Raw genomic sequence first — 138,748 nt, 5'->3', positions numbered from 1 at the left:
CTAGCCAGCTGCATTGCTAACATTACGTTTATTCTGTAGTTCAATCATCAGTTCCTTTAAATTTTAGATGAAATACAAATTTTGCTATTATCATTACCTGGGCAATAATATCGAAGCTACATTTGCTGTCGGGCTGTACTGCTGTTCTACGCATGCTTGTACTAAATTCAAAAAATGACAAATGAGCATTTGAAACGACAAAATGGCATTGAAATTAAAACACTAATTTTCATTGCTGGCGTATAACCATAATGAAATATAAGATTATTCATCACAGAGCCATTCAGAAGACTTTATTTTATTGAAATCATTCTTATTTTTCACTCACAAATAGAATTTGCGATAACGACATGAAAATAGTGTGGGGACAAGTTATGCCGAAAGAGCACTTGTTTCTATGGTTTCTACGCTATAAGCCCTGTTCAATGCATGATTTCGTGAATGATCTACCAGATTGACATATGTCTCCACATGCTTATCTATGGAAGTGAACCTACCACGTGGTTGAAGTGATGTCAGAATGAGTATTGTACAAATTGCCCTTATTAAACCAGTGCAAATAGGCGTAGATTCAGATCTAAACAGAAAATGCTTTTTCAATGTGTGTTGTTCCATAAAATAACAGAATCTGCCATAATGATAAATTTAATCACCGCGAGACAATTATGCAGAAACAAGCAATGGGACAAATAGGACTTGATGTTGTTTTAATGATTTTCCGAACAAAGTTCGAAATCTGTTAGAGTTTTCTAAAAGTATACATAAAATAGACTGTTCTATGAAAAGTCAAAACCACAAAAACTAACATGGGACAACTACGTAGAAGGGCAGTGCATATCATCCATGTATGAAGTTATGAATTTTATGAACCGTAATGATAAAACTATTCTAAATTTATCCAGTATTTTGCGCTCGATAATGGCGGCGTGAGTTACCCTTGATTTGACATCCAAGAGGTAGAAAATATTTACATATTTTAATCAACGTAGGCTTTGATTCATTAAAGAATACTGGCACTCATAAGAATTCTTGAAAACAAACAAACGTCAAAAGTTTTCCTTGATTACCATTTTCTGCTTCTTAATTCTATTTTTTCCAATAACATAAAATTATATAATTCTGTTTTAGGGGGTTCAAAAATTCAACATATTAAGCTATATCAACGAAAAATGTTGCGTCATATTACAGGGACTGTAGAAAGCTGCTGATTGATGCTCCTGAGGGACAAAATACTTAATAAATCTCAAAACTTCAAGAATGATCCACATAAAGAAATCAGTGGGATTGTATGGCACTACATTATAGCAGACAAATGCGCGTCATTGTTGGAGACGATATGATCGATCGAGTCGAATAGTCTATCCCCGCAGAAGTTTATGAAGATTCTGAGATGTGGAGGTCTTGCAGTGATTGACATTATCCTGGCCCTCTCCAGTATTTTAAGGATACGTTATTGGCATGCAAATGAAGATGAATATTCATGTTTTGACTAGTTGGCTGTAGGAAACGACATTTACATTGGATTTGTGCAGCGCTTTTGCATTTGTATTATATTCAGCCGATTGCGCTCGGGCTTTTCTGTTAGTAAACTTATATTATAGTGAATATGACATGGGTGATTCTGGCATTCCATGTTTTCTGATTGCTATATTTTGGCAACACCTATTACACAGTTGTAAAAAACAACCAAATTTCTTGATTTTCAGAATATAGTATCTAGAAGTAATGTAACTATGTTATGAAGTAGCGTACGTAAATAAGAGCTTTCAAATATGGATTATTTTGAGTTATATGTCTGTAATTGATATCGTTGCCTTTCTGTTAAGCTCAGTAATCCTGGAATACATAGAATTATTGATGAGAATTTTTTTTAAGAGACTGTTTATTAGGCACCGATTTAAACACCATTTACGTAAAATGACATTTGTTTATAAATACACAGAAAAATTATCAAGGCAGACTAGATGAGTTCCAATGTTTTCTACCTCTTGAATGGTCAAATCGAGAGTAACTCACGCCGCCATTATCGAGCGCAAAATATCAGGTAGTGATGTGAACTGACAGGTTCCTGAAAACACTGAGATATTGGAATGATAGAAAGCTTTTCCCAGTCATATAATGCATCAATTGGGCCACATGTAGTGTATTTCAAAAACCTTCTGGGCCACATGAAAAGGCTTGAGGTTCACATGCTTATGGGCCGCACTTTGGTGATCACTGGATTAAGCTTTAGGTGAAAATTTAATAAATAGAATGCTAGATCTAAGGATGTTTGTAAACTAGTGTTGTATTTCTTGATAGGCTTTATTATCATTAGCAAATGTTGTTGAGAACAAAACTTACGTTTAAAGGCTATTAACATTATTCTTCGCATATGTCCAAGTCCTTATTGGATGGTATTATACCTCTAAGGTGAGCTGGGGAGTCCAGCCCGGGACGGACAGTCCTGCATTTTCGCCATTTGTCCCGTGCTGAAAGAGTCCAGCGTTTCACTTATTTCAAGATAATGTCCCGAAACAAAGAAATATTTAATAAATAGCAGTAATTTAGTAAACGTTCTTCAAGAACTTCTAAGATTTTAAAACTCATAAATATAATAGCCCTGTTTGTCTGTCCGGTGACTAGCTAACCAGACGCAACACGCGGAGAAATTCCTCAAAAATAAAATATTTAACACTTCAATTCTTTTTTCAACAGATGCAGAAATCAAACCAGACAACCTAGACAACCAGATACAGCATTGATGAAAAAATCACAGACAACAGATGCGCTGAAAATTTTATTTTATATTTAAAAAATACACTTCTACGGGCGCTACTTTCGTCCACACAAATAAACAGTTTATTATATTGATTGATGATTTTCGAATTTTCGTCACATACAAAGCATCGCCCGGAGGCTTTTTTAGCTCTTCCTTACTCGTTTGCACTAATGATAATTTATTTAAGATGTAAGAAATATAATTTGGACGCAGAAAGAGGTTTCAAGGGTTTCTCATATTGTCATCAACGTCATTTGTATCTTTCCGTCTCCACAAAATTATAACTATGTGTGCAGCAACGCCGAGCTGCAGCACAAGCACTCATCTTAAAACACGTGTTTGTTGGTTTTCAATTATTTCGTCCTAAACTCTAGCGAGTTTGAGGAATTTTGAAAGCCTGCTTTTGGTGTATTCTAGTGATCCTAGTCAAATCCTCATGGACACGAGAACGAGGAAAGATGTTCAATTGATACCTACTAAAAGAGCTATTATAAGTGAAATGGAAGATTTGAACGTGCTATTGAGAATTAGCCATGCCTCACGTTAAAATTGGCACCTATCATCCAATGCGATTTTTAAATTAAACCACTGAGGCTCTGTCTCATTTGGAGAATTAAACTGAAATTAAACTTAAAGCTGACATTTCAATAATTATCAAATAACTTGCTCGCAGCCCAGTCCCAAAAACCTCTTACATGCTATTTTCGCGATCGGCTCAGCAGTATATAAGGTCAGACAGACACACTGGAAATATTATACACGCTCATACAACTGGTTACACACGTGAATCTTTCACTAGTTGAATTTCATACCATAACGTAATTCCAGCTTGCAAATGTTCAAAATTCGAAAATTCAAAACGATTGTTTCATTTGAACTTCTAGAAGAATAAACATGCAAAACAGTTAAATCATTATGGATTGCTTTTGTGGGAGACGTCAAAAATGGGTACCGTACCTTATTTCATCTCCTCCTAAATGTAAACTAGTATCGATTCTGTATTATTTCCGATGAGTTTAACGTGGATTGTTTGTGGAAATGAAATATAATGAAACACGTTAGATGCACATGAGAATAAGTTTCAAATCTAACGTGGCTTTACTAGTGAAACTAGGGTAATAAAACACAGTTGATTTACGTTTAATTGTTAAGTGATTATTTCAGTGCAGAATTTGTACAGTCTAAGACTAGAAGATGAAGTTATTGTAGCACCCAATTTTTTAGCTGGATACTCTATGAACTTGTTTTGTAAAATCACACGATGGAAGTCGTATGGCTCGATAATAAAGTGACCATTTTCTCTCGTACATATCTCCGAGCCATGGTCACTTTCTAAATCCAGATCAATGTCCCAAAACGTGAATTTTATGATCGATTGTAGAAAAAAACAAATGAATTTCGATGCAAGACAGCTGAGAATTATCGTTTTGAGTATTTAGTTTTCCAAGAAATTGTGGGTCACATGTAAAGTTTTAATCTCATTATTTCTTGATCAAAGCCTCAGAAATTTTCTTGAACTGTCTGTAAATTTGATTTTATGGTAAAACCTATAGCCATTACAATGTGCAAATGCTGTATTAAACGGTTCAGCTGTTGTAAGTGGAATGCCAGTTTCCTTCAAACCCACGACTGATAACTACTACGTATAACTACAGTCACCGCTGCACATCTCGATATTGAAGGAGAGATAGGAATAAGGGAGCGTATATGGTCCAAAAATGGTGCACAATGGCCGTAAGTATCCTCACCTCGCGTTTTTGTCGCAACAAATGAATATTTAGTGGAATAGGCACATCTGAAACCATTTTTCGTGTATGCTGCAAGTGAGCAAAGGTGAAAAACTACTTCCCGTTTATGTCTGTCGTTTACTTTTCGAGTTATGTGCCCTTCAAAGGCCAGTAGAATTTTAATTGACTCAAACGCGATTCCCATAAGGAGAGATCGAGAAATGGAAGGAAAATTGAAATGGATAATAGATCCAAAAGTTCGTTGCTATGAAAAACGGCAACAAAACAAATGTCATTTCTTGTTATTGATCTGTTTGGTATTGTCCAAAGATGGTCTAGTAGTCTAATAATTGAACATATCGACATAAGTGTGTTTATTCTACGAGTGGAGGACGTGATTTCTCGAATGACGAGAGAAGAGTCGCATTCTCCAATTTGATAACATGGTGACTCCACGTGAGAATAGAGGTAAAACGACTCACCTCACGTCACTCATACTTGTAGATGTAGGATAAGCTTCAAAGGAGAGTGAATCCAGAGCAAAATATGATCAGGGGTCTATAACATAATCGAAATTTTACTAATAATATTAATAGAGTAGCTTGTAAGGGGTCGTACACTTATTACGTAAGCTATTTTTTCTGGTTTTTCGACCCCTCTCCCATGTAAGATTTTTTCATACAAATGAATTTTATTTATATGGAGCGTAAGATATTGACCGCCCCCTAAAGGGCTTACGTAATATGTGTGCGGCCCCTAACTTGTATTTTTCCGTTGTATAATGAATTCAAGTATCTATTCACAAGTCTAATGTTACAAGTAAAGAGCACTAATAATATTATAGTAATCTGTTGCATAAAGAAAATACAAGTACAAATTATTAGCGTTTGGCTTGTAGTTTCTTTTACAAGTATGAATGGTCTTGTAATTTAATTTACAAGTAGCTTCATTTTATATTATTTCAGCTAAAAGTAAATACATCATTTTATTGTTTGTAACGACTTAGAGAAAGAAATTATTATTCAAAGTGCTTTAAACTACCATACATTGAAATACTATGCACTAAGAGAAAAAAGTCGCGTTCCAATACATAACTGAGAATTATGAAATTTTTCAAATAACTCTGGAGAAAGCGGAAATACTTTAAGTGCTAACATCAAGTATTCAAATGGTGGGTGTCTATTCAAAGTGGGGTTGTTATCGCTATAAACCGTACTTTATGCACAACTCATTTTGTGTAAATGACTCTTCTAAAACACAAGTAGTTTATCCTTAATCCACGTAAAAACATATTACCCAAGCAGAGTTTAGTAACTTTAGTTTACTTAAGTTGACTTTATTCAACCTCGAATGTGTATACACTCTCGGTGGGGGCCATCATCCTTCTTTGATAATAACTGAGAAGAATGGAAAACTGCTTAAATTTTTAATACATTTGATGATATTATCATCAGTAAGTATTTTGAACTTAAATTTTGAGATGATTGATTGATGTCAAGAAATCGCCTAAATTTCATAATAATTTCAATTGTTTGACTAAAAACAAACCCAAACCAAGTCCAGCAAAACACGTAAAAAAAGAACACGCGTCATGGCAGATACGTTCGAGTAAAGTACAAATCGCCAAAATTTCCCAAAATCCGCTTAAAACAAACGTAATACAGTCAAACTTCCATGAGTCGATGTTCTATGACTCGATATCGACTAAGGAACAACACGGGGTTAAAACGCGCCACCCTGAATAAGGTTAAATATCCCCATTGTGATTATTTTAAATAGTCTATACGATGAATCAATGAAAATCAATTGCCATTGACATTGTTATATTTCATGATTTTCTAGTTACACATGAAAACTCGAAAAATGATTTTTGCGTGTTTTGATGCATCTAGCTCGGTGAAATTTAGTCTTTCTATCGCTGTTTCTATTGGTAAATTGAAATTGAGTGAGCCATGCTGTTACTCGTGTTTTATCGTTCCACACGAAATCGTCGTCAAATTGGTCTTAAAACGATTTGATGGGCCTTCAAACTTGAGGTCGGTGTGGGCAGTACGCCCATGCTCATTTCGTATGACCGAAACAGCTGAAATATTCGGTTAATTGCCTTAATGTGGTAGGCAATTAAAATGAAAATCAGACGATAAACACAGCCGTTTAACCCATCCACTGGCGCACTCTCACCCGCATGGTTTCAAAATCAATATTTTCGGGTGCTTTTTTAAAATCAAATTTCTTGCAATAAAATGTACTAGATACTCAGTAGTATCAGAATTTGTTTAGGCCTGTATGAGAAAATTCTATGTGGTTCTATTGATTATCTTTCTAACGCGGCGTCTACCCCCAGTTCCCCTAGATAGAGAGATATCGAGATAGGAAGTATGTACATTCAAATTTAATTGCCTACGTTCCGGGTATTAAGCCACCCGAAGTGTAAATTAATTACTAGGGGAACTGGGGGTAGGACGCCCACGTTAGAAAATGCCATTTTATCAATGAAAACCACCATTTCACCATAGTTTTCATCAGCGCATACTAAAGAACAGCATATCTGTGACTGACTAACGATGACAGATATTTAGGGAAGTGGGGTAGTACGCCCATAGGTAAAACGCGTTACCCTGAATAAGGTTAAATATCCCCATTTTGATTATTTTCAAGTCTATACGATAAAGCAAATGAAAATATTGCCATGGATACATATATTTCATGATTTTTCTAGTTATAATGAAAACTCGAAAAACGATTTTTGCGTGTTTTGATGCAATTCAGCTCGGTTGAATTTAGTCTTCTGTCGCTGTTATACATTGATAAATTAATTGAGCCATGAGTAGACCTGTGCGCTGCCGCAAGCCGCCGCCGCCGACACTATTGACGTACGCGACGCCGGTCAAGGTGTCGGCGCGCGCCTACGCCGGTTGGCTCCACGCCGCCGAATTTCGTATTTCACGCCGATATTTGGCCAACACAAAATCACATCATGCAGTGCGTTCGCACTGCCGAGCCAAGACAACCTATCAAGCATTAGCTGGCGTGTTAAATGTTAGGTCATCCAGAAACTTCTTGGCTACAGATCTACAATCAGAGCGTGACGATGAACTGCTAATCCCATATGTAACTCTTGGAATAACCTCATTCTGGTCGCATTGGCGGTCTAACAACCCTTGGCTAGGTTAAAGCTTTTAACACCATAATGAATGTTGGGGATTCCCAGTCTCGTAGGATTTATTAAGCTTCCTGCATTGGGTATCATTGTGTTAGCTTCCATGATATGCGAATGCAAACTGATCTTTGGCTTCTGGAGCTGGGATCACGATAATACCGTACCCACCAATTAAACATTTCTTCACTTTTCTTGTAATTGGTAGAATTGTTCTGAAGAAAAAATTGGACCGATTTATTTCGATAAACAATTCAAAGAAATTTTTGGTTTAGGATTATTTCCAGAAGTCCTGGAGAAAGTACTGCAGGAATATCTGAAGAAAATTAGCATATTTGATGAATTCCTTGATTAATCTCCGTTGTAATTTCTGGAGGATTTTCTGAAGGAATTCCTGAAAAAACTGAAGGAATTCTTGGAGGAATGTCCAAAGAAATTCTTCAAGAAATTTAAGAATGTCGGTAATTCCTTAAGGAGATCCTTTGGAAATTGCTTCTAGAATTCATACGGAGATATCTGAAAATCTGTCCCAGAGTTTTGGAAGGAAATGGCGTTGGAAATTCCGAAGGAATTTCAGATTAATTTCCGAGGAATGGAAGGTCTTATGGAATACCTGGAAATGTTCCAGTGGAATTGTAAAAATAATTTCTGAAGGAATTTTGTAGACCTTTTTGCATGTTTGTTGCTCCACCCATAATATAATCGAATTTAATTACCATTCTGCTTAATGCACTTCTTGTGAAGGGCCAAAACGGAGGTGGCGGACCCGTGTAAGAGACACTTATGCGAAGCCGCGGGATAGAGATAATCTTCTTTCGCAATGTAATCAAACAGACTAATAAATAGATTCGCAATCCTTTTGAGCTTTCCGAGGATGGTTTCTTTGAGGGGCATGTCGAATCCATTACATTAGATTTCGCATTAGATTTTCAGATAAATAATATGCTTAACACATAAATTGGCTATTTTGTTCGTACATATTAAAAACACTGCGCATCGCCTGAATGAAAACGTTTCTTCTGAAGTACTGATTAGTAATAATTTGTATCTAAAAGAGAAATATTTATTCATACGAAAAGTGAATAAAGATTCTTATCTTTGCCACCTAAAACATTTGGTACAAAAGTAAGTAATGGAAAACAAGACAACAGCCAAATAAACAGTAATCGGCTATTATCTTGTTTTCTACCTGCTTACATTACAATCCCTTTCTTGTTGCAAAAAACAAAGTCCGACATGCAACAATCTATTTTTTTTCAGAAATTCTCGAGGAGGTCCTTAGGAAATTCCTTCAATAAGACACACAAAATCATACAGGAATAATTCAGAAAGAATTCTAATTTGGAGGATTTTTGAAAAACTCAAAGGTATTTCTAGTAAAACTTATTTACAATTAAAAAAACACTTAAACCACGGTTCAAAAATTAAAGGAATCATAAACGAATTTCGAAGATTTTCAAAGAATTTCTGAAGATATTCGAGAGAATTCTTAAAGGAATTTTAAAGAAGTTTTCAAAGTTCTACAGGAATTTCTGGAAGAGGTTGCTAAAGGAAATTTCCGGAGGAATGTCCGGAAGTCCTATAGGAATTGAGAAAGAATTCCTGAAAAGTTCTAAATAAATTCCAGAAGGAAGTTTCGAAGAATACCGAAGAAATTCTTAGGAATTACTGAAGAATTTCTATTAAGAATTCTAAAGAAATTCTTGAAGAATTAAAACTAAATTAAATTCCGAAGGATTTCTCAAAGAGATTTCTGGATGTATTCCTAGAACAGTGTCCGTAGGTATTCCGATGGAAATTGAAAGGATTTTCAAGGCAACTAACTCTAAACTTTCGACAGTATCCAAAAATACTAACAAATACTAGCGGAAAACTACGTCGTATCCACGATAAAATGATCGAAGAGCCCTGGTTTAGAAAGCATGAAATACGACGCCACCCAGTAAATGCAGTCCACCCCGTTTTATGCAACACATAATATCAGTTTCTTTTAAATTTCTAAAAATCCCTGAACAACTATTTCTATCACCAATACTTTTGGAAACAATCTTTGGGGCTCTCTTTTGTTTATAGCATTAGAAATATAATTCGGTTTGAGTTTTCTAGAATCTGTAGGAGGTAGAAAAAGATGTTTTCAAAACGGGGAGCACTGTGTTTCATTAACTGACAAACGCCATAACAACCGAACTAGCAACCGTACCGTTGTTTGACGAAAATCATGGATACTAGAAATACCACGAAATACTATTACGGGACAATGAGTAATATTTTCGCAAAGTTTAGAGTTGGTTGCCCTTGGATTTCTGGTATTTCTAAAGAATTCTTAAAAGAATTTCCAGGAAATGTTAAAAAGTTTTCGAATGATATTATAGCTTAGCTTATTATTTAGCTTTGACTGACTACATTATCTATGGTTGCTACTCCGTGATTGACCAGAATCAGTGAAATTGCAAAAGAATCAACTGAATGATTGACTGGGATTGTTCAAGCATTCTCAGTGTGGTTTCAGTGACTCTAAAATTCAAATGATCAATAACAGGCGCCGGCCACGTCCTTGTAGTCAGTTGGAAGAAGGAAGGAATATTAGTAGGTGGTTTTTCATTTGAAGACCGTGTACCTCTGCGTCTCCACAAAACCACAGGAAGGATTATCAGTTAATTGGTAGGCAGTTGGATCTGGATTCACCTTGATAAGCGATACGACCGTGCCATTCTTTATACACAGTGATTTTATTTGCCATGAATCGCGAAAAGTAGTACAAACTAACTACCGGGCACGCAATCAGAACACAATATTTCGACGATCACGCGATCGTTCTGCTGTCCGTAACAAGAGAAATCACGCACTCGCACTGATTTTTATACCGGCCGCGCAATGCAGAACAAATATTTCGGCCGATCGCGTCATCGTTCTGCTGTCCGAAACAAGAGAAATCTCTGCACTGGACTGATTTTTATTACCGGCGCGCAATGCAGAACAAATATTTCGGCCGATCGCGTCATCGTTCTGCAGTCCGAAACAAGAGAAATCTCATGAACTGATTTTTTACGGCCGCAATGCAGAACAAATATTTCGCTGATCAGTATACGTTATGCAGTCCGGAAACAAGAGAAATCACGCACTGAACTGATTTTTATTACCGGCCGCGCAATGCAGAACAAATTTCGGCCGGGTCATCGTTCTGCTGTCCGAAACAAGAGAAATCTCGCACTGGACTGATTTTCATTACCGGCCGCGCAATGCAGAACAAATACTTCGGCCGATCGCGTCATCGTTCTGCAGTCCGAAACAAGAGAAATCTCGCACTGAACGCATTTTTATTACGGCCGCGCAATGCAGAACAAATATTTTGCCGATCGCGTCATCGTTATGCAGTCGAACAAGATAAATCTGCACTGAACTCCTGATCTATCCAGCTGCGATTGTAGATTTACTCTTCGGAGATTAGTGCCAACTGAGTCCTTGTCATCCGGAAAACAATAATCAAGACAATGGTAATTGGTGCGCTCTACAAAAAAAAGTGAATGATTCGAAGAAATTCTTAAAGACTCGTAAAGAATTTGAAGAATCCTTAAAGTAATTTCCAAGGAAATTCCTGAAGAAACTTTGGAAAAATTTCCGGCCAATACCAAATAAATTTCAAGGAATTTCGAGAAAGTTCTGAAAAACTTCAAGGAAATTCTAAATTAGTTTTCCGTATTCCTTTATCGAATTTTCTGAGGAATATTTTGAAGAATTTCCAAACGAATTTCTGGATTTATATCGAAGTACTCTAGTGAACTTATGTGCTGTGATGCAGCAATACTTAGGAAGATGTAATGTAAACTTTTGCTGTGGAGATACGTATAGTTATTAGCATGTTCACCCTATCAGTCTGTCTGTCTGTAGCGTAATTGTACAAAACCCTAAAATTACAATAAAAGATGATCGGCCTTGCGTTTTTTTTTCAGCATAAAATTATTCACGCCGATCCACGCCGCTGCCGCCGCCGAAATTGCTTACGGCGTGACGCCGCCGACGCCGCCGCCGCCGGTGTAAAATGGTACGCCGCCGCCGTTCACACAAATTAATGTGCGAGCGAACATTATGAGCTACAGCACAGGAATAGAAGTCTCTGAAAACACATCGCGTTTTAACCCATCCACTGCTCATCCACCGCATGGTTTCAAATCATTTTTTCGGTGCTTTTAAAACAAATTTTGCAATAAAATGACAATTAGATATCTGTTATCGGTAGTCATGCAGATATGCTACCCGTATGCGCTGATGAAACCGACTGAAATGGCTTTCATTGATAAAAATGGCATTTTCTTAACGGCGTATCCTAATTTCAGTTCCCCTAATTGTACATTTTATTGCACAGAAATTTGATTTTTAAAAGCACCTGAAAAATATTGATTTTGAAACCATGCGTGATGCGCCAGTGGATGGGTTAAAACGCGCATGTGTTTATTACATTGATTTTCATTTTAATTGCCTACATTAAGGCAATTAAACTGAATGTTTCAGCTGTTTTGGTCAATACGAAATGAGATGGGCGTACTGCCCACACCGACCTCAGAAGTTTGAAGGCCCATCAAATCGTTTTAAGACAATTTTGACGACGATTTCGTGGAAATAAAGAACACGAGTAAGCAGCTGGCCTGGCTCAATTTTCAATTTACCAATGAATAACAGCGATAGAAAGACTAATTTCACCGATAGAATTGCATTAAAACACGCAAAAATCATTTTTCGAGTTTTCATGTGTAACTAGAGAAAAATCATGAAATATATGTATCCAATGGCAATATTTTTCATTGATTCATCGTATAGACTATTTAAAATAATCACAATGGGATATTTAACTTATTCAGGGTGTGAGCGTTTAATCCCCATGGGCGTGTTACCCTACTTCCCCATGTCAGACTCGATTATGCTTGCTAACATGTGATAGATTTAGTTCCGAAAAGGTATTGGAGGGTAACCGCTCCCTTCGGTGGGGTTTGATCCCACGAAACCAGTACGCTAGTTGATGGGGTTTGATCCCACGAATAATGACATGAGTCTTCGCCGCGTTGATGCAAATCTTCCTGCTGGTGAGGTACTCTGTCACGGCATCAAACCTCGCTGGAGTTTTGCCTCTAGCGCTCTGATCACTCTACCTTGGTAGACGATGGAGGTGTCGTCTGCGAACAGAGAAAGAATGCCACCTTCTGGAGGTTCCGCAGTTGAGGTGAACAACCAAGTAACAGTTAATGTCAATGTAAATGTTATTTCAACTTGTCTATACGGCATTTCTAATGAATATGTGCTATACATATGATCAAGAACTTCTATTACCACAAGGCAAAGGAATCTATTCTAGCTGTTTTTGAGTGTCTGCAAACTACTTTTTCAGCATGCTACAGTTTTTTCTCAATCTTTACTAAACCATTTAGTAATTCCAAGTCAAGCAAATTCGTTTCTTCCTCCTAGATCGTCAAAAATTCGTCCATGTTTTTCGAATTTTCAACCCCTCCCCCCTCATGTCAAACTCGTCACAAATTAATGAACCTCCCTGTACATGTGCATGTGTCATTTTTTATTTTGTGATTATTTGTTTTTCATTTTCCTACACTACTTTATAAATAGCAGTAGTGAGTTGTCCCTTATAACAGTTTGAATCTGGGAGTGAGAATTGATTTGGTTGTCAAACTAAGCCAAAATTTTCTATTGGAATAAAATATTGAGATTGTGGTTATGTTCGTTTCAGATCTTATAAGTATTGTTATTATTTGGGATAAAAAATAAAAATAAACTTAGTTCGAGTTTTGTATTCTTGTAAAATGCATATTTTCCAATATATTTGAAGTAAAATTAGCAGGAATGCAATCAAAAGACTCGTTACGAAATTTACCGAGATTCAGCAGCTGATTGTAGCAAGAATGATGTAAACAATCGTAAAGTCAAGTAGATTAGTACGATTGTGCCCTTATGCAGCATGGAAAGAGAAATTCGAAGAGCGGGAAATGTTTGACAAGCAAGTAACTGAAAATAATTTTGTTTATGGGAGTGATTTCAAAATATCCTCTACTGCTTGAGTGCAGAAAAGTGGCTCTATCCGCAGCACCCAGGTTTGAATGTGTTTTTAAAATGAAATTGTCCTCAAACATTTTAGGTGGACGTCACAAAAGACGATCCCCCTCCCTCTCCCCTGTCACAAACTGTCACAAAATTCGGACCCCACTCCCCTCAAACCTTGGACGTAATTTTGAACGACCCCTCATGGGAAATCCCATTCTATTTGTCAGAGTTTGAGGAAACATGGCCATCTCTCCTCTTTGTTGTTCTACAAAACCCATACAGAACTGTCGTTGTTTGTGTGAAGAATTTGCTTCGACTTCGCGATATAATCGCTTCAATGGCGCTTATTCTGATTTTTTGAATCTGTTAAAAAGTTTTATACAGCCACTGAATTCATTTGATTAAATATTATTTGAGAGGAGAGTAAATTTCGGGAGTTTATTAATGTTTTTTGTGAAAACTCAAATATTAATTTTGTTGTACCTAGATTCGAACTCCTGATCTCCTGATTCAATGGCGCTGCTCTGTCATCACCGTCACTTTGACATATGTAAATAAGAAAGAAAATTATGGATGTGCTTCTTCGCATACCCTATAGGTTGTTTTACAACGCTATTTTCAGATTCATGCCATGAAACGTTAGAAAGAGGCCTACATGCCGCTTTCAGCACATAAGCTTAAAATTATGCTTTCAGCATTATTTCAACCATTATTCAAACATCTATCAGCATGTTCTGTTTTAACTTTTCCATCACAATCGCTGAATTGTTTATGAAACATTTTCTCGACCGATAGATGGTACTTTGCTGCTAATCGTTTAACAGTAGCCGTCAACAGAAATATCGCTTCTAAATGGCTTGTTTTCTTACGCTATTCTTATAGCATTAGACAGCGCTTTGTCAGTTGCTATAAGAGCAGGTGAATATCTTGGTAGCTGGCAGGGCAATGCAAGATCTTGACTTAACCTCAATTATTTGACAATTCACAGAGCTTGTTTACAGGGAAGTTATGTCTACACAGTCAAGCAGTTCGACGAACATTGACTCCACCCCAAGAAAACGCTTGGTTGCTGCTTTGTTGGAACGTGTGTGAAGTTGTTCGAACAACCATTTGACAGTTGGCGGCCTGGTGGGAAAAATTAAAACGGTTTGATTTGGTTTGAGTTGTCGGGGTGGAGTCAAGGTCTGCCGAACATGTTTGAGCATATGTAGTGAAGTTGCACAAACCCCCATATTTTTTGATGGTTGGTGCTCGAGTTGGTGCTTTCGGTCGTTCGTGTGTGATATTGTTGGTCGAATAAATTGATTGTTCGTGTCGTGGTGTTGATAAAATTGATGAATGTTTGAATAAACGGGAGGTGGAGCTAATGTTGGTCGAACTGCTTTGACCGTGTGTACGTTCCATTAGAATTAAAATCGATCAGCTGGAAATAAAATCCGTAATTTCATTCAAAATCATTTTGATCCGAATATTCTAGTGATATGCCGATTCCTACCACAAATCAACACAGCAGACATCATTATTCTTAATTAATCGCAAAACAGTTTTTCCGGAAGCTGCTCCAGAGACTAAGTCCCTGTAAACAAGCTCTGTGAACTGTCAACCTACGTCATCATGCACTGGTTCATTACAGAAATCAATAGCTCATACAGCTCTCGGCAACAAAAATCAAATGTAAACATAGCGGTTTTGACGCTTCCTTATATGCTATTAAAAGAAGCAGTAATAGGTTTACTTAAACGTGTAATCTTCAAAGGTACAGAAGTTAGTAGCAACGTATAACGGAAACGGAAATTTGAAGAAAATATGGGCTAACTGTCAAATTTTCGTTTCCGTCCGTTCCGTTGTATTGCGTTTGGGGCTTTAAGCTTCTAGTTCATTTATTAGGTTCTGCAGCGTCTGTATCTAACCTCAAACTGATGACAGATTAGTAGTACTTCGCGTTTGACCTGGGGGCAGCAACCAATAACGAACTCGAACCTTGTCGGAGTCCTCGTCGGAGTCAGTGGAAAGTATCACTGAACTGTCAAAAAGTTCATTTGACGAGAACCTAATTCATTCGTGACGTCATGCTGCAGAACCTAATAGCACCATTACGCTATATTGTTAGTGCTATAACAACAGCAAAACGTTTTCATTGTGAATGCTACTCACCGTAATATGGAAGTTGCTACAAGCAACCTGTTAATACATGAGCGCTTAACCGATAAGCTTTGTTGCTAATTCAGACAGAGCTGTTTTATGACATATGAAAGCTGCATAAACGATAAAAGATTAAATATATTCGACACTGACTAGCTGATAGATATTTGAATAGTCGAGTTGAAGTTTAAGGGATTATTTGCGGAGGCTTTTTTTATTCAGCATTGGCTGCTTTTATTCAAATATTATACAGCCAAAGGCTGAAGTTGAAGCTTTTAGCACCAAAATGTTAGTTGGGAAGAACAGCAGGGGCCCGAAGAAACTGCCCTGGGGGACGTTCGGACGTGCATCGATACTCACCCGCTGATTGAGACCGGAATGTCGCCGACAATCTGTTAGAATTGGTTTTGTCAGTGATTGCAACGTGTCTTAAGGATAGGCAGACAAGCAGCTGGTACCTGTCTTTAGACAACATTTGACGGTTAAATCTTTGGTGATCAAGAGTTGGTGTATCAAGGTTAGGGTGTTGCTTGCCAGTCGAGTAGTTGAAAAGTGCTACCCTCTGGCCACCGCCGAAGTTGCCTAGGCAACAGCTGTTCAATGACGCACAGCTGACGGTCGTAGTACGCCGTAATGAGCGTGATTATGCCGACCGAAGTGGTAACTTCGACACCGATGGCCTCGATCACACTCAGCTGGATGCTTGGCAGCAGGCAACAGTTGATGTTGTAGCGAAGAGCGATAGCTACACCACCTCCCTTGATCGGCCGGTCGAGTGTCACTATGCGAAAATCCGGCATTTAGATGTTTATCTGCGGTTTTAGGTACGTTTCGGTGATAAACACCATGTCTATTTTCTTTTCCTCAATGAAATCCTTCAACTCGATGGTTTTGCTCTTGAGCGAGCAGGTGTTCCAGCTGACCAGGTCCACCCTAGAAGCGATTTTCAATGATTAACATGCCAGAAGTGAAGACTTGGTCGAATCGGGTCGAATCGAAGTGGCACGGTGGCAAGCTACGAGAAGATTGGAACTCTGCTCCGGGGAAGTAAGGAGATCTTCCGATGGAACAGTTTCGTTCTCCGGCTGGCGACGGAATCCAGGGGAATGGAGCGGGGACCATTCGCTGGAGGATGGGCCGGTGGTGCTGGAGCTTGAATCTATGCAGTTGCTGCTGCCAGCTTTTCTGGTTGTAACGGCAGAGGTATTAGAATCGCTCGACGGGCGGTCGGGATGGCCGGATAGTTCACCTCATTGAGCGCAGGAACTCGGTTCTTCTCCGGCAGCTTCCTGGTGGAAGCCTTCTTCCGGATTTTCAGAAATTGCCCGCTTTGGACAGCCCTTGGTGGTGGCCCGATGTTTCTCGCCATAGTTGGCGCACTTGGGATAGGCACCTCCATCATTTCGCATTGATCGGTGGCATGCGGATCGCCACACCTTTTGCAGCACAGCTTCATTCGACAATTCTGGGTGCCATGAACAAAATTGAAGCAATTTGTGCAATGCATGACGTCGCGGTGCACTGGCCTGTAACGCTCCCAATCGACGATAGTATAGTTGATAACGCCGACCAGGTTCAGGTCCTTGAAAGTGGTTGAGCCATGCTCCAGATGAGCCAGATAAAGTATTGTCGTGATGAGCGATTTTGTGCACCGCGACTGACTTGAGTTCGCTGCCAGCCAATTCCTAGATGAGCTCCTTTTCCTCCATGCCATGGAGCCCTCGTAGCATAGGATTTAGCGGCTTCATGCCGGGGAAGTGCGAGTGTAGAACTCATACATATTCACTTCGATCAACTTTTGTAAGCACTCACTGTGCGACGCCGACTAGATCATCCAATTCGTTCTCCCATAATTTTCTTCCAGTTAAATGAAATCTTCCGACTCTTCATAAACACTGGTTTCGCATTAGGTTTCACAGCCGGAGACTTACCTGTCGTGACGAGATTCGTTTTTTCGAGACCTCAAACACATCAATATATGTGGTTGTTTGCAGGGGTAATAGAATTCACGGAACTTGATTCTGGCACACTATTACAAACGATGGCTGACGCTTCCAGCCACTCTCGACTAAACAATTGGTGCTTTGTGGAATCCACAACGAACAACGGAAAATCTTTCTAACACCTTGATACGACGAGGATCTTTCTAGCACCTTCTTAGTATCGAAGAATTTGTGTTGTGTTGATGTTACAGCTGACCAACTTCAACGTACCTTCACGCATAGGAATGTTCTGGAAGTATTTTTCATTACTTATTCTGACAGGGCAAACATTCATTCATGTGAAGATCACGATTAAATATTTTACGAAATCTTACAGTTCGGTTTTGAATATAAGTATGTCTCCCTTTATTGCAGCCCGCAATCCAACGCAACATCCGTCTGATGACTCGCACGTTATTCAAACCATCCACCGTGGCCAGCTTATCTCGCGTAAATTGAAGGCGACTCACATTCCGCACCCGCCAAGAACTGACAGCGCTGAAGAAACAAAGTACCGAAGCCGTGCACGTGGTATTCTACGCAGCGGAACTAATCGCCACCAATCCACGCTTGGCCATGCAGAAAAGTGTCGAACTGTGGCAATATCTTAGTGCCGACGAGCCGGAAAATCAAGCCCGCCCCAAAACCCTCGAACAACTGGTGGTCCTGTGAACGTGAATCCGTCCGGAAAATGGTTCATCTGATAAACTTCACTGGCCACCGTTACCAAGATCCCCAAGACTGTTCGTTCACAGACGCGCGAGCTGTTGCATCACATGATGTTTGCCACCAATCGGCTGATCAAGGTATGTTCTTTCGTTCTAAATAGTTTTAAAATGAAAAACTGTTTATACATAGTTATCGTTACAAAAAAAAACTTAATGGAATTTCAGGCAGCGCATCTGGAAAATGCTAAGAATGCGACGATTACAGAAGCTACTGGACTGATGCACCGTCAGTTACACATATGAAGAACTACGAACCAAACCAATGTGACTCTGGTAAGATTTCGAAGCCACACGTTTATTATTGCCTTTATTGAACGAAGGACTAGCCACCAGCCCTTTCCTTTATATATTACCATATTATTTGAACATATTTTGTGCTTATTTTGACCGTTAGAACGTTTAGCAGTCTTTCTTTCCGGTCGTTTGAAGCAGAGAAGATCACAACGACGACAACCCCTAGACGGATCAAAACCGAGCGCACAATAATCCAATGCATGCTAGCATCAATGGCGTTTATTAGTGTGCGGACGGTCGAAGTTCTGAGCAGGCAACTACGCGAGGATCCATCCACGAGCCCCTGCCCCTGGTGGACGGAATGCACATGGATCAATGGACGTGATTGACATATGTTATTGTACTAAATCTTGCAACGCAGGAGAATAATGTTTGGTTTAGGTATTAATGTTATTACTTGTACTTGTTAATAAACATTCCATTTCAATTAAAATTCACGAAACTTTTGTTTTTTTATTAATTCACTGGCCATATATTCTTGAATTTTATCTCACTCACTTATTATTATTTTTTGATATATTTATTGGTAACTTGCAACTCGAGACTGAATCATCTTCAACCTTGAGATCGGATCTATCTTAACTATCATATAACTATAATAACAACTTGATATTCTATAAGCATTTCCTCAGTAATTAATTGAAAGCTTTTCTCAGCCTTCTAGTACTTTAGTGTGTATCTTGTGTGGCATACGGTAATAGAACAACAAATGTAAAGTTAAAGTAAATGTGGAATCCTTAAGGCCTCATGGATACATTATACATAACCAGGGTGTCGAGAACATTTTCCATGCGAAAACATCTGAGATCGAACAGAGTCGAACCCACCGTGGATTGGTATTCCAACGCTTTGCTCTTAATTAGAGATTACCATCGTTGCTATCATGTTTTCAAGTCATTGAGATAACGCCTTCCTAATCTTAGCGGTTACGGTGGAAGTGTGAACTGAGAAACGGCGACATTCTCGTGACAAACAAACCAAACAGCGAAATAGATGATTACAAGAAAACTCTTGTATTTGATTCGGTTTCAAGATAATTATTTTACTAACTATTATAATTGTATAATATTGATAGGTCTATTTTTCGCCTTTATCATGGGTGTCCAAATGGGAGGTCCCCGAATCTGAGGGTCGCGTGAGATACACATTTGAAAGCATCTCGCCGTCCATTTCACTGGCGCTTATCGAGTCCGAAAGAGTTGTGATATCCTGTGAGCCCGTCTCCGACAACGTTGATGCATCTTCTGATTGTTCCTGCAAAACTAATTTATCCAACGGTATTCCTAGTGGCAGATCTTTCTCTACGAGTGGCATTTCCAGACCCCGATCAGCGTAAAATTCGCTCAGTCGAGCGAATATTTTATCGGCAGTTTCATCTGCTTCCGTTAGGAGACTTTCCAGCTGATCACTCTCCTGGACGAATTGTGCGCAGTGCGCGCGCAAATCTTCCAAGGAATTTTGACTGTTGGCAAGAAACTTACGAGCGGGCTCAAGTTTGTTTGGGTCTGCTGACGTATCCACGCGTAGTTTGCAGTCTTCTGAAGCAGACGAAGTTTGTGTCAATTTCACAAGCATGTTCTTTTGTTGTGTTTAACATATTTCTTAATTAATTTTTGTTCAAATGTTTCAAGCCAGTTATCTTTTTTAATTTTACTGGAACAATTAAATTTCAACTCAGAAAGCAAACAAACCTATACACTCTAATCTGATTCAACTGAATTTGAAAATTAAAATTACACGAAACTCAGTTAAGCATAAGAGAAAAAAGACTTATAGAACATAAAATTAAGTAAATTAGAGCTCAACTGTGGGAAAAATTGTTTACCAGACCCTTTCATTCACCTATACATAATTACAAAGAAATATTAAGTTTTTTGTATAGGGCCGTTCAAAATTACCCAAGGTTTGAGGGGGAGGGGGTCAGAGTTTTGTGACAGTTTGTGACAGGGGGGAGGGGTTCGTCTTATGTGACGTCCGTTCACAAGAAAAAATACTGAAAGCATTTTAGAAACAACTTGCATTTTAAAAACATTCAAACTGTTAGTAAGGGACATAACCTACTATGTTATTGTGAAAATAGTGTACGAAAAGATAAACCACAGTAATCGCTAAAATAAAATGAGACATGTACGTACAGGAGGGGGGGGGCAATTATTTGTAAGTTTGTGACAGGAGGGGGAGGGGTTGAAAATGCCGAAAACGATGGACGTAATTTTGAACGATCCCATACATATATGTACACCGAAAAAATTCCGTGGTAGAAACTACTATTTCGTAGACTATACACTGTTTTTAAATAACCACACGGTAACACCGGCATACCTCATTTTAGAGTACTTTTATTCATATTTGAGAATATTGCCTATACGTCAAATAATGCGTACTTTTAAATCATTGATGGGGAGTATTTTTCACTCCTTTTAAAGAAAGTAAATGGAATTAAAAATGCGTAAAAAGTAGTATTTTGGAGAAAAGAAAATTTCATAACCAAACATAACCAAATTAGTTTACTGACACCAGCAGGGAGAAGGAAATATAAAAAATCAATTAAAAAGCAACTAGTAAATAAAAATAATGTTCGACGAACAATTTGGTAAAGCTCGTAAGTTTATATTCCTAATTTTTAGATGTTCTATAACTGAAAATATATACAGTTAAAGCTTCCAACTATGAGGTGTTTGAAATTTCGAATCTGATGGCCTACATTCGGTTTGCAGTATTATTAATGGACATTTCCAAACAGGTGAGTTGTTTTGAAACTAGAACACGTCTGAGAATTGAATGTTAAAATAATATTTTCGGTTCAAATTCCCTTTTGCAGCTTGATGACAACACCCGTACCTTTGTTGAAGACTTCGTCCAGCGCATCCAATTAGCATAAGCCGACTAGACGAAGCAGCTCCGGTCGGAGCGCATGCAAGGAACGGACTCGAAGCTAGCTCGGTGAAGGAAAGCATACCGAGGAGCAGAGAAGAAATAGGGAAGCCCGTTCGGGTCCGGTATTGGATTTGTAAAACTGTTTTCGAGACCCTCTCCGAAGTGTAGCAAAAGTGTTGCGAGACGCCCGACATTAGAATGATACAGAAAGGGATGATCACTCCACGGAGCACACTGCCCGAGAAGGAAGCTCGCTATAACTTGATGTGTTTATATAGACAATAATTTATAATGAATAAATATGACTGCATCAAAGTTCTTTATGATTATTAATTTATTTCATTAAGAAATCGTCTTTCTTTTGGAATAAATAATTCAGAGTAAAAAGTATACATTTTACCTTTTCTAATTGTAGCAAAAAATACGCATTTTTCAGTTTGAGAAAAGGAGTAAAAAGTATGCATCGTTTGATATAAGCAGTATACTATAAATGAGTAAACGAAATATACCCTTTATGCGTAGTTCCACTTTCCAGCATTATGCGTACTTTATAGTCCTAAAAGAGTATATTCTGGTTACCGTGCATGGAATTTCAGTAAATCTTAGCATTGCTTTTGACAAATTCACCACAGTTTCAGTTCAAGTGACAACATTCCGCAAGGGCCACAGTTGATTGTTACTGCGCGCATGGTTAAATCAAACGGTTTGTTTTCTGCTGAAAATCGTCGGTGCATATTCTTAAAATAACCCTCGGAATGGTAGTTTCGACTAAGATAGTAGAATCATAGATGAGCGAAAGCATGGCTGAGTCGATTTTTTGCCCGTGCACGCGCATATGACGTCACAGCCTTAACGTTTCCATTGAAATCGTGACGTCATGCCTGTTTGGAGAACGTTTGACAGTTCGTTTGGAGACAGAGGATTTATCTTCGCTCATCTATATATTCCATCATCTATAGTTGACTGCAATATTTTTTGCGTGTAGATTTAAAAAAGGCTAACTTATTAGTGGGTATTCTCAGTTTAAAAACTCGCTAAACTGAGGTGTGTGCAAATACGCTGACAGGTCAGATATCACAGTTGATAACCTTTCAGTAGCATTGCGAACTTTTCGAATAAAAATCGACTATCTCGGGACTTCTATAAGAGTGAAATCAGGAGTGATTCAGTTTCATTCCAAATTTTCGACCACTATAGTGGTCGTCTAAAATGATGTCACAGGTTTAAGAGGGGAGGGGTCTGAGACTTGTGACAGTACATATACTAGGTATACAAAAAGCGTGACAGAGGGGGGAGGTCTAGAATCCAAAAGTAGGTGGACGCATACTTGAATCACCCCTAGAGATGAGGTGATCTTAACGCTCGCACACTAATGTGCACTGTCATGTAAAAACATGTTTGTTTTCCTTCTGCTCATAACCTCAAAAATGATTGGGTCACAACTATGATTTCAAAGAGTCAAAAATATATGGAAATATACTCATTTTACCCAATCTTTGTGCCACTCAGCATTCAGCATCTCACCCATCTAGAGTGTTTGTTTTCCTTTTATCGCCACTCACACATTCGGACGTGAGAATCTCAATGGTCCAATGCACCGAGTCTATCATTGACGTTTGCAGAGCGTTAATGAATAAAGCTCCGCATAATTGAAAACGATTTGCTGTGTTGTCACTATTCACATGAAATAAACGATATTGTTACGATTTACATTACCATTGGTTTACAATGTTATTATATGTTTACTGAAAACAGTATTATACATAATTGTTAATCTTCAATATCATATGCAAATTTCAGCATATGCATTCACAATTTCTTATGGTCCATCATGACAAAGGAAACGATAGATAACTGTAAATGACTTACAATTAATATTGTAAAAATATGGAATATAGCTTTGAAATTATCATGTACTGTTCAAGTCTAGCTTGCTACTTCACACTGCCGTGAAAATTAATATCTTCCAATGATAAAATGCAATAATCGTTGGAGTTCTGTGATGAATGTGTGTTTATTTTTATAAAACCAAAAAAAGTTTTCCGTGTGTTTGATTTCTGAGGCCTGATATATTTACTGATGGGATTAGTTAGTTTTGATTGTGATTTGTGTTAAAAATATAATAGTTCTGATAAAAACAAAGGTTAGTCATAAAATTTATTCATATCAAATTGAATTGAATTGAAAAATCAAAATACATATGTATTTAATATCTATTTTCAGTTTCTCCGCACATATCGGCAGCTCCAGATTTTCAAACCAAGCGAATAGTTTAATGGCTGATTATTGGTATGTACTACGAGCATTATTCAATGCTTTAAGTTTTTAAGCTTTATAAAGTAGGTAACTTTTATTTAAGTAGTTTTTTTCCATTTTTGCAGTTACCGATGCGGTTCTCCTGATATTCAAACATTATGAGCTTCTGTACCGAGAAAATAAAGAAGTTGATTTTTGTGTGCGAAATATGTGTATTATCTAATGCAAACATTCGGAATATTTAAAAGTTGTTTTATCTAAACAAAAATGAAATATAACTGTTGTGTTTGTTATTTATGAAACTAGAAAATAACCAATTATGCTCGTTCAACTAGTGAAGATACGGGATACGGTGCGTGGTTTTTGCTTCATATCGTTCTACTGTTTTTAAACTGCATACCATACGTTTTTGTCCGAAAAACATATTATACCTGAACAGTAACACATACTGTGTAGCGAAAAAAATGTATTGAAAAAATTTCCTTTTTTGTATAATTATACTTAACCGCCTATTATCCTATGGACAAGCCAATAATAGCATGACATATTGTGAAAACGGTATAGGTGATGTTAGTTTATCATACATATGAACAACAAACAGAATAGTGAGTTTAATATAATTACTGTTATGACCCATCGTGAAATGGTTCAATTATGGTTCAAGATTATGCGGGCTTCCAATGAATGATTAAATTTGTTATGATTAAATCATTCAACTCTATGATTAAAGATTATGAATAATGATTTATTCGTTTTTGGCAATGATTAATGATTATGATTAACGATTAAATTATTGTTTTACAATGATCAACGATTATGATTAATGGATAAAAAGTTTGGAGTGTGATTAACGATTACCGATCGTGATTAAATGTTGACAATATGTGTATGATTAATGAAACGATTGATATGATTAGATTATTGATTATGAATAATCAAATTGAATGACTATAGTGATCAATAAGCAAGTAACCTCTTCCAAATTATTAAAAGCGTAAAAGTTATATGATTATGATTAAAGATTAATGAATAAAAGCGATGATGAATGATTAAAATTGATGATTAATGAATAACCTCAAACAACGATGAATGTGATTGGTGAATAATGATTAAATGTAAATTCTATGATTAACGATTAGTGATTAAATTAAATCGTATTTTTAGGATTATGATTAATGAATAATGATTAAATAACCCATTATTCATTAATCATGATTAAATATATGATTAATCACTATGCTCTCAGTTTAGGGTGCGCTGTTTACTAAGAATGAATACTTTTTCATTCATCGAGTTCATGCAAGTGTCTATTTTAGTAAACAGCGCCCGATTCAAACGTCATTGTGTTCATTCGTGCATTGACCATTCTACTACTACACTGAGAAAAATTCCATGGTAACGGTTATATTTTGTAGACTACGCCATGTTTTAAAACAACCACAAATTTTCAGAATTAACACGCATTCGGACAAATTCACCATCGATTCAGTTCATGCAACAACATTCCACCAGGACCACAGTTGATTTTTACTGCGCGCATGGTAAAATCAAACGGGTTTGTTGTCTGCGAAAATCGTCGGTGCAGAGTTTTATGCGCTGTTTACTAAGAATGAATACTTTTCCATTCATCGAGTTCATGCGTTCATTTTTAGTAAACAGCGCCGTCTCAACGTCATTGTGTTCATTCGGTGCATTGACCATGGTAGAGATGTCAACCAAGTTTCCGGCAAGTTCTTAAACAAGAAGGGATTCGGCATCAAACAACGTGTCCATATACGCCGATGTGCCGAAGACGAAGCGTAAGAAGTTTGATCCGAAAGCAAAGAAAGGTATTTTCGTTGGCTACTGTGATGATACCAAAGGATACAGAGTCTACGATCCTGCAAGTGGTGAATTTCAAATAAGTCGAGATGTTGTCAGATACGGAAGGTGTGGCCAACGCAAGCGTTGCGTGTGGTCATGAAGTGAAACCGGTGGAGTTCATCGAACTACATTTTGAGGAAACATTAATGCCAGCCGGCGATGGTGAGGACGAATTGCAAGATGAGGCCGCCAATCTTCCGCATGTGTCTGATGACGACATTCATAGCAACGAAGACGAAGAATTCGAAGATGCTACGGATTCTGTGAAGCTGCGCTCCCACCCCAAAACAATAGACCGGCTGAAATGTGAGAAGAAGTTCAACGTGAACAGAATGGCGAAAACGGCAAATTGACAGAAAATAATGGGCTAACTGTCAATTCCGTTTCGTCGCCGTTCCGTTGTATTGCGTTTGGGGCTTAAGCACAGTGGTCGGGAGCGCGTTATCCAGGCAAGTATTCTGATTATATTATGGATCATTTTCTGGTGAAACCATTTCCTCCCAGTTATCTTCTGCGACTACTGAATTTGGATGGATGATCCACAAACCTACGAAGAGGTTTACGCCGGCCAGACAGAGACCATTGATTCAAGCAATGAACGATAAGCTGATTTCGTTGAGCGAGAATGACACGTGGGCGTTAGCAGATCTGCCTGACGGGCGGAAAGCAATTAATAATAAATGGGTATTCAAGGTAAAGCGTGGACCGGATGGGACAATACAGCGTTACAAAGCACGTCTCGTCGTGAAAGGTTGTGCGCAACGACCTGGTTTGGATTACGATGAGGATACTCTGTAGTGCGATATGCTACAATCCGTACTCATGGCGCTAGCAGTGAAGCACAATTTTGATATCAACCAAAATGGCATCATCGCTTTCCTGCAAGGGAGCTGAAGGGCGAAAGACTCACATGGACAGCCGCAGGGATCGATCAGCAAGCAAGGCATGTAGATTAAAAAGCGCTTTATGGTTTGAAGCAACTGAGCAGAGTGTGGAATGCTCAATTGATGACGTTCTTCGAAAATTCAGCCTAAATCGTTCATCAGTAAATCCTTGTTTGTACTGGATGATTAATGGGGAGAAGATAATATTTGTAACAATTTACGTCGATAGTTTTTGATTTTCACCAATCATCAGAATCTGAAACGAAAATTAAAGGCATTTTGAGTAAGCATTTCAAAATGAAGGATCTTGGTGAAGCCAAATACTGCCTAGGCATGCGAGTTACAAGGCAACGAGCAGATGGCAAACTCTGCTCGATCAGCAGGCATACATAAATGAGATTATCCAGCGTTTTGAGTGGTTGATTCAAACGCCGTTGCAACTCCTGCTGACCCAAGTATAAGACTGAGTAAATCAATGGCACCGAAGAGCCAGAAAGAAATTGAAGAGTTGAAGAGAATACCGTTCAAAGAAGCCGTTGGATGTTTGTCTTTTGTAGCCCAGATCACCGTCCGGATATTGCTTATGCAGTGAATGCCGAGCCAGTTCAGTTCCAACCCAGGATGACAACATTGGGAGCGGTAAAGAGATTATGCGTTTCTTAAAGGGACATCATTGAAGAAACTGCATACCAAACACGAACCTTGTGATCTTGTGGATTTGAGGATGCCGATTGGGGAGGAGATCCTCGAATCGAAAATCGACGACAGGCTATGTTCACCTTAAAGGAGGAGCATATCATGAATGTAAAAAGTAGCCTACCGTCGCTCTATCATCTTGTGAGGCAGAGTTAAGGCGGATTAAGGAGGAGTATTATAGATCATAGCAATCATTGTAATCCTTGTCGCTAAACTACCATGTTAAATAAATAGAAATAATTATTCCACTGTTAAACGTCAATGAAACCACACGTGTTTCAATTAGTTCCAACAAATTTGAATATTAAACTTTTGTTCAATGCTGTTCGATGCATTCGAATGCTGGTGGGAGAGGATTGTGAAAGGTGTGGGGTTGACCTAAAGTGGATAGAACCGCTTTTCTGCACTCAAGCGAGTAGCAAGATATTTTGAAATTATTTGCAGTTTCTTGGCTGTCAAACATTTCCCACTCTTCGAATTTCTCTTTCCGTGCTGCATGAAGGCGCACAAATGGGCGAGACTCTATCTGATTTTACGGTGGTTTACATTCATTCCTGCTCCAATTAGCTGATGAATCTTAGAAATTTCAAGCTAACTGGCCAGGGATGCCAGATGATATTTTCATATGTCTTCACAGTCGTTTAAAAATGTCTTCAAATGTCTTCAATATTAAAATTATGATTATCAGCGAGAAATTTCAAAATCCAATAGGTTTGTAAATTTAATAATCTCCTTGTTTTACTGATGTGGAATAATGTTAATTTTACATTCAAATTGTTAGAATTCAAAAGAATATTCTTTAAAATTCTTTAATTTTTTTTATAACCAGTTTCCCCTGGATTTTGTATTGAGTCGGATTTTTAAACTGAATTTTCACGTGAAATTCTTCCAAATTTCTTTTTAAAAAATACCCTATTGGGATTCAAAATTTACTGTGAAATACTTGAAGAAACATCCAGATAATTTTCTGAAGGAACTTCCGGTAAAAATTCGAGATCAACTTCCGGATAAATTCCTAATGGAGCTTCTTATAACTTATACTAATTTCTTCTGTATGGAGCTTCTAATTACTTCTGGAAGTCTCCTGAAGAAATTTTCCGAGGAATTCCTGTTGGAACATCCAAAAGGTTCACTGAAGAAACTTCCGGAAAAAAGTTCAGAAGGAATTCTTGGAGGAACTTAAGAAGGAATTCCTGTAGAAACTTCAGGATGAATTCCGGAGGATTTTTCTGGAGGAATACCTGAAGGATTTTCCTAATGAATTTCTGAAGAGTATTCCTGAGGAATTACTGAAGCAATTTCCCGGGGGAATTCCTGTAGAAACTTCTGGAGAAATTCTTGGAGGTAGTTCTGGATGAATTTTTGGAGGAGCTTCTTGAGGTATTGCTGCAGAAAGAAATCCTGGAGGAAATACCAGATAAATTTCATAGAATACTTCCGGAGGCATTCTTGAAGAGTCATTCGACATTTTTCTTAAAGGATCTTCCAGTAGAGGAATCTCTGGTGGAGCTTCCGCCGCAATCCCGGGGAAAACTTTCGGAAAAATTCCTGGAAGAATTACTGGAGGAATTCGTGAAGGAACTACCGAAGGAGTTCTGGAGGATCTTCCAAATGAATTCCTGGAGGATTTTTCGGAAAAATCCCTGAAATTCCGGACAATTTCCTGGAGGGATTGCAGAAAAAATACTAGGACGATTTTTTGAGGAAATTCATAGAGGAATTCGCAGAGAAAACACTGGAAGAATGTCCAAAGATATTTCTAGACGAATAATCAAAGGAATTCAAGGAAGAATTTAACGAAAGTGTGTAACAAGTTTCCTCTGAATTTTTTTGGGGAGATTTTCCTGCAGAAATTTACCTTCAAAATTATGAGAAATATCCATTTAACACCAGCACAATTTCAATTTCTTATCGACATTCGTAAGAATTTTCTATGAAAATTAATTGAGACAATTTTCTTGTGGAAATTGAAAGGGACTTATTGTGGGAGTTGTGGAAATCATGATGAATTTTCCGTTTAAATTTTGGAGGATTTCCTTTATAACTTTTTACGGAAATTATTAAATATAAATTTTGTACTGAAATTCCAATTTCAATTCCCTTGAATAAAGACAAGAAATTCCTCATAATTTTTCTCCTTATTTTACACGAACAATTCTTTGAAATTTTCACAGAAAATTCTTTTCAAAATTCACGGATAATTCAAAGAGTTTACCGTCGGACATTTAGATGAAAGTCACATGGAAATACCGAAACAATCAAATGAATTATGAAGGAATTTAGAAAAAGTTTAGGTTCTAGCTCAACGGTTGAATAGATTAAATCAAGTCATAGAAGAGTTTAATCTATTTTGTTGCCGTAAATTAGATCGGTCATTGCGTTCCGATGTAATGATAGAAATACCTTTTTACATACACGGCATCGGGATTTTTTTATACTAAGGACACACCTGTGGTATTTGTACCATGGTACAAGAGGACAAGAAAGTTATTCCAAGACTATCTTTGATAAAGACAATAATCGGTACGGTACTCATTTCAAGATTCTTGTACCATGGTACTTATACCACAAGTGTGTCATTAGTATTAATCAGCGCTCAACTCAAAGATAAGTGCGTATGAGGTCTAAAATGCGTTGCATTTATCAGCCAGCTAGTGTGAATGTATTTTTATGTTTGAGATCCTAAGCCCGAGACAAAGACTATCATAACTTTTGGATTCTTGTTGTATAATTTACATATAGAAGTCGCAGAATTATAAGTAAGAAATAAAATTATATTTTCTCTCGTTGGCTTATTGATTGTCTTCAAGTATCTTCAAATAAGTAGATAAGTCTTCAAATATTTTGAAAAGTCTTCAAAATGTCTTCATGAAATAAATGTCTTCACAGAGATTCAAATGTCTTCAAATTGAAGACATGTCTTCAAATCTGGCATCTCTGTAGCTGGCTGGGGTAAAATTTACGCGTACGCAGGTGCACGGAAAAGAAAAAGCGAAAATTGCACTTAAAAGGAATAAAAAATCAAATCTACCGTGTGGTATACTGTGACTCGACCGTTTCGACAAAAGATATTTTAGTTACTAGGATCGTTCAAAAATTACGTCCATCGTTTTTCGGCATTTTCAACCCCTCCCTCCTGTCACAAACTGTCACAAATAATTGACCCCCCTCCCCTGTACGTACATGTCTCATTTATATTTTAGCGATTACTGTGGTTTATCTTTTTCGTACACTATTTTCACAATAACATAGTGAGTTATGTCCCTTACTAACAGTTTGAATGTTTTTAAAATGCAAGTTGTTTCTAAAATGCTTTCAGTATTTTTTCTTGTGAACGGACGTCACATAAGACGAACCCTCCTCCCCTGTAACAAACTGTCACAAAACTCTGACCCCCTCCCCCCCCTCAAACCTTGGACGTAATTTTTGAACGGCCCCCTAGATAAAGATTGTCGCTGTCGTCGCTGTCCGGAACATCTTTTGCTGGCGAGGATACACTCAACTAAACTATCTCTTGAACATCATAAGCCTAATCTTATGAAGCGTGGAAAAATATGCGAATTTCATTTTCATAGAGCTTCTTATGATAATGACTTACTCTTCATGAAACTCATTCTTGTATCTTATAAAGTTCATGGGAGTAATCTATAGATAAAATAAAACATGAGAGTTGTCTTATGATTTTCAAAAGATATTTTAGTTACTAGATAAAGATTGTCGCTGTCGTCGCTGTCCGGAACATCTTTTGCTGGCGAGGATAGGGGAGCTAAATGTCAAAGAAGGAAAATCCATACGATTTGACAGGTATGTACCACACATGTTTCGGACAGCAGAACAAAGGGAACAGTAGCGACAATCTTTATCTAGTAACTAAAATATCTTTTGATTTTCATCACTACTTCTGATGTGAAAAACTCATAAGACAAATCTTATGAAATGAGAAGTTAACATGGCAGAGTGTTGTGGACGAACTAATTCTCATCGCAGATTTATTCTCGACATTCGCGCTTGTAAACTGCGTTTTATCGTTCATCAACTGGGATTTTTTTTTAAAATATCGCGTTCGATAGCAGTTGGTTGTTAGGATCAGAAATGTAAGTAAATGTTAGGCGTTTATATTCACTTTTAAAATAATATTTCATATTTTTCAGAACTTTGTTGACGCAAGAAGCAAATGAGAGGAATACCGACAATGAGACTATTCTCGAGTCTCCTACTTGGTGCGATGCATCTCGACGAAACATAAATCGAATGAATTAAGAGAATGTGATTCAGAAAAAATATTTTAAGCTCTTTTTGTGGAATGTATTCAACCGTCTAAGACGAATTAAGTTCAATTCCACCAATTATTTCGATATCTTTGCAGATACGTATTTCGACCACAACTGTGTGGTCGTCTTCAGTGTCTCGTACTTGACTCGACGACGACGAAGTCGAGTCAGAGACACTGAAGACGACCCCACAGGTGTGGTCGAAATACGTATCTGTAAAGATATCGAAATAATTGGTGGAATTAAATGGAGTTACTTAATTCGTCTTAGACGGTAGAATGTGATTATTATTTAGATAAAAATAAAATATCATGTTGTACAATAAGTTGTGGATTTTTTTTTGCATTTGTCTATACAGTGATCGTTCGCTAATTGGGGCACGACCTCGCCCCAACTAGCGAATGCCGTTCGCTAATTGGGGGCGTTTTGACAAGCGTCAATGTTGTTTACTTTTTGCATTGAACAAAGGAAAATTTTACGCGCCAGCAAATATCGATCCCGCCAAACACGGAAACAAAACGTCAACGCGTTTTTGACATCACATTCTGACGTTTAGCTGCTTTTTTAATTGGGTTTCGCCCCAATTAGCGAACCCCCAACTAAAAAGCGCCCCAACTAGAAAAACCCCAATTAGCGAACGTTCACTATACTCTAATGCTTTATAAGAATGCACAGCATATACAAAAATCGTGTAGAAAACATTATGACCCTCATATGCAAGGATGATTGATGTTTATAAAATTCTCTTATGAATTCCATCAAGGGCATCGACAAATCTTTATATTTTCATAAGACAAACTTATAAAAATCATTCTCGGTCAAATAACACACAGTTCATAAGAAAATCGTACAAAATTTATACGTAATTCTTATAGCAAAAAAACATAAGACATTCGTATGATTATCACTAGTTTTCTTGGCTGAGTGTAGGGGAGCTAAATGTCAAAGAAGGAAAATCCATACGATTTGACAGGTATGTACCACACATGTTTCGGACAGCAGAACAAAGGGAACCGAAGCGACAATCTTTATCTATAGTAACTAAAATATCTTTTGTTTCGACGCACACAGAAAAAAAATCCATCCCCAAACTGAAAAAAAAATCCATAGTAGAACTATACAATAGAGGTAATAAACTGTAGGAAATAGTATAATAATACTGCGAATATAATATAATAATAAACTATAGAGGACGATTGTCGCTGCGGTTCCCTTTGTTATCGTCCCCAAACATGTTGGGTACCTACCTGTCAAAACGTTCTGATTTTTCCTTCGTTGACATTTAGTGCCATATCCTCGCCAGCAAAAGATGTTTCGCCAGTGACGACAGCGACAGTCTTCCTCTATAGTTTATTACCTCTATTGTATATACACACAATCGTCACAGAGAAACAGACGTCTCACTCAGCACATGTTCCATCGTTCACCTTTTTAACGGTGGATTAAAATTTATGTAGGTGGTCAATCGGCCACCGATGGCGCTTCCATCGGATTTGCTTGTGTTTGACGTTTGCACACTACCGCCATCTGGTTGCCGTTTGACCACACACACTGCATTTAGCACTGGGCGATAATGCTTCCGTGACGATGATTTTGATTGCATTTTGTTCTAAGTGAGACGTCTGTTTCTCTGTGCAATCGTGTTTAGGGATCGTTCAAAAATTACGTCCATCGTTTTTCGGCATTTTCAACCCCCCTCTTGTCACAAACTGTCACAAATCATTGACTCTTCCCCTTCCCCTGTACGTATGTGTGTCCTCGCGTGTGTCATTTTTATTTTGGCGATTATTTTGGTGTTTTTTCAGGCCTATGCTAAGAGCTCATGTTTAGCGTAGCCAACACCAACACCAACGCCGAGCAACGTACGTCAAATCTAAAAAAGCTTAACATCATAAAACATCCAAATTCAGCTTTCTTCAATATGCAACTTTAATCGGGAATATTCATTAAATATGACTAATGAGTTTAATTGATTCAAAACTTATCTACATGATCAATTTTGATTTTACTTACATGGAGAACAACAATTTGTCTTTTATTTCACCGTGAAAAGCTTGAGCAGAATTTAAAAATAAATCCTGCTCTTTTATTGTTGTGGATATTTTTAATTATCAAGCTACAATCATTGGTGTTGTTGACGATTGTTGACATCTCATGCAACTGACAGCGGTCTATCTGCACACTGTGCCCGGGACGTGGTGGCTATTTTTAGCCTAATGGAGTTAAGGTTAGTATCGTGTTCAAAATAAATTTCTTTTCTATCTCAATCCCATGTTAAATTCCGTTCACTGAATCGGAAAAGTAAAGAATCGAAACAAAATTCTTACAACAGTCCACATGAAAAAGAACAAAAAACAAAATTGGCATTTGTAAGGTTCCCACGCAAAGTAACGGAGCTGTCACTTTACTTTCGGAAAAATGTTCTGCTCGATTATTCCGTAAGTAAAAGTGACAATTTGCTCCATGCTGATCAGTTGTCAAAATTCCTCTTGGTAATATTGAACAAAATTCCGTAACCTCTCTACTTTTTAAGTCGATACTGGCCTTTAGATAGGGATGTGTATACCCTGGTTTTTTCGTACACTATTTTTACAAAACATAATGAGTTATGTCATGTCCCTTACTAACAGTTTGAATACGTTTTGCCTTTCTCGTACAACAAAGATGTTACCGAAAGGCCATAGCATTGACGAATACATAGACGGAGTGGTGGCCATTTTTTCGGGCACCACTATATACCCCTGGGGAGTGACGGATTACAATTATTACAATCACACCATTGAGAAGCCCCTCAATTCAAATCACGTCAGTTTGACAACAGTTGTCATTTCCATTTTTGTTTACCTCCTGTTTCTGATTCAAAAATCAATTCGGCATCAACATTTCAAAAGGGCGGAACTGACAATTGTAAACAAATCTAGTTTTCATTGTAATTAGATATAAAACATCAAAATTAATAATCTAAATCAATATATTTCATAAAAATATCTACACTACGGTCGAATGACATGTTATTCGCGCTTTGGTGTTATTCGGCCAATAAACTGTTTTTCGAAGGTATTTAATATTCCCATACATTTCTGACAGCCGAATAACAGCTTTGAAAAACATGTTATTGCGAATAACATGATACAACTGATCGAATTTGCTGCTCGACTGAAGGGCGACGCCCTGCGCATGTTTTCTTGCATTCAAGTGGAATGTCATTTCTCGCTTAACAATTGATTAGGGCCTACAATAAAAAATTCAATTTTAACACCCTTCGATAGCATCCTCTAATAGCTACCTGAATAAAAATACAGTAGAATAACAGTACAATTTATTGTAACACTACTATTAACAACATTGAATTGGCGATAGATTATATTGTAAATGAAACCTTAGAAATACATTTGAATGCATTGTTATGAACCATTTATTCAAATGTAAATGAAGTTTTCGCAATAGAATGTACGGGTTGTTAAGTATCGTAACTATACAAAATCTGAGATTTTTCCATACATTTTTTTCGTCACACAATAGAGTGTATGGTTAATATATTGTTGAAATATCCGAACAAATCTGTTCAAAATACAATGGGTTGTATTGTATTCGTATAGTAAAACAATACGATTTTTGATTCCTCAGTTGTGACAGATTTACTGTTCAACAATGCAATTTAAAGGGATAAAATGCATATTTGGCGCTATGAGGTAAATATTGTTAAATAGTTTATATGCAATGTAATGAAACATTTCAAAAGTTATCAATGTATGAATCTTATGTACGAAAACGTTTCAAAAACAATTGCAAGTATTGTTACATTAGAGAAATATGTTGATGTATTGTATCCTCATTGTTGATACAATCTGTGCAACCATCAAGAAACAATGTATCCTATTGTATACCGTACATGGTATGGTAATTCAATTGTTTACACTATTGAACCAATAGTACATTTTTATCCGGGTACTAATAGTATAAAAATGTTCCGCATCTTTAATAAAATTACTTAGAAAAAACTTTAATTGGGCCTACAACGTGTTATTTTCAAAATATGTGTAGGTCCACCCTAAAAAACGGCCAAGCCACTCGTTTTTTTCTGTCTGGGATAAGCCTTCTCCAACTTCGGGCCGATAACGAGATTTTTTTTCCGAACCGTCATCGGCCCGACCTCGGAGAGAGAAAATTTCTCCTCCCGAAAAGCCTTATCCCGTGTTTACTTTCGAAAAATGACATAAACAAAGGGTCTATGAATGACAATGCAGAATGGCTTATCAAGAAGGCCTATCCCGGAGAAAAAAATTAAAATAGACTTAAACTTTTATTTTAACGATATCGACACATTTTTGCATGTTTGCGATGCAATTAAGGTTATGGATGGATAGATAGTGCTGATTATGTGCTTTTAGGAGTTTTTGCTGCTGAAAATATCGTAAATCTGGGAAATAAGAATAGAAATTGTGATGCATTTTTTTCGGACGGCATTTTCTCAGTGTTTACGTTTTGGCTGTAGGCCCTTTTCAAATGTTACGCGAGATTTCGCGTGTCCAATTGGATTTTACGATTTCTTGTTTTGTTATAATGTTTCTTCATCTGCCTTGCTGATGAAAAGTTATTAAAATGTTTTCTGAAAAGTGCATTAAATCAATTAATATATCAATAGACCAATGCAAGATCTTGATCTAACCTCACTTATTTGACAGTTCACAGAGCTTGTTTACAAGGTGTTAGAAGAAAAATCGATGAGGAGAAAATTAAAATTCATATTTTTAGTTTAAAATTGCTGCGATCCGAATATTTCAATGATATTCTTTGCATTCAGCATGAAATCAATCGCAAAGGACATCTACATGCGAATAAAATGACGAAACAATTTTATCGGAAGCTTCGCCAGAGGCTAAGTCCCAGTGAAAAAGCTCTGTGAACTGTCAACCTACGTCATCATGCACTGGTCTATATAATCAAGCAAAAGAAGAACAGGCAAAACAATTATGCCCCATAAAACATTTGACAGATGGGAAATTTGCTGGTACACCGACGAAGTCGGGTGCCGACGAAATCAACTGTTTTTATCGCCGACGAAATCGGGTGCTGACCTTGGTGTCGACGAAACCAACTGTTTTTACCACCGACGAAATCGGGTGTCGTAAAAATCAACCTTCATAAATACCAACTAAATCTGGTGCCATCCAAATCATTTGTATTTTCAACCTATTTAATCGGCTGGTACATAGACATCATCTAGATCGACGTATCAATCGACAGATTAAGCAGTGTTTATATACCGATTTAATCGGGATTATGGATGATAGATTACATTTGTTTAGTGTAGTGTTTACTTTTGCAGCTGTTGTGTTTATAGAACAAAAATTTATTATTAAAATTAGTGAATATTCAAGTGAATATCTATATTTTGTGAGTTGAAAAATATAGCGAAGTACAATGGCAAGTACAAGGGGAGGCAAGAAGGTTAAGATAGACAAAATTTTGTCGAAATTCAAATCAGCATATAACTTTTGCTTAGAATAGTCCGATTTCAATAAAATCGAGACCATAGGACGCGAAAATTATTCTAGTATAGTGTTCTTACTCAAAATCTTAGATCGATTCTCGGGCACTGGAGATGTAATATTTTATACTTTCTCCAAAACTAGAACTAATATGCCGACCGATGCTGATTGTATATTGAAAATCCGACAGATATACGCAGAGATATGACCATCTCCATGTATATATGTTTGTGCGCAAAAGTATCGCCCATTGTTCTGGAACCAATCCTTAACTCGCAACAAGTTTCGACGGGAAATTCTGTTTCTTATTAAAAATTAGCTGGAACTATGGGCTCGTAGGTTCTGGCTAAAATACATCCTTTTATATATTTTTTTCTTAATTAGTGTAAAATTTAGCATGATAAACCAGTTCTAGACTACAACTTATTATACAATAACGCGTAAAAAAGTCTCGCCAATTTTTGGATACTTATCTTCATACTATATTCTTTTACCTCCATCTGAGTTGCTCGCAGAAAGTTGCATTCGACGAGGAATCCTATCCCATCGTTTCCTCTGGTAAATTGGCAGGATCAGATTAGGGAATCTGAAGCCAGGGTTCAAATAAATAATACAACAAGCACATGAACAAGTTTCTGCAAGATTATGGAGGGACCAGTTTTCTATATACGTTCTGTTAAAGGGCTGTCCATATACTACGTGGACAATTTGGGGGTGAGGGGGGGTATGTCGACTGTCCACGGTTCATACACATTTTTGAAAATTTATATGAAGAATAGTCCACGATAGGGGAGGGGGTATCTGAAACTGATTAAAACCTGTCCACGCATATACCACAGCCCCTAAGTTAAGGCGTAAAGGTTCAGTTGTTTTCTGCAAAAATATTGAATTTTTGTGCGTCTTTGTTTTTGAACTATTGATTAATCACCTTTTTATTATTTGCGTTCGTTCTCCGTCGGCTTATTTTCCAACGAGTGACAACGATTGACACCAGAAAGACGACTCCTATGCCTGGACCTTGCAAATCGCACATTTTAGCACATCAACACCACTATGTAAGGCTTTTCGTTTCGAAATCATTTTCGTGTTCAATCATTTTCCATTCTAACTCATGCCAATAGCGCCGATCAGAATCCCGGCATACTATCAACATAGTATGGTGTAAAGCAGGCTCTGCTAAACAACTTTTCATTTCATTTATTTAGTTTACATTTAAACAGATAACACTGAATCAACAATTTGACGCCAAATACACGGTTCGAGGCCGCATCTCTCCACCCTCGAATGCACCCACGCTCGCCAAGTCGTTTTGCACCTGGTCTGCCCACCGCCGTCTAGTACCTGACGAATAGGAAGCAAACACCATCTTTGCTAAACAACTTAACCACCCGTTATCAACTAAATCAAGTAATATCGATAAAAATCAATTTAATAGAAATAAAAATAAATGACCATAATACATCGAGTTCTGATTCTTTTCCGATTTAAAGATCCGATTTACATCTTAATTTAGTAGAACAAAAACAACCGATTTCATCGGGAATCGTCTGCTATTCATTAGAATACAACTACCAATCGAGCTATTTTCTTGCTTTTCATCAGCCGATTTCGTCGGTTATACTTTATTATTTAATTGAATCAGCTAATTAATCATGCGATACTTCAGATTTTCGTAGGTCGATTTCGTCGTCGGTTTAGTTGTATTTTGTGCTATACTACGTTTACCGACTAATCAATCAACTAAATTGGTTCAAATCTATTGATTTGGTAGGCCGATTTAATGTATTGTTTAATCGCTAAACGCCCTGTTAAGCTCCCATAAGCGTCTGTGCAACAAACAACCGATTAGTCGGCTACAAAGTAGGCCGATCCGACCGACGAAAACCGACTAAGTCGGGGAAAAGTCGGTAGGATGTTTTATGGGTGGTAATAAATACTAATTTCGAAGCAGAATTGGTGGAAAAAAACAAAAAGGACTATGGATGTTGACATTGCATGTATTTTTTTGCCTTCCTCGTATTTTTTTTCGAAATTGAGTTTTGTTTACAAAATGTTATTTTTCTTTTAGATTCAATAGCGGAACTACCGCATAAATTCTCTGATGAAGGAACTCAACGAACATGATGGACTCGATCGTGGAATTACTTTTCATAGCTATGCAGGTGCTATTCGCGTCCGGAGGAATGTTCAAGGTCTTCAATTACAAAGAAAAGCGATGTTGCGCCTTGGTCCCCTGGATTACGTGCGGATATCATGTTCCTCCATTAGTATCTGTGGATCTTGAGAACATTCGACGATCAATAGGTGCTGTTTTGTAAGAGTTTCTTTGGTGGTACCTAGGAAGTTATGATAGATTATACATTATCCAAATGTATCGGTAAGTGCCATAGTGAACAGCTACGACATTGGAATGAAGACGATATCTACCAGACTGTTTAACAATTTATTTAATTTTATTAATTTTGCTTTGCCTTCGGAGTGATGCTGGTCATTACAGCTACCATCAAATTACACACCAGCTGGAACTGAAACGTGATGCTGCGTTGGAGAGGTGACGACGATCAACCCCCATCCAATGAACCCAGAAGAACTGTTGACGATGCTTGAACCATTTGCGACCATTGGAAATTTTACATGCACTGAGTGCTAGGTTAAACTGATGCAGCAACGATTGGTAAGTGTTTACCTCAATCTTAGAGCAATTAAATAATTTGAATTTTTCTCATACAATGAATTGAAATTGAGTTGACGTTAATTTAAAACTAAATTGAAATTAAATTTAAATCAATTACAAATAATGTGAGGTTTTGGTAAGAAATAAAAACAAAAATTTTTTTATTTTAACTTTATTGACCTCTTGTTTTACTTCATATTTAAGCCATGTGTGGCAAAAGATGAACAAAAAAGCTATAAATCTACTTCTGATATAATAAAAAAATTGGAAAGTATGTACTTCATAAAGTAATCTATTTTTAGTTTTTAATACAATTTGAACATCGGTAGCAACTCTTGCGTTGGTTATTGCCCTCCATAGATCTCGTCGATTTGTCTCATGTTGAACACACGTAAAGGCCAAATGGTTTGGTGTTGATGCTCCGTTCCCGCATTCGCATAGGTCATCGTTTATTATGTCATTCCTCTTCAAGTGAGTAGCTATCCTGGAGTGGTTGCTGATGAGTTTAGAGAGAACTGTACTGCCCCTATTCGCATAAGCGTCCCATGTCAGTTTTCTTCAACTTGAGAAATATGCCATTGAATTTTTCAAACTCGTTTTACATGGAGAAATTAAAAAATTCTAATAAATCTATAAAACCAGCAATCTTTCCAAAAATTTGGCATAATATTCTTCAATTGTATACATACACAGCAAAAAAAAACGTAATGTGCATCGACGTAATCACAACGATGTACTAAAATACACGATGTAATCAAAAGTTTGATATGCAAAATAACGTTGTTTCAATGTAATATCACATCCCTCTTCGAATTACACAGAACCTATATCATCGTTTCGCATTACATATCACCTGTGTAATATTAGTTGCTGATAGCAATTAAAATTACATCAAAATAAATGCAACCCATCGATTCTATAATGCTTTGTGTTATATTACACAAAATCGATGCAATATCACAGTCATTGAAAATGTAACATTAAATCTCGCAACACTGTCCATACTGACTGATGAATTTCTGGTGGTGGAGCGGTGCGCCATGTTTATTTTGAAGTCCGAGATTTCGGCGTCTAAATTTTTTCAATTATAAATACCTAGTAAAAATGTGTATTAATATAATTATTATTAGTGTAAATTGTGATATTAGTGAAAACTGTAACATATATTCGGAAAAAAATCCCTATCGACGATCGCAGCAACTTGTTGGCCCTCTTGGGCCCTCTTGTGCTCCGTGTAATGGCCAAACCAAATTTGAACGACTGTCGTATCATGCGCTGCTTGGAAAAAATGTTCTTGGTACTGCCATCTAATGCTGGTTTGTGTCTTTTTTACTTTCGAGCTACAAGCCCGAACTGGAAGACCGATTGCAGAATAGCAAAACTGAGCGACAACAAAACGCCCTGGAGCAACTAAGGTGCTCTAGAACTTTGCGTTCCGACAAGCCGAATTTATGGTTTTGATTGGGAAGTAAACTTCAGGAAATTTTCTTTTTCGGTAGGTTTTTATTTGATTTTAGACTGTTCTTTTCATTCTTTACTACATTACGTACTTAATGCTTGCTTACAGATTCGATCAAGACTTGTGTGTGGTAACCTTGGAACGTCCGTCGAAAAATTGGATTGGCCATCCTGAGAACACCTACGACTTACTTCGCCCCAGATGTATCCTTCGGGAATAGAGTTTCGTTTGGAAGGAATCATTTCGGAACTATAATTAATCCGGCCGAAGCAGTTCTTTGGTAAACATTCCCAACAAGATTGGATTTGATTCGGGCTGATGAAGAATCTGGTCTGCGTAAATCACATTCCGATTTGTAGTATTTGCAATCTTTCTAATGCCACCAGGATGTGTAATGGATGTCATGTAAGTTCTATATTGTACCGTGAAGTTCTCTATTTTCATGTTCTTAAGATTTGACACAGTTGAAAACGTTCATAGCAAATATTGCAGCTATATACGAAAATTTGCTGTATGAATCTGAGATTATTGTATGTGATTCCTAATTTCGCGCAAAACTGAATTTGCTCATATACGAAATTGAATATCGAGCTTGGTTTGATGAAATATAATGAACTGATGGAAAGATTTATACATGCTTTGTTGAAGCTATGCTGATAATGGCATCAGACACCGACCAGTAGGTACCCATTCTATAGACGGAAAGGTATGTCCCTATATTTCATCGCTGAAACCACGCTTAAATTTTGCTTTAAGAGACTTAATTCATACAAGACATAACTCTAATAGGAAATGTGTCCTTATGTTATATGGAATTTAGTTTAGGGAAAAATAATTAAGGTTTCCAATGAGCTATGTGGTGTTGCAATGAAGAAAGTTTTAAATACCATTGAAAACATCATGTATTTTAATTAATTCAGCTTACATCTTTAATTTGCTGCGCTCCTCGCCGCCTTGTACTTTCCGGGTCGGAAACAAACACCGTCTTTGCTGTTTTGCATTCTTGCTACATGTCCTGCCTATCGTACCTTTCCAGCTTTAGCTACCTTTTGTCGTAGAGTTGGGCTAGCATTCTTTGCCGCCACACATACCGTCTTCTTGCTTGTCGCCTTTGATGGAGGCCGATTGGCTTCCATCATCCGAAGTAGTAATCTCTTCCGCTGCCAGTATGTATCACTGCCAGCACACCCAGCGCCACATAGGTACTCCTCGTAGTGCTGCCTTCACCGCAGCCTTTCCGGAATGCGTTGAGCTTCTGGGATAACTTGCGTGTTTCTTGAGAACGGCACAGCTGTTCCATCTCTGTTTCTTCAAGGCAGCGTTTCTTCTCTTTTCCTGTTTCGGTGTGTCGCTGCGACTAGTTATTAGATCTATTGTAGAATTTTCCGTACTTTTCATGTTTAAGAGCATGTCGAACTACTCCATTAGGGATCGTACACTTATTGCGTAAGCAATTTTCTGGGATTTTCGAATCCTCCCTCCCCACATGTAAGATTTTTTTCATACATGTTTTTTTATATGGTGCATAAGAAAACGACAGACCCCCTTCCCCCATAAGTGCTTAAGTAATAAGTGTACGAGCCCTTACTTTTTTATATAGCTTTATTAGAGTGATTTTTGAGGTGTTAACAAAGTTCATCACTATCCCTTACTATTGATAAGCAATGCAGTACCGTTTACAGTTCTTGTTTTATTTTCCCAAGAGTACATGACAAGGTCTCGCTGTTTAGACCCTTCACAGAGAGCAATCTTATTGAATGCGCGCCCCTTATAAATAAGAAATCAATTCTTTATTGATAAAACAGAACAGTAATAGCCATATCCTTGTCATCCCAAGTAACCATGGAGCTATATATGCTTGCAAATAATACAGCCATTAAAGTTGACTTAAAGTGGAAAAAGGCCCTTTTACGATTGAAATAATGCTTCATTACTTTGACATGTTGAAATAAAACATGCAGTAATAATGCAGGTAGTAATGCATTTCTGCATTCGTAACGCTGAACTAGTGTATCGTTGCTTGACAGACGATGAATAAATGCATCTTTACATCGGTAAAACTGATCTAATGCAGTTAGCATTTAACATGCTGATCTGTGATTGATTACATGCATTAATTAATGCTTGGTGGTTACTTGGGATGCTTCTAGAATATCACCAGTAAAACACCAAACCCGAGGTTTAGCTCTATCTACAAGACAATTTTAATCTTGAGAAGTTGTTCAGTAACTAGAACTGCTGTGTGTTTCTCAAACTACCATTGCTTACCAGTTCATTCATTTATTTAGTTTGCAGCTAAACAAATAACACTGAATTCACAATTTGACGCCACAATACACCGAGGCCACATCTCTCCATCCTCGAATGCGCTCACGCTCGCTAAGTCGTTGTGTACTTGGTCAGCCCACCTCGCTCACTGCACTCCACGCCGTCTCGTACCTGCCGAATTGGAAGCAAACACCATCTTTGCCGGATTTTTGTTCGGCATTCTTGCAACATGCCCTGCCCATCGTACCCTTCCGGCTTCTGGATACTGGGTTCGCCGTAGAGCTGAGCTCGTGGTTCATTCTTCGCCACCGTATATCGTCTTCTTGCACAAGATGGTCTAAGATGGTCCTAAGCACCCATCTCTTGAATACTCCGATTGCTTGGAAGTTCTCCTCGAGCATTATCCATGTTTCATGTCCGTAGAGGACTATCGGTCTTATCAGCGTCTTGTACATGACACATTTGGTGCGTTGGTGAATCTTTTTGGACCGCAGTTTCTTCTGAAACCCGTAATAGGCCCGACTTCCACAGATGATGCGCCTTCGTATTTCATGACAAACATTGTTATCAGCTTTTAGCAAGGATCCAAGGTAAACGAATTCCTCGACTACCTCAACAGTATCCCCATCTATCGTAACTTTGCTTCCCAGGCGAGCCCTGTCGCCACAAGCATGTACTTTGTCTTCGATGCATTCGTATGCCGCTTTGAAATCAATGAACAGATGGTGCGTTGAGACCTGGTATACACGCCATTTTTAAAGGATTTGCCGTACAGTAAAGATCTGGTCCGTTGTCGAGCGGCCGCCAACGAAGCCGGCTTGACAACTTACCAAGAACTTATTCACTAACGGTGACAGACGACGGAACTTCCCTTCCTTAAGGTGGGAGCTAGTTGGCTTCCATCGTCCGCTGAACTTACGTAGTCATCTCCTCCTCTGCCTTGACTTTCACTGCCTGTACTCTCAGCGCCATTTAAATGTTCCTCGTAGTACTTCTTCCACCTTTCGATCACCGCACGTTCGTCCGTCAAGATGCTCCCACCCTTATCCCAGCATTTCGTTTCGTGGCACGAAACCTTTGCGGGATGCGTTGAGCTTATGATAGAACTTGGCAGTTTCTTGAGAACGGCACAGTCATCTCCTCGCATTCTGCTTCTTCCAGGCGGCCGGCGTTTCTTCTCTTGGAAAAGGCGGGTCTGTTGCCTCCGCTTCCGTCTATAACGATCCAAGTTCTGCCGGGTTCCTTCCTGGAGTGCGACCGCCCTCACTGCGTCCTTCTACTCTAGAATCTGTCTGCACTGTTCGTCGAATCGATCGTTCCTGCAACTTCGTCCCACATACCCGACGTTGTTCTCTGCTGCGGTATTAATGGCTGCTTTAACTGTATTCCAGCAGTTCTCAAGCAGCCCCATCAGCCCCCTCTTCCGCCAACGCTACTGCTGCGCGTATGCAGTGGCGACATCAGGTTGCTTCAGTCCCTCTAGGTCGTACAGCGGCGGTCATCGGTATCGCACATTCTCAGGTATCTGTTTGCCGTTTTCCGTATATCCTAGCAAAAAAAACAGTCGTATCGGGGCGTACCGAACCATGTTGATGACGGATAGTTTAGGGCGCAGTTTAACCATCACCAGATAGTCAATAATGTCGAAGAGAAGTGCTGTCCATCAATCAGAATGTGGTCGATTTGTGATTCTGTCTGCATTGGTGATCTCCAGGTGTACCGATACGGAAGGCTGTGTTGGAAAGAGATGCTGCGAATGACCATATGCTTGAAGGTGGCGAAATCCGTTGGCGTGGGCCGTTTTGTTCGTCAACTGGTAGGCGCTGAACTTACCAATAATTGGTGTAAACTCCTTCTTTTGGCAAACCTGAGCGTTTGAATCTCCTATGATAATTTTGACGTCGTGGCTTGGGCAGCTGTCGCACTCATATTCGACCTACACGTAGAATGCCGCCTTATCATCATCAGTGCTTCCGTAGTGTGGGCTGTGTTGATTATGCTAAAGTTGAAGAGCCGGCCTTTGATCATCAACCTGCACATTCTCGCATTGATCATCATTCTAAAAGCAGTTTCCAGCTCGTGTGTTTTGCCTCTGGTAAATTGTATGATTACCTCTAAACGTTCGCACCATTGATGCCTTCCATAAAACCTCATGCAGCGCTTCGATCCCAAATCCACGGTCATAAAGCACATTGGCGAATATATATGTGCTCCTGATGAAGTTGAGAGATTTGCCATTCCACGAACCGAGCTTCCAATTGCTAATCGCTTTTCGTCGCTGTGATCTTCGTCGGTCCGTATTATCTTGTTAATCATTTGTTGCTTTTTTTTTGTCAAGAGCTAACTTGCAGGCCGCGACACAAGTCCTTCGGGATTCCGGAGAGAATCCTTCAGGGATTTAGGGGGTAGCCTTCGGGGACTCTGGAGGGAATCCTACAGGATCCCTAGGAAAATCTTTTAGGGATTCCTAAAGTAAAGCTTTCGGCATTCCAGGTCATTTTTCGAGGGTTCCGGAGGAATTCGGAGGGATTCTGGGAGGAATGCCTTGCCCTGTGGGAATTCCAGGGTGAATCCTTCTGGGATTCCGGAGCCTATCCTTCTGGGATTCCGAAGGGAATCCTCCTGGTATTCCGTAAGTAATCCTCCAGGGATTTTGGAAAGAATCTTTCACGAATTAGGAAGAGAATCTTCCAAGGTTCCCTGAGGAAATCCTTCGGTATTCCGAAAGAACTCCATAGGGGGTTCTGAAAAAAAAATCAACGGGAATTCTGAAGGAACCCATCAGATTCCGAGGATCCCGAAGGATCTCTTTCAAGGATTCCAAAGGAACTCTGGAACTATGGCATACCCGAAGGAGCTCCTTTGGAATCCCCGAAGATGTTACATCGGAAATTCCAAATTCCCAAAGGAGCTCTTTCGGAATCTAAAGTTAGTCGCTATGGAATCCTCGGAGGATTCTGTCGTGACTTTACGTCCGTCCTTCAGCGCAACCGTTTCAAAACTGACTTGATTCGTATTCACTCTGCATACACGCTCAAATAAGAATACTTAATTCCATCTATTCAGACCAACTTTCGAAATGAGCTGCATACATTTTTGCTCTACATCATACCAAGACAAAATTCTCAAAACGACTTATCTGCTTTTGTGAACAAAGACTCAAACGACGATTTGACGAATCTGATAGCTTTCCCACGCAAACCAACACCATCAATAGGTAGGTGAAGGATTCCGCTACCTGTTGGTGGTGTTGGTTTGCGTGGGAGAGCTATCAGATTCGTCAAATCGTCGTTTGAATCTTTGTTTACAAAAGCAGATAAGTCGTTTTGAAAATTTTGTCTTGATACAATCTCTACAGATTCCTTTTGGAATTCTCAGAGGATTCGTTTTGAAATCCACGGAGCAATTCCTTTGAAACCCCCGAAAAAATTCCTTCGGAATCCCCGAGAGATTTCGGAGGGAATCCTCGATATTCAGGAAAATTCTACAGAATATTCGAGGGTTCCTTTTGGAAGCATCAGATGGTTTCCTTAGGAATCCTCGAAGAGGAGCTCTTTTGGAATCCCAAAAGAAGTTCCTTCAGAATACCCTAAAGAGTTCTTCTAGAATCTTCTAGGAAATTCTTCCAGAATCCCCTAAGTAGTTCCTTCGGTATTCCGAAGAAGTTCTTCCTCAAGAAGCATAGATCGACCAAAAATGGTCTCATATAAGCTGCATCAATCTTTTTGGAACATATATACTGCAAGGATCCAAAATCGTCGAAGTAGTTCATTTGGAATCCCCGAATAAGTTCGCTTTGAATCCCCAAAGAAGTTCCATCGTAATTCCGAAGCAATTCTTTACGAATCCTCAAAAGATTTCCACTGGAATCCCTGAAGGAGTATCTTCGGAATCCCCAAAAGAGTTTCTTTGGAATCCCCGAAAGAGTTCCTATGGAATCCAAGGAGAATTTCAGATGGAATCTGGGATGCGTCTTTAATTCTGAAGGGAGTCGCTGAGGAAATGTCTCCTTGGATTCCGAAGGGAATCTACTGAAGATACTTGAGGAAATCGTTCGGATTTCCGAAAGTACTCCTTTGGGGGTTCTGGAGGTACTCCATCGGGGATTCCGAAGGAACACCTTTAAGAATATTGAAGTATCTCTTACAAGGATTTCGAAGGAACTCTTCGATATGGGATACCTGAAAGAGCTCCTTTGGCTTCCCCGAAGAAGTTCTTACGGAATTCCCGAAGTGGTTCTATCGGAATCCCCGAAGAACTTTCCTACAGAATCCCCAAAGGAGTTACTTTAGAACGCCTAAGTTTTTCTGGAATTCCAAAGAAGTTCTTCCAGTATCTACGGAGGATTTCGGAAGGAATCCTGCGAGGATGGCGAGGGGAACCCTCAGAAGACTGCAAAGAGAATCCTCCGGGGATTACGGAGTGAATCCCTACGAAATATTCGGAGGATTTTTTTTTAATTGCCGAAGGATCTCCTTTGGAATCCCCGCAAAGTGACTTCGAAACCCCCGAAGCCAAGAGGGACGACACTCATCCGATGGCGTTTTATTATATTGCACTTACTTATCACGCTAATTATGATTATGGTGAGATATTTTCGTATACTGAATCACCAACAGAGTTTCTTTGGAATCCTTTAAAGAGTTCCTTCGAAATCTAGGGAGGATTCCAGAGGGTATTCTCTAGGCATTTCGGAGAGAATTCCTACGTAATCCCCGGAGAATTCACTTAGGAATTTCCAGAGGATTATTTTGGCAATCCCTCGGAATCCCCGAAAGATTCCCTCCGGAATTCCTAAGAGAACTCCTTCGGAATCCCCGAAAGATTCCCTCCGGAACACCCTAAGAGATTACCTTCGGTATCCCCGATGGATTCTGTCGGAAGTTCCTGGAAGGATTTCTTTCGGATTTCCCCAAGGTGTCCCTCTGGAATACCCGAAGGATTCCCTCCAGAATCCATGATGGATTCACTCCGGGTTCTCCCATGATTTTCTTGTGGAATCTCCGAGGGATTTCCAAACGAATCCCCGATGGAAATTCTTTAGGGATGTAAGGGATTTAACAAGGGAATCCAAGAGGAATCCTCCGGAGATTCAGAAGGGGAATTTTTCTTTGAAACCTTCGGAAAAATCGGTCTCCTTAGAGGATTTTAAAGGCACGGGAGGATTTTGAAGGAACTCCTACAACGATTTCAAAGGAATCCCTGCAAGGATTCCAAAGGATGTCTTTCAAGGATTCCACCAAATGGTTCGAGATCTTTGCAAGAGAGTGAATCCATCATGGATTCCGGAGAGAATCCTTCGGGTATTCCAGAGGGACACCTTGGGGAAATCCGAAAGAAATCCTTCCAGGAACTTCCGACAGAATCCATCGGGGATACCGAAGGTAATCTCTAAGGGTGTTCCTGAGGGAATCTTAGGGAGATTTCGAAGGAGTTCTCTTGGGAATTCCGGAGGGAATCCTTCGGGGATTCCGAGGGAATGCCAAAATAATCCTCTTGAAATTCCTAAGTGAATTCTCCGGGGATTACGTAGGAATTCTCTCCGAAATGCCTAGAGAATATACCCTCTGGAATCCTCTCAGGATTTCGAAGGAACTCTTTCAAGGAATCCAAAGAAACTCTGTTGGTGATTCAGTAGGGGAAGTGCACCGGTTTTGGCCAACTTAGTGCCTAATTTGGCCAACCCTGAAAAATACATATTTTTCCAAAATAATCGATCAGTTGAAAGCAATGTTGAAGCGTGAGGGATATGTCTTTTGATGGAACTAATAAAACCCTTGCGAATTGCTTTATTTTTGGAGTTATTCGCAAAATTGGCCAAATTAGGAGCATGGCCAAAACCGGTACAGTTCCCCTATACGAAAATATCTCACCATATTCATGATTAGCGTGATAAGTAAGTGAAATATAATAAAACGCAATAGGATGAGTGTCGTCCCTCTTGGCTTCGGGGGTTTCGAAGTCACTTTGCGGGGATTCCAAAGGAGATCCTTCGGGAATTAAAAAAAAATCCTCCGAATATTTCGTAGGGATTCACTCCGTAATCCCCGGAGGATTCTTTTTGCAGTCTTCTGAGGATTCCCCTCGCCATCCTCGAAGGATTCCTTCCGAAATCCTCCGTAGAAGAACTCCTTTAGGCGTTTTAAAGTAACTCCTTTGGGGATTCTGTAGGAAAGTTCTTCGGGGATTCCGATAGAACCACTTCGGGAATTCCGAAAGAACTTCTTCGGGGAATCCAAAGGAGCTCTTTCAGGATTCCCATATCGAAGAGTTCCTTCGAAATCCTTGTAAGAGTTACTTCAAAATTCTTAAAGGTGTGCCTTCGGAATCCCCGATGGAGTACCTCCAGAACCCCCAAAGGAGTTCTTTCGGAAATCCGAACGATTTCCTCAAGTATCTTCAGTAGATTCCCTTTGGAATCCAAGGAGACATTTCCTCAGCGACTCCCTTCTGAATCAAAGAAGCATTCCCTTCAGAATTAAAGACGCATCCCAGATTCCATCTGAAATTCTCCTTGGATTCCATAGGAACTCTTTCGGGGATTCCGAAGATACTCCTTCAGGGATTCCAGTGGAAATCTTTTGAGGATTCGTAAAGAATTGCTTCGGAATTACGATGGAACTTCTTTGGGGATTCAAAGCGAACTTATTCGGGGATTCCAAATGAACTACTTCGACGATTTTGGATCCTTGCAGTATATATGTTCCAAAAAGATTGATGCAGCTTATATGAGACCATTTTTGGTCGATCTATGCTTCTTGAGGAAGAACTTCTTCGGAATACCGAAGGAACTACTTAGGGGATTCTGGAAGAATTTCCTAGAAGATTCTAGAAGAACTCTTTAGGGTATTCTGAAGGAACTTCTTTTGGGATTCCAAAAGAGCTCCTCTTCGAGGATTCCTAAGGAAACCATCTGATGCTTCCAAAAGGAACCCTCGAATATTCTGTAGAATTTTCCTGAATATCGAGGATTCCCTCCGAAATCTCTCGGGGATTCCGAAGGAATTTTTTCGGGGGTTTCAAAGGAATTGCTTGGAATTAAATGGAGTTACTTAACTCGTCTTAGACAGTTGAATACATTCCGCTAAAAAGACCTTAAAATATTTTTTCTGATCCCAGAAGAACTTCTATCGGAATCACTGGATTTCTTCAGAACACCCCAAGGAATTCTTTCGGGATTCCAATGGAGTTCTCCCGAAAGCCGGAAATGACGGAAGGAACCCACATAAGACTGCAGAGGAAATCCTCCGGGATTTCGGAGTAAACCCCTACGGAATCCCCGGAGGATTTCTTTTGAAATTCTCAAAGGATTCCTTTTGAAATCCCTACTGAATTTAGGGAGGTTTCATTTCGAAAATCCTGACGGAGATTCTTTTGAATCCCCGATGAAGTTGCCCCAGTATCCCCTAAGGAGTTCCTTCCGATCTCCGAAATAATTATTCCAGAATCTCCCAAGTTGTTCCATGGAAGAAATTCTTTTAAAATCTTCGAAGGAGTTCAGGAGTTCATTTGGGATTCTCAAAGAAGTTCCTTCGGAAGGTTTTTTTTTAACTTTATTAATGTGTTTTTTTTAATCCTTCGGAAGGTGTTCCTTCGAAATTCCCGAATAAGTTCATTCTGAATCCTCTAAGGAGTTTTTTTGGAATTCCGAACAAGTTCTTCCGGAATCCCCTAAGGAGTTCCTTCGTAATTCTTCCAAAATTCTCGAAGGAGTTCCTTTGGAATCCTTGAAGGAATCCCTTCGTAATTTCCGAAAAAGTTCCTTTGGGATCCCTGGAGGATTCCTTTTTGATGGCAACCCGGGTGCTTTTGGAATCTCTGAAGAAGCTCCTTTGGATGTCTTGAAGAAGTTCCTTCGAAATTTCCGAAGAAATTCTTTCGGAATCCCCGAAGCAGCTCATCTTCAAAGGAGTTCATTCGATATTCCAGAAGAAGTTCCATAGGAATTTCGAAGCAGTTCTTTAAAAATCCTCGATGGATTGGAATTGAATCCATGAAGAAATCAGAGTGAAACCCTACGTAATATTCGGGCAATTTTCAGAGGATTTTTTTTAGAACCCCCGAAGAATTACTCCCGAAAGACACGAAGGATTCCCCCCGGAATCTTCGAAGGATTCCCTTCGGAATCCCCGAAGGGTTATCTTCGATATCACCTATGGACTTACGGAATCCCCGAATGATTCTCTCCGGGATATCCAACGGATGGAATTGGAATCAATTGGAATCCCAGAAGTATACCTATTTCATAAATATCATCGCTCCTCACCAGCCCCGCTGAACGTGATTTGTTTTTCTCTTTTTCAGCATCTAAAGTCTTCATAGATCACCGATTTCCGTGTCGCTCGGTTGTGTACATTCAAAGGTGCAACATAGAAATTCGTCTCTGGCCTGCGAGTTTCAATGGAGAAGCTACATACATGTCGCCGCACCAGTTAACTGGATCAGCGGATCCTGTTCACGATGCCCCTGGCTGATTTTGTCATTATAGCTGCGTATGGGCATTAAACGGGCTTATAGCAGCTGCTCATAAGAACCCCTGTCTAGGCTTCCAGTCGGCGAACAACCACCGGCAAAAGAACCTGATGGAGAATATGTGGAACTGTGAAGAGGAACTTTAGCCAGCTGTGCTTGATGTTCACTTATAATAAAGTGAAACATTCTAATCTGCTGAAGGCGCTGAAGGGTACAATTAGCCGTATGGAAATAATTAGGGAAATAACCCTACAGATTAGGATAAAGTAAATTTTCTTTGTTCGAGTCCTGTGAAAAAAAAATATATGAGCAAATTCGAAAAATAAAAAAAATCATGATTTAAAAACTGAAAATAGCATCTTATGTTAATGTTCACCAAAATAATTGAATTCACATTTCTTTCCATGCATAGCTTGCTGTTTACGTCACACTCATCTACATCGCTTTAGTTACGTCGTTTTATTTATTACGTCGAAAGAAATTACATCGCTCCTGTTTATTACACAGCAAGCTCTCGAGTACATCGTGCTGTGTAATATTCAATAACCGATGGATTCAGTTGGTTGCAGCGATTTCGATGTAATATTCAACAACTTTTTTTGCTGTGTTGCTATGGAACTATTAAATGGATTGTAATTACATTGATGTTTTGTGCGAGAATGTATCAAACTCTGGAATGTGACTGTTATGCGAATAAATAGCAAGATTGGACAAGTGGGTTTTAATTTTCAAATTTCTAGAACAAAATCAAAATCGTCAAAAATCGACATGGGATTCTTATGCGAATCGCGGCAGTATAATCTGCCGTCGGTTTAGATTGGAGCCGCAATACCAAGGGGTATAATCAACGGAACAAACAATTGTCGCCCCAAATAGCGGCGACGTCGTCAGAACCTGTTATGCGGATGTCCGGACAGATGCTAAGATTTTTTGAGAACAAACTGGAGAAGGAATTTTTAAAGGAAATGATCCGACCCAACATCGGCGATTTTCACCGCCATGAGACATGTATACCGATTATACTCTTTTGTTAGGTTTTCAATATGTTAGCTCATAATTATTCTATTCCGCAGGATACCAAGCAACGCGCCCGCGATCATTTGTCCAGTTGCAAGAGTTACTCTTTCGGTTCATACTTCATACACCGCTGTGCGAACGAAGTCGAAATCATTCAGAAACACATTGTTCAGTTCATTCAGGACCGATACGGTGGAGTCCCGTTGGACCACAAAATCATCCTTTCGGCCAATGCGTCCGGTAGCATCATAGTGTTCATATCTACCCAGGTATCTAATCGACGGCAAAATTCCCGGTGCAATGATCCCTACCCATTAGTAACCTACATATTGGATCATCATAAACCGTGTTCGAGATGGCCACTTGTTCTACTATTTAGAGGGTTCTAACATTGTGAACTGGGCATTTCCGAGTTGTAGCGTCTACTGAACGACGCCAAGAAGACATGTGAGCTGCGGATATTGGTCATCGGCAACCACAGCAACCCCAGGTGCTGGCGCGTAAAAACAATCGATCGATTGATTCTCGTGTAATCCAGTGCATAATGTAATGTACGCTGTCCTACAGATTCGACTACCGGAGAAGACCATATAGTTGTACGAAAAGTTCTTCAAGTAGTACAAGTAGAGCAATCTTCCAATGTCCAATGATGAGCGGATGGTCAATGCCCAATGATGAGCGGACGGTCATCACGAGCAATATAGCTCAAGTCGTCTGTTAGTATTTGAAAAAAAAAACATAAAATATTTGAAATTGGAGGTTTTTTTGCCTTTATTAAAGAAATTTTAAACCCCTAGATTGGCTCATCTCTTAAAAAATTGAATGATTGCCCCTACAAAATTTCAAATTAGGTTAAGATTTAATGAAGATGAAGAAATAAGTTGAAAAACAAACTATAACAATTGCATTAAATTTAAAAACAATTTTAATTAACGTTAATTAATACCCTCTTTAGCCAAGCGGTTCGTTGCGCGGTTATAAAGCGAGACCATACCATTGACGAATACATAGACCGAAATGTCGGTACAAAGCCATCAGAAAATCGGGCACCATGTCTTCTTCTTCATTTTGAAGAAAATACCCTCGTGGGTGACGAATTACATAAATATTTTACGAGCGCTGACTTACCCTCTTGACGTTTTGACAGTTTGTCTGTTTGTTTTTCTCCTCACCTTGCGACGTCGTTTCGGTTCGTTTCGGCAGGAACTGGAAATGCTTTGTTCGTTACCAAACGTTGGACAAACTCACCGAGCTAAGGTTGAGTTGTCCGGTCAGTACATTGGCAAGTTCCAGTGCAAGATAGGATACGGTAAAGCTACTCCGATGACCAGAATTTGGGTTGGTGGTCTTGGCGCATGGACTTCGGTTACTCAGTTGGAGCGTGAGTTCGACCGTTTTGGTGCCATCACAAAGAAAGAAAATAACAAAGGGGACACCCAGGCCTACATTATGTACGATTCTATTGATGCTGCTACGGCTGCTGTGAAGGAAATGCGTGGATTCCCGTTAGGGGCACCGGATCGTCGTATTCGTATAACGGAACGGAACAACACCATCGTTCTCAAAGCGCAGTGGAGGTTTTGAGGAAGGCGGTGAGTATCATCGCGGCCCCGACTACGAATATCCGGAAGGCGGTGTATCATACGAGGAAAATTCATCGTACGGCTATGGTGGAAGACCGTTCCGCGGACGTGGTGGTTTCCGTGGCGGTTTTCATCGTGATGGCCCATCGCACAACGGGGACAATGATGAATGGCGTCGATCAGGAGCATTCGAATCAATTCCGTGGAGAGTAGGTAAAATGACGAGAGTTTTTCGATTTCATTCTTTTGATGGTCGTTTGGATGTAATTATACTGCCTCTGATCGCATATAACTCCTGATATTCTAGCTATTAACTCGTGCAATCACAAACCACCTAGATCAGTGTTTCTTCTTCTTCTTCTTCTTCTTCTTTCTGCTTCGGATCTGACATTTGTAGATCCTATTGTTGAGGGCTAGCTGCTATGGCTATATGCCAGATCAGTGTTTCCGAAACTTCCACCTTGTTGTTTGTTGATTCGGTCATGTGTTTTTGGCCTTTTGCCGTTCGTAGTAGACTCGTAAATTGACCAACACAGTTACTTGTAATTTGGTATGCCAAATATTGAACGTGTTCAACCTTCCTTTTATTAAAGTGATATAAACAAAGGCTTTCGTTCATTTAGTGTTATATAGTGAATATAAGTGAATTGAGCAAGTCATTTGAAATGAACTCCAAACTTGTTAACGAGGAGAAAAAAGGACCCGTTTAAGTTTGGCAAACCAAATTAATTCACAAAGCTATTCAATTCAGCTATTCAATGTGAGGATTAGATCAATTTACTTTAAGTCCTAATTGCTATAGTCCATTTATTTATTCCAGTTGTTACGTTCATCCAGATTTACCAAATTCTTTTAATTTATTTACTATCATTCAACTACTAGAATTTTCAAGTATTCAAGTATGTATCTGAATTCAAATTCTAATTTTACACTGCTGATGCATTTTATTAGTTTATTCGATAACGTCATAAAAACTACTTTCGTCAAATTAGTGCCACAATTTCCAAAACAAAAGATTACGCCAACAATTTGTCCTAGCTCGTATATTGGAATTGTTTGAACACAGGATTACATAAAATAAGTGACGGCTCATAGAAAACACGAACTTTCGAAGCTGCTTTCTATCTAGTCCTAATTGTATACACCCAATTTTTTTTACACGGTTGGTATTTATTAATTAACCTAAACTTTCTCAGCTTTCGAAATACCACCTGAATTTTATTTGATTTTTTGTACATTTTTTCGTGGGGTGAATTCATAGTTTCATTGCCGCTCAAGTTCATAATCGACTAAAACTCAACCGTGTAAAAAAATAACTGGGTGTATTGTTGTACGAACGGAGTTCTACCAAATCGACTAAAAAACCAACGAAATACTACCATATTTAGCTATCCTTCCTTTATTAATCACAAAAAGTGTCGCATGTTCCTCAGCGCAATAGGTGTTTAGTGTCGTTTAGCCTATCACCGACCCTATATACATTTAAAGCCTGTCCACGTTTAATTTCGGACACTTAGGTAATGTCCAATTGATTTGTCGTCATTTTATCAATTTGAGCGCGTTTAAAGCATGCTGAAAGCATTACATAATGCAGAAAGATTCAGCGGTCAAGTAAATTGATCGTCTCACTAGTTTGTGAAACTTTTTAAAAATCGCATTATAAGAAGGGGGTCCGAAATTTAACGTGGACAGAATTGTAAAAGATTTTATTTCTAAATGACAATTTTTTTAATTCTAAAATTTCTTTCAGTATCCCAAAAGATCCTTTTCGATTTCCCATGCCGTTTTGAATCCAAAAGAATTACTTTCAGAAACTATGAGAATTCCTTTTCAAATCCCAAACGGATTCCATTTAGAATCCCCAGATGATTTCCCAGGTTTCAGAAACATTTCTTTTATAATCACAAAGAATTTATTTCGGAATCTCAAATAGATTCGGAATACCTATAGGTATTCTATAGAGGATTCTGTTTAAAATACTAAAAGGTTTCCCTTTCAAATCCCTTATGGATTCCCAGCTGCTTACTTTTCGGAATCGTAGAAGGAATCCGTACGGAAATGAAGAAAATTTGGCTCAGATCGCAAGGGATTCCGTTCAGAATTGCAGGAGACTTCCGTTTAAAATCACAGAAGGAACCCGAAAAATAACAAAAGAATTTCTTTCGTTTTGCTACACTAATAAAAATCCACACATTTTTATTGGCAGAAATTTCCAAATAAATTTTATGTGTGCGTTAATAACCACCCGCTATAGGAGAATCCACATAAAGGTTATTAGTTAATAATGGTTATGTGTGTTTCCACATATATGCTATGCGAATTCACATGGCCGTTATGTGGGAAATGCTATAGTCAAAATTTATGTGTGCCACACATAATGGATATGATTTGATTTTTTGTCAGTGTAGAAGGATTCTTTCCGAATTTCCAAAAGGTTAGCTTTCATAATCCTAATCCTAACAGAATTCCTTTACGAATCCTGAAAAAAAATCCTTTTCAAATCTCAAAAAGATTTCTTTTCGAATCCTAAAAAAAATACTTTTTGAACAACTGTTTACAACTTACTTACAATGAGCTCCATAGTCGTTGTCATCAGAGGTCGATATCAACTGAAATTCGTGAACGGAAGTGGGGCAGGGTCGGCCAGCGGACGTAGAAGCGGAAACGAAATCTGTAAACATATATTAGAGTACAACCATTGACGAATACATAGACGGAGGGGTGGCCATTTTTCCGGGCACCACTATATACCCCTGGGGAGTGACGGATTACAATTATTACAATCACTCGACCATTGAGGAGCCCCTCAATTCGAACCACGTCAGTTTGACAACAGTTGTCATTTTCATTTTTGTTTACCTCTGATATGTTTTTGGCTACGATCAGAGTAAATGAAATGCGGGAAATCCGACCGGCAAACGAACAACCAAGGCAATTGCACATTTTACGTGGCGTTCACCGATAAGGAGCATTGAAGATGCCGCCGAGATCCCGGTAAAGAACGGAAACTACTATCTACTACTATTCTGGAAAAAACTATCTGCCTCGGTGTGGTTTCAAAATGTGCTATCGAATGAATGGCCAAATTTCTCATCGATGAAGCTCATTGTTTTTCCGGTTGGGGACATGATTTTCAGGCTGATTATGAAACGCTTTCGGTGCTTCGAGAACAATTTCCTACGGTAAGTTTTTCTTGAAAAGGAGATTTCATCACAAAAATATTATAATTCCCAAATAAATATTTATTTCAATATTTCAGATCCCTGTCGTGACACGGCTAATAATGTTTCAGAAGTGACGTAGTAAAACAGCTTAAAATGAAAAGTATGCCGAAGGTGTTCCTTACTGAATCCGAAACCATCGACCTGATTCGACCATGCTGGTATGCCAGACGTAGGAGTCGCATGGTCAACTATTGCGAGAATTTCGGGGACTGTCATCGAAAGCAACAACTAGAATACTTCGCCGAACATTTTTTCCCCTTTTTGCACGAGAGCAATGCAGGCAAAATCGTTCCAGTGTCCTGTTTGCCGTAAAGCGATTACACAACTTTTGATAAAGCAATCGATTTACATTCCTACCCGTCTAGTAGAAGTGTTCAAAGGAATAGCGAACAACAGAAAATAATCGATACAAATAATAAAATCAAAATAATCACAGTGATCAAATATGAAGTTAACAAATTTTTGATATTTTGAAACCCTATTGAGTAAATGAGTGATTTATTGAAATTTGTTACCCGTTTTGGGCGATTGAGTGACTTAAGCCAGGTTTAAGCATATGGGTAAGCACCGCTTAAGAGTTAAGCGGAAGTGAAGAAATTGGCCCTTAGTGATTTAGGTATCCAATGATTCAGTGATTAGGTGGATGTGTGATTAACTGATTGATCAATTCATTGATAATGTAAATGAGTGTTAACCGTTCCATATGTTTTTCTGTTTTTCCCTCGCGTGCCGCACAGCATCAACTTTTTCGGTTGTTCTTTTTTTATTTATTGTTTTTTATTTATTATATTCCGAAGCTTTTATTATAGCCTTTTTAATGTTTTTAATGCATTGATTCATGTCCACCTTCTTGCTTCAGTGTATCTTATCTTGATTCTGTCAAAAACGAGTAGAAAAAAAAATACATTGTTGATAAACGTAACATTTTTTTTCTTTTTCATAAAATTTGTGAAGTTTCAAGTATTTACTCGAGCCACTGAAGACCTGCTGAAGACGGATTACTGTTAACCAATCTAAAAGTGACAGTTTTTAATGGAAATAGGACATAACTTTGCTGTCATATAATTTATCCCACACGACACCATACCATTTCTGCCCTTCCGGCCCCTCCTTATATTATAATATAAGCTTTCGCGCGAGAAGAAATCCTATAGGACCTATATAATGCTATACCGGCGTTGAAGCATTTCTGTAGCTCGAGGTGAGTGCGGTTTATTTACAATGATTAAACAGTGCCGAATAAACAGCGAATATTACAATTTTAGGACCCAAAGATACACCGCCACCGAGTTGGATTGGAACCTACGGAGAACGGATTCAAAAGTGTCACCGGTAGAAAGCGGAGCAGTATACAACCTGTCCTATAGGATATGTTTTAAGGAGTATGAACATAAACCTTCTGCGTAATCTTGGCGGAGGACTAGCTGAAACTTTTTCTGGTGGAAATGAGCGCTCTGGTGGGGAGGACAACGAAGGAGGAGGCTTCGACTGATTGAAGGATCATAGTAGACACAGACACAGTTGCGACCGGAAATATGACGATAGGTGAGATAATGAGCAGGAGTACAGTCATGAAAAGAATCGTTATCGTCAACGCAGAATATGTTCTCGTATCGCGAATACAGAACCACAATCGAAATGAATCATGACCACGAGGTTAAGGAAGGCATTCTGAAGCTCCATGAAGGCAAGATTAAAATCAAGGTAACCACTGGACGATTTCCCGGACTACAGTGACGGTTTACCGGACCATCAGGCGCAAACCAGAGATGGAAAAGAGGAAAAGTATCACCCGCACGAAATTCAATGTCGGCAACCGGTCTGAAAATTAGAGGTACCGCTGTGAGATGTAAATAAAAGTGGCGTACTAGTGCAATTTACAATTATAACTAATTCAGAAGTACATTTTAATGGCAAAGGTAAATGTTTTTTTCTTGTAATCTACACATATCTTACTGAACTTTGAGCTTTGTAACTTATACCTGTTTACACAGTAATGCACTGTGAGGGTTATGAATCGAACACCATTCAATCCATTTGTATAACATATGTGGCAACCCAAAATAGTCCATAACCCACAAAATCCCATTAAAAATGTCTGCACCAGACGAGATTCTAAATGTAGCATGTGCTAGCTTGTTTCTGCATTGTTTGCCGAACCAAATAAAAAACTTTATTTTGAACTATGGAACAGAATAGCCCGATGTTGTGGGGCTTCATTGCGGTTAGCGTCGTCTAGTATCATGTGCTATGGAGTGTGGTAAGGAGAAAACTGTTCGTAAAGCGTGTTTTTCCAGAACCTCGAATATTCAAAAATATTCAAAGAATTTATGTTTATGATGTTCAGTTTAACTTTCAAAAAATGTAATGTAATATATTGGGGATTCTCCAAATTCCAAGAATCTTCAATTTTTATAGATTCTCTCATAATCAAAGTAATGCTACCCGAAATTCATTTTTGGAACAGATATTTATTATCGAGTATGCATATAAATTCCCCTCATATTGTTTTGATAGTTTACTAATTCTTAATTGTTATGTTCTAGTTTCTGAAGGTATCGATGATGTACAAACTTTCATGGACTTGAATGATATCGATTATTCCCGGCTGAGATTGAAGACCAAATTAATTAAAGCAATTCAACGTATCCAAACTGATATTTCGAATGGGCCTGCAATTGAAGAATACATTGTAGAGCAACTGGATGATTTAGAAAACGAAAATGAAAGAAGTGGTGACATCGGAGGAAGAAATACTGAAGATGACCAGGACACTGATGACGATTGTTCTGATGCTACTGACGAAAATCCGTACCATGGTATTCGGCTTGAGAAGGTGGGATTATTTGTTCAGAGATAAGATTTGCAATATGATCCAACTTTTATGTACTTCTAGGAAATTAACATCAATCGCGTCTTAACTCGTACTGAACAGGGGAAGCAAATAATGGAATGTTTGAAGCAAGGCATCCGACCTAATGAGAAGCTTATGAATCAAATCAAGCACGTGTTGTGCGAATATTGCCTTGCTTCAAACATTCCATTATTTGCTTCCCCTGTTCAGTACGAGTAAAGACGCGATTGATGTTAATTATATATATATATATATATATATATATATATATATATATATATATATATATATATATATATATATATATATATATATATATATATATAAGTTTTCGTAGGGATTACGAAGAAAAGGTTTTTAAAAAACTAAACTACCAGTTACAAGGCTAACAACAGAATGAATGAATTCTCTTTATTGTTCCGTATTTATTAACTCTAGCACTTCGTTATCACTACTATTCTCCTAACATCATTATCTATGCAGCAAGTCGTTGTCGTCTTGTGCCGGGTAGGCATCCGGTTAGTTGAACTCAGAAGCGTGGGCGTGCACTTCTTATACTTATCTCTTATGCTGTGCACTGGTCCTTTGCCTTCTTGGAAAACATGTTGTCTCGTGTTCTCAACGTTCTTCCGTTGATCGGCTTATCTGCTTATGCTCTGTGAATTGAGGGTGTTGTGATGTTGCGCCTCCTATGCTACCCGTGCTGTAACTCGTTATCTGGATACATCTGGTTATTGGTGCCAAGTGGTGAAAAGGGCAATCTTATTTGTAACTTATATATATATAGACTGCGAATATTGATTGTTAATTAGAATTATGTATTTTTTTAGTCGTCCATCAGCATTCCAAAAGAACCTAATAGCATTGTCTCTAGTCGAAACTTATCCGATTTTGCGTTCAAGTAACAATGATGTACCTCAAGCATTGTGGTTTCATCAGCATGCAAGAGGGCTCCATAGACATTCTGGAAGACTGCACTATCATCTTGAATACCTTATTCGCAAATCAGCAAATCAGGTGTTTTTGAAAATAACCAAGTTACGTAATTAATGGATCTTTTTCTCTAGATAAATAAACTCCACAGCGGTTATTGTAGCCGCATATATATTTTTACGTTTTAAATAGCCAATGTTAATTCATAAGTGTTTTGATTTTAGATTGGCGAAATGAAGTTCATCTGCCCCACACCAAAAATATATATAGAGTCACGTCAGTCAGTCACGCGCGCAGAGTTGTGGGTAAAGACTTTTAAAGATCGAGATCGAGTCCGCCAAGCTGGAGAGTTTAACAAATATCTACTCGAGTTTCCGGTATCCACTTGCTTCGATGGTCAATTGGTAATATATTTAATGACAGGTGGCTTAGGCAGTTTTTACTTTTTCGAAGTTCTATTTTGAGCATAATGTTCTGATATATTTTTGAAATGAACTGCCAAAGCCCCAATTACTCGTACGTAAACAATACATATTAAAGTAATCTCATTTTAAACAGCTCAAGCTTGACTTCCAAAAGCTCTACCCCGACCCTCCAGAATTCTGGGTCAAATTTGAAAATTTACAAACCAAGGTGTTGCGGACATATCCATCTATGCTGAAGCATGTTCAAAACGGTGACAAAATTTTTCGTTTTCATAATGGCAAATTTGTTGGAAATCAACACATTATCGACGACGGGAGAAAAATTTCTCAGTACCCTGAATTGAAGAGCAAATATTAATTAAAATGGATCATGAATTGAATGTGTAAGGTGAAATTCGCCTAAAAGTGGCTCGAGTAGATGTATTTGAAAAAAAAAATCCAAATATATTTTGTTTGTGTTTTTTTTTTGAAAGAACGAAAAATCAAATTTTTAGAAATAATGACTGATTTGTCATATTTACCGACAATTTCGTTGAAAATAATTACTGAGTATTTCAGTAAAACAGTGAAAACAACAAGAATAAATTTACCGAAAAAGTCAGTAAGTTTGATATATTGTTTACTGATTTTTTCGGTGATTATTGACAGTTTTGAGGCTTCATGATTTACAGGATTCTCGGTATTAATGATTATTACTGAGAAAAGTCAGCTGTTCAAAAACCCAGTAAAAATTTACCGACCTCGGTAATCAAATTTAACTGTGTACACTGAGGAAATTATCCGTATACCTGTTATGTGGGAAACCACATAATTTTTTGCAATTAGCCTTCACAAATATATATTATGTTTGCGAAACATAGAAAACATTAGACCCAGAATAAATAAATTGTATGTGTAGATATTATTGAATTTTATATGACCGCAAATAAAATTTATGTGTGATATTTATAACTATCATTATGAAGCAGATTATATTGTTTATGCGTTTTATCAATTAATACTCATGTATCACGAACATATATTTTAGTTCTGAGCCAAATGTGAGAATGGGAAGAATGGGGAAGAACCATCTAGGCAGCGCCCTCATACCATTTCCTGACTTTTATTACTTGGCCACATTTCAACCAAATGTCTTAATTTATTGTACAAAATCAAGATATTTGATTAAAAAGCGGAGGAATAATAAACGTTGAGGAAAGCAATTTAAAAAACTTACACTTTATTAGCTGCAACTATTTATTGTACAATATATTTACATATACTTATTTATACTCTCACTCATACAATTTATTATGCTTATACTGATTACAAATTCATTGAAAGAAAATCCGTTTTCTTACGGAACAGCATTTTATCTACTACATTATGAATATTTAATGGTGGTCCATCGACGTTAACAATACTAAAAATTTTACAGTTCTTCGTTTTGTCAATGACTTCATATGCTAGGAAATGATCATCAAACCCACCTGTTTCCCATAACTGTCCTACTATGTAGGGATTGTTGGTTTTAGTTATCCATATATCGATAATTTCAAATAATGAAACGCTTAGTATTTCTGTAACGGTAACGTACGATCCAACCTTGAATTCAGTGCCTTTTAATTTAATAGTGTCGGTACATTTTACTTCTTCAATTTTAACTGGATATGGTGATAAAATATTACTGAAATATTCCTTTGATTCAAAATTGAAAAGTACTAACTTGGCTTCGGAAGGATGATGGAAAAATGTTTTCTTGTACAAGTCATTACTAAATCGAAGTGCTGCTTTAACACATAGCGTAAAACAAATGTTCTGACGAGATGTCACTAGTCGTGCATAATCTTTAAACCCTTTATGCTTCGCCTCGTATCGAAAGTTCATCATTTTGCTAACACTGCCACTTATATTAATTACTGAGCCATAGTGACATACAAAATGTTGTTTAGGCTTATCATGCCTCTTCTTAATTTGGCAGGTTCGTGGCACGATTTTTACACTGCGCAATCCGTTGCGCTTGACCCTAAAGGGAGTTTCTTTTAAAACAGTGTCCTAACCCAAAATCTGGGCAGATAGGATCACTAATCACAAAACGATGTGGTTCCGAAGAACGCTAACTACGAACAGAACGTTTATTACAGAGTCCAAATGTGTTTTATATTACAAGCTATGTGTTGCTACATTTTCGCGTCATTGCGCATATACAAAGTGGTTTAATTTTGCTTACACTGGTTAAACGTGAGGGTATTGATCCGTGTGACAAATATAATTTATTGAGCATGGGAGAGTCGATGTGCTTGCTCTGCACAAGCATTGAAATAAGTAATTTAATCCGAACGCTTGGGGTGAAATTGCTAAGTTATGAGTTTTGTCAATCGTTAATACAATGTATATGACACCTCCCCTTTTTACAAAAAAAAATAATTGAAGTGAAATGAAATTATTTTATTTTTGACAAAATTTTGGCAATTCTTCGATTTTTTTTCTCTTTTCTTTTTTTTTGTTTTTGCGAGTTTATTCTTTATGCTTTTACAATTCTATTTTTATGAATTACTGTTTGTTTGTTTGTGTTTTCATTAACAATAGTACAATTTGGGCTGTTGATTTCTTTTACAATATATGGGCCTAGATAGAATGGGTCTAATTTTTTACGATTTTCGTTTGTAATATAAATGTGGTCACCGATTCTCAGATCTATTGGATTAATTTTCTCGTTTACTACTTTTTGTCTACTTTCTTTTCGCTCTAGCAAATTGTCTCTAGCTAATTTGTTTGTTATATTCAGTTTAAATTTTAATTCGTTGTAATATTCCTCAAGGTTATAAATCGGCTCATGGTTTGACGTTTTCGAAAATCAATTGGTAAATTTGCTTTATGTCCAAATACTAATTCAAACGGTGTAAAACTGTGCTCGATATGGGGTGTTGTGTTGTAGCTGAATGTATAAAATTGAATCCAATCATCCCAGTCATCTTTGTGATCATTGGTAAAACATCGCAGATACTCGTTCAAGCATCTATGATTTCTTTCCAATGCTCCAATTGTCTGTGGGTGATACGCTGTTGAAAATTTTTGTTTTATAGATAAAAGTTGGCAAATTTGATCAAGGACTTCGTTGTTATACTCTGTGCCTTGATCTGTTCTAAATTCCAAAATATTTCCGTAAATCAGAATAAAATGTTCGACAAGCGCCTTCGCTATTATTGCTGCTTCTTTTGTAGGTATTGGAATACAAACCACGTATTTGGTTAGATTGCATTGTAGTGTTAGAATATACCGGTTACCGTTTCTCGTTCTTATGAACGGTCCAACTGTATCCGCTGAAAGAACTTCGAAAGGTTTTGATGGTGTGGTAGTAATAACTTGATTTTCTTTAGTATGTCGGTGAACTTTATTGATTTTGCACATATTGCAAGACTTGACAAAATTTGCAACATCTGCTTTCATGTTTCTCCATTTGTATACTTCTCTTATTTTCAAATACATTCTGTGCTGTCCAATATGACCTGACGTCGGGGTCATATGGAAATTCTGAAGAACTTCTTTGATTTTTTCCTGTGTTGTCAGTAGTTTTGGAGGATTGAATAATATTATTTCGCATTTGGAAATGGCTCTGTTAGCGATTTCCTTGAATGTACTAGCGCTGATTTCTTTGAAAAGTTTATCTTCGAGTGAAATGGCCAATTTATCTCTTCTATATTTTATTAAAATCTCTTCAATTTTCAGAAGAGCATACTCTAGCGCATGACTTCCGTTATTCAGAGTAATTTCAATACTTCCCAATATTTTTGTATAATTATGGCTGTATACATTAAATCTTACTTGGTTTCGGTGCACTTCGCAACCAAGCTTAAGGATTTTCTGGTCTCAGAGGGATTTTCAGTTTGCCAAGCATTAAGGTGATCAATCTTATTACTTGGTTCTTCTGATTTTAGTTTACTATTTGATTGTGAACTGTGTTGTTTTCTTGCCATTGCCCTAGTGTTGACTGTTAAAACTGATAATTTTTTTCAGTTCATCTGAATTTGAAGGAATGCGCGAAAGTGCGTCTGCTCCTACATTACTTTTGCCTGAAACATATTCAATTTCAAAATCGAACTCTGCTAAATCTAAGCGCATTCGTGTTAATTTGCTAGTAGGATTCTTCATGCCGAATAGATATACTAGTGGCTTATGATCCGTACGAACTATAAACTTTTTCCCGTGTAAATAACTTTAAAATGATTGATGGCCCAATGTATGGCCGTTAGCTCTTTTCAATTGTTGGTTTGTTACTTTCACTTTTGTAGCTTTTGCTTGCGTAGGCGATTGGTAAATCATGGTTGTCATGTTGTTGTGAAAGAATGGCTCCACACGCTACGTTAGAAGCATCCGTAGTAAGGATAAATTCTTTCGTAAAGTCTGGGTAACGCAAAATTGTCGGAGATATCAGTAATCGTTTTAATTTCTCAAAACTGTTTTGATGTAAATGTGTCCAAGCAAATTTTACACCCTTTTTCAATAAATTGTTCAAGGGCTTTGCTATATTCGCAAAATTTGGCACAAACTTTCTGTAATAATTACAGAAAGCGACGAATCGTCGTATTTCATCCGCATTTGTAGGTACTGGGAAATCTTTGATGACTTGGAATTTGCTATTGTCTGGTAAAATCCCTTTATCTGTAATACGATGTCCTAGATAAAGAACTTCTCTTCGAAAATTTTTTTTCAGGGTTGAGCTTGAGATTATAGTACCTCAAGCGCTCGAAAACTTTTTGTAAATTGTTCAGATGATGATTTACTGAACAACCTATAATAATTATATCGTCAATATATATAAAGGCACAATCAGGATATAATCCTGCCATCGCGATGTTCATCATTCGCTGGAAGCTATTAGGGCTAATGTTTAACCCGACAGGGAATCGCTTAAAATTGAAGTGTCCAGATGAAGTGGAAAAAGCTGTGCATTTTTGCTTCCGGATCCAATGGAATCTGGTGAAATCCAGACATTAGATCCAGTGTTGTAAAATATTTAGCATTTCCTAATTGATCAAGAATTGTATCAATTCTTGGCAATGGAAATTTATCTGCCAAGATTTTTATTCAACTGGCGAAAATCAACGACCAGTCTCCATTTTTTGCTATTGTTGTCCGATTTTTGGAACAAGTAAAATTGGACTATTATACAACGATACTGATGGTTCTATAATATCGTCCTTCAGCATCTTTTGAACTTGTTTTTATTTCATCATTTTGTGAATAAATATTCTTATAATTCGGGATATAAACTGGAACGGGGTCCGTTAAGTGAATATTTTGAGTATAAAAATTGTTTGTGCTCAATTTCTCATCTGACATACAGAAGATGTCAGAATTTTGTTCGATTAATTTTTCAAACGTTTCTGTACAAAGTGGGGAACGTTTGAAAATCTATTTTAGAAAGCAATTTTTGGTTTCGTTCATTATTTAAATTAGGTTTCGTCGCGATTTGTTCATAATTACAAAGTTCGTCGACAACGGGTTGAAAGTTCTGTATTTGTGCTTGTTTGTCAGTTGTGTTGATAAATTTTATCATAGCATTCGTTGGAGATACTATTGTATTTCCACAAAATATTCCAGGTAAAATTTCCTGTGAAAATACTATAGAATCAGAAGTAACTTTGAAGTTTGGTATTCTGCGTACTACTTCACACCTCGGTGGGAGAATAATGGTGTTTTGGAAACTATCCTCGATTGGTATTGAAACAACATGATTTTTGGTAATTGAAATTTAATAGCCAATATTCATAGTCTATAGTACATCTGTGTTTGATAAGAAAATCCTGTCCCAAAATACCGTCTGTTGGTATTGGGAAATCATTACCAACTATCTGAAAATTATGACTTATTTGAAGACAGTCATTGAATCGTAAGTTAGTAGTAGTTTCGGCAATGGTTTCAGATATTCCATTGGTTATACCTGAGAGTTTATATTTAATATTTCTATCAATAGGTTGGTTAACAGATATTTTCCCACTTTTAAAAAGTGAAACGTCGGCTCCACTATCAATTATTAATGTACATTTTGAATTGGTCATATGTACATCTAAAGTAATAAAATTTACAGCGTTTACATTTGTTAAGTAAATTACGTTAGACGATGCGGGTTTACCTGCATCATATGTTGATCTAAAAATTATCGTTATTAATACTTTGTATATTACGTGAAAGATCCAGTTGATGAAAATTGGTTGGTACAGGAGGTGTATGAGATTGTGGTCCTGCATCTTGGGATATGGAATTTGGAATTGAGGTGTTATGAACACGTATTGCATCAGTTGTAAAGATTTGCCTTCGAGAATTTGTATGGTACCTTCCGCCACGTCCTCTATTTTGATAATAGTTATTCGTATTATGAGGAAAACTATTCCTGAATTGCAAATTATTTCCATGGTAGTTTGGTTGAGCGTTATACTGACCTCTTTTAAAGAAACGAGTTGTGTCGTTCCGGTTGCTATTGAAGCGGCCTTTGTAGTTATGTTGCGTTTGTCTGCTTTTGAATGTTAACAATTGAGCAGATTGACATGAAGTGTTTGCAGTATTTTCCAAAACCTTTTGCGTGGCTTCCTTCATGTCCTTAAATGTACCTGCTTTAAGAATGAGCTTTGTCTCAGCCGAACCAATACCATTAATTAAGGTATCTACTCCAGCTTTTGTTGACATTGCTGTTGATACGGTATCAGGAATTCCACTATTAAGGTAGACAGCCTTCAATTTTATGGTAAGTCTTTCCACCTCGTCGCAGAATTTTTCTGCAGTGTCTTTTTGCTTCACTGCCTTCAGCTTGGCCAAAATATTCTCCGGTGTGGTTTTATCCTCACATCTTGTTTTAACGTCAGCAATAATATCGTCAATCGTTGCCAATCTTTCGGGTAGACCCAATCTGGCTTTCCCCGTAAGACGTGTCTTCAAAAATCTTGCTGCTGTTGCTTGTTGGTTCGCCTCCGTTAGATCCTTCAAAAGATTTGCGGAATCCAAAAGCATCGATACTGTCAGCCGTTCCATCGTATGGCTGTACGATAGATGTAGCTACTTTTATGATCAAACGGCATTGTGACTTGTGGTTTAGTGTTTAATTGTTCAAATTTGAGTTTAAGAATATTTCGAATTTCAGATATTGAATTTCGAGATGCTTTAATTAAAAAGTTAATTCCGTATCCGGTATAGTATCTTCTTCTTCTAGTAACCCCTTTCAATTTGGTTATATAACTCGTTTGCGTAGTTTAATTTAGCCTGAAGAGTGGTAACTGTGAAATTTTATTAATGGACTTTTTAAATTATTTAGAAGAGTATGTTCAGTAAGCCAATGTCGTCTTGTAAAGTCGACATTGATAAATATTTCAGCTAGATTAAATATTATACATCAGCTATATTTGCGATAGATGCTGCTTTTCCCATGGCATACCCTTTACGCTGCCAGCGTTTCTTCAACGTTTTTTCAAGACTAAAATGAGTTGAATAAGTACAATTGCAAGGATTAGCCAAAGTTTAATTTCGTGACTATCATGGTAATTTTCATTTTGTTCTAGGTGTTCAACTATGTTAATATTATTTTCGCCTTTTGATCTACTTTTTGAATTTGGTTTCCCCATCGTAATATAAATGTACAATATTTAATACACAATAATTATAATAATAACAATAATAACACGATGTAATAGTTTGAGTACTTCACCTTACTGAATTTTCCAGAACCCCAGCTGCTGTATTTTCACTCCACTGGTCTCGGGCTGGTGTTTTTGGCATCTGCATTCTCTTCATCGCCTTGCTCGTCTGCTGTACAGATGATCTTCTGTTTCTTGGTATCTGCATTCTCGTTGTCGCGTTGCTCGTCTGCTGTACAGTTTGTCTTCCGAATCTTGGTATCTGCAGTTTCTTCATCACCCTCTCGCCTGCTGTACAGATTGTCTTGCAGATCTTCGCATCTGCATTCTCTTCATATCCTTTCTCGTGTATCGAACAGTTTGATTTTCACTTCACTATTTTTCTCGTGCATCGTAATGATCGTTCACGCATTTTACTAGCACTATACAATTATTTTGTATTGTTTTGCACATTTCACTAGCATTGTACGGATTGTCTTCCTCTCTTTTGTTGTGCACCGTGCCGATGGTTTTAAACCTCTGTGCTAGCACTTAAATACTGGCTGCAACGATTGCGACTCAATTCCACGCAAACCATCTCTTCAATTTCTTAATGGCTGTTTTTTCTTCATTCTCGGTAAACTGTTGCACTGCACTAACTCTGGCCGGTCGCCATATCATGCCTCTTCTTAATTTGGCAGGTTCGTGGCACGATTTTACACTGCGCAATCCGTTGCGCTTGACCCTAAAGGGAGTTTCTTTAAAACAGTGTCCTAACCCAAAATCTGGGCAGATAGGATCACTAATCACAAAACGATGTGGTTCCGAAGAACGCTAACTACGAACAGAACGTTTATTACAGAGTCCAAATGTGTTTTATATTACAAGCTATGTGTTGCTACATTTTCGCGTCATTGCGCATATACAAAGTGGTTTAATTTTGCTTACACTGGTTAAACGTGAGGTATTGATCCGTGTGACAAATATAATTTATTGAGCATGGGAGAGTCGATGTGCTTGCTCTGCACAAGCATTGAAATAAGTAATTTAATCCGAACGCTTGGGGTGAAATTGCTAAGTTATGAGTTTTGTCAATCGTTAATACAATGTATATGACAGGCTTAAGAGATTCATTAAATAACTTTTTGGTATTGTATGTGGTGCATTTTACAGAGATCATTTAATTCTTGTATGTCGTTTTCAGTAAAACTTGGTGAGAGAATTTTATCAGACAATTTTATCAAATTTTTACAAAACTCCCAAACTTCATCATGCTTAGGAATAAATGGACCCATTATCAATGGAAAATAGTGGACAAACGCTTTCATCTCACTAGCGGTTTGCTCTGATGACTACACTTTTTGCACTTCTGATTGGACAAATATGTTTCTGTAATGTCACCCATTCTCCTAAGTGATGAATCTAACGCAGTTCTGCTAAACATTGTTTTTTGCGCATTGAACTTGCTCAACGAGAGAACTCGTTTTCATAAATGAAATAACTCAATACAGCAGTGAGACCAATGCTACAAATCGCATTGCTGTAAAAATCATGCATTTGGTCTACACTTATGTTCGTAACTGCATGGAAAGATGGCAAATCATTGAAAACTGTACCACCCCTGAGGCCTGTTTCTGATGGTCTTTGGAGAGTTACATCTTCTTCGTAATTTTGTACCGTTCTACGAAACATACAATGTTCTTCAACATCACTTTGGCATTCTTCACGAGACCTTCGACAAAAGCGACAATAATAATTAGCATTAAATGACAAAAAATTCAGCATTTGATGTAGACCTAAATTATCACCCTGTAGTAGGACAAGTATAAATCTAACCTTCACCTGATTTCCATCAATTTCGAACATGATTCCTCGTTCTTCTATCTCTTTGAAGCGATGTACAATGTGCCCGAGTAACATGTTCTAACCTACTTCACTAATATCCACTTTCTTCATCATGCCTGCCACAAAAATGTTGTTAAGTTTGGAGCTATGTTGTTCAGGAATAGTAGGACAACTGTAGTATGTACCACAAATTACGTGCCGTTTGTTATGCGAGCTAAGAGGATCATTTATTTCAAAATCATCTGAATAGCATGATAGTGGCAATAATATGTCATCAGGATATTTCTGTGTAATGTTTTTCCATAGCTGTCTGTTTACAATGCTACTTATATCTTTGTTATTTTCGAGCTGATAAGTGTTTTCAATTGTGAGCTTAAGAATATCTGCGGTACTGAAGTATGATTTTAGCTGGAATTCTATATCCATCATTACAAGGTTACTTTTCATTTCGTCTTCGGGAAAGTCTAAGTTGTCTGTTGTTTTTTCTCCATGTACTTTAACTGTTAAGGGTGAACGAAAAATATTCAACTCTTCTAAATATTTGAAAAATTTGAAATCCGTTTCAATAAGATCAAATGGATTCTGGAGCTTTTGTATATATTTGTTTAATTCAAATTCAGTTTGAGGGTCCCTTGTTTCAAATGATAATAGTCCTTCAATCTTTTCAACAATGTTGCAATTGTCTTAACTTTTCTCTGTATGTGTTGAATATCATTTCGGGTCAAATTTGTTTCACTGTGGAGCTCTAACGTAAACTCTAAAGCTGCCTGTTCAATATCTCTCATGTTTTCTGAATATGATGTAATTTGTTATCCTTTATCTATACGATCAGTTGTTGCGTCTGGTGTAGTAAAATTTGCCAATGGTTATTCCAACATCAGCGGATGCGGATAAGTCTTCGCGAACAGTTTCTGTTGTTTTTCAGTCGTTTGATATTGACGATCAACGTGTCCTAGCACATGCCTTTAAACACATACCAATTGGATAGTATTTGGGATGGACTCGATAGTTCCTTGGGATCTTATGTAATATGGTTAGATGGTCAAAGTATACGTAAACATTCATGGCAGTGACTGTGCAGCCTTCAATCATACAGTGGAACATATTGTTATTGCGATAAGTATCGCTTGAGCTTGTTGATGGATTCATATTGTTCTGGTACAGCTAAATCATATATGAAAGAACAAATGAAATTCCATACCAGTCTACAAATTTTTGAATATTCTAATCCGAAAATTGAGCTGAGCTTTACTAAAACATCGATGGCTCTTTCTGCCGTATCAAGTACGTATACAATAGACTTATAATGTACTTCGTATCTGCCACTCAACGACGTGATATCTTTGCCTCTGAATACTAACTTTGGGACGGTTTTAAGACCTAGTGACTCGTACGCTGCATTAAAGTCGTTGATCTTCTGGGTCACTTGATGATCTGATTCCGCAAAAAGATGATGTCTTCCTGCGCTGATAGAATTGATGGCTTATATGTTTTGGTCACTTTAGTTGGTTTCAAAACATTATTCAGCAAAGAAGAACAGCCGAGATGGTCGAATCTAGAAATACATTTTAAAAATATTCAATTAGAGTTAAAACATTGTACAATATGGGTGCAACTACCTCTATCGGCGTCTGATGATTTGATGAAATCTAGCAGATTCGATGATACATTATCTTGAAGGGTTGATCGAGATACTTGAGGATCTTAGGTAAAAACTGATTCCATTTAGTGATACCATTGTCGTCACCTAATTTCAACAATTTGAAATCTATTTCAACCTATTTCAGGAGGACAATAAAATGTATTATATATAAATAATTAATATTCATTATTTTAAAATTATAAAATAATCATGCTAATAGTCTATTCAGATTACGCCATTTATTATATGATAGAGAGTAACTTTATCTGGCTTCGAGTAAAATGTTAACCACTATTTTAAAACATCCATCGAACGGTCGAGGAAATATATGCACCTGATTTTTTTTAAATGAATTGTTTGATTGTATCCATACTACCACAATAAGCATGCTATTAAATATAAGGAATGGAAATCCAAAAGAGCCTATCCAAAAGCTTGAGATTTATTGTTCTAATGGTTTGTTCAAATATAACGCAAAATTAAGTTTTAAGCATTTAAGTCTTTCGCACCCATTAAAGTTCTTGATAGTACATAATAAACTCCTGAACTCATAAACAATATTGATCAATCATTTTCGAATTGAAACATTTAAAAAAAACATTTCATTTTAATGTTAATTTATTCTCCAAGTAAAGCATCACTTAAAAAGAAAACTCATTATCTGGTAATTAAGTAATATCTAAGCCATATCCAAAACGCTAATTTATTCCTAAATGTAGACTTACTTATTAGAATTTAGAATGTGTTCCATGAATCGCTGGAAAAGTAAGTAAAATTTATTTCATAATGGAAAAGATATTCACTAAATTTATGTTATGATTGAAACCAGTCGACAGATGATTTTACTTCCTACGCCTCCTACGCCTATACGTTTGTTGCCTGGGTTGTATTTATTGTAAACTGACTAGTTGTGCTTTGAATTAAATTCTGAAATGTTTGGTTCATGGCCCGTCAATGGTCTGCCTCTGCTGCGATGTCCAGCTGGGTTGTACCATTGACGAATACATAGACCGAAATGTCCGGTACAAAGCCATCAGAAAATCGGGCACCATGTCTTCTTCTTCATTTTAAAGAAAATACCCCTCGTGGGTGACGAATTACATTATACATAAATATTTTACGAGCGCTGACTTACCCCTCTCGACGTTTTGACAGTTTGTCTGTTTGTTTTTCTCCCTCACCTTGCGTCGTCGTTTCGGTTTTGCATCGTATCGTTTTGTATCCGTTTTGTTTGTTTTGTTTTTTCGAAGGACAGTGCTCGTTCCGCGCCTTGTAGATCCGTTCTTGCACCTTGAAATAGTGATTCCTCTGGGATTAAACAAAACGGAGAATATTCAGATCCTCACGTGAGGAGGTTACTGATTGCAATCGTGTTTCCGCGCGTATCAGTGCGCTCAAATAATGCAGCAGATGCAGTTTCGAGGGAACAAGATCCAGCATCAAACTACTCGAGTACTGGATTTCATCATGCCGGCATTTATCACGCATCGGAATAGGTTGGAACTGCTGGAGTGCAGCATAGAATGTGAACATTTTTGAATGTCGAACACAACCAAACCGAGAAATTCTTTTTTGCGATGATGCCCGCTTGAAACGTTTACACTGCGCGAGGAATACGGGAGGAATCTATTGGCGAAATTTTGCGCAAGGGCAGCAACGATATCCGACATCAGGATAATTTTCTGGTAAGTTCGTAAAAAAAACGTTCCTCTTTTGTAAATGATGACTGTTTTTGTTTTTCGTACAGAACAATCCCGACTGGAAAGAAGTCATACTTGGCGAGTATTGCTATTCGGTGGCCATGATTTTTGAAACCGACCGCTGATCAAGCCGAAAGGTACCGTTGGTAAATGTGGGAAAACAACAAACAACAAATCGCCACCGTCTTCCGTAGCAATGCGTGCAACACCCTGATTGCAACACCGGCGTAAATGAAGTGGTTCTTTTTGAGCGCTACGACATCAGCAAAAATCCTATCAAACTTGTGCAGTTCATGCGTAGGATCGAACGGCAGTGGGCTGATATTGGTACCCGAGGGAAAAAAGCACCATACCCCGATGTTTTGGCTTCCAAGGATAAGACGAACCAGTAGTATAAAATCAGTTGTGCGAGTTTCTCAAGAAAAGCCTCGCAATGCGATTCTGGTCGATTGCGGTCACTCGGTGTTGCAAGTATTAGTCTATTTTCTTATGAAGAAAAGCTACAGCAGCCTGGCGAATCACATCAAAGACGGATTTCAGATGAAGTTTTACCGATCCCTGATCAAGCAAATGGTAAGGCTTAATTATTTCAATATGCATTATTTCAATTATTCCTTTTTTTTCTCTATTTCATTCTACAAAACTTAGATTGAGAGAGCTAAGGTACGGACGAGCTCGCGGACGAAGTAACGGATGCTCACCAACAGCATTAAACTGTTGCTAAACATCAATTGCTACATGAACGAAATTGACCGTCGCTCAACGATGCAACGTATCAATTCGGAAGCGAGTTTTTCTAGCGAGTTGAAGTCACCGTGGAAAAATCTACTGGCCGATTCCAGTTTAGCTGACCGAGCCGATATCAAGAAAAAATCAATATACGTTATCATGTATGTTAGTAATAAAACCCAAAAATTTATGAAAATAAAATTAAATAATTAAATGGGAACAAAAAATAATCAATTTTGAATGTGAAGAATTTGATTTGGGCGAACTGAAATTGAAAAGGCACATGTTAATTTGAAAATGACGCAAGCTGTTATTTTGACAATACTAATAGATGATTTCAATGTAAAATAAACATTTCATTTTGAGAGGAAAATTTTGTTTCGAAAGTTTAGCTCTTGTCAAAGTGCTTTTCGAAGTGACATTTTTGTTTTGGTAGATTTAACAGTCCTATACTTTCTACTAAAAATCACTAACTAATTTTCTCAAGTTTACCAACGTTTTTTCATTTTTACCAATGATTTTTTTTTGTTTGCGTACACTAATAAAAATCCAAATGTACAATTTATTGGGATAAATCTTATATGTTTTATTAGATATCATGAGCATTATTTTTATATGTGTAAAAATAAATGTCATAACAAAGCAGTTATCTTTTATGAAATTATTCATAACGCATATAAGCGTTACACATTTTATATATGTTTGTGCCGATATACAAAATATGTTTGTTTTCTATAGTTGTGAATCTATCCACCGATTTGTTCAACTTTTAGTTAAATTTGATATTCCGATGGTTATTTTCCCATCGTGGTTAAAATTTTACCCGAAGCCGACTCATTTGAGTTTTGACAGATTGATAGTTATTTAGAACGAAATGGTTTTGGCGCCAATTTCTCGCGAACAAAGTTTAGCTGTCGAACTGTCAAATCTAACCATGCTCCGCAGCAGGGTTATTTTAACCACGGCGAAATAACCATCGAACTGTCAAATTTTAACTAAAAGTTAAACGAATCGGTGGAATGGTTCACAGCCTAATAGTCGAGATTTATATATTTTCACATATAACTCTCATGTTTGAGCAATGCAGAAGCAAAATGGCGTCGACAGAACACGTTCCATCGATAGAGCTGAGTGAGCTAGATCTTTCAGCCGAAATCCTTAAAATTTTCGAAGGTGTGTTTGGTTGGAGATGTAAATTTTCTTTCCATAAATTAAATATTTTTATGGTTTTCAGCGAACAATTTTACTGTAGTTGGCTAACATTTCTCGCGACGAGCTGCTCAAAACTCTCCAAATAGACGAGGAAGTTTGGAACGTCGATGAAATTTTCCGCCGAATAACAGAATGGCGAAAAAGTAACGTGAGTTTGAGCAACATAAATTATTATTCCATAATGTTATCATTTGGAACATTATGCAGGGATACGATCTAGTTACATTCTTAAATGTGTATATGGAGGAATGGGACGGCGAGGAAATATTAGTAGAAACAGAGGAGCACATTGTTACTACGCCACCGGTAGTGAGATTGGCCTAGAGGAATGTACTGAAATCGTTAACTCCGACGCTGTTGCCAACGTTCCGGAAGCCAACGACATCAACAACGAAAGCGAAACGAAAATCGTACTATGCCGGACACCAACGAATCTTACAGAACCGAGCTGTGAAAGACAGATCAGAGTACTTCAAGTCAAACCTAAATTCGAGAGCCAACAGGAAAGCAAAACACCAGCGACTGTAGAAGAAGTTCACTTTCCATCGCGTAATACAACAGTGTTTGTCGGAGATACAAGTAGTCTTCAATCAATCGAAGGTACCAAGGGTCAAACTTTTTCACACCAAATACTAGCGCCTGCAGAAGGAATTAGTTGTTCGCGGTTAACCGAAATAATTACTCGATTACTCGAGTACACAACGAGAATTATTCACCGCGATATCCGGAAGCTGAAGTCAAATTCTTACCACGTTTCACAAAATTTCCTATAGAAGAATCGGGCTTTTCGAGGGCAGTCGAAGGTGGAAAAACTCACCTAGCTCAATGCCAAGGTCCTGTAGAGGAACCCCGTTGTTCGCAAGCCGCTGAAGTAATCCACATTAAAACAGAAAACCACAAGAATTCGGAAACCAACGCGTCCAGTGCCCCAGTGACACAACCTGGCTGTTCACGATCCTCCGGAGTAGTCCACATCAAGACCAATATCCAGAACAATCCTTATAAAATTTCAGCGGAGCTCGATCTGTACAATACAAGATAGCATCACCTATCCAGGAACCAAATTGTTCCAACCAACCAGAGAAGAAAGTCCGAGTAGACCTGATTTACAGCACGATTCAACACCAACAACAAGCGGTAATGCCTGCCACGTGCAAATCGCACCACCCGATCTGCCAGCGCCTGCAGAAGGACCGAACCATTTATCAGTCACCGAAATAGTCAACATTAATACCGTGAGTATTGGAGGCAAAACCCAATCTGTACCAAGCAAATACATTAGCATCTGTAGGAGAATCGAGCAATTACGGAAACGATGTACAAATAGTATCAAGCATCACACCAGCGCATGTAGGAGGCCGAGCTGCTCAAAAGCATTGGATCAAGTTGGCCAAAAAATATTGATAAAAAGCTGTTCAAAGATTCAGTGTTCAAATCTTGGTTGAACTATTGAACAGAACTATTACAGGGAAGGAGATTTTGGAAGCGAGGAGCACGAGGTCCTCTATCAAATGAAAACAGCGGGAGCTGGTTGGAATTATCGCCGATTACCATAATAGCTTGGGCATTGCGGTCAAAGAAGAAGTCCTTCGTGACTACAGTGAAGCAATAATAACTCAATTCAAACACGAAACATTGGTATGTATTGAATTTCCAACTCAATTATTATTCATACTAAAATTAAAAACCTTTCCAGGACACGTACTTTGTAGCACGAAGTGGAAAGCGAAAAGAACCACGGTGGTAAACTTTTAATAGAATAACTAACCTGAAACAAAAGTTAATCAAACGAGCGTTTAAAGAAGAGGAACATCTGTATGGAAAAAAAAAATCTGATTGATCCATCTACTGTGAGCAACCCAGCAGCAAAGGAAGCAGTATTGTGGTTGGAAAGAAATTTTCGTCCATGGAGCACGGTTTTAGACAAATGGATCGAGTCCTTTTGAAAGCCGAAACCCAAACTGCTGAACTGTGCAAACGTCGATGAGATTCTCACAACACATCGACATTATTCCGATGAACATGGATATCAGATTGTGAGTATATTCTATACACCAGTAGGTACAGCCTGTAATCGCATATCTTCCCATGAACAGATAATCCAGCGAAGATGGGACATATATGCGACTACAGGTAGTATATCTTTTTTTTCTTTTAGCAGACATAATTCTCAATTCTACTTACCTAATTTGACGCTAATTTAAACCACTTACTTCCGTTATAGGTCAAAAACACAACATCGACTCAAATTAATATGTATTAGGTTGAAATGACTTTTGCTTGAACGCTTTTTAATCAAATGAATTGATCATTCAATGTGGTTCCATATAAAATACTTATGATACATAATGCTAAATTCGTAGCCTAGCGACAAGATATGCAAGTATTTCAAAAGCTGCAAGGCAAAACCACGTTGTCTTGAAAATCATCTCGACTTCACGATAGGTAAGGGAGCATCCATAAATTACGTAACGCTTAGAAGGGGGGTTTACCGAAGTGTGACAATCTGTACAAAAACTTTCAATGATGCATACAAAAAGTGTGACATAAGGGAGAGGGCTTGAAAATGGTCAATTTTGCGTTACGTAATTAATGGATCCTCCCTAATATCAGAATATACTCTAACGATGCATCATTATTATGGTTCCAGTCCAGTTGAAAATCGAATTTCGAACTCGCAAAAACCGATTTTATTCACGTTTAACTTATAGCGCATCATTGCGCAACTAGTGCACATTGTCCGCAACCAGATGCGCAGTAATAGAACTTGCGATTAATAGGAGAAAAATTGATTGTCGTAAGTTCACAAATTCGGTTTTAAGCTGCACACATAATACTTTGTTTTGATTCATAAATTATCATTAATTTAATTGTTCCCTATTGGGTTATTGATAGCATTGCCGAAGATTATACTGAAAATGTTCATGGGATAAATTTTCTGCCCTTCTTGCCCATTAGGAAATTAATTTAATTCTTTTATTTAAGGAAAATTAACAATTTGCAACAATCTGCTGGACCACCTCTAAATCATTTTGTATGAATTCTAAGTTGGTGCTACGCCGACAATAATAAAACATTTCAGAATTTAATTCAAAGCACAACTAGTCAGTTTACAATAAATACAACCCAGGCAACAAACGTATAGGCGTAGGAGGCGTAGGAAGTAAAATCATCTGTCGACTGGCTTCAATCATAACATAAATTTAGTGAATATCTTTTTCCATTATGAAATAAATTTTACTTACTTTTTCCAGCGATTCATGGAACACATTCTAAATTCTAATAAGTAAGTCTACATTTAGGAATAAATTAGCGTTTTGGATATGGCTTAGATATTACTTAATTACTATTTTCTTTTAGATTAATGTGACGTTTTTTCTTGTTATTGCTTTGACTTACACGGAAAATAAATTATATCTAATATAATTTAATGGGGTGACTGAATATTACGCAACGCAACATAAAATTAATAATATTCAGATTTTATTTCGAATTTACTCAGAATATTTAAAATGAAATGTTTTTGTTTAAATACTTGTTACACGTGAGCCTGTTGATTTGGCAAAACTAATTTGATTTTTTGTTATGAACTATTCATGCATTCATAATATGTTTCAATTCGGAAAATGATTGATCAAGTTGTTTGACATGAGTTCCGGAGTTTATTATGTACTATCAAGAACTTTAATGGGTGCGAAAGACTTAAATGCTTAAAAACTTAATTTTTGCGTTATATTTGAACAAACCATTAGAACAATAAATCTCAAGCTTTTGGATAGGCTCTTTTGGATTTCCATTCCTTATATTTAATAGCATGCTTATTGTGGTAGTATGGATACAATCAAACAATTCATTTAAAAAATCGGTGCATATATTTCCTCGACCGTTCGATGGATGTTTTAAAATAGTGGTTAATATTTTACTCCGAAGCCCGATAAAGTTACTCTTTATCATATAATAAATGGCGTAATCTTAATAGCATGATTATTTTATAGTTTTAAAATAATTAATATTAATTAATATTATTTTTTATGAATTAATTTATATATAATACATTTTTATTGTCCTCCTGAAATAGGTTGAAATAGATTTCAAATTGTTGAAATTAGGTGACGACAATGGTATCACTAAATGGAATCAGTTTTACCTAAGATCCTCAAGTATCTCGATCAACCCTTCAAAGATAATGTATCATCGAATCTGCTAGATTTCATCAAATCATCAGACGCCGATAGAGGTAGTTGCACCCATATTGTACAATGTTTTAACTCTAATTGAATATTTTAAAATGTATTTCTAGATTCGACCATCTCGGCTGTTCTTCTTTGCTGAATAATGTTTTGAAACCAACCAAAGTGACCAAAACATATAAGCCATCAATTCTATCAGCGCAGGAAGACATCATCTTTTTGCGGAATCAGATCATCAAGTGACCCAGAAGATCAACGACTTTAATGCAGCGTACGAGTCACTAGGTCTTAAAACCGTCCCAAAGTTAGTATTCAGAGGCAAAGATATCACGTCGTTGAGTGGGCAGATACGAAGTACATTATAAGTCTATTGTATACGTACTTGATACGGCAGAAAGAGCCATCGATGTTTTAGTAAAGCTCAGCTCAATTTTCGGATTAGAATATTCAAAATTTGTAGACTGGTATGGAATTTCATTTGTTCTTTCATATATGATTTAGCTGTACCAGAACAATATGAATCCATCAACAAGCTCAAGCGATACTTATCGCAATAACAATATGTTCCACTGTATGATTGAAGGCTGCACAGTCACTGCCATGAATGTTTACGTATACTTTGGACCATCTAACCATATTACATAAGATCCCAAGGAACTATCGATATGTGTGCACATTCCCATGATGTTCCCAAATACTGTCCAATTGGTATGTGTTTAAAAGGCATGTGCTAGGACACGTTGATCGTCAATATCAAACGACTGAAAACAGAAAACTGTTCGCGAAGACTTATCCGCATCCGCTGATGTTGGAATAACCGCAGGGCAAATTTTACTACACCAGACGCAACAACTGATCATGTAGAGTTCGCAGAGGATAAAGTACAAATTACATCATATTCAGAAAACATGAGAGATATTGAACAGGCAGCTTTAGAGTTTACGTTAGAGCTCCACAGTGAAACGAATTTGACCTGAAATGATATTCAACACATACAGAGAAAAGTTAAGACATTAAATTGCAACATTGTTGAAAAGATTGAAGGACTATTATCATTTGAAACAAGGGACCTCAAATTGAACTAGAATTAAACAAATAAACAAAAGCTCCAGAATCCATTTGACCTTATTGAAACGGATTTCAAATTTTTCAAATATTTAGAAGAATTGAATATTTTCGTTTACCCTTAACAGTTAAAGTACATGGAGAAAAAACAACAGACAACTTAGACTTCCCGAAGACGAAATGAAAAGTAACCTTGTAATGATGGATATAGAATTCCAGCTAAAATCATACTTCAGTACCGCAGATATTCTTAAGCTCACAATTGAAAACACTAATCAGCTCGAAAAGAACAAAGATATAAGTAGCATTGTAAACGGACAGCTATGGAAAACATTACACAGAAATATCCTGATGACATATTATTGCCACTATCATGCTATTCAGATGATTTTGAAATAAATGATCCTCTTAGCGCGCATAATAAACGGCACGTAATTTGTGGTACATACTACAGTTGTCCTACTATTCCTGAACAACATAGCTCCAAACTTAACAACATTTTTGTGGCAGGCATGATGAAGAAAGTGGATATTAGTGAAGTAGGTTTGAACATGTTACTCGGGCACATTGTACATCGCTTCAAAGAGATAGAAGAACGAGGAATCATGTTCGAAATTGATGGAAATCAGTGAAGGTTAGATTTATACTTGTCCTACTACAGGGTGATAATTTAGGTCTACATCAAATGCTGAATTTTTGTCATTTAATGCTAATTATTATTGTCGCTTTTGTCGAAGGTCTCGTGAAGAATGCCAAAGTGATGTTGAAGAACATTGTATGTTTCTGTAGAACGGTACAAAATTACGAAGAAGATGTAACTCTCCAAAGACCATCAGAAACAGGCCTCAGGGGTGGTACAGTTTTCAATGATTTGCCATCTTTCCATGCAGTTACGAACATAAGTGTAGACCCAATGCATGATTTTTACAGCAATGGGGTTTGTAGCTTTGGTCTCACTGCTGTATTGAATTATTGCATTTATGAAAACGATTCCTCTCGTTGAGCAAGTTCAATGCGCAAAAACAATGTTTAGCAGAACTGCGTTAGATTCATCACTTAGGAGAATGGGTGACATTACAGAAACATATTTGTCCAATCAGAAGTGCAAAAGTGTAGTCATCAGAGCAACTGCTAGTGAGATGAAAGCGTTTGTCCACTATTTTCCATTGATAATGGGTCCATTTATTCCTAAGCATGATGAAGTTTGGGAGTTTTGTAAAATTTTGATAAAATTGTCTGATAAAATTCTCTCACCAAGTTTTACTTAAAACGACATACAAGAATTGAATGATCTCTGTAAAATGCACCACATCCAATACCAAAAGTTATTTAATGAATCTCTTAAGCCTAAACAACATTTTGTATGTCACTTTGGCTCAGTCATTAATATAAGTGGCAGTGTTAGCAAAATGATGAACTTTCGATACGAGGCGAAGCATAAAGGGTTTAAGGAATATGCACGGCTGATTGGTGACATCTCGTCAGAACATTTGTTTTACGCTATGTGGTAAAGCAGCACTTCAATTTAGTAATGACTTGTACAAGAAAACATTTTTCCATCATCCTTCCGAAGCCAAGTTAGCACTTTTCAATTTTGAATCAAAGGAATATTTCAGTAATATTTTACCACCATATCCAGTTAAAATTGAAGAAGTAAAATGTACCGACACTATTAAATTTAAAGGCACTGAATTCAAGGTTGGATCGTACGTTACCGTTACAGAAATACTAAGTGTTTCATTATTTGAAATTATCGATATATGGATAACTAAAACCAACAATCCCTACATAGTAGGACAGTTATGGGAAACAGCTGGGTTTGATGATCATTTCCTAGCATATGGAAGTCATTGACAAAACGAAGAACTGTAAAATTTTTAGTATTGTTAACGTCGATGGACCACCATTAAATATTCATAATGTAGTAGATAAATGCTGTTCCGTAAGAAAACGGATTTTCTTTCAATGAATTTGTAATCAGTATAAGCACAATAAATTGTATGAGTGAGAGTATAAATAAGTATATGTAAATATATTGTACAATAAATAGTTGCAGCTAATAAAGCGTAAGTTTTAAAGAAAAATCTATTTAGACAGTGGCCTCATTGCTTTCCTCAACGTTTATTATTCGTCCGCTTTTTAATCAAATATCTTGATTTTGTACAATAAATTAAGACATTTGGTTGAAATGTACGAGTAATAAAAAGTCAGAAGGTATGGGGCGCTGCCAGATGGTTCTTCCCTCATTCTTCCCTGATTCTTCCCATTCTCACATTTGGCTCAGAACTAAAATATATGTTCGTGATACATGAGTATTAATTGATAAAACGCATAAATAATATAATCTGCTTCATAATGATAGTTATAAATATCACACATAAATTTTATTTGCGGTCATATACAATTCAATAATATCTACACATACAATTTATTTGTTCTGAGTCTAATGTTTTCTATGTTTTGCAAACATAATATATATTTGTGAAGGTTAATTGCAAAAAAAATTATGTGGTTTCCCGCATAACAGGTATACGGATAATTTCCTCAGTGTACACAGTTAAATTTGATTACCGAGGTCGGTAAATTTTTACTGGGTTTTTGAACAGCTGACTTTTCTCAGTAATAATCATTAATACCGAGAATCCTGTAAATCATGAAGCCTCAAAACTGTCAATAATCACCGAAAAAATCAGTTAACAATATATCAAACTTACTGACTTTTTCGGTAAATTTATTCTTGTTGTTTTCACTGTTTTATTGAAATACTCAGTAATTATTTTCAACGAAATTGTCAGTAAATATGACAAATCAGTCATTATTTCTAAAAATTTGATTTTCCGTTCTTTCAAAAAAACACAAACAAAATATATTTGATTTTTTTCAAATACATCTACTGAGCCACTTTTAGGCGAATTTCAATTTCACATTCAATTCATGATCCATTTTAATTAATATTTGCTCTTCAATTCAGGGTACTGAGAAATTTTTCTCCCGTCGTCGATAATGTGTTGATTTCCAACAATTTGCCATTATGAAAACGAAAAATTTTGTCACCGTTTTGAACATGCTTCAGCATAGATGGATATGTCCGCAACACCTTGGTTTGTAAATTTTCAAATTTGACCCAGAATTCTGGAGGGTCGGGGTAGAGCTTTTGGAAGTCAAGCTTGAGCTGTTTAAAATGAGATTACTTTAATATGTATTGTTTACGTACGAGTAATTGGGGTTTTGGCAGTTCATTTCAAAAATATATCAGAACATTATGCTCAAAATAGAACTTCGAAAAGTAAAACCTGCCTAAGCCACCTGTCATTAAATATATTACCAATTGACCATCGAAGCAAGTGGATACCGGAAACTCGAGTAGATATTTGTTAAACTCTCCAGCTTGGTGGACTCGATCTCGATCTTTAAAGTCTTTACCCACAACTCTGCGCGCGTGACTGACTGACGTGACTCTATATATATTTTTGGTGTGGGGCAGATGAACTTCATTTCGCCAATCTAAAATCAAAACACTTATGAATTAACATTGGCTATTTAAAACGTAAAAATATATATGCGGCTACAATAACCGCTGTGGAGTTTATTTATCTAGAGAAAAAGATCCATTAATTACGTAACTTGGTTATTTTCAAAAACACCTGATTTGCTGATTTGCGAATAAGGTATTCAAGATGATAGTGCAGTCTTCCAGAATGTCTATGGAGCCCTCTTGCATGCTGATGAAACCACAATGCTTGAGGTACATCATTGTTACTTGAACGCAAAATCGGATAAGTTTCGACTAGAGACAATGCTATTAGGTTCTTTTGGAATGCTGATGGACGACTAAAAAATACATAATTCTAATTAACAATCAATATTCGCAGTCTATATATATATAAGTTACAAATAAGATTGCCCTTTTCACCACTTGGCACCAATAACCAGATGTATCCAGATAACGAGTTACAGCACGGGTAGCATAGGAGGCGCAACATCACAACACCCTCAATTCACAGAGCATAAGCAGATAAGCCGATCAACGGAAGAACGTTGAGAACACGAGACAACATGTTTTCCAAGAAGGCAAAGGACCAGTGCACAGCATAAGAGATAAGTATAAGAAGTGCACGCCCACGCTTCTGAGTTCAACTAACCGGATGCCTACCCGGCACAAGACGACAACGACTTGCTGCATAGATAATGATGTTAGGAGAATAGTAGTGATAACGAAGTGCTAGAGTTAATAAATACGGAACAATAAAGAGAATTCATTCATTCTGTTGTTAGCCTTGTAACTGGTAGTTTAGTTTTTTAAAACCTTTTCTTCGTAATCCTACGAAAACATATATATATATATATATATATATATATATATATATATATATATATATATATATATATATATATATATATATATATATATATATATATATATATATATATATATATATATATTAACATCAATCGCGTCTTTACTCGTACTGAACAGGGGAAGCAAAAAATGGAATGTTTGAAGCAAGGCAATATTCGCACAACACGTGCTTGATTTGATTCATAAGCTTCTCATTAGGTCGGATGCCTTGCTTCAAACATTCCATTATTTGCTTCCCCTGTTCAGTACGAGTTAAGACGCGATTGATGTTAATTTCCTAGAAGTACATAAAAGTTGGATCATATTGCAAATCTTATCTCTGAACAAATAATCCCACCTTCTCAAGCCGAATACCATGGTACGGATTTTCGTCAGTAGCATCAGAACAATCGTCATCAGTGTCCTGGTCATCTTCAGTATTTCTTCCTCCGATGTCACCACTTCTTTCATTTTCGTTTTCTAAATCATCCAGTTGCTCTACAATGTATTCTTCAATTGCAGGCCCATTCGAAATATCAGTTTGGATACGTTGAATTGCTTTAATTAATTTGGTCTTCAATCTCAGCTGGAATAATCGATATCATTCTAAGTCCATGAAAGTTTGTACATCATCGATACCTTCAGAAACTAAGAACATAACAATTAAGAATTAGTAAACTATCAAAACAATATGAGGGGAATTTATATGCATACTCGATAATAAATATCTGTTCCAAAAATGAATTTCGGGTAGCATTACTTTGATTATGAGAGAATCTATAAAAATTTGAAGATTCTTGGAATTTGGAGAATCCCCCAATATATTACATTACATTTTTTTGAAAGTTAATCTGAACATCATAAACATAAATTCTTTGAATATTTTTGAATATTCGAGGTTCTGGAAAAAAAACACGCTTTACGAACAGTTTTCTCCTTACCACACTCCATAGCACATGATACTAGACGACGCTAACCGCACGAAGCCCACAACATCGGGCTATTCTGTTCCATAGTTCAAAATAAAGTTTTTTATTTGGTTCGGCAAACAATGCAGAAACAAGCTAGCACATGCTACATTTAGAATCTCGTCTGGTGCAGACATTTTTAATGGGATTTTGTGGGTTATGGACTATTTTGGGTTGCCACATATGTTATACAAATGGATTGAATGGTGTTCGATTCATAACCCTCACAGTGCATTACTGTGTAAACAGGTATAAGTTACAAAGCTCAAAGTTCAGTAAGATATGTGTAGATTACAACAAAAACATTTACCTTTGCCATTAAAATGTACTTCTGAATTAGTTATAATTGTAAATTGCACTAGTACGCCACTTTTATTTACATCTCACAGCGGTACCTCTAATTTTCAGACCGGTTGCCGACATTGAATTTCGTGCGGGTGATACTTTTCCTCTTTTCCATCTCTGGTTTGCGCCTGATGGTCCGGTAAACCGCCAATGTAGTCTGGGAAATCGTCCAGTGGTTACCTTGATTTTAATCTTGCCTTCATGGAGCTTCAGAATGCCTTCCTTAACCTCGTGGTCATGATTCATTTCGATTGTGGTTCTGTATTCGCGATACGAGAACATATTCTGTGTTGACGATAACGATTCTTTTCATGACTGTGCTCCTGCTCATTATCTCACCTATCGTCATATTTCCGGTCGCAACTGTGTCTGTCTACTATGATCCTTCAATCAGTCGAAGCCTCCTCCTTCGTTGTTCTCCCACCAGAGCGCTCATTTCCACCAGAAAAGTTTCAGCTAGTCCTCCGCCAAGATTACGCAGAAGGTTTATGTTCATACTCCTTAAAACATATCCTATAGGACAGGTTGTATACTGCTCCGCTTTCTACCGGTGACACTTTTGAATCCGTTCTCCGTAGGTTCCAATCCAACTCGGTGGCGGTGTATCTTTGGGTCCTAAATTGTAATATTCGCTGTTTATTCGGCACTGTTTAATCAATCATTGTAAATAAACCGCACTCACCTCGAGCTACAGAAATGCTTCAACGCCGGTATAGCATTATATAGGTCCTATAGGATTTCTTCTCGCGAGAAAGCTTATATTATAATATAAGGAGGGGCCGGAAGGGCAGAAATGGTATGGTGTCGTGTGGGATAAATTATATGACAGCAAAGTTATGTCCTATTTCCATTAAAAACTGTCACTTTTAGATTGGTTAACAGTAATCCGTCTTCAGCAGGTCTTCAGTGGCTCGAGTAAATACTTGAAACTTCACAAATTTTATGAAAAAGAAAAAAAATGTTACGTTTATCAGAATGTATTTTTTCTACTCGTTTTGACAGAATCAAGATAAGATACACTGAAGCAAGAAGGTGGACATGAATCAATGCATTAAAACATTAAAAGGCTATAATAAAAAGCTTCGGAATATAATAAATAAAAAATAATAAATAAAAAAAGAACAACCGAAAAAGTTGATGCTGTGCGGCACGCGAGGGAAAAACAGAAAAACATATGGAACGGTTAACACTCATTTACATTATCAATGAATTGATCAATCAGTTAATCACACATCCACCTAATCACTGAATCATTGGATACCTAAATCACTAAGGGCCAATTTCTTCACTTCCGCTTAACTCTTAAGCGGTGCTTACCCATATGCTTAAACCTGGCTTAAGTCACTCAATCGCCCAAAACGGGTAACAAATTTCAATAAATCACTCATTTACTCAATAGGGTTTCAAAATATCAAAATTTGTTAACTTCATATTTGATCACTGTGATTATTTTGATTTTATTATTTGTATCGATTATTTTCTGTTGTTCGCTTCCTCTGAACACTTCTACTAGACGGGTAGGAATGTAAATCGATTGCTTTATCAAAAGTTGTGTAATCGCTTTGCGGCAAACAGGACACTATGAAACGATTTTGCCTGCATTGCTCTCGTGCAAAAAAAGGGGAAAAAATGTTCGGCGAAGTATTCTAGTTGTTGCTTTCGATGACAGTCCCGAAATTCTCGCAATAGTTGACCATGCGACTCCTACGTCTGGCATACCAGCATGGTCGAATCAGATCTGGATGGTTTCGGATTCAGTAAGGAACACCTTCGTAATACTTTTCATTTTAAGCTGTTTTACTACGTCACTTCTGAAACATTATTAGCCGTGTCACGACAGGGATCTGAAATATTGAAATAAATATTTATTTGTGAATTATAATATTTTGTGATGAAATCTCCTTTTCAAGAAAACTTACCGTAGGAAATTGTTCTCGAAGCACCGAAAGTGTTTCATAATCAGCCTGAAAAATCATGTCCCCAACCGGAAAAACAAAATGAGCTTCATCGATGAGAAATTTGGTCATTCATTCGATAGCACGTTTTGAAACCGCACCGAGGCAGATAGTTTTTTTTTCCAGAATAGTAGTAGATAGTAGTTTCCGTTCTTTACTGGGATCTCGGCGGCATCTTCAATGCTCCTTATCGGTGAACGCCACGTAAAATGTGCAATTGCCTTGGTTGTTCGTTTGCCGGTCGGATTGCCCGTATTTCATTTACTCTGATCGTAGCCAAAAACATATCAGAGGTAAACAAAATGAAAATGACAACTGTTGTCAAACTGACGTGGTTCGAATTGAGGGCTCCTCAATGGTCGAGTGATTGTAATAATTGTAATCCGTCACTCCCCAGGGGTATATAGTGGTGCCCGGAAAAATGGCCACCCCTCCGTCTATGTATTCGTCAATGGGCAGACTCCAGAGGCTCTTTGCGGCGAAACCTCCACAAAGAAATAAAAGAAGTCGACCGAATCCTAACTTGGCAATAAATTAAGGCAACAGCTAGACATCACTCTGAATGCCCGGATAGAAATTTACAGTTCCTTGTATGGTATGATCCATTGGAATACATTTGGTTGTATGGTAAATAATACAATCTATTGTACTTTTTATTGTAAATTTTTCACGGTTGTAAAAATCCTTTATTGTACTTACTTTAAAAGTACAATACATTTTAAATGTGACCGATACATTCTATAATATTTTAGTTGTTCGCTTATGTTTTATATTGCTCATCCAAAAATTAAACAAATTATAAAAGTATTCCATCTCGGTGTTAAAATAATCCGTTTTAAAGAAAATAAAATATAATTTTAGAATATTTCATAGATTCATTATGTTGATGGAATAACAATTGAAAACAATAAAATAACAATAACTTTCATTATTACATGAAAAAACGTTCTACCGATTTTCAAATATATGTTTTAATTGCAGGTCTTGAAATATTCATGTTCTGATCAATTTAAATTTAAAAATTCAAAGGAACAAAATCTTTCACTTTTAATTTTACTTGGAGAATGCCTGGATTTAGATGAGCGTGTACAATTTTGTTTGTGATTAGTGAGAAGACGAAGTAAACGAAGTGTTTCTTATATAATCGTCTATGCGGTACAAAGTTAGTACGCTTTTTATATCGAAGTTGGATTTTCTCCAGATACAGATCCAGATAAGGATTTTCTCCCAACTTCGGAAGTAGTGCGCTGGATTCACCTAAAGATGCGCTAAACAATGCAAAAATTAGTTTGACAGATAAAATTTCGGAAGAAAGTTCGGTTCGGAAGTCCCGACTTCCGAATTCTAAGTTGATGCTACGTTGACAATACTGATTCTGCGAGCAAGCAACGGCCGATCATTTCCCGCTGTACCGTGGTGAGTATCTATCAAGGTATCTATAGTGTTATCATCATGATACCGGATCATTTTGATGTGGGATAAATCTTTCAACACGTAAAGAAAACAACCTTTAAATTAAAACCTTATAAGCATCAACCTATTCGAAAATATCAATACACCAATTCATTATGCCATCTGATGAATGATCCCATACCAAAAAGCAATAACATTCATAAGTTAATGAAAAGTATAAGTTTTGGAATGTATGTGCCTATAGTAGCATTATTGTTTTTTAAGTGAAAGACCTTCAGGAAGGGGTCCCTTGATTTACACCACCGATACAGTTCGTAGATTTTTTATTAACATGTATCCTTGTTCCTTTTCAGAAATTGAATAAATGATAAAACACTGCTGCATGCCACCATCACTGATGATTCAATATCGTTCGGCGACTATCATCGAGCTATATCACCAACGGGATACAATAAAAAATCAAACAGGTAACTTTTGTTTTTCTTCTCGGCTTATACTTTTTTTAAGAAACCTGACATGATCTTATAATTTACGTCTTCCACAGGAAAAATATGCGAGCAGCATTAGTTACAGCGGCTTCAGTGAGTATAGCCGTTTGCATCATTGGCGACTGAAATCTACGTTTATGAATCCCGTTTATGAGAAATGAATGAACTAAAATCAAATTGAAATCATTTTGAGCATGAGCATGAGCATGAGCAGGATAACCGTACAATTCGTAGTTGCTACTCCGTGATTGACTAGAACTTGCGAAATTGCACAGGGAACCAATTGAATGGAGCTTGGGTTTAGCTATCATTCTCAATGTGCAAATTTCGGAAATTCAATGCATTTTTACTAAGTCAATTACGGCGCCGGCCACGTCCTTACGGTCATCAAGGGAAGGAAGGATTATTAGTTCAACTCTCGTTGCTACTAGAGACCGAGTATACTCTGCATCTCCACGATAGTCTTAGGATAGGATATTGTGTTAGTATGAAGGGATATATTATCTGGATTCACTTTAGTAAATAATGCGATCTATGGGATAGGGAATATATGAATGAGAATTAGAAGTACTAGACTAATGAGAAAGTATTAAAGTGAATTCTAATGGATTCATTTTTACAATTAGAATTGGAAGGCTATTGATTCTAATACCACGCACACGTCTACCATACCATCGCTACCCGCACATCAACCTCACACATTCTTACTTGTATGAGGCCTGCACGAGCATAGCGACCGTATATAGCATTCGTATGCGGGTACAAATGAATACCAATCTATTTTTACATTTTATTTACTGCTACTAAGTAACAGGCAGCTTTTTATAACAATTCTATATTTAGAATCATACTTGCTAGCAATGAGAATTTGATTTGCAAAGAGAATGAGTTATATGATTAATGACATTATCTAATAGGAAATTGGAAAGGGCCAGGGATCAAACCCTTAATCTCCTGCTTATGAGGCAGAAGCAGTGACACAAGGCCACCAAGCACCCTTCTAAAATCAAATTGAAATCATTTTGAAACAAAAATAAAATTGTATTAAAATTTTTTTTTTCTAAATTTCAAATAAATTTAAATTGCATTAAATTGAAATTAATTTAAAATCAAATTGAAATTAAATTAAAGCTGAATTGAATTTAATTAAAATTGAAGTAGAATTATCTTAAAAATATATTAAAAATGAAACAAAATTTAAATTTACTGATTACAAATAAAATTTAAAACTAAATTGAAATAGTACCAATAAAATAAATTGTACAACATTAAATTGTATTTTTATTGTAATATTGAAGTCGAGATAGAAGTGAAATTTATTTAAAATCCCATTGTACTTCCACATTGTTTTCTATTGTTTTGGGCTTCGAAATCATCCCATTGAAGAACCGTTAAATCAATTGTTTTGCTCTGAATTTTGTATGAAATTTTTTCGATTTTTTTATTGTAAAGATACATAACAACCCCCCTTTTTTATTGCAAAGTCCCATTTACCATTCATTTAATCGTGGAAAACAATTGTCTCTGAGGTGATTTAGTTGTTAAAATTCCATTACATTCAATGGTAATTTCTATGTTTTACATGGTGATGTAACAGTAAAATTTATAATATTCTAATCATATTTTTATCCGGGTGGAGATCTTTCACTTGCACCACTTGGGGTGTACAGTACACATAAGTAAGTAAAGTATTCCGTTTCAGCATTCCGTCCATTCGGAATCACAGGAGGGATCGATTCGAAATAGCAGGAAGATTCCGTTATAAATCGTAGAAGGATTTCGTTTGGAATCACAGAAGGATTCAGTTTCTCTTTCAGTTCTCTTTGGATTCCGTGGGACTTTTTTTCGAAACTCAGGAATCTCTAGGAATCGCAAAAGTGTTCCTTTCGGAAATTGTTTTGACTCGCTTAGTCACATGAGAATCAATGTACTAAAGTGCCTTGGAACCTTGCAGTTGAGTTAACACTTAAGAAAGTGCTTCATCAACATAAAGCTGTGAGAAGGCAATGTCCCTCTGGGTGATGTAATAACAACAGAGAAGATTTTCAACATCCTCCATAATTTCATTAAAATAAAACATAAGAAAAGTTCAGTTCAAAGAAATTAATCAATTCGATTCTATAAAACAAATCAGATTGCTATATATAAATATAGGGGGAATGACGGCTTTGGCAGGTTTTGTTCTATTATTGGCAGGGGAGTTTTTTATGACTGACTAGGCTCAAATTTGGCCTAAACATTCTTTGCATATCGAAGAATATTGTGGCCAAATTTCATAAAATTTGGTCGACAAAAACCCCCCTGCCAATAATAGAACAAAACCTGCCAAAGCCGTCTTTCCCCCTATGTATAAATAAAAGATTTTGTACATACCTGAAGCCCTTCAGTTCCACTGACTGATCAACGGATCTATATTACTCGAAACGACCAAACCACCATGTCACCTGAAATATCGTTCCTTGGCGCCACGTAAACCTTCCATTTGTTGTTTTCATCGTGGCAGCCGTACTCGAACTCGAACTATCGTCGTAGTAGGCCGTATTCTGCGTTTGTTGTTCATACCGCTCGTATACCTCTTGCGCCAGTCTCAATTTGGTCTCCATCCTTCGGACTTTGTCCTGCTTCCTGCGCAGTTGAATCTCCATAATCCTCTCAGCCGGTAGTGGAGAAATCGCTGCTGCTACTCGTTGTTTCTGCGATAGCCAATTGGGACTCAGCACATCTAGCATAAACAAAGACATTATTTCCAAAGTTGAAAATCATAACCTGAACTTACCCTGCTGCATAGCGTATTTGTAGGAGAAATGGTAGAATAACCAGGCCTTAGTTTCCAAAAACGAAGTGTACGCGAGCCCCGCACTGTCTTTTGATCACGGAGTCTACAATCAATAATTGATTGACATAATTCTCGCTTAACTTTTCAAAAGGTCCTAAGTAACATTTTTTCATGAATTAATTTGAATAGCGCAATCAACAGACCAATATGAAAGCTTTGATTGCACTACTCAAATTAATTCATGAAAAAAATGTTACTTATGTCCTTTTGAGAAGTTAAGCGAGAATTATTCATTAAATTTAGTGAATTATTCAATAAAAAATTGTAAACTTGAAAAATGTTAGGAAATCATAAATGACATTCCGCAAAATCCAATTGGACACGCGAAATGACATTTTACCTGACTTCAAGCAAATGCGCAAGGTCTTCGGCCTTCAGTCGAGCAGCAAATTCGATCATGTTATTCGCAATATCATGTTATTCAAAGGTGTTATTCGGCTGTCAGAAATGTATGGGAATATTACCTTCGAAAAACATGTTATTGGCCGAATAACACCAAAGCGCGAATAACATGTTATTCAATCGTAGTGAGGATATACACAGAAAGAAAAAACACTATTAAAATTAAAAAAACCATTGGTAAATTTAAAAAGTTGCGTTGGTTCTTTTTCGTAGAGAGTCTCATATGTTCAGTGCAAAAGTTGATCAACTTTTGTTTTCAAAGCGTTTCAAAGTTAATCACCCGTTCCAAAATTAAAAGTTTAAACTTTTAGAAATGAAACTGTAGAACTGTCGAACCGAAATTGTTACACTGTTCAAAATAAAAGTTGTTTTCCCCTCTTAAAACCAAAATTTTGGCACATTTTATTTTACTTTAAAATTTTTCATTTCATTTAATCAAGTCAATTCTTTTTTGAAACATGTTTTATTTAATATCGATTTTAGTTTACTTGTTTATTTCAATCAAGATTTAAACACTGTTTAATAAAAATACATGGATACCAGGGTAGTTTTATCGGGAAACGGTGAAGCTGTTGGCATCTGCTAAACCAGGCATTCTCTCGGGTATTCCATTTTATTCGTCGTTTTTATCTGTCCGAAGAATAAATTAAATATTTAGAAATTTAAGCTCATAGGTCAATATTTGCTGTGGCTGGGAACTGCCCGGAGACGTACCTTGAGTTGTAGGCTTATTTACTTAGTACATCTTTTGTGAATACGTTTGGCTCACTGCTGACCAACTGGCCTTCTCATCCGCCATCAACCGTTCCGCTCTGAAAACACAATAAAAACAAGCATATTAGAATTAATATATTACAATTTTCCTTTTCACTGCGTGAACAAGGTTTTTCACCTGTGACTACCTTGTTTTGAGTTTTTCCCTGTTCCAATCGATTGGTCGGCACCGGAATACCTTGACTTTGCAGCGAAGCAAACGAGCCGGAAATAAGCTCCGTCGAGACGACATATCTAATCAGAGAAAAATGAAAACAGAAATACATTATTTATTTTGCCTGGGTTTATTCGTGTGAGCATTTTTGAGAGCCTCGCGTAAAAACTTGTAGATATAAAACTAAAACGTACCTTCCGATTATAACGATGGCGGGAACAGTAAACAAATTCGATCAAATTAATTTTGCTACCATCAGCATATCAGCGACCAGCAGGACCAGCAAAACAGAAAACAAATTTTCTTTTCTGTCAACCGCGACTAATGCGACACACACCCAGCAAATCGACTTTGTGACTTTGTGTTTGCGGATTTGACAATTTCATCATTTGCTGCACTGAAAGAAACGCGTTTTAAATTTACAGCTTAACTTGAAGAAAAACACTTTTAAAATAAAAAGATAACTTTCACTGTAAAAAAATACTTTCTTTTTGAAGAAAATAGAGCACGTTTTAAATATAAAGTTCAAAATATTTATCAAAATAGTTTTTGTTTTTTGCGTGTAGTATTAGATATTTTTATGAAACATATTGATTTAGATTATTAATTTTGATGTTTTATATCTAATTACAATGAAAACTAGATTTGTTTACAAATTGTCAGTTCCGCCCTTTCGAAAATGTTGATGCCGAATTGATTTTTGAATCAGAAACAGGAGGTAAACAAAATGGAAATGACAACTGTTGTCAAACTGACGTGATTTGAATTGAGGGCTTCTCAATGGTCGAGTGATTGTAATAATTGTAATCCGTCACTCCCCAGGGTATATAGTGGTGCCCGAAAAATGGCCACCACTCCGTCTATGTATTCGTCAATGACTATATAGTATTCAAATCAATTGCGTATGGATTTTCATTGAAACTTATTAGGTTTGCATATAATTGCTCATATGTTCAATGTTATTTTTCATATTATTAACCAATAATCTTCTAGTACTAAAATCATGCATAAATGTTATATAAAGAGCACATAACATAAACGTGGTGTTCAAAATGTTTGATTATATGCTTTATATACAGTCAAACCTCCATGGGTCGATATTGAAGGGACCATCGACTCTTGGAAATATCGAGATGTGGAATAGGAAATTCTTGGGAAGCTGTTTGTAGGGACCATCACAGTAGCCCAGAAAATATGTTTTAATATGGCATAATTTGCTTCCATGAGTCGATATCGAGTCATAGAACATCGACTCATGGAGGTTTAACTGTAACTTGTATCAAACTTTTTCAGTCTGTGATAGATGTTATATGAATATCTAATAGTGCAAAATTATATGACTACCATATAACATCGATCGCAAAAATTGGCTCAGTGTAATGAACGCGATAACAGATAAAAATAAAAAAGCTAAAAAGATTAAATTCTAATCTAAAAGCATATTCGATCTATCCACTCATTGCTTTGCATAATTCTGCAAAAATCTATGAATGAATATTTTTAGTTTAATCCTTGGAATGATTATACCTTTTTTATCTAATAGAGATCAACTTATTTTTTCGGTCAAAAGATTTTCTCTTCACGAAACAAAGACGTGTCAACATCGGTTTCAACATTAAAAAGTAGCATGAGGGTGTTTCACATATTCATAATTTATTTATGCCTAATCAAAACTGTTACCAATTAAATTTTTGGTTTTTCCACGTTTTTCCACGGCTTTTCCACGAATTAAACAGAAGGACGACGGTTCGTGACCGAAGCGCGATTATCCGCAAACTTTCTGGCGAAAATCTTATTTTCGCGCTCTTTCGAATGCACGAACGAAACAATTCCATTGCCGCACCTCGTGCCTCGCCTTGTGCCGCACGATGTGGTGTTCGCCATTATTTTGTTGATTGCTTAGCGGGGTCTGAAAAGTGAATCAATTGATATCTGTAGAATAAATAAACTGATCAGTATTTCGATAAAAAACAGCGAGAGAAAAATCTCACCTCAATGTACCAAGTGGAACAAAATAAAATATGCGAAACAGTTTCCCGAAATTCCCGTTGTCTGCGAAATATTCACTATTACGATGGTCAAATGCGTTGATTACCACGAGTAGCAGCAGCATTCACTTTTAAAAACGTTTTTAAATGACGGCTAATATCCGTATAACATAGTGAAAATAATATTGGCAGCTGCCATTTTCAAAGCGAAATCTGTTCACCAAGTCACAAGATTAAAAATGAATATTTGAAAAGCAAATAGAAGCTTATATTCTGACAAATCATTTGGAAATATTAATTTATAAGCATTTGAAACATTAAAATCTGTAAAAGTTTTTCATGAATAAATAATAAGCTATTTAGCTTTTTCATTTTTATCCGTGCAAATGAACTTTTGTTCGACTGGACGACCAGGGGGAGAAGGCGGAGCACTGAATCCCTACCCCAACATGTGCGACATCTGGATTTGATTCTAAACTGTAAACAACAGTGTTAATTCACAGACAAACAGACATAACACTCGACAAATTTCCATCGTTCACTGATTTACTGGTCAATTCAAATAATCATTAGTTGGCCAATCGATCACTCGTGGCGCGCTTTGCGCTTTGCTCGAGTTTGACGTTTGCTCACTACCGCCATCTGGTTCGTAATTTGCCCAACTAACTGAAATTATTAGATGCCGTTGGTGTTTGAACGACGATTAATTTGATGAGTGAATGTTTAATGTGTTATGTCTGTTTGTCTGTGGTTAATTATTCTCTACCACCTTTTTGTTATGGCGAGGGAATTTTTATGCACACTTTTGTTTTCTATATTTTATCAAAATTAAACGCTCAAACATGCAGCAATATAACGATGTGATATGCTTGAGATACCAGCTTGATTTTAGGCTGAGACGAGACCTGCAAAGACGCTGCTTCTTTTCTCTTGTTTTGACACTTGTTCTTCTTTTCATCACAGTTGACCATCGAGTTTCAACTGTTTACTTGACTGTTTCACCTAAGCCCCAGGTGGACTCTTCTGAGCACAATAAAAGTGTATCCAATTCACGAAATAGTTAATTCATTTTCATAAGGATTTTTATACCGGGAACAAAACACAGGTTTATTACTGATTATTAACAAGCTAAACGGAAGGTTTGGAATACTCGTTAAAGTAAAAAAGTCTTGGTAAAACAAAAATGATGTGGAATATTTTATTTGGGATACCAATACTTTCACTCAACTTTCACTTTCGCTGGTTGCACCTGACAGTTCGTGACAGCAGTTGACTGGCAGCAACTGAAGTTACATTTTTTCCTCTTTGCTGGTCTCGTCTCAGATTCTAGGGACTCGAAAAAATTTATTTGCATTAACTAATCAAATATAAAAATGTTCACATTAACGATTGCGCCCTAACACCGGTTCTAAGCTTCGATGCAGAGTACACGAGCTTTGTTCGCCAGTGACAGGCTTTTGAGGCCCTTGTGGACGACCCGCTCAAATGTCAAAATCCATTAAATCGAGCGTTTCAATTATTTTCAGTGCACTGGTCCTGAGATTTTTAACCACGGATTTTTTTTCTGTGTATATATGTGCGAGATTTTATCACAGTTGATCGTATATTTTTTATACTAATGACACACTGGTGGTATAAGTACCATGGTACAAGAATCTTGAAATAAGTACCATACCAATTATTGTCTTTATTAAAGATAGTCTTGGAATAATTTTCTTGTCCTCTTGTACCATGTTACAAGTACCATAGGGGTGTCCTTAGTATTATATGAGTTTTCAGTTTGACATTTCTCTTTCATTCTCAAAAAATATCAAAAAGAAAAAGTACAAAACCGTCAAAACACTTTCGTAATCGTGTCGTGGGTACATGAGGGAGTATTTGGAAGTTTTGTTAATTTAGTAAAACTTTATAAACCACATAAGTGCTAAATTCTTCGTATTAAAGCAATTTAGTTTCCTCTGAAAATGGCTAGTAGCCGTTTGGAAAAAATCGGAACCATTGTCACCAGGTAAGGGAACAATCCATTTGCCGACGATATAGGATTGCATTTTTCACACAATCTCGCATACCAGAACCCAGGGACTGTTGCGCTCCGGTGCCATGAAATGGGATGACCGACCCCTCTGGTACGATGTGGTGCAAGCATTTCCACCCAAAGAGGAACCTCGTTTCGATCGACCTCCTTCGAATATTTCTGTTAGACCGGTCTTCTACGCCGAGGATACCGTTCGTGCGTGAGTATTGCAGGGCTGGTAATGAAAGCCTAATTTGTTGTTTGTAATTGGGTACTTTTTAGTTTGACAAAACAAAATTAAAAAGTAGCTTAAATTTAAAATGCAATGACTCAAAACCGCGTTGGCGTTCCATTTTCGGGCGACCAATTAGGCACTTTAGTTAAGATAGCTAGTTGAAACTGAAACATTGCCGTTTGAACGGGGTTTGTCGGTAAATAATAACAATTTATAATCCCACAGGAAGTTTCACAAGCAGCAGAACCGATACCTAACGAATCTTTCCGACGCGCGAAATAAGACCGCTTCGCAGCATTTTATTGCGATTTATAATCAGTTACAACAACAAGGAGCGCTAGATGAGGAGAAAGTATTCGAAGCGGCCCAGGAAATGCTGGATGAAAAATTAGGACAGCTAAAACTAGAAAAAACTGCGGATTCGACAGCACAGGAGCAACAGCCATCAACTATTGCAGCCAAGCATGTTGAGACAAAACCAGCCAAAACTGTTCAATTGCAAGACATTTTCAAGGAATAAATGGTTACCTTAGTTGCTAGTTATGACGGTAGGGTAATTGTTAGGAGCAGTAATTTTCCGAATTCCTTGTCCAATGTAATAAAATATAACTAATCAAAAATAATTTAAGTAAGATGCGCAGTTACAAAGTCCTCAGGTTTCAGCAAAGTCGAAGTGCTTTTTCCACTTGGCTGCTATCATTATCACGTGTATTAGCAAATTACACTCTCGATCATTGCGCGTAAGACTTCCGCATATCAATTCTAACCATGTTTTTCGTGCTGGCTTCTCTTTCAATGGAGGATTTATTTCTTGTTACTCCGTTCTCCGTTAAATCGGATAACAGGCATTATCATCCGACTCCTGGCAGTGTTTTTCTCGTCCGATACTCGCTGGTACTTTTAACCAAATCAACTTCATATTTTGTTGCCATCGTTGGACAGTGCCTGACACTTTTTGCACTGTTGTAGTCATTGCATTGTGGATATTCTCCAACAACTCTCGGCGACACCAGATCCGTTTGTATCTTCTATCATCTCGTCCAGCTTTTGGGGATTCTGTTCAGGAACTGCTTAAACTGCCCAGCATTTTATATTGAAACACATCGTTCTGTTATTTCATACCTGATAATCAATGTTCACAAATGTTACCCCAAATGATTCCATTCTTCGCAGTATAGAGTGACGATTGTTCTCACTTAAATCAACCGTGTAGCTCAAATGGGAGCGTTCGAAAATTATCGCCTTATTATGGCGGCGTCACGTTACTTTACTTGTATAATAAGCGCTACCTTTTTCTCCTTTTTGCTCGATAAGTTTTATGGAATAAATTTGAATAGGTATTGGAGTGGGTTAGATGTGGATTAGATTTTGATCTATCTATTCAAAGATTCAGTTCATGATTAATGTTTGCACTGTCAAATTATAAAAATTGGGTTGCTTTTAAAATATCGAACCAACCTAATTATTTTGTCAGGAACGAATACATTCAATCAGACTCATCGCCGTTCGCCGCACGTTTTAATTCTAGTTCCAGTTTACGGCATTCCAACATCTGGGCGCGGAGTTTTAGCTCGTCCTGCTTAATTTTCTCCATCGTTTCCAGGTGTTTTCGTTTAAATTCAAATTTTTGTTTTTGCAACTTTAACGATTCTCGCATATATTGGACGCTGGTGTTAAACGAGCAGGAAAAAAAAATCGAGCGGGTAAAATTTTTCGACTTCCATGGTGGCGCCATCTATATGTGACATTTGAAGCTCGAGAGCTTTCGGAAGCTTAATTTTTTTCCTGCTGGGTTCACAAAATTCAAATTTTTCCTGCTGAGATCACAGTCATGCATTGAAATATTGAAATCAAATTAAGCAATATCCAATAAATTTAAGAGAAATTTATAAAACAAAATTGACAATAGTGATAAATTAAATATGTAGGCTATGCTACTAACTTTTTAATACGTTCATATCATTGCGTTCTAATCAATGATTTTAACTCACTGGACTGAGTACTTTTTTATAACAAATGGATATAATAATTATAACTACTATATTTTTATAATATAATAATAATAATAACTACTATAATATAATAATAATATAATATAATAATAACTACTATATTTTTCCAAATTATGTAGTTTACGAAGTATTGTTTGAAGATGTAATTGAATTCAGTGCCACACTTCAATGAGTTAAGAAAATTATTTTTAGCTTTTTAGTGCAATGTCTTCAATTGTCATAAGACCTTATGACAAGTTCAATGAGTTGTTGCTTCTTAAGTGAAACTTGATGATTGCGCCAACGAGTATATTTTTCCTGCTAGTAGTTTTTCGATTGATTTCGAGAACTCAGGGTTTACTGAAGTTGAATGCAGTTTCAAACTTCAATGAGTTTACTTCTTGAGTGAAACTTGATTATTGCGCCAAAGAATATATTTTTGCTGCTGGTAGTTTTTTGGTTGATTTCGAGAACTCTGGGTTTAGTGAAGTTGAATGCAGTTCCAAACTTCAATGAGTTGTTGCTTCTTAAGTGAAACTTGATGATTGCGCCAAAGAATATATTTTTCCTGCTGGTAGTTTTTTGGTTGATTTCGAGAACTCTGGGTTTAGTGAAGTTGAATGCAGAACGAAACCTCAGTGAGTTGTTGCTTCTTAAGTGAAACTTGATTATTGCGCCAAAGAATATATTTTTCCTGCTAGTAGTTTTTCGATTGATTTCGAGAACTCAGGGTTTAGTGAAGTTGAATGCAGTTTCAAACTTCAATGAGTTTACTTCTTGAGTGAAACTTGATTATTGCGCCAAAGAATATATTTTTGCTGCTGGTAGTTTTTTGGTTGATTTCGAGAACTCTGGGTTTAGTGAAGTTGAATGCAGTTCCAAACTTCAATGAGTTGTTGCTTCTTAAGTGAAACTTGATGATTGCGCCACAGAATATATTTTTCCTGCTGGTAGTTTTTTGGTTGATTTCGAGAACTCTGGGTTTAGTGAAGTTGAATGCAGAACGAAACCTCAGTGAGTTGTTGCTTCTTAAGTGAAACTTGATTATTGCGCCAAAGAATATATTTTTCCTGCTAGTAGTTTTTCGATTGATTTCGAGAACTCTGGGTTTAGTGAAGTTGAATGCAGTTCCAAACTTCAATGAGTTGTTGCTTCTTAAGTGAAACTTGATGATTGCGCCAAAGAATATATTTTTCCTGCTGGTAGTTTTTTGGTTGATTTCGAGAACTCTGGGTTTAGTGAAGTTGAATGCAGAACGAAACCTCAGTGAGTTGTTGCTTCTTAAGTGAAACTTGATGATTGCGCCACAGAATATATTTTTGCTGCTGGTAGTTTTTTGGTTAATTTCGAGAACTCTGGGTTTAGTGAAGTTGAATGCAGTTCCAAACTTCAATGAGTTTACTTCTTGAGTGAAACTTGATTATTGCGCCAAAGAATATATTTTTGCTGCTGGTAGTTTTTTGGTTGATTTCGAGAACTCTGGGTTTAGTGAAGTTGAATGCAGTTCCAAACTTTAATGAGTTGTTGCTTCTTAAGTGAAACTTGATGATTGCGCCAAAGAATATATTTTTCCTGCTGGTAGTTTTTTGGTTGATTTCGAGAACTCAGGGTTTAGTGCAGTTGAATGCAGTTCCAAACTTCAATGAGTTGTTGCTTCTTAAGTGAAACTTGATGATTGCGCCACAGAATATATTTTTCCTGCTGGTAGTTTTTTGGTTGATTTCGAGAACTCTGGGTTTAGTGAAGTTGAATGCAGAACGAAACCTCAGTGAGTTGTTGCTTCTTAAGTGAAACTTGATTATTGCGCCAAAGAATATATTTTTCCTGCTGGTAGTTTTTTGGTTGATTTCGAGAACTCTGGGTTTAGTGAAGTTGAATGCAGTTCCAAACTTCAATGAGTTGTTGCTTCTTAAGTGAAACTTGATGATTGCGCCAAAGAATATATTTTTCCTGCTGGTAGTTTTTTGGTTGATTTCGAGAACTCTGGGTTTAGTGAAGTTGAATGCAGAACGAAACCTCAGTGAGTTGTTGCTTCTTAAGTGAAACTTGATTATTGCGCCAAAGAATATATTTTTGCTGCTGGTAGTTTTTTGCTTGATTTCGAGAACTCTGGGTTTAGTGAAGTTGAATGCAGTTCCAAACTTTAATGAGTTGTTGCTTCTTAAGTGAAACTTGATGATTGCGCCAAAGAATATATTTTTCCTGCTGGTAGTTTTTTGGTTGATTTCGAGAACTCAGGGTTTAGTGAAGTTGAATGCAGTTCCAAACTTCAATGAGTTGTTGCTTCTTAAGTGAAACTTGATTATTACGCCAAAGAATATATTTTTCCTGCTAGTAGTTTTTCGATTGATTTCGAGAACTCAGGGTTTAGTGAAGTTGAATGCAGTTTCAAACTTCAATGAGTTTACTTCTTGAGTGAAACTTGATTATTGCGCCAAAGAATATATTTTTGCTGCTGGTAGTTTTTTGGTTGATTTCGAGAACTCTGGGTTTGGTGAAGTTGAATGCAGTTTCAAACTTCAATGAGTTTACTTCTTAAGTGAAACTTGATGATTGCGCCAAAGAATATATTTTTCCTGCTGGTAGTTTTTTGGTTGATTTCGAGAACTCTGGGTTTGGTGAAGTTGAATGCAGTTCCAAATTTCAATGAGTTGTTGCTTCTTAAGTGAAACTTGATGATTGCGCCAAAGAATATATTTTTCCTGCTGGTAGTTTTTCGATTGATTTCGAGAACTCTGGGTTTAGTGAAGTTGAATGCAGTTTCAAACTTCAATGAGTTTACTTCTTGAGTGAAACTTGATTATTGCGCCAAAGAATATATTTTTGCTGCTGGTAGTTTTTTGGTTGATTTCGAGAACTCTGGGTTTGGTGAAGTTGAATGCAGTTCCAAATTTCAATGAGTTGTTGCTTCTTAAGTGAAACTTGATGATTGCGCCAAAGAATATATTTTTCCTGCTGGTAGTTTTTTGGTTGATTTCGAGAACTCTGGGTTTAGTGAAGTTGAATGCAGTTTCAAACTTCAATGAGTTGTTGCTTCTTAAGTGAAACTTGATGATTGCGCCAACGAGTATATTTTTCCTGCTGGTAGTTTTTTTGGTTGATTTCGAGAACTCTGGGTTTGGTGAAGTTGAATGCAGTTCCAAATTTCAATGAGTTGTTGCTTCTTAAGTGAAACTTGATGATTGCGCCAAAGAATATATTTTTCCTGCTGGTAGTTTTTTGGTTGATTTCGAGAACTCAGAGTTTAGTGTAGTTGAATGCAGTTTCAAACTTCAATGAGTTTACTTCTTGAGTGAAACTTGATTATTGCGCCAAAGAATATATTTTTGCTGCTGGTAGTTTTTTGGTTGATTTCGAGAACTCAGGGTTTAGTGAAGTTGAATGCAGTTCCAAACTTCAATGAGTTGTTGCTTCTTAAGTGAAACTTGATGATTGCGCCAACGAGTATATTTTTCCTGCTGGTAGTTTTTTGGTTGATTTCGAGAACTCTGGGTTTGGTGAAGTTGAATGCAGTTTCAAACTTCAATGAGTTGTTGCTTCTTAAGTGAAACTTGATGATTGCGCCAAAGAATATATTTTTCCTGCTGGTAGTTTTTTGGTTGATTTCGAGAACTCAGAGTTTAGTGTAGTTGAATGCAGTTTCAAACTTCAATGAGTTTACTTCTTGAGTGAAACTTGATTATTGCGCCAAAGAATATATTTTTCCTGCTGGTAGTTTTTTGGTTGATTTCGAGAACTCTGGGTTTGGTGAAGTTGAATGCAGTTTCAAACTTCAATGAGTTGTTGCTTCTTAAGTGAAACTTGATGATTGCGCCAACGAGTATATTTTTCCTGCTGGTAGTTTTTTGGTTGATTTCGAGAACTCTGGGTTTATTGAAGTTGAATGCAGTTCCAAACTTCAATGAGTTGTTGCTTCTTAAGTGAAACTTGATGATTGCGCCAAAGAATATATTTTTCCTGCTGGTAGTTTTTTGGTTGATTTCGAGAACTCTGGGTTTAGTGAAGTTGAATGCAGAACCAAACCTCAGTGAGTTGTTGCTTCTTAAGTGAAACTTGATGATTGCACCAACGAATATATTTTGCTTAAGAAAATTATTTTGAGCTTTTTAGAGGAATGTCTTCACTTGTCATAAGACGAGCTTGTATCTTCCCATTCAATTCCACCACTTGACTTCAAGTGGTGAAATTAAATGGGAAAGTACAAACTCGTCTTTGACAGGTGATATTTTTTTGCTGGTATTTTTTTTGTGTTTTGTGTATTTTAGTGAATTCAGTGATTATTAAAGTTTGAATGCTGTCCCAACGAATATATTTCTCCTGCTTGTGCTGAAGCATTTTTTATGCGTGATGCAGCATTTGTTATTGAAGCTTACGATTTTTTCTTGCTCATTGATTTTTGAGTAACTTTGAAGAACGCTGTTTTTAGTGAAGATTAATGAAGAATTAAAACTTGATGAATGGTTGCTGATCTGATGAAGCATTTGAACCAAGCCAACGATATTTTCTTGCTCAATGGTTTTTTGAGTAATTTTGAAGAATGCTGTTTTCAGTGGAGGATAATGAAAAATTAAAACTAGATGAATGGTTGTTGATCTGATGGAGCATTTGTTAACCAACCATATATATTAAACCAAATTGGATACGCCTTCAATAGCTCTTCCTTCCCAAGTAAGCCAATAATTTCCTAGAGTATAGCTCTACCTTACATTCTAAAAATGTCCGTAATTTATTATGAAAACAAGCCGTCCATGTATTTCTTTCTCAAAGGCAGAAAATATATATTTTTAAATAAGAAACATATTGTTGCATTTGAAGCGAACGAAAACTTTTTTTTTGAATCAAATGTGAGTTTCAAGTTGTTTCAACCAGCTAAATGTTTAAAGCAAACATGGATATTATTGTTTTGGTTCGACCACTCATAATATTTTCTTATCAATTCTATCAATTTTCATATTCTGGTAGCATTTGACTACCAGATTTCACAATTCCAAACGTTCATATTTCATTTACTTGATGACAGGCCATTTGGCCGAACGGGTCGTTTGGCCGAATAGTTAAGAAAATTTGACCACTTTTTACGAGTGGTCCTTCTTCTTCCTTCATCCTTCTTCTTTCTTCTTTCTTTGTCCTTCCTTCTTCCTTCTTCCATCTTCCTTCATCCCTGTTTCTTTCTTTCTTCTTCCTTCTTCCAACACTTTAATAAAGTAAAAAAAATATCTTCCTTCTTACTTATCCCTTCTTCATTCTTCCTACATCCTCCTTCCTTATTCCTTCTTTCTTCTTCTTCCTACTTCCTTCTTCTTTCTTCTTTCTTCATTCTTCCTTTTTCCTTCTTCCTTCTCCCTTCTTCTTCTTCCTTCTTCCTTCTTCCATCTTCCTGCTTCCTTCTTTCTTCTTCATTTTTCCTCCTTCCTTCTTCCTTCTTCTTTTTTCTTTCTTTCTTCCTTTTTCCTTCTTTCTTCTTCTCACTTCTTTCTTCATTCTTCCTTCTTTCCTCTTCTTTATTCCTTCTTCCTTCTTTCTTCTTCTTTCTTCCTTCTTCATTCTTCCTTTTTCCTTATCTCTTTTTCTTCCTTCTTTGTTTTTTCCTTCACCCTTTTCCATCTTCCTTCTTCTTTTTTCCTTCTTCTTTCTTCCTTCTTCCTTCTTCCTTCTCCTTTCTTCCTTCTTCCTTCCTTCTTCTTCCTTCTTCTTTCTTACTTCTTCTCGCTTAACTCTTCCCTCTACCTTCTTCCTGTTTCCTTTCTTCCCTCTTTCTTCTTCCTTTTTTCCTTTTTCTTTCTTTCTTCTGCCCTTCTGCTTTCTTCCTTCTTCCATATCCCGTCTTCTTACTTTTTCTTTCTGCCTTTTTCCTTCTTCCTTTTCTCTTCTTCTCTTTTCCTTCTTCTTTCTTCCTTTTTCTTTTCTTCTTTCTTCCTTCTTCTTTATTCCTTCTTCCTTCTTTTTTCTTCTTTTTTCCGTCATTCTTCTTCCTTCTTTCTTTTTCCTTCTTCCTTCTGCCCTTCTGCTTTCTTCCTTCTTCCTTATCCCTTCTTCTTTCTTTCTTCTGCCTTCTTCCTTCTCCCTTCTTCCTTCTTGCTTCTCACTTCGTAAGGAAATCTGTTTCAACTACTCGGCCAAACGGCATTCGGCCAAATGGCGTTCGGCCAAATGACCCTTTCGGCCGAATGGCATTCGGCCAAACGACAATCGGCCAAACGGCATTCGGCCAAATGACCCTAAACCATTTACTTTCCTTTCTAAACCTGAAAACATCCTTATCATCATTTAGGAAGCAAGAGAACATTCTTCTACTCTTGCTCCTGCTCCTCTGCTGACTTCCGATCGGATCCGATCCGAACTCGAGTTTTTGTTTACTTTTGCAAGAGCGAGCGAGGAGCTGTCCACTAGTGTATGTATGAAACAAACAGGGATTTAATTTGGTTTTAAAAATAAATATATTTGATTCAAACATATTACCATTTTGGAAATGAACATGTATATTTTTGAAGCAAATGGATGAAATTTCTATCCGTGGTGGGAAAAATTGTTGGCGCGATTATTAAAAGCTTCATCAGATTAACAACCACTCATCAGATCCCAATTTTTCAATAGTATTCACTAAAAACAGCATTCATCAAAATTGTTCAAAAATCCTGTGAGCACCGAATCAGCAACAACACATATAGTCTTATTTCTTTATTTATCTTCACTGATAACAGCATTGTGCAGAATTGATAAGGATTTTTTTTTCAAGTTCGTTTATTTGGGGGCTACCCCAAATGGCATAATTCCATTTGGCATAATGCCGTTTGGCATAAGTCCATTTGGCATAATCCCATTTGGCATAACGAGTTGAATAGCCAGGGGCCATTTGGCATAAAGACCATTTGGCTTAACGACCGTTTGGCATAATAAATAAAAATAGTCATAATGATTTTAGGGCCATTTGGCATAACGACCATTTGGCATAAAAATTAAAAGAATTATAAAAACTCTAAGAAGAAGCTCAATTTACATCTGTATTATTGCCTTATTCTGGGCATTGCGTATTTTAAGGAGCGATTTACTTTTTCTCCTGCCTTCCAAAAAATGGGATTTAAAAAATTGCTCGGGATAAAAAATACAAAGAAGTACAGTTCAATCTGATATATGTTATACAAAGAGTTTTCCTTAGTCTTCAAACTTAGACTAATGAATATTGGCATATGTTCCTTGGTTCGCCGTGCTGCTTCTGATCCTGCTTATGAGTTGCTTCGTGGCTTTGGTCAAAAGATATTTTAGTTACCAGATAAAGATTGTCGCTTCGGTTCCCTTTGTTCTGCTGTCCGCAACATGTTGGGTACCTACACAGAAAGAAAAATCATTGGTAAAATTGAAAAAAACATTGGTAAAAATGAAAAGTTGCATTGGTTCTTTTTCGTAGAGAGTAGTGAATGCTCAAAATAAAAGTACGGTAACTTTGCGACAACCATGATTCAAAAGTTGCATGACGCTCTGAAATTAAAAGTTTGAACTTTTAAAACAAAACTGTAGAACTGTGAAATGGAAATGATCACATCGTAAATAAAAGAGTGGAATTATTTCATTTAGAAAGGATAGTTTCAATCAAAGAAGGAACCTCCCACCGCGCCTCCCACCCCCTTCCTTTGCCTATTTACCCTTTCTTTTCCATTTTTACTAAAATATAATGTTTTTAATGTTTTATTTCATGATTTTAAATCGCGTTTTAAATAACCTTTACAATGTATAACAGCGCCGTAAAATACCCTCAAGGTTGCTCGTCGGTGGCGTATTGCAGGCATTGATAAATATTGCGCCGCCATAGATGTTTTCATGATCATAAAATACCAGAAACCGATCTGTAAAAAAAATAAATTTTGGCATAAAGGTTCCCCCAAACACACGCAACACGACACTATCGCTTTGCAAATTTTCCATGATGTTCAAAAAATATATTATTACCTACCTTCCATTCCGTGAAGTTCTTTGGATGTTTCCTCGCACGTAAAAGCAACAATCCATTTTATGCCCGAAGGCCAGAACCAAACTTGGGAAAGGCATGAAGCAAGCTGTTTTCAGGTTTGATACAAGCACTTCTGGAAAATCTGTTGCTTGATTGTGCCGTTCTATTCCAGTCAATCATTCCGGGACCGCTTTTCCGGAGATCTTCAGAGAACAGAACGATCTCAAAATAGTAAAAAATCCACGAAACAGTAAATACGAATGTTTACCGCGCGATATTGTTGTTGACAATTTTGTTTTCGATGAGCTTCGCGACGGACAGAGGATGAGAGCATCAAAGACGATACACACGGAGTGGCATTATGGTAATTTTGTTTTATTTGATGGACAAAATAAAAAAAACTTCACATGACAATTAAAAAAAATAACGCAATGGTACATATTTATTAAATTTTACCTTTTTTTGTTATGCAAGTATTAAATCTATTGGGTCAAAGACTAATTCAACCAATAGTTTAGGTGGCATCCAAAATAAAAAAAATGTACATTTTTATAACATATTTTATTTATTTCAACCATCTGATATTCCGTAGTGGGATTGAGTAAACAGGAGTAAATGAATTTTCTCTTTCTGTTTTCTATCAAGTTTGAGTGATTTTGACACTTCTAGCATTTTCAGGTTGAATGGTTGTACTTTTAATTTTAAATTGGGAGCAGGCGAAAAAACTTTCGAGTTAAGAAACCTACTTTACAAAGACCAATTTAATTTTTATTTTAAGAAAACGGAGCACTTTTCAAATGTAAAGTGCAAAACATTCATGAAACAATATTTGTTTTTTTGTGTGTACCCATTAAATCGTTTGTATTTTTCCATTTTGACATTTAGATCCCCTATCCTCGCCAGCAAAAGATGTTCCGGACAGCGACGACAGCGTCAATGTTTATCTGGCAACTAAAATGTCTTTTCTTTGGCCTCACAATCACCTTTGTTTAAAATAGAGCTGAGTAGACCAAACAATGCTTTGGCAGTTTTCATAACATTTTCTTGTTTAAAATGTTCGACCGTGTACTTTTCGCATGATCTTTGTTCGTTTGAAAAATTTACAAAGCGCGCCGCAGTATTTTTTGTTTCTACGGCATGTTGTGAGCAATGTTGGAGTAAAAGTGTGTGTGTGACAATTCTTAAAGTCATTTCTTTTGCCTTATTCCGGGTAAATGCGTACTTTTAAAGAAGGAGTCATCACCGCTTTTGCATTATTCCGGACAAATGCGTACCAAGCCAAAATACTTCATCCTGGGCAAATGCGTACTTTTAAAGAAGGAGTCATCTACTCTTTTGCATTATTTCGGGCAAATGCGTACTTTTAAAAAATAAGTCATTTACTCTTTTGGCTTATTCCGGGCAAATACGTACTTTTAAAGGTGTCATCTTCTGTTTTGCTTCATCCCGGGCAAATGCATACTTTTAAGAAGGAGTCATCTACTCGTTTGCCTTATTCCGGTTAAATGCGTACTTTTTAAGAAGGAGTCATGGAGTCATCTACTCTTTTACATTATTCCGGGCAAATGCGTACTTTCAAAATTTTCATCTACTCTTTTGGCTTCATCCCGGGCAAATGCGTACTTTTAAAGAAGGAGTCATCTACACTTTTGCTTCATCCCGGGCAAATGCGAACTTTGAAAGAAGGAATCATCTACTCTTTTGGCTTCATCCCGGGCAAATGCGTACTTTTAAAAAAGGAGTCATCTACTCTTTTGCATTATTCCGGGCAAATGCGTACTTTTAAAGAAGGAGTCATCTACTCTTTTGCATTATTCCGGGCAAATGCGTACTTTTAAAGAAGGAGTCATCTACTTTTGCTTCATCCCGGGCAAATGCGTACTTTTAAAGAAGGAGTCATCTTCTTTTTAGCTTCATCCCGGGCAAATGCATACTCGCAAACGTAAACAATGCCTTTTCCTGCAAATTTCTCTACAACTAGGACCGCTCGCAGCTAACAACCACTTGGAACTGGTGGCGCTCCGCGCCTTCTATCAAACGGAAGTGGAAAATATCGCCAAAAGTCTTTAATCTTCCTGGAATCAGCAGAAGAAGTCAATGTTTACGTTTGCGCCCTTATGAAACAACAATGTCGATATATTCCTACGATTAACCTTTTTTGTGTCAAATGGTAGTTTTGCTAAACGACCCGTTGTATTTAATACAGTTTTCGAGAATTATGCCAAATGGTCATTATGCCAAACGGTCTTTATGCCAAATGGCCTTTAGATATTTAAATCGTTATGCCAAATGGCATTATGCCAAACGGCCTTATGCCAAATGGCATTATGCCAAACGGCATTATGCCAAATGGCTTATGCCATATGGGCTTCCCCCGTTTATTTGGTAGGCTTCCTATGGAACTGTTGGATTACTATTGGAACGGAACATTTGCTGAAGAGTAATCCAATTTGGCTCTATAAGTCAAAAAGGACATAAACCATTCGTTAAAGATAAAACTAGACCTTGATTACGCGTGTTGATCTTAAGGCCTATATTCCAGGGAGTTCTTGGATTACCTGACACGGATTACCTACGGTTACTAGAGATTCATTCCTGAAATCTTTGAAAAAAGTCGTGGGTGGGAAAGGGTTGAGGCCTTGGTTACGCGTGTAGAAATCAAGGAATTCTTGGATGATCTGGAATGGAACAATTGTTCCAAGGCATAGGTTAAAGATGCACAACATCTATTAAGTTCATTGGCTTTCTAAGAGTGTCTACTTATAGGGTCACTTTTAGATGCCGTAAAAAGCAAGCCATAAAACTTAGTGACGTATAAAGAAGTGCCGTAAAAGAAGGTGGAGTGTAGCAAGAAAAAAAATATTGGCATGATTAACAAATGCTTCATTAGATTATGATCTGCTGCAGCAATCACTCATCAAGCTTTAGTTCCCGTGGTTCTTTAATCGTCTTGACAAAAAACAGCGTTTTTCAAAATTACTCAAGAAATCAAAAACCCTTGGCTTGACTATTCAAATGCTCCATCAGATCAGCAACCATTCATCAAGTTTTCATTCTTCATTAATCTTCACTGAAAAAAGCATTTCTCAAAAAATCAATGAGCAAGGAAATATCGTAGGCTTGATTAACAAATGTTTCATCAGATCAGCAACCATTCATCAAGGTTCAATTCTTCATTAATCTTCACTAAAACAGCGTTCTTCAAAATTACTCAAAAATTAATGAGCAAGAAAAAATCGTTAGCTTGAATAACAAATGCTTCATCAGATCAACAACCATTCATCAAGTTTTAATTTTTCATTATCCTCCACTGTAAACAGAATTCTTCAAAATTACTCAAAAAACCATTGAGCAAAAAAATATCGTTGGCTTGGTTAACAAATGCTTCATCAGATCAGCAATCATTCATCAAGTTTCAATTCTTCATTAATCTCCACTAAAACAGCGTTCTTCAAAATTACTCAAAAATCAATGAGCAAGAAAAATCGTTAGCTTGAATAACAAATGCTTCATCAGATCAACAACCATTCATCAAGTTTTAATTTTTCATTATCCTCCACTGAAAACACCATTCTTAAAAATTACTCAAAAAACCATCGAGCAAGAAAATATCGTTGGCTTGGTTAACAAATCAGATCAACAACCATTCATCAAGTTTTAATTTTTTCATTAACCTTCACTGAAAACAGCATTCTTCAAAATTGCTCAAAAATCAATGAGCAAGAAAATATCGTAGGCATGATAAACACTCGCATGTCTTAGTTCTTCATTAATCTTCACTAATCGTTCTTCAAAATTTCTAAAGAAGTCTTAACCAGCGAGAAAAAAATCGTTGGCGCAAATCAAGTCTTAATTCTTTATTAGTTTTCACTGAAAACAGCGTTCTTCAAAATTACTCAAAAATCAATGAGCAAGAAAAAATCGTTAGCTTGAATAACAAATGCCTCGACAAATGCTTCATCAGATCAACAACCATTCATCAAGTTTTAATTTTTCATTATCCTCCACTGTAAACAGAATTCTTCAAAATTACTCAAAAAACCATTGAGCAAAAAAATATCGTTGGCTTGGTTAACAAATGCTTCATCAGATCAGCAGCCATTCATCAAGTTTTAATTCTTCATTAATCTTCATTGAGAACAGCATTCTTCAAAATTACTCAAAAAATCAATGAGCAAGAAAAATCGTTGGCGCGATTATCAAATGCTTCATCAGATCAGCAACCACTCGTCATGTCTTAGTTCTTCATTAATCTTCACTAAAAAGAGCGTTCTTCAAAATTACTCAAAAATCAATGAGCAAGAAAAAATCGTTAGCTTGAATAACAAATGTTTCGTTAGATCAACAGCCATTCATCAAGTTTTAATTTTTCATTATCCTCCACTGAAAACAGCATTCTTCAAAATTACTCAAAAAACCATTGAGCAAGAAAATATCGTTGGTTTGGTAAACAAATGCTTCATCAGATCAGCAGCCATTCATTAAGTTTTAATTCTTCATTATCCTTTACTGAAAACAGCATTCAGCAAAGCAAAAATCGTTTACGCGATTATGAAAAGAAAAGCTGCATCAGATCAACAACTACCTATTCATCATGTGTTAATTCCTGATCTTGTAAAATATTAAACTTATGCAGTTTCTCAAATAAATTATTTATTTGCATTAATATTATGCAACTAGGTACTCATAAGGAATTGCTTAAAAATTTCAGTAGATAATTGCATCATACTAACTTACCTACCACATGAAAACTCAATATCTAAGCTCATAGTGCTATATGCTCCACAGGCAGTCTGTGCTATCTAATTTTATTACTGTATTATCAAAAGTAGTATGAACTTTTATAAATTTTGAATATTACCTAATTTACTTCCTTGACCTCACTGAAACAAATATTGTAAAAGGTTTGCGTGATCTATTCAATAATCTATTAAACTATTAATTTATAAATCGTTACCAAAATCGTGTACCAAAAAACTTCGATGAAATTTGATTTCCCATTTGTTAGTATAATGGAAAGAAGTAGTAACTGTTGACGTAAATCGCACATATATATTTGGTATTTATCCAATTTTAGACCATCAATTGAAAAGCTATCGTAGTAAGTAATAATTAATACTTTTTATCTGTGCGATAATGTTAATTTTAGATTTTCTATAATTACTGTTTAATCTTGAACACGCATCAGAATTTGCCAACCGACGAAATTTGCTGCTATTTATTGAAACTATATTATCTTTTATCCACCCGAAAATTGGTTCTAATTGCTAATAATAAATAATTATCTTGACTCACCATTCCAGACATTATTTCACTTATTATGGTACATAATATTCATTTTGATTAAAACTATTAATTTTAAATTAAAAACATCACTACGCGAAACTGTACGGATTCGAACTCAGCAGGAAAAAAGCTCGACCTGTGAAATCAGCCGGCAAAAAGCTCAATATTGTGAAGTTAGCAGGAAAAAAGCTCAAAATGTGAAGTTAGCAGGAAAAATATTTTTTCCTGCTCATAGTTCATGCGTTCAGGCACAGGTGGCGCACTGAAAGAGCTTTTTTCCTGCTCGATTTTTCCTGCTAGTTTAGCAGAGGTATATTGGACTTGTTGATTGCTGTTTTCTACTAACACTTCCAGCAATTCGTTTTGTTGTTCGAGCAGTGTTTTCTGGTCGGCATCATGAACAACTGGAGAATTGTTTGCTTTTCGAATCTTGCCGGAACTTTCTTGCGGGTTGATCAGTGGGTCGGGACAATCGGGATTTCCTGTACCAAGTGGTTTTGTTATGTTTTCTTCTGATATTTGTGATTCCAAAGAACAACGTGATTCTTCTTTTACAACGATATCGGAGGTCGAAGTATCGTTATCTTGATTTCCATCGAACGACGATTCTGGTGATGCGACGAAGGATGTACCTAGAAAATTGATTTTGGTATTAATAGGCCTTCACTTTCGTGGTATCGAATCTACCTTGATGGTTTTCATTTTATTCCACCTAGGATTTTGCCAACCGCTAACTCATGACTCTGTAGATTGCTTCCGCACGATTGACTCGAACTACATTCTCAGGATCATGTCTTTTTTCACTTTAAGTCTGAGATCATTCCACACCTGAAATAAAAAAGAATACAGTCTTCCTCAATAGTTCATTGTTCATTCTTTCTACTGTTAGCAGAACATCCAGTTGAAACAAACCTTTTGCCACACTAGGATACTGCGATTAGGTGGCCCAATGTCGTTCAGTCGTTGCGCCAAATCAATCCAAACGCTTTTACACTGCTCGCGTGCATAGGGATTACCATCAACATGTTTGACTCCCATTGCCACAACGGGATACTTCTGCATCGTGCTGACCATCATATTGAATTGCTCTTTAGTTGTCCTCGGACCTCTCTGTGATCTAAACAAACCGTAAATAGTCATAAATGTGCAGTATGCTGTAGATTACCAACTCACTTTTTGTTCTCCATGATTTCAGTTTAATGCTGTTGTATCTGCGGAATTCTCAACTTTATTTGAAGTGATGAACTTTGTCAAACTTAAAAATCACTCTAATAAAGTCCAAAAAAAATCCACTTTATTTTTACAAATGAGAATCTAAAAAACTTAATAATAATGGGTGTCTAACAGACCCTATAGACAGTAGGGCCGAATAAAACACGCACACACTCGTCTGTTAGAGCCGTTTGAGCGAAATAATAGGAAAACATTGAAACAAGATATCAAACGTTTTGATTCCCTTCAATATTTTGGGCTCGCACTCACTCACGTCTATCGATCAATCTTTTTCTTCAATAATCAAAGCATTGTCGAAAGTTTTCGGCCACTTCGTGTCTTTGCTTTAAAATGATATTGTTGATAATGCAAGCCTATGGTCCAATGCACCGAGTTCATCATTGACGTTTGAGACGGGCGCTGTTTACTAAGAATGAATACTTTTTCATTCATCGAGTTCATGCAAGTGTTCATTTTTAGTAAACAGCGCCTGTCTCAAACGTCATTGTGTTCATTCGGTGCATTGGACCATAGGAGAATATCCATAATACAAGACAAAATTATCAAAACGACTTATCTGCTTTTGTAAACAAAGATTCAAACGACGATTTGACGAATCTGATAGCTCTCCCACGCAATCCAACACCACCAAAAGGTAGGTGAAGGTTTCCGCTAACTGTTGGTGGTGATGGTTTGCGTGGGAGAGCTATCAGATTCGTTAAATCGTCGTTTGGGTCTTTGTTTACAAAAGCAGATAAGTCGTTTTGTAAATTTTGTCTTGAATAATATTATGCAGATACGCAAGCTATCTCTCATTTTCTCTGTTTACCGGCCGGGCTGAATAGACTAACGCAAAATGAACTCCCCCAAGAAATTATGACGTTTGAGCGGGTCGCATAATGAACGCAAAATGAACTTTTGTTCGAGAAGACGACCCGCTCAAATGTCAAAATCCTTCGGGTGAGTGAATTTCATGAACTCCTGCACAGGTCTATTAATTATTAGTCTCTCGCCGACGGCACCAACATTTCAAAAGGGCGAAACGGCTTTTGTAATCAAGAGCTTTTCAGGTCGCTGGTGGGCTAATTTGTGCCCACCCACGCAATCCATCGTCATGCAATGAAAGAAGAGGATCCACTGCTTCCATCAGTGGTGTTGGATTGCGTGGGTGGGCTCAATTAGCCCACCAGCGACGTGGAGAAGCTCTTGTTCTAAAAGCAGTTTCGCCCTTTGAAATGTTGGTGCCGCTCACGAACACGGACGCATGATTTGTGGTTGAAAATGGTCCAATGCACCGAGTTCATCATTGACGTTTGAGACGGGCGCTGTTTACTAAGAATGAATACTTTTTCATTCATCGAGTTCATGCAAGTGTTCATTTTTAGTAAACAGCGCCCGTCTCAAACGTCATTGTGTTCATTCGGTGCATTGGACCATAGTCCCACTCGATTTTTGCTTTTCTTGTATACAAAGTATACGTAAAGGCTATAGGATCACTCCAAAACCGAACTTTTGATAGAAGGCTCGGAGACCCATAGTGTTATATACCAATCGACTCAGCTCGACGAATTGAGGTGATGTCTGTATGTGTGTGTACAAAAATGTGAGACACACTTTTTGGTACTTATCATTATTAGATTTGCTCGCAACCAATCGACGCGGATTGCGGTCTAGTTGTTTCCTACTGAAAATTGGCCCGATCGGTCATTGCGTTCCAAAGTTATTGAAAAAACATTGTTTTTCTGCCAAGGGATCCCTCCGTGGGAAATTTTTTTTCAAAAACAAAAAAATTTTTTTTTCAAAGATTGCAGTAATGTATTCAAATGACCGCAAATGCATATGAATTGATGGAAAAAGTAAAATCTATCCCCCGAAAGTGCTATTTCGACCTCTCTTATGTGTTTTTATTTTTTTTAATGCGCGAGAAAAGCACCACCAACGCTAGGTGGATTGATCTGGGTTTTTTCTTTTCTGCTGGTATGGCACAGACCTGTTTGGTCCATATTTCCCATGTGTCATATTGAATAAGGTTATGAAACATTTAAAATTACCGTTTCGCGATTAAAACTTTTTGATTGCTTTCTTAATGAATATGGTTCGTATTCCGTCTGCAACAGTAGAATCGGATAAACATTGAAGTGATTGCATTGAAACTCGTTCAAACATTGATCCTTGCTTCACTGATAAATCCTTCGTAGACTTGTGGTTATTCGGATTTAATTTTTGTTCCTCGTATCTAAGCTGTTCCGAATTCAGACTCCCGTTTATTCACATGTCCTTCTTCCTTTCTCTTCTACCCAACTCCCCCTCTCTCTCCTCGTTCCCGTGTTGCCAGTCCTATCAGAATAGTTCTTTCCCTTCTCTTTTTGGAGTCTATAGAAGTCTCGCACAGCTTCATCATCCAGTTTAACGGGAATATGTGGCAGTCTGCTTCTGATCCGACTTCCGAACATCAATTTCGAAGGTGATTCGATTTATACAAATCATTTGACAAAACAGTTTTGTCATTTGAAAGGATTTCCAATCTTGAATTACACGCATGTAGTTCCTCGAATCTTGATAGGTTCTAATAACGCTCATCTATTGGTGTTTTCGAGAAGTAGAGAAGGCCAGATTGGAGAACCTGTTGCTGTTAAGTGTCGTCTTGGATGGTCCATATTTGGAGGCGGCACCAAGGATTTGCACCAACCAGTCAAGTCATATTTTGCTGTTGACGCTGTTGGCACTGAAATCTGTCGCCCTGAATCAGACGAGGAAAAGCGTACTAAAGGTATTTTGGAAGCTACAACCGTGCGGGTATCCAACCACTATGAAACCGGTCTACTATGGCGCTACGACGAATTCGAGTTTCCAAATAGTTTCGAAATGGCTCTCCGTAGATTGTAGTGCCTGGAAAGAAAATTGAGCAAAGATGAGAATCTCTACAACAACGTTCGAAATCAAATGTTGGAGTATCAGCGTAAAGGGATATGCGCACAAAGCTTCACCAGCTGAAGTGGAAAAAATGAATCCAAAACGAATGTGGTTGCTGCCATTGGGAGTCGTGGTAAACCCTAAGAAGCCAAACAAAGTACGTCTAATCTGGGATGCTAGTGCTACTGTTGATAATGTCAGTTTGAATAGTATGCTATTGAAAGGACCAGATTTGTTGATACCGTTGCCAGCGGTTATGGGTCGTTTCCGTCAGCGATCTGTAGCTGTCGTGGGGGACATACAAGAAATGTACCATCAGTTCTACATCAGAGATCAAGATAAATCAGCACAATGTTTCCTTTTCCGAAATTCACCGAAGGAGAAACCGGATATCTTCGTCATGGACGTGGCAACTTTTGGTTCGTGTTGTTCTCCGAGCTCCGCACAGTTCATTAAAAATAGGAATGCAAATGAACATGCTGAGATCTTTCCACGAGCCGTTGACGCCATATTAAGAAGCCATTACGTCGATGATCTTCTTGACAGCTGTGATACCGTTGAAGAAGCCGTGGACTTGATTCTTCAAGTAAAAAAGGTACATGCGGCAGGAGGATTCCACATAAGGAACTGGACAAAACAGCAAAAAATTCTGAAAGAGTGTTGGGAATGATTTGGATTCCGGAAAACGATATTTTCACATTCTCGAAGGAAGTTCGCCCGGATTTACAAGATGTGGTGTTTCTCCGCTCCTAGGCAACCAATTGAAATCGAACTTCACGTATTTGTTGATGCCAGCGAATTAGCTTACGCAACCGTCGCCTACTTTAGGGCTACACTGGACGGAAAACCGTGGTGCGCATTGGTTGCGGCAAAATCAAAAGTCTCTCCGCTCAAGGCTATTTCCGGCTATTTCTGGAATTACAAGGGAACCAGACTAGCTAAGGCAGTGGTGCTCAGCATTTTGGGCGTTTTCCTCATTAATTTGCTTGTCACACAATGAAAAAGAGCTTTCTTCTAACAAGTTAGTACTTGGACGATAGCTTTCAAATATATCTGTTAGCTGAGGGTATTAAAACGATTGGTGTTGAAATCACTCCGTACGACTTGATCAAATTAAAATTACACTGCGGCCCGCGGGCCGCACCTTTGTTTTGCTTTGTTCGTTTCGTACGGAGTGAATTTAACACCAATATCCCTTTTATTACCCTTAGCAGATAGATATATTTGAAAGCTTTCGACCAAGTGCCAATTTGTATGGTCGAAGTTCTTTTTTATTGAGTGAGAAGCAAATTGAGGAAAAAAAACGTCCAAAGTGCTGATCACCACTGAGCTAAGGCAATCGGTGAAAATCACTCACTGCCAATAAAAAGGAGATAGGGACACGGCAGGTATTTCCGTCCATCGTCGTAGGAGCTAAAACCAACGAAAGCAACGTACATTTGCTAGAACTCCACTATAGCAGAACGTTTCTCCTGAGCTTACGATTTGGTACGAATGAGTTTTACAAAAAAGCGTCTCTTTTATTGGTTTTCGAGACTATGACGAACAGACGAAAATACCTGCCGTGTCCCTACTTTTGGACTGACTTGCAAACTGTTTTGGCCTGGATTCGTTCGGACAGTAGAAATTATCGGCAGTTTGTGGCATTTCGCATAGGAGAAATTTTGAACAAATCCGAAGTTGGAGAGTGGCGTTATGTCCCTTCTAAATGTAATGTGGCTGATGATGCAACTAAATGGACAAAGATTCCATCCTTCAAACCAGAGAATCGATGGTTTTCCGGACCGGATTTCCTTCATCTCGACGAAGAATTTTGGCCATTGCAAACCTGTATGAATTCGACCAACGAGAGCCAAGAAGAACTACACGGGTAAAATTCCATTCTCGAAAATCATAAATATGACTCATGATTTCATGAATATAGTGCGTTTTCATGTTATGAAAATACACCATGATTATAAATCATGAATTCATGATTTGTTTCATGATCTGTTTTCCAGTAACGTACTGATGCGTTACGGTTGTTCTACCGACGGCTAGTCATAACTTGTATCATGAAATCATGAGTCATATTATCTGAAATCAAGAGACATTCGACCGGAATTCTGGATTCTAGTTCTGGAAATTGGAGGTTTTCTTATAAATGCGGGTTCCATCCGTCATGGAGTTGTGAATCGATTCATGATTTAGTTCATGAAATCATGAGTCATCTTACCTGAAACCATGAGTCATTCGACCTGAAATCATGATTTGAGCTCATGAAAATGGAAGTGGATTAGTTTTAAAATGTGGGCTCAACCGATCATCGAATCGTAGGACGTGTCATAGCATCATGAGTTGTTTAACTTGAAATTATGGATTGAATTTACGAAAATGGAACAATTTACTTGAACTAGAGCTCGTCCCATATTTAAGATTAATGAAATACGTATAAAAATTGAAATCAGCACTTATGAATCCGCCAGATGTGCATTGCTGCTACACATTATAAGTAGAATATTCTTATGTTTGGCATGCTCTGCATTTCAGTATTCAACTACACAGGGACATAGGGTACATTGTAATACCGAGGTCGTGTTTCTTTGAATTCAAATCAAAACCTAATTCACAATATACAGATTTTTTGAATTAGCCATCTCCTCAACATAAATAAAAAAACGCCACCGCCAATCGATAGAGACAAATATTAATGATAACAATTGGACGCAAACTTAGCCAGTGTTTCGCAATAAAGCCGCAAGGGCGCTCTAAATTAACAAATAATAGATTATTATTAAAATGCAATTGTTGATTAAACCTCATTACTTACAGAACATGTTTTAAATTAGAGCTTTGACTCATGATTTTGGTGAATTGAATCATGAAATCATGAGTCAAATTCATGATTTCATGAAATGAGATAGATCATGAATTCATGATTTTTAAATCATGAAATCAGTAATGGATTTGTTTCCGTGTACGAGCTTGCCTTTTGCATAAGGTAGAGTTGACTAAAATCGTAGACTACGGAAGATTTTCTAAATGGGAGAGACTATGGCGTTCAATGGCGTACGTCTACCGATTTATAGACAACTGCAAGAAAACTTGTATGAAGGTAAGAAGACTAGAAGGACCACTAACCCATGAAGAGTTGTGCAAGGCTGAGGCAATTTTGTTAAGGATGGCTCAAAAGGATAGGTATCCTGATGAAGTGGCTATTTTGACACGAAATACCACTCAACGTGAATGCACTCTCGAAAAGTCCAGTCCTTTGTACAAATTATCCGCGATAGCGGATAAGAATGGACTTATTCGCCTAGATGGACGTATCAAAAACGCACCGACGCTGTCGGAAGACACCAAGTTTCCGATAATCCTTCCTAAAGATCATGCTGTGTCATCCTTGATCATAGACTACTATCATCGCCGTTATTTACATGTGTAGTGGTAGCAATGAGGTTATTTGAAAAATATTAAGAAATTAAAGTTAAGCAAAATTCAATATTATTTTAATGTTATACATCTTTGCATATCACAAATTCTTGAACATGCGATGTAACCAAGTTATGAAAGCTCAGTGCGTATTGCTGACAATTCGCCAAAATGTAGGCAATTATATTGCAACAAATGAACTTGAAGGCATTAATGGTAAGACATGCCAACAAGGTATAAATGGCACGAATGGAGTGTTAACTCATCACTAATGGACCATGTCTCATATGTCCATAAATATGAGTAAAAAGGGTAAGAATGTTTCGAATTTTTGGCCGATGTGTTGGAACGCATCGAAGGTGGGACGTACACCTGAGCGGAGACTACCGTAGCGTAGTGCCTATTCCTGGACCAAGACCTACAGGAGTAGGTCCAAGCGGCGGAGGACCTACAGGAGTAGGTCCGTGTTCCCGGTGGCATTGATAGGCAGCGGGTAAGCGGGTGGCACCGCCCCTGCTGGTCGAAATGTCGCCGGAGGTAGCAGTTCCCAATGACGATTAAGTCAGAGAGCGGGTAGAACTGCTCTCTACTTAAATTGTCGTTCGGAGGTAGCAGCATTAGCTCCGATGAGGAGCTTTGGTTGGTCTGGTCGCGACAACTTGCTAACAAGAATACTGTCTTGAACGAAATACGACAACGATACCACGTTCCAAAATTACGGTCCGAAGTCGAACGAATTGTCAGGAAATGTATTTGGTGCAAGGTGTATAAGGCAGTACCTGTTATTCCCAGGATGGCGGTCTTGCCTGCAGTGAGATTGACTCCGAATTTAAGACCATTTAGCTATGTCCAAAGTACGTACGATTTCCAGCCATTATGCGTCTCCGAATTTCTCTGCTGGTATCTTTCACGGCAGTCACCAGTGAGCACAAGTACACAAGTTTTTCTACCCCCTCGAATTCGTCACCACCGATGCAAACTCGCGGTGGGTGGCTCACATTGTCTTCTCTTGTACCTCTTCCTATCATGTACTTCATCTTCGACGTGTTGAGGACTAGTCCGATCCGCCTGGCTTCCCTCTTCAGTCTGATGTAGGCTTCCTCCATCTTCTCAAAGTTACGTGCCATAATATCTATGTCGTCGGCGAAGCCAAATAGCTGGACGGACTTATTAAAATTGTACCACTCGTGTTAATCCCTACTCTTCGTATTACCCTTCCAAAGCGATGTTGAATAGTAGACACGAAAGACCATCACCTTAACGTAATCCTCTGCGGGTTTCGAAGGGACTCGAGAATGCCCCTGAAACTCGAACTACGCACATCACCCGAACCGTATCAGTTTATTCGGAAACCGTTTTCGTGCATTAGCTGCTATAGCTGGTCCCGATCGATTGTATCATATGCGGTGTGGGCACGTTGTATTCGCGGCATTTTTGCAGTACTTGGCGAATGGCGAACACCTGGCCCGTGCTGGAGCGTTAACCCATAAAACCCGCCTGGTACTGCCCCACGGATTCCCTTGCAATTGGTGCTAGTCGACGGCATAAAATTTGTAGGCGGCGTTCAGCAATGTGATTGCGCGGTAGTTGCTACAATCCAGCTTATCGCCCTTTTTGTAGATGGGACACACGACACCTTCCATCCACTCCTGCGGCAAAACTTCCTCCTCCCAAATCTTGGTAATGACTCAGTGCAGCGCTCTAGCCAGTGCCTCACCACCGTGTTTAAATAGCTCTCCTGGTAGTTGGTCAACCCCAGGGGCTTTGTTGTTCTTCAGCCGGCCAATCTCCTCCTGAATTTCCTGGAGATCCGGAGCCAAGCAGCTTTTTAAAAAAAAGTTTAACAAAGTCCACTGTCAAATCCCACCATATCCTATAGGCAAGCCCTAAAACTCGCAGCGGCCATGGGAAGGGTAGTCAATCCCTTGGACATTGTTCCGCTGCCTCCATTTATGGGTGTTGTCATCGTTAAATTTAGACTAAAGAGGTTTTCCATAAGTGAACCATAGATCTCCGTATATGAATTATGATTGAAGAGATAAAGAGATAAAAAGATCTATGGAGTGAAAATAAAAAATAGCTTTTTTTCATCACAAATTCCAGATTTGATTCATCCCATTAGCGCAGCCTGAGCTATCTGCAATAAAAACTAAAGTGTTGATTGTTGTCGATTGTGTGATAACTCCATTAGCAAAAACATAAAACACGAAACAAAAATTATACTCATCATAACCGGGATCGATGTGAAAAGGTAAGTGTCTTTGATAACACGTGTTATCTAATTGTAAATCAGTGTTTTCAGTGAGGTAATTGGTGGTTTAGATGGTTGCTGGTCGGAAGGTATATTTCTTGTTTTACTCCTGCAGTGTGTAGGTATGTGGTATTTCCGATGCTTTCATTACGGGCAGTTTGAGTAATATTTTCGTTTAGTCCTGCATTTTTCTGATGAGGAGTTTGCGGCTTCTTGGACATTTAAGTCGGATAGAAGGTGTTCGAGCTCATTAAATATGAATAGGGATTCAGAAGAATTTTTGATTTTCAGTGCCTTGTTCTACAACGATTTAGAATGTCGAGCGAAATCATGCCACGTCATATTTGAAGTATAACATTGTAAAAGTTATCCATTTCAAAAAGCTTCAGTTTTTTTCAAAATGTATAGTATTTGATGTATCTATATTGCAATATGTGGTGAAATGTTCGTTGGAAGCTAATATTTGTTTATGAAAACCCTCGTGAAAACCAATAGGCGAATAAAAGTTGCACGAAGAAATATGATCATATTTGAAAAAATGCCCCGGGAAAGCATTCGGATAAATTTCTATAGCTTTTCTCAAAAATTCTTGAAGCAATTCAACTAAAAACAGTAGTACGGGGTTGAACTTATCATATAGGTCAGCGGTTCTCAACCTTTTTCTTGAGAGGTACCCCTTGGAACTTTCGCATTGATTGAGGTACCCCTTATTTTTGCTGTAAATGAAAATAAACGTAACTCACGAGATCCATGAAAAATGGACTTTGATAACTAATGGGATATATGGCTCTCCATAAGTTGGGCTTCCGCGCCTCTTGATAAAAGGCCAATGAGCGTTGAAGAGAGGGTTCCGAGCCTCTTTAATAGCGGCTTTTGAGCCACTTAAAAGGAGGCTTCTTAGAATGTTGAAAGAATGCTTCTGAGACACTTGAAAGCACACTTCTCAGCCTTGTGCAAGGAAGCTTCCGGTCCTCTTGAAAGGTGGTTTCCGGGCCTCTTGAAAGGAGGCTTCCGGGCCTCTTGAAAGGAGGCTTCCGGGCCTCTTGAAAGGAGGTTTCAGGGCCTCTTGAAAGGAGGCTTCCGGGCCTCTTGAAAGAATGCTTCCGAGCCTCTTGAAAAATACTTCTGAACTTTTTGAAAAAAGGCTTTGGAACCTCTTGAAAGAAGGCTGCCAAACCTCTTAAAAGAATTCCTCCGAATCGCTTGAAAAGGGATCGTCCACAAATTACGTAACGCTTCGAGGGGGAGGGGGGTTGGTCAAAGTGTGGCGATCCATATAAAAACTTCAGATGTTTCATATAAAAAGTGTGACATAGGGGGGAGCGGGGGTTGAAAATTCCCAATTTTCGCGTTACGTAATTTATGGATCTTCTCAAAGAGGCTTCCGAGTATCTTGAAAGGAAGCTTCCGAGCTGATTGGAAGAACATAGCAAATAGTTTTGAAAATTCAACGACGTGTAAAATTGCATTCAATTAAGTTTGACTGAATTTTACAAGCAAGAATAATTTAAATTTATTTCGATTTAAAAGAACAGTAAGATCGATTTCCATGTTCCAAATATGTGCATGGAAATACATCAAAAACCACATATTTTTATCTGTGAATGCTTCCTAGCTACTTGGAATATGGCTTAAGAGCGTAAAGAAACGTAGAAGAATGATTCCAATCCTTTTCCAACGTGGCAACCAAGCTATTTGAAAAAAAGCCTTCATGCCTTCCAAACGGAGGCTTCCGAACCTTTAGACTCCTTTAGACATTTTATTTCGATCAGGTAGATTGCATTGAAGAGTTTTTTTTTTAAATTGATAATTCGAAGTTTTGTCCTTCTGATCTTTTGTTCCGCACCGTTTCATACACTGTGCTGGTTGTTGAAGGAAGGACTCAATTGACTTTGATTTATTGATCGCCAAGCAAATTATTTACAAGTTTAAGACAAAGTTATGATATAAAAAAATACACAAGTATCAAAACTTTATAAATGAGTTTCGATTGGATTTGTAATACGTCCGGCATTACGGATTTTTGTTAGAGGTACCCCCTAGGGCCAGCGAAGGTACCCCCAGGGGTACATGTACCCCAGGTTGAGAACCGCTGATATAGGTACATACTGTGTATAATATGCAATATCACAAAATAAAATTGAAAATCGAAAAAACGGACCGGAACAATCGGCGAAGATCACCGCGACTAAAAGGGACTAGCGATTGGAAATTCGGTTCGTGGAACGCATACACGCATAGGTACTTGCCGATGTGCTCAAGAAACATGGATTCTGAATCGTAGCGCTGCAGTGCAGGAGGTTTGTTAGAGGGGATCAATGGTGCGAACGTTTAGAGGTAATCATACCATCTACCAGAGCTGTGGCAACACACACGAGCTGGGAACAGCTTTCATAGTGATGGGCGGTATGCAAAGGCGCATCGAGTGGTGGCCGATCAATAAGAAAATATGCAGGTTGAGGATCATAGGCTGGCTCTTCAACTTTAGCATAATCAAGCTTACCAGACTGATCAAAGCAACGGTGGATGCAAAACTGTGTGAAGATTTCGAGCGAACACTCCAATTCGTTCGAATAGCGCCGGGCCTAAGACAAGGAGATGGGCTTTCGTGCCTGTCAACATTGCGCTAGAAGGTGTCATGCGCAGAGCCGGGTGTTTCAGCCGGGGTACGATTTTCAACAGATAAAATTAATTTATTTATTTGACATGGACATTGTCGGCCGAACGTGAAACGTGAAGCTGGGGGCAGCAGGGACTATGTCCAAGGGCTTGACGATCCCTCCCCAGGCCATCTGCGAGTTGTGGCGCCTGCCTAGGATGTGGTGGGCTTTGACAGTGGGCCCTGTTAAACCTCTATAAAAAGCTGCATGAATCCGCAAGTAGGCTCCGCCAAAGCGACCGTGTGCCGCTCAAAGCGCACAAGCCCAAGTCCTGGTGTTAGGTGGGACGCTAAACAGCCCTGACACGACGGCCCTCCGACGAGACAGGAGGTTTGCGCAGGCCCAATAAGCCGCCTTTAAAAACAACCATTACGAACAACATAGAAGATAATACGACTCGATACAATCGGCAACGACCTAGGCGACGAATAAAGGATCACGATTGGAAGCTTGGAACATGGAACTGCAAGTCGCTAGGCTTCGCAGGTTGCGATAGGATAATCTACGATGAATTACATCCCCGCAACTTCGATGTCGTATCGCTGCAGGAAATCTGCTGGACAGGACAGAAAGTGTGGAAAAGTGGGCATCGAGCGGCTACCTTGTACCAAAGCTGTGGCACCACCAACGAGCTGGGAACCGGCTTCATAGTGCTGGGAAAGATGCGCCAACGCGTGATTGGGTGGCAGCCAATCAACGCAAGGATGTGCAAGCTGAGGATAAAAGGCCGTTTCTTCAACTATAGCATCATCAACGTGCACTGCCCACACGAAGGGAGATCCGACGACGAGAAAGAAGCGTTCTATGCGCAGCTGGAGCAGACATATGATGGATGCCCACCGCGGGACGTCAAAATCGTCATCGGTGACATGAACACACAGGTAGGAAGGGAGGGAATGTATAGACCGGTCATCGGACCGGATAGTCTACATACCGTATCGAACGACAACGGCCAACGATGCATAAACTTTGCAGCCTCCCGCGGAATGGTAGTCCGAAGCACTTTCTTCCCCGTAAGAATATCCACAAGGCCACATGGAAATCACCTAATCAAGTAACGGAAAACCAAATCGACCACGTTTTAATCGACGGTAAATTCTTCTCCGACATCACGAACGTACGCACTTACCGCAGTGCGAATATTGAATTCGACCACTACCTCGTCACAGTATGTCTGCGCTCAAAACTCTCGACGGTGATCAACACGCGTCGGAGTCGTCCGTCGCGGCTTTACATTGGGCGGCTACAAAACGGTAGACTAGCCCAAGACTACGCGCAGCAGCTGGAAGTGGCACTCCCAACGGTAGAGCAGCTAGGCACAGCAGCTCTTGAAGATGACTGGAGAGATATTCGATCCGCCATTGGTAGCACCGCAACCGCTGCACTAGGCACGATGGCTCCGGATCCGAGAAACGACTGGTATGACGGCGAATGTGAGCCGTTAGAATGTTAGAATGTTAGTTGAGGAGAAGAATGCAGCATGGGCGAGATTGCTGCAACACCGCACGAGGGCGAACGAGGCACGATACAAACGAGCGCGGAACAGACAAAACTCGATTTTCCGGAGAAAAAAGCGCCAGCAGGAAGATCGAGACCGTGAAGAGACGGAGGAGCTGTACCGCGCTAATAACGCACGAAAGTTCTATGAGAAGTTGAACCGTTCACGTAAGGGCCACGTGCCACAGCCCGATATGTGTAAGGACATAAACGGGAACCTTCTTACGAACGAGCGTGAGGTGATCCAAAGGTGGCGGCAGCACTACGAAGAGCACCTGAATGGCGATATGGCAGACAACGGTGGCGGTATGGTAATGAACCTAGGAGCACGCGCGCAGGACATGCGACTTCCGGCTCCGAATCTCTAGGAAATCCAGGAGGAGATCGGCCGGCTGAAAAACAACAAAGCCCCTGGAGTTGACCAACTACCAGGAGAGCTGTTTAAACACGGTGGTGAAGCACTGGCTAGAGCGCTGCATTGGGTGATTACCAAGGTTTGGGAGGATGAGGTTCTGCCGCAGGAGTGGATGGAAGGTGTCATGTGTCCCATCTACAAAAAGGCGATAAACTGGATTGTAGCAACAACCGCGCAATCACATTGCTGAACGCCGCCTACAAGGTACTCTCCCAAATTTTATGCCGTCGACTATCACCAATTGCAGGAGAGTTCGTGGGGCAGTACCAGGCGGGATTTATGGGTGAACGCTCTACCACAGATCAGGTGTTCGCCGTACGTCAGGTATTATAGAAATGCCGTGAATACAAATGCCTACACACTCAAATCATATATTTATCGACTTCAAAGCCGCATATGATACAATCGATCGGGACCAGCTATGGCAGCTAATGCACGAAAACTGATTTCCGGATAAACTGATACCGATGATAAAGGCGACGATGGATCGGGTGATGTGCGTAGTTCGAGTTTCAGGGGCATTCTCGAGTCCCTTCGAAACCCGTAGAGGGTTACGGCAAGGTGATGGTCTTTCGTGTCTGCTATTCAACATCGCTTTGGAGGGAGTAATACGAAGGGCAGGGATTGACACGAGTGGCACAATTTTCAAAAAGTCCATCAAGTTATTTGGTTTCGCCGACGACATTGATATCACGGCACGTAAATTTGAGAGGATGGATGAAGTCTACATAAGACTGAAAAGCGAGCTAAACGGATTGGACTAGTCATCAACACGTCGAAGACGAAGTACATGATAGGAAGAGGCTCAAGAGAGGTCAATGTGAGCCACCCACCACGAGTTTCTATCGGTGGTGACGAAATCTAGGTGGTTGAAGAATTCGTGTACTTGGGCTCACTGGTGACCGCCGATAACGATACCAGCAGAGAAATTCGGAGACGCATAGTGGCTGGAAATCGTACATACTTTGACTCCGCAAGACGCTTCGATCGAATAGAGTTCGCCGCCGTACCAAACTGACTATCTACAAAACGCTTATAAGACCGGTAGTTCTCTACGGACACGAGACCTGGACGATGCTCGTGGAGGACCAATGCGCACTGGGAGTTTTCGAAAGGAAAGTGTTGCCATCTATGGTGGAGTTGCAGATGGCGGACGGTACGTGGAGGAGGCGAATGAACCACGAGTTGCATCAGCTGTTGGGAGAACCATCCATCGTTCACACCGCGAAAATCGGAAGACTGCGGAGGGCCGGGCACGTAGCCAGAATGTCGGACAGTAATCCGGTGATAATGGTTCTCGACAACGATCCGACAGAACAAGAAGGCGAGGTGCACAGCGGGCAAGGTGGATCGATCAGGTGGAGGACGACTTGCGGACCCTCCGCAAACTGCGTGGTTGGCGAAGTGCAGCCATGAACCGAGCTGAATGGAGAAGTCTTTTATGTGCAGCACAGGCCACTCCGGCCTTAGTCTGATGATAAATAAATAAATGAAACGTGAAGCAACAAAACCTGGACTGGTGGTGAATCCACCGAAAACAAAGTACATGCTAGTGGACAGTACCGAGCGCGACAGGGCTCGTCTGGGAAGTAGTGTTACGATAGACGAGGATACTTTCGAGGTGGCTGATGAATTCGTCTACCTTGGATCCTTGCTAACGGCTGATAATAATGTTAGACGTGAAATACGAAGGCGTATCACCTGTGGAAATCGGGCCTACTACGTGCTCCAGAAGCAACTGTGGTCAAAAAAGATTTACTACCGCACCAAATGTGTCATGTACAAAACGCTAATAAGACCGGAATACGGACTTGAAACTTGAACAGTTTTCGAGGAGGACTTACAAGCACTATGTAGCAGCGAAGGATGAACAACGAGCTCACCCAGCTCTATGGCGAAACCAGCATCCAGATTCTAGCTAAAGCCGGAAGATTACGGTGGGCAAGGCATGTTGTAAGAATGCCGGACAGCAACCCTGCAAAGATGTTGTTCGCTTCTGATCCGGCAGGTACGAGACGGTATAGAGCGTAGCGAGCGAGGTGGGCTGACCAGGTACAGAACGACTTGACGAGCGTGGGGCGCATCCGAGGATGGAGAGATGCGGCCTCGAACCGTGTATTATGGCGTCAAATTGTTGATTCAGTGTTATCTGTTGTCAACGAAGTAATTAACCGCCACAGCAATGATGATTGCTGTAAAATGGGACAAGATAGAAAACGTAAGTAGCGATGATCCTGAGATCATGGAAATAAGCCAGGTATTAAGATCAAATATGCTGTAATATATAATGCACCAGAATCTATGATGAGGAAGGATCTTCCAACACGGGTTTGGGAACAAATTGTGGGGGGTTCAATCAAAGTTAATTGCCTATTTCCGGGGATTAAACCACCCGACTTGGACGTTAATTTACAATGTTATGGAAACTCATATGTGAATATGTACGTTATGTGGAAGATATTGATTTGAAAAATGTATTGGAGGTAACCACTTTCTCTTCGATGGGACTCGAACCCATGACCCTACAGTACGCTAGACTGGTGCTTTAACCAACTAAGCTACGAAGGACCTCCAAATTGCGATTGATTTTCTCGGTCCATTACTAAATGGAGAAAATCTACTAGTATGTATTGATTACTATAGAAGATTTCTTGATGTATTCGAAATGATCGACCATTTTCTCTCGGTATGGATTACCAGATCCTTCGTGCTGACAATGAGCCACAATTTTCTTCGGAAGAGTTCCGTTCGTTCTGTGAAGAGTACGGTATAGATCTAGAGAGTACAACCCCTTACTGGCCACAAACACTTGGTCGTAAAATGCGTACAAAGTTACCATATATACCGGTCACAACAACCGATTCTGAGGGACATATTAGAGATGGAGAAGGGAAAGGTATATTATAATAACCGACGGAGAGCAAATCCGAGCGCTATCAACGTTAGTGATCTTGTTTTCGCAAAAAGTATGAAAAAAGATAATAAGCTAAGCTCCGAAAAAAGAGAATGAAGTAGTTATCCGGTCAAATGAATCTGGGAGATAATATAGAAGAAGCGTAGCTCATTTGAGAGCCGTGCCAGTCAGTGACAGTGCAGATCAGGCTTCGGGAGCATATTAACAGGAGGAAGGTGTGGAAGAATCATCAAACCAACGTTCTGTAGAAGCTAGTTCACCAGAAGGAATAGCAAGAACTCCTGAGAGTATCAGGACGGAATCTTAAGGACTATGTTACATATTAATTTCAAATCTTTAGTTGTGAAAATATAAACCTTGGTTCCCACCTTTCTTAATACTTACTTACTTACTTATGGGTCCTGTACACCTCCGGTGGTGCAAAGGGCCGACTTGAAAGATCTCCATCCTGAGCGTTGCCCGGCTATCGCTTTAACCTGTTGCCAGGTTAGATTTCGGTCGACTTCTTTTTTTATTGAGGCCTCGCCGCCATGAGCCTCTGGGTCTGCCTCCACTGCGATGTTCCGCTGGGTTCCAGTCTAATGCTTGTTTACAGATTTCGTTTCCGCCTCTACGTAGAGTGTGGCCGACCCAGCCCCACTTCCGATCCCGAATTTCTATTGCTATCGGCCTCTAGTGACAACGACGATGGAGCTCATTGTTTGAGATCCAGTTGTGAGGCCACCAGGCCCGAATTATATACCGCAGGCATTTGTTAACGAACACCTGCAGCCGTTGAGTGTTCTCCACTGACACACATCATTTTTCGCTAGCGTATAACAGCACAGATTTCACGTTAGAGTTGAAAGTTCGTATTTTGGTGCGTTCACTTATCTGCCTGTTTTGCAGATATTTCTTTAAGTCGCAAAGGCAGCTCCTTGCTTTCTTGATCCGGGTGCCTATGTCGATCTTAGTAGAGCCGTCTGACGCCATTTGGCTACCAAGATATTGGAAGCTTTCAACATTCTCCACTGGTTGCCCGGATACTATAAAACTGGAAAGGGTCGCCGTATTTATATCCAACGATTTGGTTTTGTTGACGTTGATGACTAATCCTGCCAAGGAGCGCTCGGCAAGGTCGTCAAGCTTACTCTGCATATCAGAGCGCCGTTGCGCGAGGAGTGCAACGTCATCAGCCAATTCGAAGTCGTTTAGGTGATCCATGGTTATAGGCAGCCATAACAGCCCGCGGTTTGGTTCACGGTCAATCGCATCTACCAGAATCTCATCGATTACGATGAGGAACAGTATATAACGATCCTTGCCTCACACCAGCTACGACCCGGATAGGGTCGGACAGGACCCCATTGTACAGCACTCTACACGAAAAGGCCTCGTACTGTGCTTCGATGAGGCCGATGATTTTCTCAGGAACCCCTCGCGTCTCAGGGCGCCCCACATATTCTCGTGATTGAGACGGTCGAAAGCTTTTTCGTAGTCAATGAATACCAAGTAAAGGGACTCTAGGAATTCGTTGACCTGCTCCAGAATGATGCGGAGCGTGACAATATGGTCCACACAGGATCTTCCGGCACGGAATCCGGCTTGCTGCCGCCGGAGAGTCGCATCGATCTTCTCCTGAATCCGGGCTAGGATAATTTTGCACAGAACTTTGAGAACGGTACACAGCAACATAATGCCTCGCCAGTTATCGCATACAGTCAGGTCACCCTTTTTGGGCACCTTCACTAAGATACCTTGCATCCAGTCGACCGGGAAAGTTGCGGTGTCCCAGATATTACAAAATAAACGATGCAGTAGTTGAGCGAATGTCATGGTGTCAGTTTTGGAGCATCTCGGCTGATATGCGGTCGACCCCTGGGGCTTTATTCGATTTCATGCTTTGGATGGCTGTTCGAATCTCTAGCAGTGATGGAGCTTCGGTATTGACGCGTGTGGTACGTCGGATCCTAGGCAGATCATGCCGAGATGGGGATGGCCTGGCTGGCACTTGAAAAAGTTGTTCTAAGTGTTTCAGCGTTTCAGCTGGTCAGTTGGCTCGGTTAATAACTGATCATTCGCGTATTTCACAGGCATCGTTGCATTCATCTTCGCCCCGCTTAAGCGTCGTGAGAGGAGGCGAATGTCCTCGGTTGCGGCGGCGATCTCTGCTTCGTCGGCCAGAGAGTCTGCCCACGCTCGCTTGTCCCGTCGACATGAGCGTTTTACTTCCTTCTCAAAAGCCGCGTATCGTTGAGCTAAGACTTTGGCTCCTCTGGTTTTAGTTCGCTATATCGTGGCTTTGGCTTCTATTTGCTCCTCTATCTTCCTCCGGGTCTAATTGGTGATCCATTGTTTTCTTTGGGTGCGCAGTTCGCCTAGATCATTTTCGCTGGTGGCGATGAAGGCATTTTTGATAGCGGTCCATTGGTCTTCCACGCTGACACTTTTCGGAATATCTGCAGCACGCGTCTCCAGTTCATCAACGAAATACCATTTCACCGTGGCATCTTCCAGTCGGCGTGTGTTCTCCTGCCGACGAATCCGTGCAATGCGCAGGCGTATTTCGCCGATGAGGAAGTGATGATCAGACGCGATATCGGTACTACGTTTATTCCGGTACATCAAGAAGGCTCCGTTTCCATTTTCGGCTGATGCAGATGTGGTAGATTTGATTTTCTTCAAAGCCGTCACGGGAGACCCACGTGACCTTGTGAACCGGTCGATGAGGGAAGAGCGATCCCCCGATCACCATGTCGTTATTACCACAAAATTCTGCGAACAGCTCTCCGTTTTCGCTCATTTCTCCGAGACCATGGCGTCCTATAATGCGCTCATGGTTCGAGTTGTCGGATCCGATCTTCGCATTGAAGTCGCTCAAACAGATCTTGATATCACCATTCGGAATTCTACCTACGACAGCATTGAGTTGATTGTAGAAGTTCTCTTTGTCTTTCAGATCGGCAACATCGGTTGGCATATAACATTGGATTATAGTAAGGTTCCGGATCCGTGTCCTAAATCTGGCTACGATCTATCTTTTCATTTATCGGTTCCCATTTTATAAGGTCAGTGTGCCTGTGTGCTTAGTAGGAAGCCAACTCCACGATTCCGGGGAGCGTGTTCACCTCGTAAACCAGAGTATAGCAGAACTTGCCCCGACGGGCTTCACTCAGTCCCAGGATCTCAAGCTTCATGCGGCGTGCCTCATTGGCAAGTTGTGCCAATTTACCCTGCTGGGCTAGGCTTAAAACGTTCCATGGTCCTATTTGTGTCAGTTGTTTCGCGCTAAGAGTCGTCGCCGTAAAATCAGTCCGTATTCTTTCATAATCGGATTCTCGAACAAATTGATGTTTCGGGAACAGTAGGTTGTTGACCCAAGGTTCCTTATCCACTGGGATAAGGCTGCCATCTTAGGTATAGCTTCCGGGGAATAACATTTCATACTCAGCCGCTGGATGCCAGAACAGACGCTGTTGGAGCCGCACCTCCTTGGTGGATAGACGCTCGATCAGTCGGGTCAAATTTGTTTAAAGTCCCACCCAACACCAGGACTAGACTAGTGCGCTTTGAGCGGCACACGGTCGCTTTGATAGGGCCTGCTTGGGGCCACATGCAGCTTTTTATAGAAGTTCAACAGAGCCCACTGTCGAACCCCACCACATCCTAGGCAGACCCCACAGGACGCACCCTCTCACTTCTAGCTGATGTCAGAAGGACAACAGTGCCCAGGCTGCACTACCAGCTAAGTACGCAACCCTTAGCTGGCGGTCAATTGTCATCGGAAAACCTGGGAAGCGTGAGTATTGGGAATTGTGAGGACCAGAGCTATGTTAGGCGCCCCCTCCCGGATGTCAACCCACCATTTCAGCACACGATATTCATGAGAATTCAAACCTCACGCAATAGTTAAAACAAAACATAGCTAGCTGATCTCATCTCAAAACTGTAGGAAATATCAATATATTATCAAAAATATGAGAGATGTCGGGGTGGCGGAATTAAATGCTGCTACGTCATTAATAGAGATTGTAACGAAACGCTGCGATGGGGGAGAGGGGCTTGAAAATGGGCAAACATGTGCTACGTTATTTATAGACGTACCCTCATGTTTTTGGTAATATTTATATTTTGCTGGAAGTTCTTAAGGAACAATGTACCACACGACGGCTCATCTCATTCTGGTTAAGACTGAGCATATGGAGGCGCGTGGTACATCTTAGGTATATCACTAGGACATTTTGCCTCATCAAAACGTTAGATGTTTCATCCAAATGTGAAATATCTCGATTTTTCCTTTATTATTTAGACACTTTTTACACACACACACATTATCTACATTCTACATATTTTAGAAATAGTTTTGTTACATCCATTTCAACCACGACAAATATGACGCGTTGTGTTTCACAGCCCATAGGAAGGTTCGCATGAATAAATATGCTTTCAAAGTTCTAAGCTCGACTGAACTTCAAAAGTTAAAATCCAAAGTTTGATTAAATTATTGTTTCAGTACCATTAACTAAAACTATTTTCTCAGTATCACGAACTGCAAGAAAGCTGCCCATTCTTTCTGTCTGTTCTCTCGCTACTCAACTTAGCGTAATTCAAAGGCGCAAATTGCACATGCAGTGCAAGTTGCGCTGTTCCTTCTCTCTCTTCTACTCTCACGACAAGTTTTCATATTCTACATGTGCAGCAGACTGCATTCGACCCTTCCCATATCAGAGCGTTGCCATCCGTTACGAGAGATCATAACGTCGGGCGTCGATCGATGGGTGGCTTTGGCGGTGGGTGGAAAAATCTTCTACCCCAATACGGTTGCAAATTTCCTCAACCACGTGGGGTATGTGATGGTAAGTACGCTGTTCGTGAAAATTGGTTTCGTTGTATTGTTCGAAGAAAACATCGTGAAAGTATCCGGATGTAGTGGTGAAAAACATCGTGAACTACTAATACCAGCGTCGTGACCACGATGACGATGATGGCAACAAACAACGACGTTCTACGCGTGGAAGATAAATTTCTGCGCATTGCGCGACGAATATAAATCACCCGAAATCAGTGGCTTGATTGTGGTGTATTATGACTGTTGCAGTTGCATCGCGTGAAGCAATCAGCTCTAAACAGTCATCATATCCGAAAAAGTTACAGGCTGCAAGATAGTGTTTGCGATTCGGAAAGGAGACATCCTACGCATGAAAACAACGGAACAGTATTCGGCATCCGCTGAGACGTGAATACGAAGAAAATCGAGCTCGCGTTCGGAAAATGACTGTGTAGGGCTGTCAAACATTATCGACCGATAGTCTGGATAAAAGTGTTGTTATAATAAACTTAAAATCCAATTCTTCTATAGTTCGTCAATCTATCAAGAATGGTTTAACCATAAGGGGTAAGAATGTGAGCAAAGTGAAACAACAACGTTCAAAGCTGTCCGTCTAGTTGTTGGGCCTGTTTGCCTTGGAAGGCATTGTTAGTAGAAATGCAGTGACCTGCAATGGAAAAGAGTGATACACAACGGAGTATGGTGAAGCATTGATAATTATAGTTGTTTGGAAGGCCACACGGCTTATAGAACAGAATATGAAAGCATGATGTAATTCATTATCGAACCGGTCGATCGAACTGTCTCGTGCGGTTTTGCATTTCCATATGCAGTTTCACTCGCCCTAAGAATCATAATAATCTACAATTTAATCGAACGCTAGGTCAAGTTTGGTTTCTTATCTCCATCCATCCATGCATGAAGCGGAGAAAGCCACCATCAGTATGCTGTTCTACTGTATGCCGTGACGTTTTGGAACTGAATGAATGAAACCGCTAGAGCGCATGCTCGACCTCTCTGGTCCACTCCCTAACTCTCCAACTCCTCCGCTCAATTGCGATATTGGTGGCGGATTTATGGAAACTGCACATCAAAACAAAGAGATATCGCTTCTCGAATCTAAACAGCAGCCTACACAACTCGAAGATTAATGTTAGATCGCTCTATCGGACTCTTGGCTGATGCTTATCAACAGGATTTCAATGTTGAAGCTAAACGGTGTGCCTGTTCTGCTCGCCGCCAGCGTGTTCTGTAGCGATCCGATGTGCGAAAGGGGAAGATAGCCACAAAACGCATACACATATCTGGTTTGATGTTTCGCACGTGATGTCATCGTCGGCTGCGATATGCTTCACCAACATTGCGGTGCGTTGAGGCGTTATTGTTGAACTTGGTGGTTCACCGTACGACAGTGATGGTGTTGCGCTGTAGAGGCATTCCACGGGGCATGTCAGTCGATCCTGAGCGACCATTTCGAAAATA

The 138,748-nt window shown here is 38.2% G+C and overlaps 3 protein-coding genes, 5 long non-coding RNA genes and 1 pseudogene across 15 annotated transcripts; 5 read left to right on the top strand and 4 right to left on the bottom strand.

Annotated features, from left to right (window-relative positions):
• Positions 1-16,915: 16,915 nt before the first annotated feature.
• LOC134204369 (lipid storage droplets surface-binding protein 1-like) lies at positions 16,916-19,644 on the top strand (annotated as a pseudogene).
• Positions 19,645-38,274: 18,630 nt separating this feature from the next.
• On the bottom strand, positions 38,275-94,491 carry LOC134204370 (uncharacterized). 6 transcript variants are annotated; one of them, XR_009977852.1, is made up of 4 exons: positions 94,338-94,472; positions 93,935-94,283; positions 88,388-88,634; positions 88,158-88,320 (listed from the first exon to the last, which is right to left on the bottom strand). XR_009977852.1 is itself a non-coding variant. In XM_062679192.1 (2 exons), exons 1-2 carry the CDS (start codon positions 94,345-94,347, stop codon positions 93,976-93,978), a joined length of 318 nt encoding a protein of 105 aa, XP_062535176.1. In that variant the 5' UTR covers positions 94,348-94,491; the 3' UTR covers positions 93,935-93,975. The 6 variants fall into 6 exon arrangements, 1 of the variants encoding a protein (XP_062535176.1); XR_009977854.1 differs by lacking the exons at positions 88,158-88,320; positions 88,388-88,634 and adding an exon at positions 38,275-38,516; XR_009977851.1 differs by lacking the exons at positions 88,158-88,320; positions 88,388-88,634 and adding an exon at positions 39,325-39,454.
• Positions 39,100-52,720, top strand: LOC134204372 (uncharacterized). 2 transcript variants are annotated; one of them, XR_009977857.1, is made up of 6 exons: positions 39,100-39,172; positions 39,244-39,552; positions 39,655-39,849; positions 40,152-41,344; positions 41,417-41,713; positions 51,881-52,705. It is a non-coding gene; the product is annotated as an uncharacterized LOC134204372 (long non-coding RNA). The 2 variants fall into 2 exon arrangements; XR_009977856.1 differs by lacking the exons at positions 39,100-39,172; positions 39,244-39,552 and having other exon boundaries at positions 39,561-39,849; positions 51,881-52,720.
• LOC134204378 (uncharacterized) lies at positions 58,439-62,404 on the top strand. Of its 2 annotated transcripts, XR_009977860.1 has the most exons (5): positions 58,439-59,073; positions 59,138-59,791; positions 60,419-60,708; positions 61,557-62,063; positions 62,218-62,404. It is a non-coding gene; the product is annotated as an uncharacterized LOC134204378 (long non-coding RNA). The 2 variants fall into 2 exon arrangements; XR_009977861.1 differs by lacking the exons at positions 61,557-62,063; positions 62,218-62,404 and adding an exon at positions 60,769-60,868.
• LOC134204379 (uncharacterized) lies at positions 60,324-60,805 on the bottom strand. The gene is made up of 2 exons (XR_009977862.1): positions 60,688-60,805; positions 60,324-60,544 (listed from the first exon to the last, which is right to left on the bottom strand). It is a non-coding gene; the product is annotated as an uncharacterized LOC134204379 (long non-coding RNA).
• Positions 74,242-75,787, top strand: LOC134204373 (uncharacterized). Its single transcript, XR_009977858.1, has 3 exons — positions 74,242-74,842; positions 74,905-75,430; positions 75,506-75,787. It is a non-coding gene; the product is annotated as an uncharacterized LOC134204373 (long non-coding RNA).
• On the bottom strand, positions 85,470-94,347 carry LOC134204375 (uncharacterized). The gene is made up of 6 exons (XM_062679194.1): positions 94,338-94,347; positions 94,037-94,283; positions 87,886-87,964; positions 86,751-86,978; positions 86,559-86,690; positions 85,470-85,901 (listed from the first exon to the last, which is right to left on the bottom strand). Exons 1-6 carry the CDS (start codon positions 94,345-94,347, stop codon positions 85,665-85,667), a joined length of 933 nt encoding a protein of 310 aa, XP_062535178.1. The 3' UTR covers positions 85,470-85,664.
• Positions 94,492-95,177: 686 nt separating the features above from the next.
• Positions 95,178-96,059, bottom strand: LOC134204374 (uncharacterized). Its single transcript, XR_009977859.1, has 4 exons — positions 95,922-96,059; positions 95,702-95,807; positions 95,514-95,611; positions 95,178-95,429 (listed from the first exon to the last, which is right to left on the bottom strand). It is a non-coding gene; the product is annotated as an uncharacterized LOC134204374 (long non-coding RNA).
• Positions 96,060-99,535: 3,476 nt separating this feature from the next.
• Positions 99,536-100,507, top strand: LOC134204376 (small ribosomal subunit protein mS23-like). Its single transcript, XM_062679195.1, has 3 exons — positions 99,536-99,723; positions 99,788-99,949; positions 100,190-100,507. Exons 1-3 carry the CDS (start codon positions 99,680-99,682, stop codon positions 100,482-100,484), a joined length of 501 nt encoding a protein of 166 aa, XP_062535179.1. The 5' UTR covers positions 99,536-99,679; the 3' UTR covers positions 100,485-100,507.
• Positions 100,508-138,748: the final 38,241 nt, after the last annotated feature.

This window comes from Armigeres subalbatus, unplaced genomic scaffold (assembly GCF_024139115.2).
Source record: "Armigeres subalbatus isolate Guangzhou_Male unplaced genomic scaffold, GZ_Asu_2 Contig555, whole genome shotgun sequence".
Classification (NCBI taxonomy): Eukaryota; Metazoa; Arthropoda; class Insecta; order Diptera; family Culicidae; genus Armigeres; species Armigeres subalbatus.
This window is presented reverse-complemented; position numbering and strand designations above follow the sequence as displayed.

Excerpts from the sequence above, each read along its gene's own strand:
- LOC134204376 (XM_062679195.1), top strand. The coding sequence starts at position 99,680 with ATGGCTAGTAGCCGTTTGGAAAAAATCGGAACCATTGTCACCAG. Across the intron at positions 99,724-99,787 it reads ATCGGAACCATTGTCACCAG|AACCCAGGGACTGTTGCGCT; the intron begins GTAAGGGAACAA and ends CTCGCATACCAG. Across the intron at positions 99,950-100,189 it reads GCCGAGGATACCGTTCGTGC|GAAGTTTCACAAGCAGCAGA; the intron begins GTGAGTATTGCA and ends ATAATCCCACAG.
- LOC134204375 (XM_062679194.1), bottom strand. Across the intron at positions 86,979-87,885 it reads AAGGCAAGATTAAAATCAAG|CTGAGATTGAAGACCAAATT; the intron begins GTAACCACTGGA and ends CGATTATTCCAG. Across the intron at positions 86,691-86,750 it reads ATGGTATTCGGCTTGAGAAG|GAAATTAACATCAATCGCGT; the intron begins GTGGGATTATTT and ends ATGTACTTCTAG.